The sequence below is a fragment of the Cnephaeus nilssonii genome, assembly GCF_951640355.1.
Source record: "Cnephaeus nilssonii genome assembly, chromosome: 3".
NCBI classification, from domain to species: domain Eukaryota; kingdom Metazoa; phylum Chordata; class Mammalia; order Chiroptera; family Vespertilionidae; genus Cnephaeus; species Cnephaeus nilssonii.
In genome coordinates, this window is record NC_137074.1 from 35,802,002 (window position 1) to 35,946,180 (window position 144,179).

The window sequence follows — 144,179 nt, forward strand, 5'->3', positions numbered from 1 at the left end:
CTTAACTAAGGGTGGAAATGATTCAATTGGTGAAAATTTAAATTCCACTTAAAAGTTAAAAAACAGTTTATTTTTTCTAAGTAAGTGAGAAAATAGGTGGATAGAATAGAAGTCAATGAACTTGGACCTTGTTTCTAAAGCCCTCTTGTTAAAAACCAGAAGACTCAACTTAAAATAAAAGGAAATTAATAGCTTGACCTGGCTGATATCTAAAAAGGCATTTGGTTTGTTTTATTTTAAATAATAGGTAACATTCCCATCTCTTTATTTGTAACTGTTAGTATAATTGATTTTTTCTTAGCTTCACTATGCTAACTATAGATAGATAGATAGATAGATAGATAGATAGATAGATAGATGATAGATAGATAGATAGATAGATAGATAGATAATATATCATATATCTAAAGTAACTTTAAATATCTTCATTGAAGTGGGGGGAAAAGCATAAAGGGGCAAAAATGGATATAATGAAAGAAAGGTAATATGTAAAATTAGAAAAAGAGAAGATGGCAGAAAGACAAAGTAAGAAAATCATGTGATATAATACATGAACTCATCCACACAACAGTTTGTGAGGAAACCACAAGAGAGATAATTATCCTTTTCAGATATTCTATGAGATATTTGAATAAAGTAAGAAACACACCTGAGTTTGAAACCCAACTTTGCTAATATTAGTGGTGTCCTTGTTCAGTTATGTAACCTCACTGAGAATCATTTATCTCAATTGTTAAACAGATCCTAATAAAAGAGTAATATGCAAATTGACCATCACTCCAACACACAAGATGGTCGCCCCCATGTGGTCAAAGATGGCAGCCTCCATGTGGACACAAGATGACTGGCAGGGGAGGGCAGTGGGAGGGACCAGGCCTGCAGGGCAGGACAGTTGGGGGGGACCCAGGCCTGCATGGGAGGACAGGTGGGGGGGACCATGCCTGCAGGGGAGGGCAGTTGCGGGGGGGACCAGGTCAGCAGGGGAGGGCAGTTTGGGGTGACCAAACCAGCAGGCGAGGGCAGTTGGGGGCAACCAGGCCATCAGGGGAGGACAGTTGGGGGTGATAATGTTGGCAAGGGAGGCAGTTAGGGGCAACCAGGCTGGCAAGGGAGGGCAGTAGGGGGTGACTGGGCCAGCAGGGGAGGGCAGTTGGGGGGGAACCAGGCCTGTAGGAGAGGGCAGTTAGGGGCAATTGGGCCAGCAGGGGAGCAGTTAGGCATCAATCAGGCTGGCACGGAAGTGGTTAGGGGGTGATCAGGCTGGCAGGCAAAAGTGATTAGGGGCAATCAGGCAGGCAGGTAGGCAGGCAAGCGGTTGGGAGCCAGCAGTCCTGGATTGTGAGAGGGATGTCTGACTGCTCACTGGGATTGGGCCTAAACGGGCAGTCGGACATCCCTCAAGGGGTCACAGATTGGAGGGACACCCCCCATGCATGAATTTCGTGCACTGGGTCTCTAGTATTACAATAATTTCATAAATGTGTTTTGAGGATTAAAAGAGGCAACCTATGTAGAATCTTGGGCATATGATAGGAACTCCATAAGTTTTAGTTTCTATCCTCACTTAACAACTCGAGAAACTTGACTTACCTTCTTAGGGTGCCTTGTGAAAATTTCTCTGCAATCCACTCCTACAAGTGGAATCACTAGGTTAATGTGAGTGATTTTAAATACTTCAAGTCCTGCCAGTGTACTCTACATGCTGGTTTGTACCAGACTCTTCACTACAATCAGTATACAAGTATTTCTAGTCCCCACATCCTGCTGAGTTTTACTTTGACTTATTTACCTGCACAACTCTAATGAAATGCAGAGTATTCCTCTCTCCAATATGCAAATTAGGAAAGTAGGTCACAGAGAACTAACTGACCTTCCCAATTTTATAGCTGGTACTGGTAGAGACAGGGTCAAACCCAGATAATCTGTTTCCAAAGCTCTCTTTTCATTCTTTTCTTTGGTGTAAAACCTTTGCCCAGGTTAGCCTTGGATGGGAAATGTAGCCTGAATCACAGTGTTCTAACCCACAACCTCTATTCTACCTCTGTGCTTTCCTAACAGAAAAAAAAAAAAAGGTGCACTAGATGTGCAGGGGATGTTTGCCCAAGATCCTGGGGGTGGGGGGGGGGGGAGGCGAAATACTTTGTGATTCTTTGCTAGGCAAAAAAATTAAACAGAGGATAAATACTCAGTTCAACTCAAGAACACACTTTGTGAGCACATATTTTCCCCAGTGCTTTCTAGATGCAAGACTGTACAGAAATTCAGTTGAACATGAATTTTTGTCTTGAAGAAATGAAACATATAATCCTAGAAATTAGGAAAGTATGTAACCAAATATTTAGTCATTCTCTTTTATTCCAAATGTGCTTTCGGGACCTTCTCCACTGTTTCTGCAGATGGAACCTTGTTCTTAAAGCTATTAGATCAAAGACAGTTGACACTGTGGGAAATTTCAAGCAGGAGCATGGGAGTGAGGAAGTAATGGGAGCAGCCTCCCTCATGATCTCCTCTCTTCCCCCTATGCAGGCAGTAAGAGGGTGTATTGTCTGTAGACATATTTAAAAACAATAACAAAATTTTTAAAAAGTCAATATTCTTTTTATTATCACTATGCACTAGCCTGCATTTTCAGTAATAAAATATTCAACCTCACTCATTGGAATGAACCTACCTTATTCTAAGAAACTACTATATTTCAAAGGTTGAAATTTGACCTTGGAGAGCCTTGTCTTAGATTCGTGTTCATCACTTTGATGAATAGCTTAATCATTAGTAATGCAAATATTTACCCATTATTCTTGGGCAATCCCTCAATAAGGAAGAAATGTTGAAGCATTCCATTTCATAATGTAGAAGCTAACTTCATTGGGAGTGTACAATTCTACAGAGGTATTCTGTGAACTGTTTGTTGTTGTTGTTGTTTGTTACCACTCTTTGAGAAGGGATATAAGGAGAGAAGTGAAAAAGAAGTTTCCCCAGTAGAGGGTTGATAAGCTGCTGGAAGGTCTAGGTAAATTGCTGGCAAAGGGCATAGATAACAGACCCCAGAACTAAAATGTCAGATATCTGGTTTTAAAGTTTCCTACACTGTACTTGGGGAAAGTTTTATCAGAACACTGTCCATGAGAGGATGAGACAGTTGAATAAATACATTCAGAAGCATGGAGTAGAAATTATGTGGTGGCAAAAAGTTACTAGCAGAGAAATCCAGAGAAATTTGGAGTGAAATGTGTCCAGGAACAAAAGGATGGGTGTGGAAAATATGTAATCCTGAGAATCACAACTATACAACTATATGCCTAGAGGGACTGGGGTAGAAAATAGAAATGATAAGGGATTCCACTGGAATGTTCATTTCTTTCTAAAATTGGGCCAATGCATGTCACTAGCCAGTTGTTTTCTTTATACAAAAGTATCTAGATCACTGGGCCAATGTGGCTCAGTGGTTGAGCATCGTCACAAAAACCAAGAGATCACAGTACAATTCCTGCTCAGGGCACATGCCCAAGTTGCAGGCTCAATCCCCGTGAGGTGGGGGGGGGAGGTCATGCAGGAGACAGCCAATCAATGATTCTCTCCCATCATTGATCTTTCTATCTCTTTATTCCTTCTCCTTCCTCTCTCTCTCTCTCTAAATATATATATAAAGTGTGTAGATCTACAAATTATCTAGGGAAATCCAAAAATTGAGTTTAAATGAGAAATAACTAATTTCTTAAAAGCTACAGAATAATTGAAACAATATCCTTTCTTATTGCAACTGCTGATTCTCAAGCCTTGAAATTTTTCTGAATTTCCTAAAACATACATGAGGGGATATTAAATTCACATGATGGGGATATGGATTTCTATTTATATAATAAAGGAAAGGATGTACCATTAAAGGCAGATCTTTAATATATTCATATTATAACTATGAGACCATGCAGATCATGCTAAGTGCTATGGGAAAATTATAAGTGATCACAAAAGATTTAATTGAAGAAGGAGACTTGAGTTGATCCTTAGTAATAGATAAGTTATCAATAGGGAGAGATGATGGGGAAAGGCAAAAAAAAAAAAAAAGGAAGGAAAGGAAAATCTAGATGAGAGAAACTGCATTAGTAGATGCAGTTAGGGATTAAAAAAATCAAATGTATTTGAAGAATTGTAATTGTACAGAAAGAGGGGGAAATAAGCTAGAAAGGTGGGTACAGTCACACCATAGAAGGCCTTAGAGGACCAGTTGAGTAATTTTGCAAATGCTCAGTGAGCATGTTGTAGAACCCATAAGAATTTTAAAGGTCACTTACTATAAATTTATCCACTTTTTATGCATCTAGATTTTTCAAACACATTATCAATAATGGAAAGTCCATAGAATAATTCTCTAAAGTATGCCATAGTACTGACATTTTCGGTCAAACTTTAATCAACAAAAGAAGGTTGTGATTAACTAAAATAATCTTACCTGCTGGAATGAGTGATGATTGCAGTTCCAGCAAATACACAAGATAATGTGAAAATTTTTTTACTAAGCAAAGGAGAAAAACCTACACTTAAATCTAAGGAGGGGAAAGCATTGCCCTATGGCGACTGGGCATATTTGTCACAAACACTAAACATTTATGGACCCCAAATGCCTAGCATTGTTTTTCCAAGTCCCCAACGTCCAATGTTTTTCCTGCAGTGCAACACATGTAAGCTGCTTAAATCAGCTTCTGACATCACTTCAACTTCTAACTGGAGGCTATGTGAGGCTTAGCAGATGGCAAAACCCATCCAGTTCTCTAAGTGTGTGTTCAGCAGAAGGTGCTCGTATGTTCTCTTGGACCCAATCGGGCTGAAATCTTCCCTTGGAGAAAAATACATGGTGTTCAGTTTTATGGTGATGAGTCCAAACTCCAGCTACTTGAACTATGTCTTGCTTTTTTTCTTTGGCAAAGAGTAAGAGAACAATCACAATGGCTTGCCTGCCTCTTACGCAGGCTTAGAAAAATTGAAAGTTGATTAATTGCCTTGTAATTTATGACTAAATGTGTCTAGATTATTCAAAACCCTCTTGTCATTCCAGAAATTTTAAATTTCCTCATCTAAAACTCAGTTTTTTTAATTTTTTTTTATTTCTCCTATAAAGTCCAGACTCGTGGGGAAAAATTAACTGTAAAGACATAGCTTCATGTCCTAACCGGTTTGGCTCAGTGGATAGAGCATCGGTCAGCGGACTCAAGGGTCCCAGGTGCAATTCTGGCAAAGGGCATGCACCTTGGTTGTGGGCACATACCCAGTAGGGGGTGTGCAGGAGGCAGCTGATCAATGTCTCTCTCTCATCAATGTTTCTGGATCTCTATCCCTCTCCCTTCCTCTCTGTAAAAAATCAATAATATATATATATTTTTTAAAAGACACAGCTTCAACAATAATAAGAGGGAGCTGATACCTATATCCAGGATAGAAAAGGAAAAATATGAATAAGACAAAGTGTGAAAGAGCCAAGCACCCCTGTTTACTGTAGAGCAATGATAAATTCCCCAGTCTGAAATTCAAGGCTCTCTCCACATCTAGCCTGACTTATATTTCCAGATGTATTTCAGTCTTTACATTATGATCATTCAAACTGGACTGTTCCCTATTTTCTCACAGTAAGCTGCTGTGATTATTCTCCTATATTCTCACATAACTCTGTTGACTCACCTTAGTCCCGTTTTATAGGCCCGTCTCCTTTCCAAAAAGGACTTTTCTCCCCATCCCAATCCATCTTTGAAATTCTAGCAAGGCTAGAATATAGAGTTCATGATGGATCTGAGGTGGAGTGTGAAGGGAGTGGTGAGGAGAAAAAATGGTGATTGGAGCCAGAAGGCAAAAAACCATGAATCTTATACAAGGGAATTTAAACTTATGCCCTAGGCCACTGTTTTATAAGGTTTCAATAGACCATCTGCATCTGAACCATCTGGGGGGCCTTTTGTAAAAGGCATATTCTTGGGTCCAGACATCCTAAATTAGCATCTCTGGGTATGAGACCCAGAACTGGTCATTCAATAGCCAATTTGGTTTAGGTTATAAGTTAGGCTCAGGTGACACTTTTATGTATGAAATGTTGCATGCTATAGGTATGTAATAACTGCCAGCTTGTGTATAGGAGGAAGCATCTGGGCAGCAGAATGAGGCTAGGGAGCATGCGGAAGAGACTAGAGACAGAGAGACCATTTAGGAAGGTATTGCAGCTGTCACTCTCAACCTCTCTCTTCTGAAATCTTCCTCCTTCCTGGCTTCACAGCATGACTCTTTCTTGATTGTCCTGCCATATCCGCAGTGCCCATCTGAATCTTTCCTGCTGGTCCTCTTTTTCTGGCACCTCTTTCCTCGTTAATGTTCCTTCAGATTCTGTCAACCGTCCATGTCTCAAGTAGGATCTCCTTAATATCTTATCCACTCTCTTAGCTTCAAATACCACATATACATTGATGTCCCATAAATTTACATCTCAAAACAGCAGATCTCTATTTCTAATGACCTAATAAGATGATCTACCTAATATTTCATGGATGTGTCAAGAATTCATGCTTCTCTTTATTTAGCACCCATCTCACATATAGAGGGATAGAAAAATCCACCTGCTACTCCAAACCAGAAACGTGAGTGCCTCACTTCCGATTTTCCCTACCCCTAATGTTACAGTTTGCTTTTGGCTGTATTTTCAACAATTATCTCTTCAGTCCTTGCCATCCTCTATATCTCCATCCTTATATCTTTGGTTCAGACTCCAAATCCTGAGAAGATCCCTGTCTCTTCCCCAACCAAAGATAGGCCAAGTATCACATGCATGACAGAAAAACATGGGGGAAGGGGGGGGGGGAATCCCCTAACCAAAAGTAATTGAGTGTGAAATGTCCCTATTAAAACCTTTAAGGTTTTCATCTGCATAATTCATTTGTCAGAATGTAAATACCTTTCTATTACAGAATCCAAATTGCACTGTGCTAGAATTAGCGCACTGGCAGAGTGTCCTCAACTTGCCACTAGCAGCACATGATTTGACCGTAACAACCACAATGATGGCAGGGAAACACGAAAGGCAATTGGAAATGACTCTTTCAGGCCAGCTTCTTCCTCTACCTTGATATATCAAAATAGTGATTTGCAAAGAGAGAGAAAAGAAATGCATGTGTATATACATGCACACATATACATACTACACAATATATTAAAAGTATACATATATGAACAGTTACATATACATATGTGTATGTATATATAAACAGTTATACCTACATACATGTATATAAACATATTTACATTAATCCTATATAATAAAAAGCTAATATGAAAATAGACCAAATGGCACAACAACTGGAACAACTGAACAACTGAACAACTGGTCGCTATGACGTATACTGACCACCAGCGGGTATGTGCGGAACATGATGGGCATTGGCCATGGTGGGAGCAGGTGAGTGGGGGCACCAGACCAAGGTGGAGTACAGGTCGCAGTCAATGGGGCGAGCCTCTGGTGGTTACTAAAAATTCTTTGCTCCCACATGCCATGGTCCCACCCAGTGCTCACACCTGCTGCCGGCGCCGGCCCCTCTTGCACCCACTGCCAGCACTTGCCCCGCTCACGCCCGCAGCCAGTGCTGGAGCCACTGCTCGCACCTGCTGCTGGTGCCCAGTGCTGGTCTCGATTTCTCGGTGCCATCAGCAGGTGCGAGCAGCGGCTGCTGGCCCTGATCACCCCTGAGCGCTTCTCCACCTCCCTCTGCTCCTGAGGGTCGATCAGGGCAGCAGCCACCACTTGCACCCACTGACGACGCTGGCCCCACTCGAACCTGCTGCTGGGATGGCCCCAATTGCTCTACGCCATCAGCAGGTGCGAGTGGGACCAGCACCTTCAGTGCATGGGAGCAGCGGCAGCAAGAGTGGGGATGCCGGCAAACAGGGAACCGGGGGCCACGGCAGGAGGGGCTGGGCGGGGGCACAGAGGATGGGCTAATAGATCTTCTCAAGGTGCACAAATTCGTATACTAGGCCCCTAGTGTGTGTGTGTGTGTGTGTGTGTGTGTGTGCGCACACACACACACACAAAGTGTGGTCTCTTCCATGTGCCCATAATTAAAACTGAAGTAAGTAATGATGGTGGATTTTAATGTGATTCAGGTTTCTAAGACCTCAACTGAAAATGTCCCAGTGTTGCTGGATTAACTGACAACTCTTGGAAGAATGGGAGTTTCCCTCATTGGCATTTCTGGTGACTGCTAGAGAACACCATGCAAGGGGGGCACACAGCCATACAACAGAGGCCCCCAAGACAGAGGAATCCTGAAGATGGCCTCCTCTAACTCTTCACGTGAAGTAAAAGACATTCTAATGCCATCTGGCCCATGTGGAATGTCAGGCTCTGTGTGCCACTGAATGATGATCATGACCATGACTATGGCCATACTCACTAACAGCCCTAATAACAAATGCTTTTCTTTATATTCTTGTAACTTTGTACAAGAGATGTCATTTAGTCTTCCCCCAGGACCATATGCAGTAGATGTTATTTCTAGTTCAAACGCAAGGAAACAGGTTCAGAGAAGTTAAGAAATTTCCTAAAAGCATACAGCTGGTGAGAGTTTGATCTGAATTATGTGAATTCAAAGCCATCTCTTTCTATTAGCTATGCTACTTTTGCTGTTCTATGTCCTGTTAATTGTTTTCCTCCACTAACCTTGTGATTAAAATGCTAACAAGTATCAGCAGTGCTTGTCCCATTTTTCAATACTCATAGGAGGACAGGGTGGGTAGAGGGTAGGTATGCCATTAAAGGCAATATTCCTTGAAATTAATTTCCTGTGTGATTCACAGAAGAATATACTGACATGGGGTTATGCCTTTAATGGCTTTTCATCAGACAATTAAAGGTAATTAAAAACCCAGTAGGAATTAGTCTATTAGATCACTTTCTAAGGTGGCAGTAAGCTGAGCTCTAAGATGATATTGGAGTTGTAAATTAGGAAAACCTAGACCTTTTGAATCTAAGTATGGAAAGAAGGTAGAAATCATGCTTTCTGGTAAAGCCCAGGCTTTAAAAGTATTTTCTTCTCCTAAAATAACTGTCCTTAAGTCATAGCTTTCAATTCCATTTGTTCCATTTGCTTAGATTTTAATATATAAAGTACAGTTGAACTTGGTCAGTATTTTTATTTGGAATGCTTATTCTTCCTTAAAAACAAAACTGTAGGTGGGGGAAAGAGACAGAAAAGAATTGGCTGAGTTTACTTTTCACACATTCAACACATGCTGTTATAGAAAGATTTGCCCTGCGAGTATGAATCTGCAAAAGATTCATAAAATATGCCATTCGTATATTTTAGCATTCCTTCAGGCATAGATCCATAAAAGAGGGTGTACTTGGTATCTTCTGTAAACAAAATATGCACGCATTTTTGCTTCTTTCAGATTTCCCAAATAAGTCCTTTTCCTTCTCCCTGCTTTTCTTGTTGAATCCCCTTCTTTGTTTTCCTGCATGGAGGACTTAACTTCTTAGTAATTAAAATACAAGTTAGGGGATGATGTCAGTGAGAATGGTGGAGTGAGGACCTCTAACATTTATGTCTCTTATAAAAGCAACTAAAACACTAGCAAAAAAAAATGTCAAAATCAAAACCTCTCAGAATTCTGGAAATTAACTAAAGCCTTGCAACAATCTAGGGAGCTTGTATTGAAGAAGAACTGCTGAATCTTGGTAATAGCAATTCACTTTGTGACATTTTATCTTGTCCTGTTCCCATTATCTTCTCCCTAGCTCTGTGGTGGCCTCAAAAATCAATTGCCCACAACTACAATGTACACCAGCAGCTTAGCAGCCACTAGAAGAGTCAGAATGGGGCTGGAGTGCTTTCAAAGCCTAATCTCAGAAAACTATAATTATTTGACCTGTTTGGCAGTTCTTTGGGAAACCCTACTCACAAGGTGTGTCTTCATTTCACCTCACTTAGAGCTTACCAAGTACCCAGTGAAAACAGCCCTTTTCCCGAGCATGTTTGTCAAAAACAATCAGCAGCATTTTTTAAAATCACAGCTGCTGAGATGATAGTAACAGTTGAGGCAAACACCACCACTTTTTTTATCCACTCGTCTATTGATAGGCACTTAGATTGCTTCTGTATCTTGGCTACTGTAAATAATGCTGCAATGAACATAAGGGTGCTTTTATTCTTTTAAATTAGTGCTCTGCCTTTCTTCTGATGTATACCCAAAAGTAGAATTGATGGATCATACAGAAATTCCATTTTTTATTTTTTTTAGGAACCTCCACACTTTTTTCTATAGTGTAGCAACATTATTCTTAACTAGAAGCCCAGTGCACAAAATTCGTGCACAGCGGGGGGTTGTCCTTCAGCCCAGCCTGTACCCTCTCCAATCTGGGACTCCTGGAGGGATGTCCGACTGCCCGTTTAGGCCCGATCCTGGTGGGATCGGGCCTAAACCCTCTCACAATCCAAGACTGCTGGCTCCCAACTGCTTGCCTGCCTGCCTTCCTGATTGCCCCTAACCGCTTCTGCCTGCCAGCCTGATCACCCTCTAACCACTCCGCTGCCAGCCTGGTTGATGCTTAACTGCTCCCCTGCCAGCCTTTTTGCCCCCAACTTCCCTACTCTGCCAGCCTTGTCACCCCTAACTGCCCTCTCCTTCAGGGATGATCACCTCCAACTGCCCTCCCTTGCAGGCCTGGTCCTTCTCAACTGCCCTCCCTTGCAGGCCGGGTGCCTCCCAACTGCCCTCTCCTGCTGGCCATCTTGTAGTGGCCATCTTGTGTCCACATGGGGGCAGGATCTTTGACCACATGGGGGCAGCTATATTGTGTGTTGCAGTGATGATCAATCTGTATATTACTCTTTTATTAGATAGGATAGAGGCCTGGTGCACGGTTGGGGGCCAGCTGGTTTGCCCTGAAGGGTGTCCTGGATCAGGTGGGGGTTCCCTTGGGGTGTGGGGCAGCCTAAGCGAGGGGCCTGTGGTGGTTTGCAGGCCACCCACGCCCCCTGGCAACCCAAGGGGAGGCCCTGGTATCTGGAATTTATTTTCCTTCTACAATTCAAACTTTGTAGCCTGGAGCAGAGCCAAGCCTGCTGCTCCCTCCGGGGTGGCAGCCATTTCTGTGGCAGTTAATTCACCTTCTACAATTGAAACTTTGTAGCCTTAAGCGGGTGGGCCCGACCAGGGTGTGCGGAAAGCTTTGCTTCCCCTGTTGCCGCCGGCAACCCTGGCCTGCTCTCTCAAGCTCCATTCTGCCGCCATTTGTTTGAATTTGTTTACCTTCTATAATTGAAACTTTGTAGCTTGAGTGGAGGCTTAGGCTTGCAACGGCTATGGAAAGCTTGGCTTGCTCTGTTACCTGGGAAACCTTGCTCTCTGTGGCTGTAGCCATCTTGGATGGGGTTAATTTGCATACTCGCCCTGATTGGCTGGTGGGCGTGGCTTGGCTGGTGGGTGTGGTTTATGTAGCGGAGTGATGGTTAATTTGCATATTACCATTTTATTAGAGAGGATAGTCAAAAAGTGAAAGCAATACGAGTCCTCATCAGCTAATGAACAAATAAAATGTGGTATATCTATACAATGGAATATTATCCAGTCTTAAAAAGGAATGAAGTACTGATATATACTACAATGTGAATGAACCTTGAAAATATTATATTAAAATGATAGGAGACAGACCCAAAATACCACATATTGTATGATTTCATTTATATGAAATATTCAGCATGGGCAAAGACATAGAGATGGAAAGTAGATTAATGGTAGTCAGGGATTGGCAGTTGTGGGGAGTTGAAAGTGATTGCTAATGGACATGGGATTTTATTTTGGGGTGATGAAAATAATCTGGAATTAAATAGTAAAGATGGTTGCACAGCATTCTGAATATGCTAAAAACCATTGAATCATATACTATAAAAGGATAAATTTTATGTAAATTATATCTCCAAACAAACAAATAAATAAGTTAGAGTCTTGATTATTTTATCATCTGAAGAAATAATAAAAATGACAACACAATATGTGGGAACAGATACTGGATGGGGAGTTAATTGTCTTGAGTCCTACTGCTTGTTCTAGCACTAACTTTATAAGTTATCTGTACCAAGTTATAACCACTCATTTTTCTTAAACACAAAATAAAGATATTTGATTGTGTGATAACTTCTTATCATGTACTATGTAGTCTTGAAATTATTTGACTCTATATGTTGAATCGGTGCTATCATAATTAGAATCCATACATGTGAATCCAAAGTAAAGAATGCCATCCTGGTTTCTGGTAAAAAAAATTAAATTAAATTAAAATTAAAATATTATTGACAATGCACTGGGCACTATCCTGAGTGACTGGAATACATCACTGAATAAAACATGCAAAGATCCTTATTTTTCATGAAGACAACACTCTCATTCAATGTAGTCTTCCTTCCTGCCTGCCCCCATCCAAAATTACTATCTAAGTACAGTAATAAAACATCAGTGTTGATACCAGATAAGCTGGTTATAATATTTGTCTTCTTAAACCAAGATCAAATTTCTATAGGCCACATTTCATATAGAAATGGTCATTCTTACCACCTAACAAGAAGATTATTACTTGAATGAAAAGTCAATGCCAGCGATTAGATTTAGTATATCAGTGACAGAAAGACCTTCATCCTGGACCCAGAGCAATAATAATTTTACTGTAACCTTGAAGAAATCAGAATCTCATAACCTTGGTTAGTAATTTCTAGTATATCACCTGTTTCATTATATTCATTAAAGCATATTAGGTATTAGAATCCAAGCCTAAACTAATTGTGTCATAAATCTATTGTTCCATATGTTGCTGTCTTCTGCCTCTATTTTCATTAGAATGAATTTCTCAACATTGTCTCATCACCTATATTTTAAATATTTCATCCACAAGATAGAATCAACCTCCATTTGACCATCCTCCACAGTTCTTAAAAAGTAGGTTCAATGTAAAATTCAAATATAAGATTACCCTGTAGAGGAAAAATGAAGCACAGGCCTGAGAGTATTTAACTTTGTCCTTAAACTGTATGTATAACCAAACACACATATAAGTTTGTTTCTATGTATGTCTACTTGTGTCTTGTATGTCTACTAGGTTAAGGATTATTCAAGAGTTGATATCCATAAAGGCCAGCAGCATTAATTATGTGGAGCTTTTTTTGGTTTTGTTTTGTTTTGGGAGTTTAAAAACCATACCTAAATCAATGTTTTTCTTATTTCTTAAACACAGCCTTTAAAAAAAAATCACTGCTGCTTTTAGTAAACATTAAAGGTATAAAATCATTTTTAGGGAGTTAAATTATTTGATCCTCATCTCAAATTACAACACTGGATATCTGAAATACAGAGTTTAGGTATCATAAACATTAAACTTGCTTCCAAATTTTATACTGTATTTCCTATTTATAGACAAGTGCATAAATACACAGAATCTTACATTTTAATATGCTAGTATCCATTATACTAAAAATTTTTCACAGAAAGTCACATTCAAGTTGGGACAACATTGTTATCTGTGATTTTATTTCCACACGTATCTAAATGCTCTCTGAGAAATATAACACCTGCAGACCTAATACATTAGTTACATTCTAAATTTATTGGCAGAGAGAAAGCGAATAGATATTCAATATGTATCATAAATATTCAATGACTCGTGTAAACATCCTTGGAACACAACTGTTCCAACAGTGCCCACTGAGTCCTGCTGGCAGAGCACCGGGTGCTGCGGGTGAACACTGGGCCTGTTCCCAAATCCTGCAGTAACATTCTAAATAAACATGCCCAGATTTCTAACATGAGTTTCTTACAGCATCCTCACAGCCATAAAAAAAAAAAAAAGATGCCACGTCTATCTCCACAGAGAACAAACTGAAGGAAATCACAAATGCTGCCGACTCAGCCCGTAAATGAACTAGAAAGATGGTGCACTTGTACTGGCCTTTTCTCTGTGTGACTTGAGGCTAATCACTAACCTCATTGAACCTGGATAAACACAAAGTATACCACAAGGTGTATTTTTAATCAGTTATAATATTTTGTACACAATCTAGGAAAATCAGTTTTTAAATGTGGTGTTGTTTTTTTTAACTTCATGTAGTTGGTAGCACAAAGCACAGAATGTGCCTTATTTGTGATGATGTAGCCCTATATTTTTGGTCAAAAGAATACAAAAATAAGTTAATAGGAATTATTTGTAGCTTGAAATGTTTAACTTACAGTTAATAGGCATTATTTACAGTTTGAAGTCATTTCTATTTAGGCAGTAATTTAACAGTTTAAAGAAAAGACGATGTTTAAGTAAATGACAGCAGACTGATATTAATGTCAATGAAATCACAATACTTTATAAGAATCACTGTTCTATACCAGAGATCAGCAAACTTTTCCTGTAGTGCCAGATAATAAATAGGTTAACTTTGTGCACCATACAGCTATTTACAACTACTCAACTCTGTCATTGTAGCATAACAACCATAGACAATAAACAAATGAATGTGGCTGTGTTCCAATAACACTTTATTTATAAAAAATAAATAAATAAGCATTAGGGCCCTGGTCCAGCAGCTCAGTTGGGTAGAGCATTGTCCAGATATGCCAAGGTTGCAGATTCGATCCCAGGTCAGGGCACAAACAAGAAGTAACCAATGAATGCATAAATAAGTGGAACAAATCTCTCTCTCTCTCTCTCTCTCTCTCTCTCTCTCTCTCTCTCTCTCTCTCTTACCTTCATCTCTTTCTCTAAAATCAATTTAAACATTTTTTAATGTAAAAAAAAAAACATTGCTCCAAAAAAAACTTGGCCCAGTGGCTTCAATTTGGCAATTCCTGACTATACTATTCATTAGATATTTAAGCTAAATTAATTTTTTCTTTTAGCAAATATTCTTGGTACTATTCTAGATAAGGGAGGAAAAGAAACCAGTTATATTTTCTCTTTCTTATACTACATATATTACACTAGATTTTTAAAGACAAGCTTATGGTCAATATCTGTATCTACAAAACATTATGATAAAATGAATGGACCAGAAGGTGAATTGAGAACAATTTACAAAATGGAATTCAGGAGCCATATCATTTATGAAATGAGGCATATTGATTATTAAGACAACTCAGCAAAGCTGTGCTAATCGGATTTCTCATGCTGGGATGTGTTGTTTCACCACAAAGAACCATTGTTTTTCCTATTACTTTAGTGAAATTGTAAGGACAACTATATTTTGTTCTGTATTCAGAGAGGTGGTACCCTTGTGAATAAACAGCTGCTGATCACTTTAGGGGCTTTTGAGCTTAAAATCAAGGTAGCAGCTCAATCAAAACACAAAGCAAAATTATCTCTTTATTGTGGATTCTCAACAACACATCTCTCTTTCAAAAACTAAAAATCCTCAGTGAAACCGAACAATACAGAAACATAATAAACCAGATGCTTTCTGTCATTTTCCTGTTTTATGACTCATATATCCTGAGAGTGTATTTATGTCTATATATTAAATAAATGTTGTTGCCAGCAGCCAAGGCCTTATTTGCTATGAAAAGAGCTATAAATTAATAGAGAGCTGGGTTCTAGTTCTTATCCTGCTGATTCCCAGTTGTGTGTCCTGGGGTAGTCTAGTGTGGAGCAAATATTATTGCAAAGAATTACAAGCAGACTGAAGACATATAGTCTGAATGGGCTCCTATGGACACGGATTTATTTGAAACTCAAAAAATAGCAGTACTTGTCACTGAACATCTAGTGATCCATGAGAATAAGTTGGTGTGTCTTATTAGACTGAGGAATATAGATGCTTCCTTGGAGACGAAACGCCCCAACGTACTTTTGAGAAATAAGAAGATGGCCAAGTCAGGAGAGATTTCTAAAGCTAACGAGGATGGGAATCTCACTGGGTGAAGAGCTACAAAGCTCCCAGGTGTTCTGTGTAATCAGAGCAACTGAGCTTCCACAGAATTTCCTGGCCCTGGAGTGTAATTCAGTTTCTGTGGGCAATGCTGCAAAAAAAAAAAAAAGTAACAACCAGTGGGATCAAAATTGGGCTTTACGCCTTTTCCAGCAGAGGGCAGCAGAGGCAGGAGCAGAGAAGGCAAATCCCTAACTGAGAAACCAAAGGAAATGTGGGCAATAAGTAGATACAATCGGCAGAAGCAAAGCTCCAGATGGTTCCCATCTGGAAAAATCTTAGAGAGATTGCCATGGCTCTGGGGTGTTGTATCTTATGGAACACTGAGAAACGGAGGACCATGGAGTGATGGCCAGCCCGAAAGCAGATTACAATTCTGATTATTGTCATCGGTGTTATTTTGTCCTCTTAGTTCTCTAGATTACAAGCAGTGCACTTATTTCTCACACACACACACTAACAATAACACATACATGCAAACTGGACATGTGAGTACAAAAGAGTTCAACAATCTGCCATAAATCTGGTTAAGCCATAATCCCAAAAATAACCCTCCCTTTCTTCTCTGTCAGTATTTGAACAATGAGAACGAGCCTCCTAGGAATTACTTAGCCCGGAAGATATTCATGTTCCCTGCTAAAACCATGGCCAACTATAAAATGTTTGTCCATGCAGACATATGGACCGCTCCAAGGGCTACCAACTTGATGTCACTGCACAGCCAAAACAGAATTCCTGCTTCACCCAAATTCTTCCAATATCAAAAGGAAAAAGAGTTCAAATGTTAATGTTGTCAGGGGAATGTCAAATTCTTTAAGGACTAATAAAGCATTTTCAGGATAAGAAAAGAAAGAAGCAGGGTGAGTAAAATCAGGATGTGACTGGTCTATTCCAGACCTCAAAACAGTTATAATGCAGGTCAGGCAAGATGGGACAAGGTAGGAAATAGGATCCCAAGTCAAATTTATAGAAAATATTCCTTTATTAAGTTTTGGTTGAGAATATGTTTGTATATTTTCAGAAAACAACTCCGAGACCATGTGGATTCCAGCAACAGAGAGGAATCGACAGGACTACTCCAGCCATGAAGACAGAAGAGAAGCAGTCCAGAGATGGAAGACGCTGACGTCGCCTTGCCATACTAGCAGTTAACAGCTGTGCGTCACTACAGGTTGCCCAGGACCAAACCAGAGAGGGTCAGACCTACATTACCACCATTTGTCCACCATCCAGAACTGAAATGTCATGGCTGACATGTACACATAAGGAACTGTTTGACATTGAAATTGGGTCTCAAAAGAACTGTTGGCCCAGAAAGAAACTCACTACAGACTGATTCATTTGCCTGTCAGCATAACCATTATTGCTTGTCTCATTTTCAGTTCTTATAAGTGTATTTCTAATAGCACATGATCTCACTCATCTAGGGGAAATAATGAACAACATAGACTCATGAACAAGAACAGACCCAGAAACAAGGAGGCATGGATCAGACTGCCGGGCCCCAGAGGGAGGGGAGGGGAGGGAGGGGGTAAAGGGGAGAGATCAACCAAAGGACTTGTGTGCAAGCATATGAGCCTAACCAGTAGTTAACGACAACAGGGGGGTGGGGGCATGTGTGGGGAGGGGTGTGGGATGGGAATGGGGGGATGAGGACAAATATGTGATACCTTAATCAATAAAGAAATTAAAAAAAAAAAGATGGGACAAGGTAGAATCCAGAGTGTGCAAAAAGAGGAGCTGTGATACCACCCTGATCATTTGTAGCTAATAACTTTACCCTTCACCTGAGGGATCAGAGGTTTTAAATGAAGAGAATAATGCTATATTGTTCTTCAAAATTCTATGCTGTATACCCAGATCAGTTAAATAAACCTATAGTTATGGGGAAAACCTATGCTAAGATGCCATTGTTTTTCCTACATGCTTGTGCCTAATATTCTTGCATTATATTCAAGTACCCATATCAGAATAGAACCAGTGGATCCTTAGAGGTATAGCACATGAAAACAAAATAAGAAACTCTTTCATTAATTATGTGCTAAGCGTTTATAGAACTCATGCTAAGATATATTTCTTTATTCAACAAATAATTATTGAACAACTTCTTTGGCTAGACACTGTGCTAGGTGCCGGCTCGATACAGCCCTGTGTATCTTAACACTAGAAGCTCTGTTTATCTGGGAGAGAAGTTGGACAATTGTTAGTTACTTGGCAAAGACAACACAGCTTATATGAACAGTAACCTACATATAATTTGCATTAAAAATGTGAGTTCTATTGAGGTCAACCAGTTCCCTCCAGGCATAGTTACAGAATTCTCTATGATGCTCAGAATAATCAAAACTAATAAGTCAATCTTACCTTGACCCCCTTCCAGAATTTGGTCTTACACAGACATTTAAGATCAAGTAGGCTACATTTTAAGTTATCTTACAAAGATGGCAACTAGTCTTCCTAGACAAGCGGATGGAGTATATGTCCATTAGACAAAGATTTTTCAAATAGAACATCTATCAGCAGGTCTTAGCAGGACCTGGATAACATGTGGGACATATTTTAAACCTCTAGTGAAGCACGGATGCCCTTTGTTTCCGAATGAAAGGGGAAATCCATAGGTTTAATCATCTATAACATTAGGAGCAAGGGGGAAGTTCTATATTGACAGATGAAAATCCTGACTTGTATATTCACCCAAAAAGGAAGCCATCTTAGCACTTCAAAGAGATAAGCTCTAAGGGTACCTTCAGGCAGACCAATATTTTCCTCAAATTGGATTCCTCTAATCCCTGAACTGTGACCAGCAAAGACTTCAGCCTGGAAAATTGATTTTTCAACTACACTTCCTGAGGACTCACCAGAGCCTCAAAGTAAAAGAAACAATAATTCTTCTTTGTCCACTGCATGATGAAATAAAACCACATGGTACTTTTATACCTACTAGTATAACTGAGAAATAGTTTTACAATTGGTTACCTCTTTATGGTAAAAATATTACATTCACTATGGGAGAAAGGTTGTTTATGAGCCATGTGGGGTAATACCTTATACAAGTATTTTGTTCATTTTTATTACTTTCAGTTTATTTTTTCAACAAATATTAAACTGCATGGCCAGTACTTCTTCAAATGCTCCTAAGAAAGATGGGGACTGGAAAGAAAGTATGGCCTCCATCTGATGCTTCAGTAGAAATACAAAGACAAATAAAACATGAGTCTAGACCCCTAGGAATTATAACCCAGAGGTTGTTGTATCCTACAACAGTGACATAAAAAAATCAAAACAAAGAATTGCTTTGGTAAAAGTGTGCTGTGTGTTTCTATTTTAATAGCCTTGAGTTTGTATTATTGCATGTCACCATGTATAGGCTGATAGACCAGTCATACTTTATAATCCATCAAAAAAAGGATAATTCTGTTGAAGGGCCCAGTGTTCTATTAGATGCCTAGCCAACCACCATCAGGAAAAATAATCCTTAAGCATATTAAAAGGAGTAATATCTTTACCAAGGAAAAAATGAAGTTTGAATTGTCTTCCCTTAGCATTTCCAAAAGCAAGAGAAAAAGAATTTTATTTTGTCTTGTATTCTCCAGTCTCCTTTGTGGTCTTCTCTGGCACTTCCTGATTTTTCACCCATAAAAAAAATACAACAAGCAAATAACCTTAATGGCATGGGCACATGTCATCTGAGATCACTAATTAAGATTCATTTACATTCAAAAGGTTTCTTACCTATTTTTTCTTAACAGAAAATTTTTATTAATTATTTTTAACATTAGCATTAGATTTTCTTTCTTGCAAAAAAATTAGTGACTCAGCAGCTCAGTCATTTTAGTACTGTTATTGATTTCCAAGCCACAGTGAATTTGAAGAGATTACTTCTCTATCATTTTTCATTTGACAAAGTCCACATAGCACCGAATATGAGGTAATTACCAAATATGGGTTTTATCTCTGTAAGAAGTTTGAAAATTTCTTATGGACAGAATTTATTCAGCATAGACATGTTTTAAAACTGGTATGGTATTTGGCAGTAATTGTTTTGTCTGCCATAAATAATATTGTTATAATTATTATATTTTAGCATTTGGTATCTACCTTTTAACATCTACTGAGTCCCTTTTTAATTTCTAGTTATTCGTTAGTGTTCTCTTCAACTGTTACATGAGAAACAAGGAGATATGAATTTCATTGGCCTTAACTTTTAAAATAAATTTCACTTAACTGGACTTTAATTTCATCCTATGTAAAATAAAAATAATGGGTTAGGTGGTATATGTGCAAAGTTCTTTCTAACACTAAAAACCTAAGTTTCATAATAAGAATTTCTAAGACTAAAATCAGGATATATGCCTATCTTGGCCAACTGGTTTGGAATATTTAAAGTTGAAATTATGTGAAAAGTCAACATAGCATTTAAGTTTCCACTTAAAATAGCATTTAAATACAGATACCTCCATAAAAACTTTGTAAACACATATGCTTTTCTTTAGAATATAAAATGTTTTCATAAGGGTAGCATTATTCTACAAACTAGACATTATAAAGGTAGAACAGAGATTAATGGTCATAGTTTACAAAGAGATAGATCTAAATTCAATATATCAAGACCTTTTCAACAATCGGAATTTTCTAATAAATGGATTGGCTTCCCACAGGGTATTGGTTTACACCCTCCAGAGAGTTAAGATAGAATCCAACTAACCACCTGGCATTAATGAAAAATGTGACTAAAGAATTTTTCAAGTTTCTTCAAATCCTGAGATTTATTTTTTAAAATAATAGTATCTTTCCAATAATCTGATGTGTTAACAAATACAAAGCCTTTCCATTAGTTTTTCATTGATTTTTATAGTGCTAAGCCATTAGGGTTAAAGATCAAGACTTAGAGCTTAAAATGTACTTCGTTTTTGTTTTGTTTTTTCCTAAAAGGGGATAAGTACCTGGCAGAGTCCATTTAGTAAGTTGGATTTATGATGTTTTGCACTACAGGAAAAAAAATCAGTTACAATGAGTAGAAATTACAGCCAACTGTCTGTTAGATTAGATGGACAGATAATAGTATTATAAATTGTAAATTGTCATCCATATACAAAGTAATTCCTAGATAAATGCATTAAAGATATGGAGAACCATGACTTTATCAGTTTAAGTTTTAATTATATGAAGAAGCAATTATTGTATGGACTATAGACACCTTTGAAAATTCAAAAAAGCAATGGACATGGGATTGTAAACACAAGGCACATGACAGTAGCTCCTTTCTCATCCCTTTCCAACTCTACAACACTTACAGTAAACTTATTTTCATTAAAGTCTTAACAGTATGTGGAGAAATTAGTTTATGTTCCACAAATGATGATATAATTATTGGTTTTTCATAAAATCCAAGTCATTTCTAAATTGGTCTCAAAACTGTTAAATCATAGGGATAGTTTTGCTTAAATAATATTTGCACTCTATTGTGTTGCAAGTAGAAAGAATTTATAAGAAACTTGATTCACTATGCCTGGACAAGCATCTGAAAATAGCTTCAAAGGTCAGAACCAAAAACAAAAATGTGTGGTCTTGGAAAGAGATTGACTATCAGAAATCATATGCTTCTAAAAAAGAAGGATCTATATATGCTCACCCAAGTATATTGGATTATTTACTTCTAGATTCCAGGAGATAAAAGGTAACCCCTGAAATGAGAAGAGAGCAGAGAGACCAGAGATCAGAGGGATTTCTATCAGCAATCAAACAGGGCCTGACAACCTACACAATTATATTCTAATAATGCAGGTACTCTAGTAAGAGTCTTGCCATTTAAATACTATAATTGACAGACCTGAGCCCAGAAAATCCAAAATGTCAACTCAACTAAAGAGGCTGAAAATCTAGAGTTGAAGATCAGTCAAAACAAGCAGAATAGATATCCTGTGACACAAAACCACTAGAGGAGACAAATTAAGATCTGGGTAAAAATACATGCACTGAAGAATTTTTCAAGTGAAGCCAAAAGACTTCTGGGAGTCAAAAGATACTACTTCCCAATTTAAAATTTTAACAGAGGAATTAAAGGATAAGGCACTATTGAGACCCAAATTAGTGACTTGGAAGTCAATTGTGAGAAACCTCAAATGATCTCTTTTTTTTTCTCTTTATTGATTAAGGTATGATTGCATATGAGTCCTTATCTCCCATTGCCCCCCCCACCCACCCCCACTCATGCCCTCACCCCCCTGGTGTCTGTGTCCATTGGTTAGGCTTATATGAACACATACAAATCCTTTGATTGATCTCTCTCCCTTACCCCCTCCCTCCCCTACCTTCCCTCTGAGGTTTGACAGTCTGCTCGATGCTTCTCTGTCTCTGGATCTGTTTTTGTTCATCAGTTTATGTTGTTCATTATATTCCACAAATGAGTGAGATCATGTGATATTTATCTTTCCCCAACGGGCTTATTTTGCTTAGCATAATGCTCTCCAGTTCCATCCATGCTGTTGCAAATGGTAAGAAACCCTTCTTTACTACTGCAACGTAGTATTCCATTGTGTATATGTACCACAGTTTTCTAATCCACTCATCTGCTGATGGGCACTTAGGCTGTTTCCAAATCTTAGCTATTGTAAATTGTGCTGCTATGAACATAGGGGTGCATGTATCCTTCTGATTGGTGTTTCTAGTTTCTTGGAATATATTCTTAGAAGTGGGATCACTGGGTCAAATGGGAATTCCATTTTTAGTTTTTTGAGGAAACTCCATACTGTTCTCCACAGTGTACAGAGAAAACTACAGACATGAAAATCACAAGGGGAAAATAAAGTAAAATAATTAAAGGATAGATTCAGAAAAACTTGCATGAGAATCTTATTGGTTCCACGGGAGAAACAGGAACAGATGGAGGAAAAGCAAACAAGTAAATATTAGAAGGAAAATTTTCCCACGATGGGAAAAGACCTGAGTTTGCAGATTCAAAGGGCTCACCAAAGGCTGGATTAATGTGAAAAGACACACAACTAAACACATGCTAGTAAGCTTCTTGCACTCTTAAGACATTTTTGTAAAAAAATTACAGACTTTCTAGCAGAAAGAATAGCTTAGCTAAAATAGAAATTAAAGTCAGACTGGTACCAAACATCTCATCCTCAATCTGCGTAATAATAATATCCACAGAAAACTGAAAGGAAAGGACTATCTATAATACAAGAATGCTAAATCCAAACAATTTATTGATTACTGGTTGAGGTTAAAGAAAAATATCTTAGAATTTACAAGTCTTCAGAGAATATATTACTTATATACTTCATTTGAGAAAAATACTGGAGAAAATGTCATAATCAAGGAAAAGATTAGTAAATTTTATTTATTAGAAGTATTGTTTCTATATTATCTTGCAAAAAAATAAAGTAATTAGGTAGGACAAGAAACAGTAAAACCAATCTAACTGTAACAATACATAGGATGGAAAAGAACTTTCAAATTAATAAGGGTAAGGGTAGGCAGATTGAATAGAAACCTGATCAAAGCAGAAACAATAAAAAAAAAAATAAAACATGGAAATAAAAATTGAATGTACCAGTAATCAATAAAGAGATTCTAACCTTGGCTTGAAAGAGGAAAGTCCAGCTGGAGGATGTTTTAAAGTAAGTGATTTTAATAAAAGAATAAGCAAACACATATTATGTAAGAGAAACCAAATGGAAAGGAAATTGGGGACAGGAAGGGAATAGGCAAAGGGCAAAGCAGAATTTAACATTAAATACACTAATCAGATAAAAACCAATATAATATAAATAGAAAATATAATCAGTTACTAGATGATAAAGACAAAAGAAAACAATGTTTAGGCATGTAGCTGTCATAAATCTGTATGTAACAACCAACACAGCTGCTGACTCATAAAGCCAAAAATTCTTTAAGTCCCTGAACACCTAAAAAAATTGCTATTATTGTGAGGATCTTCAATATGTTTCTGTCAAAATCAGATCTAGTGGACATAAATTTGGGTCATGTAAACAGCAAGTAATATAATTCATTTTATATGAGTTAATATATGTACAGAATTATATATTCCTCAAAAGAAACAGGAGAATTTCAGTAAATGTATACTCATGGAATATTTAAAATACTAGGTAATCTTGTTCACAAAGATTATCTTTACAAAATTCTTTTAAAATGAAGACCAAGTCGCATTCTCTGGGCATAATCTAACACAATTGATTTTCTAGAAATTAATAAACCTAGAAAAATATAAAGCAGACAATAGACAAAGTACAATAATATGCAAAGAGCTCTTACATATTTACATCAAAATGACAAACCAACAGAAAAAAATGGCCAAGCATATAAATTAAAATGCACAGAAAAGACATCAAAGGTCTAAAAAATAGAAAACATGCTCAGATTCCATGGTCATCATCAATGGAGGGGAAAACTGAATATATTATGGTGTATGTTATATAAAGTATGGATTATTTGTTATGTACATGAAAAGATATGTAGAAATTCAAAACAAGAAATTAGAGACTCATCACTTGACTTGGAAGGATTCCTACTGTACAATATTAAGAAGACTAGATAGATAAATCCATCTAAAGACAGTAGATTATTGACCACCTAGGGCAGGAGGTAGAAAAGGGTATAACTATAAATTGCAGGACAGATCATATTGAGGTGATAAAAATCTTGTAAACTGGATTATGTGATGGTTGCATAACTTAGCAAAGTTATAAAATCACTGAACTATAGACTTAGTATTGCTAAATTTTATGGTGTATAAACTATATTGTTTTAAGATTTTGTTCTAAAAATTTAAATAGTCACTCGTGATTAGTCGCTACCATATTTTCTTTTTAAAAAGGAAAAAGAAGATGCAAAAAAGTAGTCAAACATGATACTACTTTTTACCTTTTTTAAAAAACAAATAAAGTGAAAGAGAACAAAGAACTAAAATAAAAACAAAAGATTACACTAAAAATAGAATATTTATGATGACATCTCTGAATTATTTAAAATTATATGTGTGTTATATGCATAAATGTTATAATTCCTGTAGTTAACTTTAAAATGCTTTAGTATAGACAATATATCATTATGTATGTCCAAACTAGTTTATGATTCCACTCTAGTGATAGTCAATTGTCCTACTTATACATAGATACTCCAGTGAAGGTTATATTGATTTTTATCAGATGTTCATTAAACAAACATGGCCATTTCAGGTACTTCTGTTCTAATTGTATGGTCATTACCTGAACATAAAAAATACCGGAAACATATTCTTATTGGTGTAATAATAGGTTTGTTAATTGGCATACCTCATGTTAGAATCAAGCTCTCATTGGTAAAATTAATGATAGTCAAGAAGTATGCATTGGCTAAAATACTTTGAGAACACTCCTCCCTCCAATCTCTTGCAAGAACAACACATAAGAATACAGTGGTGCTTAGCCTGAATTGGTAGAGGAGTTATCAAAGTTTGTCAACAAGCAGCCCTATGTCTAGCCATTGTAAATCAATGTGATTATGAGAATATCAAAACCTTACCTCCACAAATCTTCCATCTAATGTAGAGGTCAAAACCTTTAAAGAATCACAGGTACAGGCAAACTAAACAATGGGCATTATGCTGTGCTGGCCTCACCAAAGGCCATCTTCCTCCTCAACAATGTTTTTTTCTTCATGCCACTCTCTCCTTTAAAGAACAGAAAACTGGGATTTCATTCAGCTGACAGAGAAATTATATAAGCTGTGTGCTGCCTGCTTATATGCGGTTGATTATTTAATAAAGTTGTTTATATGTGGAAGAATTTGGTCTGAAATTCCTTTCATTATCACCTAGTAGTTAGATTGAAGGCCACTGCCAATACTTGCCACATAAACTTCATTGTCTATAGTATTCCCAACCCAAAGAACCTAAGAGATGTGTATAGCCAAATTAGCTTATGTCAGTTCACAACAATCAAAAAAGAAAAATGCCTTTTTAAAAAGCATGGATGATTTTTTAAAAAAAACAAAATAATGCCACAAGTACCCAAAAACAAAAGTTTTATATTCACTTTTAGGGAGGTCGGTCACGGGCCTTCCCAGGTTCATTCATAGAGGTCTAGGTGGACTTCCAACCGTCAAACACTTAAAACTTAGACAGAGACATGTATATTCAAACCTTACCTCAACAGACAGTGTGAAAGTTGGAGAACACAAGTAGGATCTTTCTTTTCAGCCCAATTTATTCTAGCATACCTGTGGAAGTAGACTTTTAATAATGTACAGCAAGGTAGGGTCATTTCTGGTCACAGGGATTGACAGTTCTTATTCTGCTAGCATAGACCCGTGTATATGCAAGTCTTGGGCTGATTTTTTTTTTAAATCATGGGCTGCTAAAGAACAGCTGAGATTTCACTATGAGAAAGTCACTGCATAAGATTCCTTTTTGTTTGAGAATTTGGAAAGCAGAAATATGAACAAGGAAAATGGCCAAAAATGTATTCTTACTGGAAAATACACAGTATAAGAAGAAATCCTAAAAAATTAAAATAGGGCAGGGACAAGAGAACCTTGAACTCATATTTGGAGATTTTGATTTAATTAAAATGAGAACACCAAGAGAGGCTTTTGAGTGGCTCAATGGGTGACCTTTAACAACAAAAGTTACTAGGAGGAAAAAATAACTATGGCATTTTAGAAATAATAGAAGGGTAGCTGGGATTCTGAAAGTAAATAAGAGGAAAACATAAAATGGCAGTGGCTGAATATGAAATTGCAAGAAAATGGAAGTATATTTAAGACATTTTAAAAGAAGTTGCAAGATCTGTTGATAGTGAAGCTATGAAGGACAAAGAATGATTTCCCCATTGATGTAAGGTGATATAAATACACAACCATCCACACATCATCACCAGATAAATCTTCTAAAAGTGCTACTTCCAACATGCTAGCTTTCTGTCTCAGAGAAAAAGCACCTTAGAGAGCCTTAGAATGAAGTTTAAATTCTTTATCTTGAAATTTAAGATTTTCTATAGTATGGTCCCAAACTCTTTCTTAAAATTACCCTTTAAAATAATTCTGATTGCAAGGCTCTTGTGAGTTTCAGTTGTCCACAACATTGAAGAAAAATACAAAGTTAATTAATTAGTTAAACTAATTTAATTAGTTAGAGTAAGACTCTCTCTTCATCTGACTATCACCTTTCTAGGCCCTTTACCTTCTGTTCTAGGATGGGCAGATGTGCGAGGGTGGGAGGGAGAGAAATTAATGTGTGCCCTTAAAGTCCATGTGGGACACTGCCTATGTGGGATGGATCTTCAGGGGGTATGGGCCTGGGCAGAATCACAGGTACAGGCAAACTAAGCAATGGGCATTGTGCTGTGCTGGCCTCACCGAAGGCCAACTTCCTCCTCAACAATGTTTTTTTCTTCATGCCACTCTCTCCTGTCTCTGGGAGCCCAACTCCTATTCTAGCTTCTAGCTACCTTTTAAATCATTCCTCTGAGCATGAAACCTTCTGCATGTATGAATCTGAATTTTTTGTATCACACTTAACTTTGCCTAGTAATTGAGTATTTGCAACCATGTAGTTCCTTAGCAAACAATTCCAGACACTGTTCAGGCTGCAGGGAAGAAGTGGCCGTTAGGCTGCAAGTAAACGGAGGAACCCACAAAAGTACCTTTAAAATAAATGTACCAGGTTGCCATGAAGTTACTTCATATGTCATATTTGCTACTCATAATTTATTAATTCTAGAGTAAGAAATCCTTCACTGTTTCCTTAGTATTTTCATTTACTTTTGCTGTCTAAGCCACATTTCTCAGGCTCAGCCTCTTCACCATCTCATTTTCAGTTACCTTTACTACAATTCCACTTCAAACTTTAAGCCCCTGACCACACTCTATAAATATTTTATCACTATACCTGTTCTATATCCAAAATATTAACTATAACCAGCCTGACCACAATGCCTTATCCCTTTAGTGTGCTTGCTAAGTTTCCCTGTTATACATTTTTTCTGGGACTTCTTGGTCCTTGATCTCATTCCCATTTGTTCCCTATGTCTCCACTCATCCTTAACTTCTCCCCTATCCTGCCAAGTTACTGTAACACATTATTCAGCCACCCTCCTCCCAAAATTACTTTCATTGCTTGATTTTGCTCCTATCATACCTGTATGATAAAATTTCAACCCTGCTTCATCCCAAAGTTGGCTCCTCCTACCTAGACTGATGATTTGATCATACCCAGAGAAAAATCACATGACTATTTAGATTTGTTAACCATTAAAAATTCATGACCTCACTTTATTTTTAAATATATTTTTATTTACTTCAGAGAGAAAGAGAGAGGGAGAGAGAGAGAGATGGAAATATCAATGATGAGAGAGAAACATTGATTGGCTTCCTCCTGCACACGCCATACTGGGGATCGAGCCCACAACCCTAACTGGGAATCAAAGTGTGACCTCTAGAGCTCACAACATTAAAGCCAGTTTAATGGTAATGGTTAAAGTCTGGTGAACATTTTTGTTTGTTTGTTTTTAGCCAAAATGACAGACTAGTGTTAGAAGCACAGGGCTGTATACCAGGCTTGACTTGAATTCCAGGAGCATCTACATGTGAGGGCAGCAGGATTAGCTACGATCAATCAGATAAAAAGGGGCTAAAGTCATTACTTAGTTGAGGCAGAAATCTAAAGTCATGTGTCAAAGCCAAGTTAAAGATCAGAGGAGTCAGTGATCACTCTTAGGTCAGAGACAAGAACAGAAACAAAGGAAGGTTGGGAGTCATAAGGTGAAACAAAATAATGGTATTTGAGAGTGGATTGCATGGGTCGTGGTTAGAGAAAACAGACAAATAAGCCATAGACCATTCTAATCCATTCCAGCACATAGTTCCTTCTTTAATCATTGTGATAGAAATGAGATGTCTTTCTCCAGGGATACAAGGTTGCCTCTATAACCCCTGTTATGCCTCTGCCTCAGCCTGTTCCTATGAGCACATGTTTATGAAGCAGCACAGTTGAAAGCTCTGCCACCTTGACAGACTCAGGAAAGGGCCAACCCAGGGTAGAGTGTTATTAGAACTGGGACCCATCTCATTAGACATGATCTCCCTGGAGCACTAAACTAAAAAGTATGGAGAGTAGAGACAGTGTTACCAGCAAAATCTTAGGAGATTATACTGATCTTTGTGTGTGTGTGTGTCTTTTGAACTAAATAATACAATATTTCATGGACATAGTATTAACCTCACAGAGTTCATAGGAAGATTATATGAATTTATGCATATAAGGCTCCTAGGTAGTACTTGGCACACAATACTCAGGAGAAGTCACAACTGACAACCCACCCAAAGGGGCAGAGGCATCGTCACAAGAGGCAGGAACTAGTACCTGTGACTTTACTTCAATTTTAAGATGTTTATCCAATGGAATGGTGGTTCTCATTCTGTTCCTACCTCCTTCAGGGCTGTTTGTATTTCCTGGGTCATTAGCAATGAAGAAATTCCCAAAATAGAGCTAGGTCCTCTCCTCATCCAGACACCAGGATATTACCTCCCCAGCATGTGTCTCGATCAAGCATAAATCATACAAATCACAGCTCAAAGGGTATCATAATCACAAAAACAGCGCAAAGTAGAAGAGAACACAAGATGTTGAGGGGTGTTCAGAGCCTTGCCCAGGAGAACAAATGGAAAGGTAGTACAGGCCATGCTGGGCTAACCAAAGACTTGAATGGATTGGGCACAATTTTGTTTTAAAACTCACTTTAAAACCCTCCCTAGCATAGGAGATTGAATGAATGAATTTAGTAAGCAGTGGGACTGATAATATGACGTCTTGCCACTCCATTAGCACTAACTCAATAAAGAGGCTGGTGTTCACTTTGACTCCGCCTTTACCCACCAATTTAGCAGATGGCTCAAAAAGAGACTTTTTGGGTAACTGAAGGCAGAAGCTCACTAAATGGTAGACCAAGAGCTTAAGAAGTAGATTCTAGTTGTTTGATTGTTGTTGTTTTTTAACGTATCAACAAACTTGATGATAAATGATTGGCACCCATCTTCCAAAAGTTGAGGGCATGTAATTTTTCCCTCAAATGTCTATTGTATTTTGCTCTAGCTCTATTATCATTTGGATTTTAGTTTAGATCTATACAGGTGGTTTTCTTTGATTTTACATTTTTCTTACATGTGCTGTGAACACACACAATGGACTTCAAACAAGAGCATTTGATCTCTCCCTATTCTTAACTTTCCAGGAAGATGTCACAATTGACCTTTCACAGTAATCAAAGGACACTTCTATCTCTTCCTCTGAAGAGTTGCAGCTCTTAGGTGGGGAGGCAAAGGGAGATGGCACATTTCTCACATCCTTGACTTAGTTTCGAGAGTGAGAAGAGATGAAAGGTGAAAACAGACTTCAAAACATGCAGAAAACTCCTATCTTTACAAAGGACAAAAACAGTGTCATTCAAAACACTACAGAGCAATGTAAGCAAAATCTCCAAGCAAACAAAAGACCTTTCACAAAATCTTTTGTGACCTGAGACAATAAACCTATATACAGTTCAACAGTTAGTTTTATACCTAAATTAGTTAAGTTTTGCCTTCAAACACACACGTTTCTGGTACTTGAAGCTTTCAGTACACATTGTAGTCAAATTATTGCCAACCCATAATTTTGTTGATCCCATTTAACTGAAAATCAAAGGTGAAGGTACCCTACGTTAAGCAATCTAACTTTCCTTCAGAGGAACCATTTAAATCAAGAGGGGATGGGGTTACCTACATGGTCTGTTAAGAACTTCTAGACTAAGTGGGAGATTTGCTACTCTGAGCAAGTAGAAATTGATGATGAGTTTATGATATGTTGGGTTTATTTCTTTTTTAATTAAGAAGTTTTAAAAAAAGAATTGACAACTTAAATAAAATCTTTCAAAGAGGCAAAACAGATGTATGAAGACAGTTTCATAAACTGGAGTGTGGAGTTCAGGTGACTCGAGAGAAGTGAGGACCTGGGTATTAGGTATGAGCATTGTCTTGGAGGGGACATCAGGGCAAAGTGGGTGGTTGGAGGAGGATACTGGGCAGGTGGAATTTAGTGTCTAAAGCATATGGTGTCTGGTGACAGGACTGGTGAAGAACATCACCAGAGAGGTAATTGGGAGGGTGAAACCCCTGTAGAGTCTATAAGTTACCTCAAACTAACTTCATTTGCAAAATATAAATACCAAAATTAAATAATTTAATGCTATTCATAAATTGCCGCAGTAATGATTCAGATCAAGATCTTTGAACTTCTACCACTCTATACACAGCAAACTTGGAAAGTTACACAAAAGTAACAAAATTAACTCAATTGATTTATTAGCATATTTAAAATTCAGGATGGCCAATGATAAATTTCTATTGTCACTTAAAGTTATAAAGTAGCAATTTAAATATCATAACAATAAAAAAGAAGAGTAAGAATTATACATATTAGGTATGATTATTGTTTTCTGGGTATAATAAAATTCATATTTATTATAATTGATGAATATACAATATAGAGCATTACTTTAGAACAAAGTGATACAATGAAAGTATGTCAAATAAGTAATATTTCATATGCTGAGTGCACTTTACATTTTATTTAACCCAAATATTTGTAGAATGATTCAATTCTACTTTGAAAAATAAATAAACTACCTATAAAGAATATAAATTATAGTCATTATAATGATTAGTTTTAAAACAGGTTGTTTTATTATAGCTTAAGTAAATTGTATGTGAAAAAATATCAACTACATTCAAAAACCAAGAAACTAATAAGAAAACAATCTAAGTGTGATATCAGTGAACCTATATCACTTCTAAATTTAGAAAAATATCAAATAAAATTATCTTGTAAAGTATAAACCTTTATGAATCTATTTCAATTAAAAATAGCACAAAAGTCTATTAGTATTTATTGACATGCACTGAATTAAAAAAAAATAATATACAGTGAAATGAAGAGCATATACATTTCACTCAATTTCAAGAGAGTTGCATATTGCCCAAGCTTACCCTTTATTTAGTAGGAAGCAAGAATCAGATTAATAATGGAGACACTCCCCAATTTCAGAAAGTGAAGCAGAAAATACAATTTATTTAGAAAAATCATCTTACTTTGCAATTATTTACCCTGATTTTAATTTTACCTTAACACTTAAAAATGAAGTGTTATTTTTGTATTTAAATTTGTTATTGTTCAAAGTATTACATATGTCTCCTTTTTCCTCCATTGACATCTCCCCACCCACTTATGCCCCCAGCACAGGCCCTCATCACCCTACTGTTTATGTCTACTGGTTATGCTTATATGTATGCATACAAGTCCTTTGGTTTATCTCATATCCACCCCCCCTGCTCCTGTGCCTTCCCTCTGAGGTTTGATGGTATACAATCTCACATATTAACATTGCAATCTAACATATTAACATTGGTAGCAATTTGACATATGAGCCTACTTGAGTATAGCAATTATATATATAAAACTTAAAACAAACACTTTATTTTTTGTCCAGAATAATTAACTCAGTGTTTGCCCCTGAGCCAGTAAAGCATTTATGGGGTTCACTAATACTCTCCTAGGAGTCCAAAAATATTTGTGGCAAAAATACAACAGATAAAAGTTACATATACTTATCTCAAAAAAAAAGGTCTTAAATAATTGGAGGAAAAGTTAATCCTTTTTTTTTTTTACACACTCAAGATGATGATATTACTTGCAATAGGTGCCATAAAATAAATAAAAGTATCCTTTAATTGTATCCTCCAAAAAGCTCATATTTTATTGTATCTACCAATCTTCTCTTTTTTTTTCTATAAAAGCAGATGATGGCCATATATCCAGACTGACAAGATGCCTACTTTATGGAAAATCACAGATATTTCTTCTTTTTATATTCAGTGCCTAGCACAGTGACTGACCCACATATAAACTCCATAAAAGTTTATTTAACTGACTGAAAATGTGAATGAATTGTACATAACAAGAACTAAGCAAAATTTTACTCTTAGGACATTATACTGGAGCCAGTTTTAAATACAATGGGGTGGGATGGGGGTAGGAATCTTTTTATATACAATACTAGTGGCCCTGTGCATGAAATTTGTGCATATTAAAAGGGAATTAATTAGAGGAAATATTTTAATATTGCTATTTGCCCTTTCTCTATAATAGAAGTGTCAGAGATGAAAAAAAAATAGTAAAAATGTATATGAAAATCTTCCTCCTGTCAGAGTCTGGGGTGTGCTACAGGACCCAGAGTCAAGTTCCTGCCCACCACCCGCACGCGCACCTTGAAATCGCACAAGACCCAGACCTAGCCAGCCTCACCCCCATCAAGCCCTGCAGGACAGGGGGCATAGCATCAGGTCCCCCATCAAGCCCCACTGGTTGGGGGGCATGGCCTCAGGTCCCCCAGCCCAGCACCAGGGCAGGGGACGTGGCCTCAGGTCCCCAGGCCCTGGCGCTGGGGTGGGGGTGCAGCCTCAAGTCCCCTGGCACAAGGGCATGAGGGCATTACGGCGCGAGAGAGTGAGAGCACGAGGGCATGATGACCATTTGCATATTAGCACTTTATTATATAGGATATGTATGAGTAAAAATTTATACAAATTTCCTGATGGTAATTTAATACAAGTTTTAAAGCCTTAAAAATGTGCATATACTTTGATCCCACATTCTTATTTCTAGAAATGAATCTCAAGAAAAGCATTTAGGATATACACAAAGATTTGCATATGTTATTAAAGAGCAAAAAACTGGAAATCATCTTCCAAATATATAATAAAAAGTAAATGGTTCAATAAATTGTGACATAATCACACATTAAAATGTCTTGCAGATCATAAAAATGATAATTTTTAAGAAAAATTCCTCATTATATATTAAGTGAAAATTTTTGCTTAAACTGAAATATACATGTAATCCCATTTCCTGTGCAAATGTATGCCTGTGCATTTCTAAAATGAAAAGTGATACATACTATGTTTTTTATGGTTACCTCTGAATGTTAGATTTCATATTCTTTTTCCTATCTGAATTTTATAATTTTCACTTTTTCCACAGTGAACCTGTATTGCTATTGAAATAAGAAAATGCAAGTAAAAAAGTGAAAAAACAGATGTTTGGAATGAAATAGTGACAAGGCCACTCACAACCACCAGAATGACTAGTCGCCCATTGTCAGACTAACCTGAGTGATTGAAACTTCTTTACCAGTACAACTAGAAGTTTTCATCCTCTCACCTGTTAGATAAAACAGATTAAGAAATCCAGTCATCCAGCTGTCTGCTCCTCATGACACCCAATCCAGAATGTGTTTCTGCTTTATAAAATCTACCCTCAGTCATCAGCACAAACCCAAGTTCTGTAAGAAACTCCTCCTGATACTCAGGGAGGTGCTTTCACAACTACAATTGAAGGCATCCTCAGACACTGCTACACCACCCTAAAGAAACCCAGCTTCGTAACTGGATGTGTTCCTGAGGATCTCTACTTGTTTCTGGGGGCATAATGATGGTAATGGTGATGATGTTGATGGTGGGGTAGAGGTAGACGTGGTGGTGGTGGTGGTGGTGGTGGTGGTAGTGGTTGTGGTGGTCTTGGTGGCCATGGCAGAGGTGGAGGTGGAGATTGTGGTGTATGTAGCAATGACACAGATAGTAGTGTGTAGCTGAATGTTATAACTCAAATAGTATCTGCACCCCATAAAACCAAAGAGAAATGTTCTTTTACACATGTTACAATCTATACTAATAAAAGCCTAGGTGGTCCTCCCGCCCTCTCGTGATGCCCTTACATCATCACAAGATAGCCACCACAAGATGGCCAACAGGGGAGGGCAGTTATGGGCAATCAGGCTGGCAGGGGAGGGCAGTTGGGGGTGAACAGGCCAGCAGGGGAGGGCAGTTGGGGCCAATCAGGCCGGCAGGGGAGCAGTTAGGTGTCAATCAGGCCAGCAGGGGAGTGGTTAGGGGGCAATCAGGCTGGCAGGCAGAAGTGTTTAGGGGCAATCAGAAGGCAGGCAGGTGAGTGGTTAGGAGCCAGTGATCCCGGATTGCGAGAGGGATGTCCCCTGCGGGATTGGTCCCAAACTGGCAGTCGGACATCCCCTGCGGGGTCCCAGATTGGAGAGGGTGCAGGCTGGGCTGAGGAACACCCCCACCCATGCACAAATTTCATGCACCATGCCTCTAGTCTATATATATAAAAGGCTAATATGCAAAGTGTCCCCTCAGGAGTTCAACAGGGAGACAAGGAGTCCCATTGCTTGCTATGACGTGCGCTGACCACAGGGGGTGGCGCAGAATGAAGGAAGGCCCTGGCCAGCAGCTGGCAAAGGGAGGCCCCAGCCAGCAGCCAGAAGGCCCCGATTGGCCCTGATCACCGGCCAAGCCTAGGGACCCTACCCATGCATGAATTTTGTGCACCGGGCCTCTAGTAATATTATAGTAAGTCCTATTACTTCCAGCACAGTACAGGCACTATAGTAAAGTAAAAAGAAAATACATTAGAAAGTACTGGTTTGAGTATTGGTTTTTCCACTAGTTTATTTTGTTACTTTGAGCTAATTACTCAACCACTCAGGATTCCATGTAACTCATCTATCCAATAAAGGCATTTACGGAATTAACACCTAAAGTGATTACTCCCATTATATATCTTTGTGTGTCTGCTTTTTCCTAGTTTTCATAGTCAGAGGCCTAGACAAGATCATATGTAGTCTAGGTCCACTGCCTGTTTTTATAAATAAAGTTTTATTAGAACATAGCCACATTTGTTTACATATTGCCTATGGCCCCTTTCACACTGCAATGAGTGGTTGTAACAGAAACTGTATGCCACACAAAGCTTAAAATATTTATTACTGGTCCCTTACAGAAAAAAATTTGCTGAACCCTGGTCTAGGCACATGTTAAACAGGAGTTTGGCATGTTTAAGCCACTTTATTAGCAGAAGGAACATTTCACAAAGTAGAGACTTTAGTGTATTTTGTTCATTATTGTAACCTAGTGCCTATGACAGTGCCTAGTACCTAGTAGATACTGAATAAATATTTATTAAATGAATGAGTGCATGAGAATGAATGAATGAGCCATAACCTCTGCAAGCCTGAGATATTTATTCAACAGCATACTTCTTGCCATGGCATGGCTTCTATTTGCTGTGGAATTTAAAATATATTTTGATGAAGGGAACTCTATATATAATACCCATTAGTGTTGTCATATAGCTTGCCCAATTATACATAGTTCCAACTGCTTAACTTGAAGTGAATTTTAGCATGAATTTTAAATACAGTAGCAGCATATAAAATTTGATCCCACTTAGAAGACAAGCATGGATTAATAAAGTAGACTCCCATATTTCTGGAGAAACACTCCTTTTTTTGGTTCAGAACATAAAAGAATCAACTAAAAATGGGGGGAAAAGTTACCAAACATTATCTGAGTACTAGTATCCAGTGTTTTCTGATTTCAAAAATTTAAGGTTTGCAGATCTATCTTTTGTTTTGTGTCAGCTCACAGAACAGAAGTCCCCAGCAATGTACCCAAAGTAAAAGCTACATAGGTAAAAGTTAAGTTTACCTATGTAGCTTTGTTTTTTTTTTTGTTTTTATACATTGGAACTTCCAGTAAACTTATTTTAAAAAAAATACTCTTTCTTGTTAGATAAACACAAATGGATATCGTGTTACATATGGGTTTTGTTTTGCTTTACCTATTAATTTGTTCATTTGTTTGTTTTGCATGTCAAGGATGGTGGGGATGATAAATGGCTACTGACTAAAGAGAACAGCCTTGGGAGTCACAGGCCTGGTTCAAATTCCCAGTCCTATAAACTGACTAGCTGAACAGCTCTATGTATGTTACTTAACCTTACTACTCCTTAGTTTTCTAATATTTTAATGTGGATAATAAAATTTACTTTATATAACTGTTCAGGGCAATAAATTAGATGACATATTTAAAGGGCCTAACACTTTTCCCTACATACAGTCTATGCTCATAAATGACAGGGATTATTATATCTACTTTGGCTGTTATATATTTAAGTGAAGTTATTGTCACTTACATAATTATATTGTAGCACTTATAGTAGGTCCATGAGAACATTGATTGCAAATGGGAAAAACAAAATGTTGTATTGTCTCATTTGAGTGCTTTTTACCTCAGAATTTAATTTTATAATCTTTTGTAGGGTCAGCAACACCCAAAACATTTTTCTAATTATGAGTCTATTTTTTCATTGAAAAGGAAGTCTGCTGTATTGCCTCACCAGTATTCTTCCCTAATAATAAAACCAGAGAGATTTGCTGTTCCTCACTTTCAAAGAAGTCATAAAGGGTCAGCATTGCTTCAGAAACTTTCCTAAATAAAGCCACTCACTCTAGCTGGGCAGAGAGTGGGTGGTCTACGCACTGATTGCCGACATCATTAAAGAGTACAGAAAATGTTCTTTTACTTCATTTAAAAGCATACTGTAAAATTCTGAGTGTGTACACAGTGCTATCAGAAGATAGCTCTCCTTATCAGTATAATAACCACCAGCATCATCTTGAAATTACGAACTATTTTATATTGACGTTTCATTCAAAATACCTGAGTACCTACTATGGGCATAAGCTTGTATTAAGTGCAGTGGTAGATACAAGGATGAAAAATGTAAATCTGGAAGGCTGGCTCTCTTTTCCTGTCTGTCTCTACTCCTTGTTCAATACTGGGTCCAGCTTGATTGTCACAAATTACACACAGCTTACATTTTGTTTTATATTTGTGCTTTAACCTTTTGCACTCGGATGTCGAGTGTGACTCGACACGGTTAGCATCGGTAGCAGGAATCGAGAAAAAAGCAAGCGAGTGCAAAGGGTTAAATCTATAATAATAAAAGCATAATATGCTAATTAGACCAGACAAAGCGGGGCTGCGAAGGAAGCTCGGGTCCCTGGTGCCTGCTGGCAGCCGGAGGGAAGCCCAGATCCCGGGTGCCTGCTGGCAGTCAGAGAGAAGTCTGGGTCCGTGGTGCCAGAGGGAAGCTGGTGCCGGCAGCCAGGGGAAGAAAGGCCTACCCTTGCATGAATTTCGTGCATCGGGCCGCTAGTCCTATCTAATAAAGAGGGAATGTGCTAATTGACCATCACTCTGTCACAAAGATGGCTGCACCCACAGCTGAGGCCAAGTTCCCATAAGGAGCCTTTTCGAGCAATCAGCAGGGACCTGAGGTTACACCCTCCCCCATCCCCGTGGGGCTTGACAGGGGACCTCAGGCCGCGCCCCCTGCCCTGGCGTCAGGCTGGGGGACCTCAGGCCGCACCCCTTGCCCCAGTGCCAGGTCAGGGGACCTGAGGCCATGCCCCCCGCCCAGTGGGGCTTGACGGGGGACCTCAAGGTGTGCTTCCCATCCTGGTGCTGGGCTAGGGGCCTCAGGCTGCTTCCCCCACCCCAGCGCCAGGCCAGGGGACCTCAGGCCATGCCCCCCACCAGGTGGGGCTTGACAGGGGACTTCAGGCCATGCCCCCCACCCTGGCACCAGGCTGGGGGCCCTCAGACCACACACCCCAGCCCGGCAGGGCTTGACAGAGGACCTCAGGCCATGCTCCCTGCCCCAGCACCGGGCCAGGGGACCTGAGCCTGCGGCCCCCCCCCCCCCCCGCCTGGCTGGGCTTGACAGGGGACCTCAAGGTGCACCCCCAGTGCTGGGTCGGCGGAACTCAGGTGCGCTCCCACCCAGCGGGGCTTGATGGGGGACCTGAGGTTGCACCCCCCTCCCAGTGCTGGGCAGGGGGACCTGAGGCTACGCTCCCCCGATCTGGCGGGGCTTGACGGGGGACCTCAGGCCCTGCCCCTGACCCAGTGGGGCTTGACATGGGATCTCAGGCTGTGTCCCCCACCTGGAGGGGCTTGATGAAAGACCTCAAGGCATGCCCCCTACCCCGGTCTGGGTTGGGGGACCTCAGGCTACTCTCTCCTGTCCTGGCACCAGGCCAGGGGACCTGAGGCTATGCCCCCTGCCAGGCAGGGCTTGACAAGGGTGGGACTGGCCAGGTCTGGATCTAGCCCAATGGGGGTGGGGAGCCGGCCGGGTCTGGGTCTCACGGATTTTGAGGTGCATGTGGGTGGGCGGGGACTTGACTCTGGGTCCCATGGTGTGCCCCAGACTCTGACAGGGGGAAGGTTTTCATATACATTTTATTAATTTTCTTTTATCCCTGACACTTCTATTATAGAGAAAGGGCAAATAGCAATATTAAATTATTTCCTCTAATTAATCCCCTTTTAATGTGCACAAATCTCATGCACCAGGTCACTAGTATGTCTATAAATAGCCTTAGGTGCACATCTGCAACTATCTCAAAGACATTGATTCAAGTTTCTTAGAAGACCTGAGACATAGACTAAAAAACTTTAAGCTCTTCTGTGAATTCAGGAAGTATGCTCAATATATCTTTCTGTGCCAAAATTTTGTTCTTTCTGACCCATTCTATTTGCCAAGTTGTTAAGGAGAATTACAGTAATAGGCAATAAAGAAAAATTTGTTATGGATCAAAAGAAATTGTTAGAGCATTACAAAAGCATAGAAATTTTAGAAAAGCACATGATACACACTGAGTTTTCCAAGTATCTAAATTTTACCTTGAATTCTGGAAGGGATACAAAACTTCTTCCTTCTCCCACACTCCTGAACCCACCAGTAAACTGAACCTGAGAGAAACATTAATAGTGAGCAGATTAAAAATAATGGCATTATTGGACTAAGGATTTACCTTTACCTTTTCTTTTTTTAAATTACAGTTTAGATTCTATATTCTTTTGCATTAGTTTCCATTGTACAGCACAGTGGTTAGACAATCATATACTTTACAAAATGTTCCTTCTGATATTTCCAGTTGCCCCCTGGTACCATACATAGTTATTATAATATTATTACTATATTTCCTATGGTTCATTTTTCTTGTTAGGGTAAAAGCTATTTGAATCATTTAAATTTAGGTATCCCATTCCCTAGGATTTACCCTCATTTTGGGCTCATCATATTGATTCTCTCTTCTCAGTTTGTTTAAGTGGGCCTGGGTCTACTTTCTTCTCAGGACAGTCTTACTCCTGCTGAAAGTGCTTAGATCAGCTACTAAGGCCCTCAGGGAAAACATTCCCAGGTTCCCTTATAGAGATTTCCCTTGGAATGTTCATCTTGATTGTTCTCACCATCAGAGTGATAAAATCGAGAGGACTGAGCTTAGGGTATAAACATTGGAGAAAATTCACAAGTCTTCTGGGGACCGCAGTCTTTTTTTCTCTTAAATTTATTAGATGAAGCCCAACCACATTATGGCAATCTGCTTTATTCAAAGTCCACTGCTTCTAATGTTAATCTCATCTAAAAAAATACCTTCACAGCACATCTAGGTACCATTTCCTATCCAGATTGACACATACAATGAACCATCACATACTTCTATATAATTAGCCCCACTAAACTAAAGACTTAAAATATATACTGAACTTTTTTAAAACTGAAGATATATAGAAAAGTTCCTTATCTATACTAATAAAAGGGTAATATGCTAATTAGATCAGATGTCTTCCAGACAAAGCCACAGCGACTGCTGCTGCAAGGGCCAGGCCAAGGCTCAGGCAGCCATGGCAGCCAGCAGTGGCAGCAGCAGTGGTGTGATGGGGGCGTCGCCTTCCCCTGATTGTCCCCGTAGCTTCCTGTAGAGGGAGGCCAGAGGCAGCAGCAGCAAGGGGGTGATGGGGGTGTCGACTTCCCCTGATCGGCCTGGTTGCCTCCTGTAGAGGGAGGCCAGACTGCAGCTTAGGCCCGCTCCCTGAGGGGAATGGGCCTAAGCCATCAGTAGGACATCCCCTAAGGACTCCCAGACTGTGAGAGGGGGCAGACCCGGCTGAGGGACCGCCCCCCCCCCCCCCCCCGAGTACATAAATTTTCATGCACCAGGCCTCTAGTATTTATATACGCTAGTCTACACTAATAAAAGGGTAATACGCTAATTAGACTGGACATCTTCTGGACGTCCTTCCAGACAAAGCTACAGCGGCTGCCTGAGCCTCGGCCCTCGCAGCTGAGGCTCAGGCAAGCAACAGATAGTGGCTGCTGCTCAGGGCCGGGCCGAGGCTCAGGCAGCTGCAGCGGCCAGCAGTGGCAGCAGCAGTGGCGTGATGGGGGCGTCGCCTTCCCCTGATCTGCGGGTTGCCTCCCGCAGAGGGAGGCCTGACTGCAGCTTAGGCCCGAGTGGGCCTACGCTATCAATAGGACATCCCCTGAGGGCTCCTGGACTGTGAGAGGGGGCAGGTCGGGCTGAGGGACACCCCCCCCCTGCACAAATTTTCATGCACCAGGCCTCTAGTATTTATATAAGCTAGTAAAAATTGGACAGCCTTATTAGGTATCCCATCTAAAAGAAACATAGATTCAATAACAATGAAAGGAAATAATTTAAAAGTATTAATACAGGTATCTCTAGAAGAGGCAGCAAATGGAAACTACATTTGAAACACACAGCAATGTTTTTTGTTTTTGGTGTTGTTTTTATTGAAGGGAGAGGGATAAAGAGATAGGAACATCAATGAGAGAGAAACATCGATTGGCTGCCTTCTGCATGTCCCCTACCAGGGATCAAGCCTGCAGCCTGGTCATGTGCCCTGACCAGGAATAGAACCAGTGACCTCCTGGTTCATGGGCCAACATTCAGCCACTGAGCAACACCGACTGGGCTTAAACACAATCTCCCAATATTTTTTTCAATAACTAACAATATCATAGCTAACCTCAGTCTGTGGTCTCCAGCTTCTAGGCACATGTATTTATAACCCTCAAAAGTTCTCAAAACTCAGCTTTCACTGTTTTTTCTTTCTCTCTCTCTCTCTCTCTCTCTCCTTCTTTTTCTATCCATTCTTTTACTTTCCAGAAGTAATCTGTTATGGACTGCATATTTAGTCTAACTCAAAATTCGTATGTTGAAATCCTCAGCTCCAATGTGATGGTGGTAGGAGGTGAAACCTTTGGGAGATAATTAGGCCAGGAGAGCCATGAATGGGACTAATGCTGTTGTAAAGGGCAGAGAGACCAGAGTTCTCCTTTTGCACCATGCGGTGTCACACCAGAAGACAGCCATCCATGACCCAAGAAGCAGTCTCTCACCAGACACCAAATTTGTTGGTGCTTTGATTTTGGACTTGCCAGCCTTCAGAACTGTGAGAAATATAGTCTATTGTTTATGAACCACACAATCTCTGGTATTTTTGTTACAGCAGTTTGAATGGACTAAGACATAGTCTTTGTTCCTTAATTATCTCTTTATCATTTATAATACATCCTGTTTTGCCTTTACTAGTTTCCTGCTTCACTCAATACTCTGATCAGCATAACCAAAGTCTGAGAGCTTGGCTAACATATACAGAAGATAAGGAAGTGGTGGGAAATTTTAACACTCAAATATTAACTATTATAGAAATCTTCATTACATCAACATTTTTTAAATTCCCTATATTATTGTTGTTATGTCTGGGAGTGGGCAGATTTTTCTACCTTTCAAATTATATTAAAGCCCACCTACCCCATCACTGGACCTTAACTTCATCTGTCTTCCACTTTTCATAGTTTATGAACAGCAGAAATATAGAACTCTCACAACACCTAACATATCATGTATTTTCTGACTCCTATGCTTTTACATGATAGTTCTTTGATGTTAGTAGGCACTTCTCTTTCATTTGCCTTCCTGACTATCCAGTAATAATTTTACATCTGGCCCAGACATCATTCTCTGAAATCTTCACCAGCCTTCTTAAGCCAAGTTTCTTTCTCCTCTCTGGTTTCATTACACTGTGTGCATACCACAAACAATGCTCTTCATATTATTTGGAACTATTGCTTCATAAATTTGTCTAATCAGAATGGAATTACTGAAAGCTGGAATAGATATATCTCTATATCCACAATTTTATTAATCCAGACTTTTGACTACAAGAGATAGAAATCCAGTTCTAATAGAGTAACTACTGGGAAACTGTGTTTCACTCACTGATGGATCCTGGGTTATGTGATCTCAGATTAGGGACTTCAAAGTAAAGCAAAGCTATCTCCTCAAACATCCACAGATTAATCCCTGTATGAGTCATTGACTCATCTATTAATATTCACTATTCCAAGCACTATGATTAGCTCCATCTAAATTGAATACCTATCACTGTGGGCACAGAGAATATTGGCTTTATGACCACCGGTCCACCAGGAACAAAAGATGAAAGAGGGAAATTGTGCAAAGAGAGAACATGCTGATATTGAGAGAAAGAAGGAGTATGATCCTGTGACAGGCAGCTGAAAACCAGAGCAACTACAATTTAGTACATATTTGGCACTTGATAGGTGCTAAATAAATATTAAATTGATAAACACTAGTTGTTCCCCCAAGTTCTAATAATGCTCTCAGGATCTATCAACAGATTTATTAACACATTGCATTTCTAAAAACAATTACCCACAGTAATTCACTCAAATTGCCCATTAAATTATCATACTTCATCAACAAACCTGTTTCTCAAATATTTCCAACTTACAACTTTGGAAATCTAATAGTAATGCTACTTAAAAAATAATTTAGAAATCATAAAAACAAGCAATAGGCTTCTTGAGGTTTAAACGCACATAAATACACCGCATTAACATATATATTTATGTATACAAATATACACACACTTATATTTATCCACACACCTATATATGCACATATAAAAGGAAGTCATTCTCATATCAGAGCAATAAGTCTTAATGTAGCATCGCCAAGCTATAAACTCGATGCAATTTGTTTTGCATCTGCCCTACAATTTCTTGTATTTTATTTCATAAGCCTATTATACAAGCATTTTGTCAGGCAAAACTTGAGTTTAAAGAACAGGTCCTCCTGACTGGGATATCTGTCTAAAGAGAAGGAAATAATTGAGATAAAAAGAATAATTTAATAATCAATATAGTAACTAGAAGCTTTTATGGTCCTTTGTTAAGATGTCATATTTAGATCAGTTTTTCATGTTTGAAGGACATTATCTTTAGCAATCAAGTTGAATAAACAATTTTAAAAGTGTAATCTTTATGGTTTTGAAAACTGTAATTAAAGTAAGTCATTTTCTTTAACTTTATTGCTGTAAAAGAAGCTATTAGCCTTATAATATCCTCTCACTTTTAATAAAAACCCAGGTTTGGCACATGATGAATGCAAATAAAAGTATAATCCCTCACAGTAACATTTGACACCCTTTCATTCTCCTCTCAGTACTTCTTATTCTTGCACTTTCTCTCAGCAGCATCAGAAACCCAGAAATTGTGTAGAGCAGATATTTTGTCCAAACTTGTCAAAAATAAGCAACTGACACAGTTACATGCAAATAAAGCTATTACCGAATCTGCAGGAGCCAAATGAACTATACAAGGTGTTAATTAATTTTGCATTTCTAACATTTCAGTCATCATTTTCTTGAAAGTGGACACCTACATGAAGAAAAGAAATGTAGCCACATGTAGCTATTAGGTACAAAAATATCCTTAATATACAAATGCAAAACTTTTTTGGATAACATTTATATTTTCCATTAGCATCTGGCTCCTTTTTCAATAAAGTTCAGTATTTGTGGCAGCCTTTCTTTCAGAAATGTGAAGGCTTCCTTGCCGTGAGCATTTCAAATGCTCAAAATACCAACTGTGATGCAAATGATTTATAAGGTCATCAATCTAGAAAATCTATGTATACTGAATTTCCAAGTAGCCAAACAGAAAAATATATAAGGCGAGGGGTTGTTGTTGTGTGTGTGTGTGTGTGTGTGTGTGTGTGTGTGTGAGTGTGAGTGTGTGTATGCAAGTATGCACACACTCCCCCACACAAACCTGGAAAAGTAGCTCCTGGAATAGATAATGAGAAAAAGCAGTAATAAATAACAGAAGAGAAATCTATATAATAAAAGCCTAAGCGACCGTTAACTGCAGAACAACCAGAATGACCGGTTGCTATGATACACACTGACCACCAGGGGGCAGACACTCAACACAGGAGCTGCCCTCTGGTGGTCAGTGCACTCCCACAGGGGGAGCACTGCTCAGCCAGAAGCTGGGCTCATGGCTGGCAAGTGCAACAGCAAAACCAGGAGCCTCTTCTGCCTCCATGGCAGTCCTAAGGAGCAGTGAGCCAAACGGTAAGGAGCAGAGAGCAAGCAGATGGTAAGGAGTGAGGGGTCCCAGACTGAGAGAGGGCGCAGGCCAGGCTGAGGGACCCCTCCCCTCCAGTGCACGAATTTTGTGCACCGGGCTCTAGTGTAGAATATAAAAGTGGAATCTCAGTTTCTTAACATTCCTTTTGCTTTCCATAGCATATAGCAACTGTTTTTCACATAGTAGGTGCTCAATTACAATTTGTTTGAATTAATTTGATAATATAAGTACATCCCCTGAGGGCTACAGTAAAATACACATAACTTATGCCTCCCTTCAGAAAAGGACAACTTTATACTCAATAATACTGCAAACAAACATTTCTTTAGTGCTTACTATCAGCCACACATGGGATAAATGTTTTATATGATCAATCTTATTCTAACTTTAAAGCCATCTCATATGATAGTTACTATTTCTGTCCTAATTCACAGATGAGGGAGGGTAAACACAAAGTTCTGAGGAACTGTCACTTGCTATGCCTTCCTCCTGGAACCTCTTTCCCTAGTCCTCACATGGCTGGCTCCTTCTCCTCTGTCTAGTCTCAGTTTAATGTCACCTCCTCACAAAGCTTTCACTCATTGTCCTTGCCCCACCTGGTTACACTCCATCCTATTTTCCTCATAGCACTTTCCTAACATGTTATCATTGGGTATATTTATTTACTCATTCATGATCTATCTCCCCATCAGCATGGCCACCTCATGAGGGTGGTTGATGACAAGAGGAAATGGCACTATATATACATGTAATGAATTAATAAGTGTTTCAAATGTCACAGAACTTATTACAGTGGAGAAGGAATTCCAACAAATATGTGATTCCAGGTCTGAGCTGTGTTATTCTAAGCAATGCTGGCTATTATTTGTTCATTCTTTTTTTTATTGAGTTCCTACCACATTCCAATCACTTTTATGAGCAGTGAGAAAATAATGGTGAGCAAAGTGGAAAAAGAACTTGCACTTACAATGTAATGGGTATTAAAAAAAATGAGCAAGCAGTTACTGAATACTAAGTGCTATAAACAGGGAAGTACATGAGAAGCATGGGTCCAAATATTTTGAAAACAGGAAGTAGGTAAGAGATGTTTCCTAGAAGACATAATCCTAATATATAAAAACCCTGGGTCTGTCACATCCACAATGACCGGAGGCTCGACCTAACACCCAGGCTGCGCAAGCAGCAGGCTCTGGTGGGTGCAGACTTGTGGCAGTGGAGATGGGGGCAGGGGAGGCAGGGCTGGCACTCACACTCACTCACAACCGCACACAAGCACAGACACACACAGTGCCCACCAGCTCACAGCCTTTTCTCCCTTTCTTTTCCTCCCTCCCATTCCTCTTTCAGAATGAGGAAACAAAACAGACTGGTCCTGAAGAGGCCTGGATGGAAGGGAGGGCAGGCAGAGGATAGAGCAGCCCCCACTAAGGAGGCAGGAAGGCCTGGAGGACTGCTGAGAAAAACAGAGACAGAGACAAGGAGAGATCAGGCTGGCAGGGGAGGGCAGTTGGGGGCAACCAGGCCAGCAGGGGAGGGCAGGTGGGGGTGATCAGGCAGGCAGGCAGATGCAGTTAAGGGTGATCAGGCAGGCAGGCAGGCAGAGAGGTTAGGGGCAATCAGGCTGGCAGGCAGATGGGTTAGGGGCAATCAGGCAGGCAGGCAGAGTCAGTTAGGGGCAATCAGGCAGGCTGGCAGAGTCAATTAGGGGCTATCAGGCAGGCAGGCATTTGAGCGGTTAGGAGCCAGCAGTCCCAGATTGCAAGAGGGATGTCTGACTGCTGGTTTAGGCCCGATCCCTGTGGCAGTTGGACATCCCCCAAGGGGTCCTCAATTGGAGAGGGTGCAGGCTGGGCTGAGGGAGCTCCCCCCTCCCCGTGCATGAATTTCGTGCACCGGGTCACTAGTGTCTAATAAATAAGTGAAAGGTAAGTAGAAATCAACCACTTAAAGGCACAGCTAGTAGTGGCATGGAGAAAAAAATAATGGAAGAATTTTCTAAGCAGACAGAATGACATGGGCTGAGACTTAGCATTGCCAAGGAAAGGAACGGCAGAAAATAAAGGCAGTAAGCAAGGGCCAGGTCACAAAAGGTGCTATAAGTGAATTAGGTAATTGGGAATTTAAGCTAACAAAAATGGGACACTGTTGAAAGAGAGTAACATAATTATATTGTAATGGCTTTGAGGGATAGAGCGGCCTAGATAATATGGAGGTTGGAACAGTGAAACCTATTGCACTAGCCTTGTTTAGAAATAGTAGTGGACTAAAATTGGGTAATAGTAGAAGAAACAGGAAAAAAAATATGCACACTGAAGAAAGGTAATAGGGATATTTAGGAGTGAGAATCAACAGGACTTGATTGATTTTCATATAGAAGGAATGAGGAGGAAAGGAAAGAGTAAAGATAGATTCTAGGTTTATGGCTTGAGCAACCATATGTCAATACTGAGATAGGAAAATCAGCAAGAACACTAAGTACCACCAGGGCCATGGAATGGCAATCTGGAAACAGCATTGTGGGAGGAAATGGGTGCAGGAGGAACACATTGAGTTTGAGACCTGTCTTAGACTTCCAAATCGAGAGATGTAGTATGCAGTTTCATAGAGTTCTGAACTAGTGCTATAGATTTTGTCCTCAACAGTATCTAGATGCTACTGAAGACATACAGGTGATGTGATGGTCCAAGGAATGCATGTAGAATGTGATGGCCTGAAGAACAATATTCAAAGGAAGTTGGGAAAATTAGGAGCTTTAAAAAGAAACTAAGGAGAGCCATGCAGAGGACAGGAGAAAACCAGAAAGTGCCACAGATGACAAAGAGAAAGAGAGAGATGGAGATGGTGAGAGAGAGAAGATTCTAGAATAAAGAAAGTCTAGCAAACCTGAATGGGTTAGAAAATAGATGTGGACTGAGTGTGGACCCAATTCTAAGAGAAATAAGGCAGAGGCAAAAAGCCATTGACATTCTAGGACTGCCTGGCCAGTGAGTTGGAGCCAGAGTGATGACAGGACATAGAATGGAGATGTTAACTGTGATTCTAGTACTTAAGATTTTACTGAACAGCATCTGGGTATTCATGGATGATAATAATGCAGAACCTAGAGACTATGACCAGAGGCATGAGCCTTTCAGGGCAGGAGTATTTTACTTGGGTGGAGGAGTAATGGTGTGCACAGTAATGTTCAGTAAAGATTAGCAAACTAGCCCTCCCCCCCCAACCTAGAAACACTTGGTTGGCCTTGAAAAGATGTTTCTGACATGTGGAAGTATACAAGGCCCTCTTTTATCATAAATTATTCAACTTCAGAAGTTGTATAATGTTCTGAAAAAGTTTTATATATTTTTTATATCAGGAAAAACATATATGTGCTTGCTGCTTAAAATATTTCATAAAAAGCTCCCACAATCTCATTGCTCCAAATAAGAATAATTATCAATGGATGTACTCACTGTCAATCATCTAGATTTTAAGAGAGAATATAATTACTTCCATAAGTTAGAGCTTCCATAATAGCACTAACTTATGGAAGTAATTATAAAAACAAATCTCTATCTCTTTTAACTGATTTCTTTTAGAGACTTGAATGTATGTCTTACTGCTTTCCAAAACACCCGATTCATTAATTAGATAATGGCAAATAAAAGGATAGTTCCTCTGGTCTTGGCAGGTTTCCTTAAACATATTCTGATGCTGAATATGGGATTCATGATAGCCTTTTAATCCACTGAGTGGGAATGCATCTTGGAAATTATAAAGATCTCAGCTTTCTAACCTTTCACAAAGATTTATTCATCTTTTCCGGGACTAGCACCCATTCATCTTTCAATCAAAATCCTTAAAAGAGAATTTTATATTTCAACCTTAGATCTTAGATATTATTAATTAAGTGTTTTAAATTATCTGTTTAGGAGTGGCCTTTTCCACATAACTCTTTTTAAGCTTGATCTCTATCAACACAATTTTTAACTAAATTAGCTTCTTTTATGTTTGCATGAGGTAAAGAACTTCAAGGTCACAGATTTTTCTTCAGAATGTCAGGTAAAAACAGAAAATTTACCTCACATACATTAAAACAAAGTTTATAGTTATCATTGATAACATGAGTGAGTTACTTTTTCCACCACGCTCCCATGGCAATAGGAGATAGGCATTTGGATTGAGCAGGCCAGAATCAGAAAGAAATAAGCTCTAACACCTCAAATCAACTTTCTCCACAGTTCTTAGCAAAAGGAGCCCCACAGTTTACAGAGGAGCCTTTGTTTGAATAAAGAATTTGCTTTCTACACATCTCTAAAACCCTCATGGTCAAATAATCTTAGGCACAATGGTGACTCCATATTCTAGTCTGAGCCTAATTTAGGGGGTTTTAAAACAAGCAGGGACATTCTAGGATTCCAAGAGGCTTAGAGCCCAGCCAGACAGTTATTCTGCCATCAATCCTGATTGCCTACCTCTAACTCCGTCTGCACCCGCACCTCTTGCTCGGCCCCATCTACTAGACCCCTGTTTCATGTGGCCATGTGCCCAGTCGCAGCTCCCTGATCTCCCAGCTTCTCTTCCATTTAGAGGTGCCTACAGAATACAGCTCAAGCCAAAGAGGCAGAAATAAAAGTTGCCTTGAGGAAATTGGTGACTATCTGCTTTCCTGGTGAGAAGAGATAAATGTGATTGGCTGCTCTCCCTCTGCTTCTGTCAGGGTGAACATTAAATTTGGCGCAGAGCAGCCATCTTGTGGTCAAGAGATAGCAAATAGAGAAGGAAAATCAACACAGTTAGATGGCAGAGCAGAGAAGGAAGAGCATCCTGGTCTCTGAGGATAATTGAATGACTGAACCGATATCAGAAAAATCCACCAACACTGGATATTTTTTATGAGAATAAATGCCTACTAATGTAGGTCTTTTAGGTATATTTTAGAAAATCTTGGATTTATATTTGGAGCTAAATGCATTCACAGGTTGCACACCTTTTATTGTTTTCTCATGTTGATTTTAGCATTCTACTTGTTAGATTTTTTTTCTACTTTTTTTTCAACTATCTAAGCAGTTCCAGATCTTTCCCCACCCAACACCCTTTGGAAAGTGGCACCGAGGACAGGTGCCTCCAGTGTTAAGGGCTATTCATGCCCTTTCCTCTCCCAGGGCATAAGTTGTTGAGGATGGTGAGTGGAGTCACAATTCCCTACGTCATTTGATGTGGGTTTACTGGTCTTGTCCCACATTAAACAGTCAGCTAGAACAATTTGGGGAAAGAAAGTACTTGCAGGAACTCTGAAAACATAGTCCATTCAATAAACATTACATTCAATTTGAATTGAAATAAATAAACATGACACACCATTGAAAACATTCCATTCCATTTGCAATCATGTAAAACATATCCTTTAGGGTAAGCTGCACACAAATATTGCTGTAGCTTATTAAAAACAATAATTAACAGAAACATTATAATTTTTTTCCAAGAGAGAAGAAAAATTATTAAGGGGCCAAATGAGAGAGCACCTTATCTTTGAGGGAATTGGTTTCATTAAGGCAAAGATAAAAAGCTATGTTCAGAGGTTCCGGAGACCCTGTGGACAGCGCAGAGCACAGGGAGCAGTGAGGGGACATTGTAATAGGAGAGAGCACCATGGAGCAGATGCCTCCAGCTTAGGTTAGGGCACAAGGCAGCTGATTGACGAGACCCAGGAAGCCATGCGAGGTCTTGGGACATTGAGACCCTGTAGATGGTGTACTCTGGGGCATGAACGGTGGGCCTTCTCCTACTCTGTAAGACTGATGATGAAAGTCCTCTGAAAATTTTTAAAATGGAATCTGATCTTTTCTCAAGTGTACCAGTACCTAGTAAACATGCAATCACTCTGGTAAACTGAATCTTTCTTTAGAGACAATGCTTTTAAAGTACAATTGTTTATATTGCACATTGATGATGCCTTTTTTAGGGTGAAACAGTTTTATAAATGCTATGTCCTAGTATTGTTTTCCCCACCCAGGTAGTGCCTACGATAGCATGTCTACTGTGAGAATGGGAAGTGTCTCCAGCCAGATAAGTGTCTTCATTATTTAACTTAATCTATTTTATTTAGATTAATTCATTTTAACATTTGCTAGGCTTTTTACTATATAAAACCAAAGAAGAAAATAGAAGTGAACATGATCCCACCATGTAGACAATTCAAGTAGTAGACAAAACTATAAAATGAAATTACAATCTTTCCTCCCTCTCCCAGATGTCTCTTATCAATGGAGGCATTGTTAACAGCTCACTGAGTTTGTGTCCATAGCATCCTTATCCCAGAAAAAAACAAAAACAAAAAACTGTACTCTAGTTAAGTTCTTTAGTTTGAACTAGAGATGGCAGCTACTCATCAGCTTCTTAAAATCTGTGCACCCTCAACAAATAACTCCAAATACGATCATTTCAAGGCCTCATTGTATAATATAACAATCCCAAATTAGCCATGTCCTTGAAAATTTGGTTAAAGTTATATTTTTTGGAAGAGGTAAAATGTATTGTCATTCTGGCATATGTTGATTGCTATGTTTACATCAAGCAAGACATGAGATGACCACAGATTTGAACATATTTATTGCCTTAATCATTTACTAAGTCATCTTTATTTGGTTACTTTGTAATCTCATGAGGCTAACATTTATCTTAGTAAATGATTAATATTTTATTTCATCTACCTTATTTTTAATAAAATATGTTTAATATTTTATTGTTTTGGACACTATCCTCCAATAGGCTAATTGAGAAATATATTTTCTGACTTATTGTTGAGAGAAGCCTGACTTTCCCTAAGCAAGGGATAAGTATCCTTTTTTTTGATAACAAGAATTGTGTCACTGACTATATCTTCCCAAATTTACTTATAAGAAACTGAGAGTTGAATTTAAAGGGCATTTACAACCTGATAAATCCTTTTTACTTGCATATGCTTTTTTTTTTTCTCTTGACTTAACTTTATACTTTTGTCTTATGTTTTCTTTGGATTCATCTTTTTTTGTTTCTTCACTAACATTATTTTATTCATGTTCTTTTTTAAAAAAATTAATCAATTTCCTTTGTAGCATTTATTGAAATTAATGAATTAATATTTTTAAAGCTATAATAATAGTGCCTGACACAGCAATTCTTATATGTTAGCTATTATTATTTTTTCAATTATAGTTTACATTCATTACAAACAATTCCTCCATAAAATATGTAAATAAATAAAAAATAAAGCTATAAATTACATAGGTAAGGAGACACAGATAAATGATAAAAATATTGGAAGAGGTAAAATGTATTATCATTCTGGCATATGTTGATTGCTATGTTTACATCAAGCAAGACATGAGATGACCACTGAAGTCTATTCTGAGTTTTCTATTTTCTTTCTTCCATCTGCCAATTCCCTACCTTCTCACTGAAATGGAAACCAACTAAAAATCGCCAAACTGATGAAATAAAAATTCCCTCTACATGAGTTTTCCTGCTCAGAGTATATTCATTCTACCTTTAAAAATAAATATCCACCCCAAGAGGGCATAGTTCTGGATAAAGACAAGAAGAAACTTTTGTCAAATATACAGAGGTAATTAGGTCAGCTAAAGGGTTAACAAAATGAAGTTTAAGGTGGGATGCTGAAGCCAAGCCAGGCAGTTGAGGAAGCCAGAGCACAGCTCCTGCCAGATGTACAGGGATCATGAAGGTGGTGGGGGGCCCAGTGGCTCAGGTCAGGACTGAGTCTTGCTGACAGGGAGAAAAGAAACCCCAGGCAGTGTGATTGGGTAACTGGAAACAAAGAAGGTGTACTAGATCTAGAAAAATATATCAGGGAAAAAATGTAACTAATTATTAAATGATCATAGCCAAAATTAACTCATTTACAAAGCTTTGAGTAGAAGCCAATTCCTAATCTTGTGAAGTAGCATAGCCTAGTGAAAAGATAGTACTGGGTTTGTTTTCCTATTCTGACACTTACTAGATGAGTGACATTGAATCTGTCTCAACCTCACTAATCTCGTTTTCTTATTTATAAAAAGTGTAAATAATTAGAATAATACATATCTTACAGGTTACATAGAATTGTATTTATAATCCTATATAATAAATGCTAAGTGTCCAGTCATCTGGTCGTCCATTCAACCAATCAAAGCATAATATGCTAATGACATGCTAAGGCCGCTCAACCACTCGCTATGACATGCACTAACCACAAGGGGGCAGACGCTCTGACTGGTAGGTTAGCTTGCTGTTGGGGTCCGACTGATTTGGACTGAGCAAGATGGGCTGGACACATCCTGGAGTCCTCCCACGGTCCCTCCCCAGCTGGCCAACCTCCCGCATCCCTCCCTGGCTCCAATCATGCACTGGTGGGGCCCCTCAGCCTGGCCTGCACCCTCTCTCAATCTTGGCTGAGGGACACCCCCTCCCACCCCCCCGCCCTGCAAGTGCATGATTTCGTGTATCGGGCCTCTAGTATCATATATATATATGTGTGTATATATATATATACACACATATATATATGTGTGTATATATATATATGTATATATATACATATATATATATATATATACATATATATATATATATATATATATATATACTAGTATCATATATATATAGTGCCCCATAAAATGGATACACACACTTTGAATAATTATAGAGGCAGTGTTTATCAAAATACATTTCATTTTCAAAATTGAGCTAGCAGCTGTTAAAGTGTGTATACATTTTTTGGGATACCCAGTATAGTATATGTATATGTGTGTGTATATGTATAATTATTTTTCTTCCTCTTACATCCAGGAGTATTAATTGACTTGGACTTGCAGTAGAAAATTAGAAGAGCTTGCTTTAAACTGGAATAAGATAGTAGAAATGAGAACACAGGTGGATATAGTTTAATCTACTGTCTGTATTTTAGAACTATTTTACTGGCCATTCTACAATTGCCTTTGTTAGTAAATGTCTATTTAACTTACACTAACTATATTAAAATTCAATAAGTATCCCTGACAAGAAAGGCTCTATTTTTCTTATGCTGGAAAAAAAATAGAGAAGGAAAACTTGTGCTTGATATAAATGAACAGAATAACTATCTTCCAAAATATTTTCTTCTGATAGTGTTCAAATTTCCCCCTCACAAATTTTATATAGACTTATCCCAACTATCAGGTTGGGATTCTGTGAGGTTGACATGAAGGCAAAAGGATTACCAAGACCCAAGGAAAGCAAAACCAAAATAGTGTGGAAAGGGTTGAAAATGAATACAGAATCCAATAGTGTAGAAATGATTGCAAATGAATACAGAACTCAAGACAAGTATCAAAGACAAGGGTAAGAGCTAGAGATCTCAGAAAAATCTAAATTTTGATGGATCTGAAAAAGCATGTTCATTGATCTCCTACACTCATCATTGTTACAATTTGCTTTTATGTCTAGGTATATCTTGTGGTGGGTAGGTGTTGATTTAGCTAAAATAATGTCAAAATAAAAAGATATAAAATAAATGTCACAGATAAATATGCTTTTATAAATGAAAATTCAATATATGTAATTTTGAAGTTTCATTTTCTCCTAAAAGTAGCCAGGACTTCTGAGAAAAATGTCTGATTCCAGGCCTGGGAAAGAAATATATAAGATGAACATAGAACATATTGTTATACCTGAACTTAGGGAAGCTATAAAAGACTATTGGGGCAAATCAAAAGAACTCAGGAGTAGGCTCCATTGGCAGCAGATATGAAAATATGACCATCCATAAGGATATTAATTGCAATGAATTGACATACATCAAATATATATAAATGCATGAATTCATAATGATTTTTTTAAAGAAAAAGTCTCATATTTCTTCTGGATAATGCTAGTAAACAACCTCATCATTTTAGAAAGTGGCAAATAAAGGGGGGGGGGGGAATCATGGAAATCTTTCTCTTTGTGAAATCAAACAGTAGATGGAGGGAATTTTTTTTGTTTACAAAATCATTTAACTAAAACATGAAGAGGGAACAATAAAATACCATTCTATTCCAACCACTATGAATTGATGGATTTAGGCCATGACAACCAGTAACATCACAAAAAAAGATACAACCAGCCATTGTGTTACATCCTGATAGAAGTATACCACTCTACCTATGAAGTAGCCTTACCAGAAAACCAAACCTGAATCTGGCCTGTAGAGCTAATGTCTAATTTAGCAAAAGTACAAATGGAAAAGAAATGTTTAAACACACCACAGGAATGCAATCCACAAATCCAAACTATGGATAAGAAACTAGGACAAATTACTTTCTTAAGCAAATAAATTAGTAGAAATAAAGGGGTGAGAAAGAAACCACATGTTAAAAGACACAAAATATTACAAACAATTCAATTTATGAAACAATTTATTTCAATTTGATTGAAGCAAACTGTAAAAAAGAAGATAAAGAAATTAGAACATTGACTATCACTTCATGATTTTAAGAAAAATTTTAGTTGTTGTCATGGTATTATATTATTATTTTTTTTGCAAAGGAGAGCTTATCCTTTAGAAATGTATACTGAAATGTTTATATAAAATATGCTATTTGGAATTTGTTTTAAAACACTCCAGAGGGAAGGGGGGAGTGATTAGGAGTGTAGATAGAATGAGATTGGTCATGACTTCAGAATGGTTGAAATTGAATGATGGCTATAGGAAAGTTGATAATATTATACCAGTTTTGCAAATGTTTGAAATTTCTACAATGAAAAATTAAAATAAAAAATAACATGCATAAAATATTATATTGGAGGAACCACAGATCAAATAAAAATTGAAAATTAAACTCTTGAAAATGGTTATTTTTTTCTGTAATATGTTATCTGTGTAATTATTTCTTACCCAGAAGGTACCTTTTAGAACTTAGACTGACAGAACTGGATACAATATATTTTTTAAAATTAATTTTATATATATATAATATAATAAGTTTTTAGCATTTATTCTAGTTTCCTACATATTCAATTTTTTAAAACTTTCAGTTCACAATTAGTGGGATATTAGAAGATATAATCAAAAGACTTCACAGTGACACTGATCTAAGGGTATTGGCCCATCTGTAAAAAGAACTAAATTACCAGTAAGTGAAATAAACACCTAAATTATTTTCTTGCCAGCACATTACTAAGAAAAATAAAAGGAGAGAGATGTGAGGCTAATCAGGGATAATGGCAAGAAACTAAGAACTCTCAGGAGTGGATCTTAAAGGGGGTCTGAGATAAAGCTGAAAGAACTTGAGTAATCTACGTAGATGATACAATGAAGCTAAGAATAGGGATTGTGTATGTAATAGAGTGAGGTTAATTAAAAGGAGGGAAATGATTTTAAAAGAGCATACTGAGTTCAAAATTCAAAGCAAAACTAAAGAAAGTAGAACTGATGAGTTTATATGTTAGGCCGCTCTTTAGATTCTACTTTGTAGCGATTTTAGGAGGAAAAATTCTGAGGGGAAAAAATCAAATGTTAAGATATTAAAAATTTTGAAAGTCAAGGAAAAGAAAAATGCCAGGCTGTCCTGCTAATAGAAAGGCTTGAAGGCTTCATCATTCAGACAGCACCTGTTTCTGCACTCTTGGGGCTGGGGTGGGTGAAAGGGCCAAAGTGCCACTGTGTGAATGACTTTATGACCTCCCTGCAGTCAGGACACATCTCAAAAACTCCATGGTCCCTCTACAGCAACATAGAATCCACCAGTGGAGGATAATAAATCTACCAAACATAATCCAATCACCTTCTGAACCTTCAAATTGCATGTTGCAGTTAATAGAAGTATTGATTCAATTGTTAGAGTTATTATGCAATTTTTCATTGAACAGAAACCTGGATGGTGAGAAGTCTAAAGCTCAGCAAAAATGGATAATGTGCATTTTGTCTTGATTGTGCAATGATATAGGGAAAACCTCACCTTGCTGCGCGCACACACACACACACACACACACACACACACACACACACACACTGGCTCAAACTTATTCTCATCACATTAATTCTAGATTTGAAGGCCACACAGTTTAGTGGCAAAGAATACAACCTGTGCATTCAGACAAACCTCAATTCCTGTCTTAACACTTCAACCATTAGCTGTATTATTACAGTCATAATAGTCTCACCTATTCCATAGGATTAAATAAGATCACAACCAATTCAATTTATTTTGCTGATTAATTTAAGGATTAAATGAGATGACAATTACAAAGTACTTAGCCTAGATCCTGGCACACAACGCTTGGTGGCTCTTCTCAGGCTGCTGTTACGCAGATAGTGCCTTAGATCAGACTCAGAAACATGGTAAAAGGTCACTAGGAAATCCTGAGGAAGAGCAGTGACTGACACCAATATTTTGTATCTCAGCAACCTCCAATGTTCTTCTCTTGATGACATCAAGAATGCTGTGTGTAGAGATCTCACTAAAGATAACATTAGCCACATGTTTGACAAAAGGAGAAATTTGCATATATGGCATGATTTGGGACAAACTAAACTGTTCCGTCAATCAGCCTTCTTGCTTGAAATTCTCTCATTGAAGACAAATTCCTTTGGGAAAGGATCATGGTGGAGTTAGACAGAGATAATAAAAATAATAATGAAACATAAATAGGGGTGTTATCGCCCCCAAAACCATGAAAAGAATTAAAGTCAAAAGAAGGAACCCTGTAGGGAAATTGTGACAGCTAGTTAAGTGGACCAAAAGATTCAAGGATGCCTTCAATGAAAGACAACACATTGTTTAGAACACACTCAAGGTTCAGTTACGTGGAGTTTGTGCCCTTCATTTTCTTTAGCTATCTTGTAATCCTGTACAGATAGGCATTGACTTGCAGAAAACTGATACTAATCCAAATAATTCTTGGTTATAGGCATGTAAATAAATTCTGTCCAGTGGAGCTTCAACTAACTTTCCCGCTGCCACTGTTGAAGAAGCCAATTTTGCTTCTACTAAGCAAATTTAAATTAGCCTTTCTGATGAGTTTACATGTTAGGCGGCTCTTTAGATTCTACTTTGTACTGATTAGTTTTAACATCTTTTCCAGTTCCTTTACTGAGTTGAATAAAATGTTTGACATGAATTCATTTTGTATCTATATGCGAGTCATGATTATATCATCTTTCAACATTTAGCCTTTAACAGCACACAACCCAAGTGAAATATCTCTACTGTGGTCTTTACAATTCCTTCCTCTTCAGCTAAATGAAGACTGAGACTCTAGCTAGAGTCAATTGGATTAAAAGTAAGAGATTTGTCTATAACACAAACCTAGCCCTGGCCAGGGTGCCCAGAGTTTAGAGAATTGGCCCAAGCACCAAAAGATCTTGGGTTCAATTCCCTGTCAAAGGCAGGTACCTGGGTGATCCCCAGTAACTAATCAATGTGTCTCTCTCACATCAAAGTCTCTCTCTCTCTCTCTCTCTCTCTCTCTCTGTGTGTGTGTGTGTGTGTGTGTGTGTGTCTTTCCCTTCCAATCTCTAAAAAAAAGCAATGGAAAAAATATCCTCAGGTGAGGATTAAAATAAAACAAAACAAACCTAATACATTGATATAGATTTATAATACAGATTGTCCCAAAAAATATATGCACACTTTGAATATTGAATAATTATAAAGTGTATGCACACTTTGAATAATTATATATGTTCCAGATTCATTTGTACTAGCAAATAATGAAAGAAAACTAATCACACAACAATGTTGAAAGAGAAAATAATTTTTAAAATAACTGTGGTGGTAATTGTTGCTGGGGAGGAAGGAGAAGCTGTTAAAAAAAAAAAAAAGGCTTCTGTCCTCCACAGTCCAGTGGTACAGAGAGGTGGTTAGCAGCCCTGAAGAAAATAAAATCCCAGGGTTTAGTCAGGCTACCTGTAGACATTTACAAAGCATCATTTAAACAGACAGCTGGCTCTTGTGCTACTTAGCTGTTGTTTATTCCCAGAATCTTCTTCCTCTGGCCAGGCCCCCATATGATCCAAACAGTGCTCACTCGTAATCATTCTCTAGGAACCTCCACAGCAGAGAGCTGGAAATGAGAGTCTCAGTTGAATAGGCTTCTTCGGATTTGACAAATGCCCTTTTGTGTCTATCTGAACACCGTTCGCAGACACTAAATTGTGCTAAAGTGTCTTGACAAAGCTTCCGAGCACACAGGTGCTTTTTCTTTTCTTTCTTTTTACATCAGGGTGGAGAGGAGGATGAGGGGTAGGGAGCTGTGATGGGGTGCCACAGGTACCACTGTGAGACTTAAAATGCTTCCCAAATAGAAAAGAAATAAACATCACTGGGAACAGGATTTCTAAAGCCATTGTGCTCATTAAAATACATACAAAGAACCATAAGGGAAAAATAACAAACCAGCATTCAATTCATTTTCAAATCCCTCTGAGTGATTAAAATAATGAAAAGAAAGCCCGATCACGTCTTTAAATACAGAACTGTATCCCATATCTCTGGTTGTCTGATTTTCCCTAAATTTGGGCTACCCGGGAGCCTGACTCTCTTGCAGCCTTCAAAGGCAAGGCTGTGGGCATGCAGGAAGGTGAGACTGTTGGGAAGAGTCCCTGCCAACAACCAAAGCCCTTTGGTGAAGATCAGTGTAAGAAGGCCACTGTGCAAAATCCTGCCTTATCTTGACATCCCTATGCATGATTCTTAATATCAACAGGATTCCATTAGTATAAATACTAAATGGCATGCTTTTTTAAAACTGTAATATCATATTTGAATTTCAGACAATGTGGTACAATGACACTGAGAGGAAAAATCAAACCTACTTGATACTTCTTTAGAATAAATGTGGAATATCAGCATGATATAATTTTTTAACATTTTTTTTCTTTTTTTAACTTAAATTTATTAGGGTAACATCCTATATAATAAAAGCCTAATATGCTAAGTGTCCAGTCATCTGGTCGTCCATTCAACCAATCATAATGTAATATGCTAATGATATGCTAAGGCAGCTCAACCACTCACTATGATGTGAACTGACCACTGGGGGACAGACAGTCAACTGGTTGACCAGTTGCTATGACGTGCACTGACCACCAGGGAGCAGATGCTCCAACTGGTAGGTTAGCTTGCAGCTGGGATCCGGCCAATCGGGACTGAGCAAGACAGGCTGGACCTGCCCTGGAGCCCTCCTGTGGTCCCTCCCCGGCTAGCCAACCTCCTGCGTCCCTCCCAGCCCTGATCGTGCACCGGTGGGGTCCCTGGGCCTGACCTGCACCCTCTCACAATCTGGGACCCCTCAGGAGATGTTGAAGAGCCAGTTTCAGCCTGATCCCACAGGCCAGGATCCCCACTGATGCACGAATCATGCACCGGGCCTCTAGTTGGTTAATAACACTGTATAAGTTTCAGGTGTACAATTTTATATTTCATCTTCTGTATATTCCATTGTGTGCTCACCATGCAAAGTCTAGTCTCCTTCCATCACCATATATTTGATCCCCTTTACCCTCTTTGATCTCTTCTCCGCTGGTAACTACCATACTATTGTCTGTGTCTGTGTGTTTGTTTGTTGTAACACAGAATATTAATGGCTGGCATACTATTTATGCAGTACTTACTGTACATCAGCTAATATATATATATATATGTGTATGTATACACACACACACACACACACACACACACACACACATATATATATATACATGTGTGTGTGTGTGTGTGTGTGTGTATACATACACATATATTATATTTATCCTATATAATAAAAGCCTAATATGCTAAGTGTCTAACCATTCGTTCGACCATTCGACCAGTCATTATGATGCACACTGACCACCAGGGGGCAGACACTCCAACTGGTAGGTTAGCTTGCTGCTGGGGTTCGGCTGATTGGGACTGGGTGAGACAGGCTGGAAATGCCCTGGAGCCCTTCCATATCCCTCCCCGGCCCCGATCATGCACTGATGGGGTCACTTGGCCTGGCCTGCACCCTCTTGCAATCCAGGACCCTCGGGGAATGTTGGAGAGCCAGTTTCAGCCCAATCCCCACAGGCCAGGCCAAGGGACCCCATCCATGCAACGGGCCTCTAATATACACTGAGTGGCCAGATTATTATGATCTCTGAACGCATAATAATCTGGCCACTCAGTGTGTGCGTGTGTGTGTGTGTGTGTGTGTGTGTGTGTGTGTGTGTGTGTGTGTGTAATATATATATTAGAGGCCTAGTGCATGAATTCGTGCATGGGTGGGGTCCAGCCAGCTTGGCCAGGGGGAGGGGACATGGGCGGTTGGCCAGCCTGCCTGCCGGTCGAACTCCTGGTAGAGGGGACAATTTGCATATTAGCCTTTCATTATATAGGATATACACTGAGTAGCCAGATTATTATGCATTCAGAGATCATAATAATCTGGCCATTCAGTGTAATATATATATCTTGGGGTGGGTTCTATATTATCCCCATTCTGTGGATGAGAAAATGTGGGCACTGAGAATTTACATAACTCATCTAGTGTTAAAAGGCTATCCAATGTTCAGGTCAGAATTCAAATACAGGTAATGTGACTCCAAAGCCTGTATTTTTTACCACCACTTCTACCAACTCAAAATAATACTAGTAGGCTGACTAAGGATGAATGCCTTTTCCCTCGGCACAGTAAGGAGCTGAGAAAAAAAGAAAAAGAAAAGAAAAGTAAGAGAAACAATACTTTTTTAAAGAAAACAATTAAAAACAGGATGCAGATCAGTGTGGTAAATACTGAGTGATAATGATGCATGAAGCACTTTAGGGATTTAAATAATAGCTAGGGAGGGCACACCTCTATAATAGAATCTTCCAGGTTATATTACAATGCTATCATAGCTTATTTTAATTATCTATTTTTACATAGGATTGAGGATGTGGTCAGAGTCCCATTTACCATTGTATCTACAGAATTTAGCTCTGAGTCTAGCACACACCAGATATGCACATAGGGTTGAATGAATGAGACTCAAGTTAACATTTATAAGATGCCAAACATTTTGAGATGTTTACATTTGAGAATAAAGCAAACCACAGAGGGATGAAGCTGCAGAACATCTTAAAGAAGCTGGCCTTTATTTGGATAGTGTAGAGTGAGTGGCAATTTACCTTGAGATGAAAACTGATTGAAAGATGAAAAGATGTCACTTCTAATGGCATGGCATCTTTTCTCACCTAAACTTGCCAATTCTAGAAGCAAATGCTTAGAAAGGCAATATTGTTGGGGTTTTTTAAGAAGCTGACTTGAACAGTCTTAGGGACTAAAAGCTATGAATAAAAGATACAGTACATTTTATCAAACTTTATAAGAAAGAAAGGAGCTATAGTAAAACTAATTAAAAGTATATTCCAATAAAAAGTCCAAGATCTGTTTTTCAAGTATTGTCTCCTCACATAACTGCCTATAGACTTTCTATTACCTGGTAAAAATATTGCAATATTCCAGAAGCCTTATAAATTAAGTTTCTACTACTTTAATTCTAATGGGTATACTAGTATAAAGCATTTTGTGGTCCTCTGATTATTGCTTTTAAAAAATCCATTCTCATAAAGAACACACAGTGATGCTGCTTTAGCCCTGACATAGTTACTCTTACCAACAGATACTGAGATTATAACAAGACATAATTTATTCCAACCTGGAAAGCATACTCAGAACAAGTCATTACTCTTCTACTTTTCTAATACATCAATTTCTTCATTAGATTTTGCTGGCACAATCTTCCCACCCACATGCATTTTTCAATGATATAAGTTTATATTCAATTGATTGCTTGCGACAATCAATTTCTTAAAAGCTATCTTTTGGTTAGATGCCTAAGTTTACATATACAACATAATATCGGGGGGGGGGGGGTGTTGAGTAGTTATAATCAGCCATGGACCTGGAGTTAGGAAACAAAGGAACCAAATTGGAAGGGAGAAGGTTAGTATAATTGTTTTGTCTTTATTAGCATAGAGAGAATTATTATTTTCAGTGCCTAAATTTGGAGTATCTTCATGACCATCCAATATTAAAAGATTTGGGGACTTTAATATTGAGTTTAACAACAGCATAGTTTTTAACATTGTATTTTATTTTATTTTATTTTATTTTATTTTATTTTATTTTATTTTATTTTATTTTGAGTCATGGAGACCTCTGGAATTTTTATGAAACATGGAGATCCCTTCTGTATAAGTTTCCTAGTGTTCCTGTAACAAATTAGCACAAACTGAGTGGTTTAAAAAAACACACATTTATTTAATTACAGTTTTGTAGGTCAGAAGTCCAGTACAGGTCTCACCAAACTCAAATCAAGATGTGAGCAGGCTGCATCCATTTCTGGAGATCATCTGTTTTCTACTCATTTTTGCTTGTTGGAAGAGTTTAGTTTCTTGCAGTTGTAAAATCAAGATCCCCATTTTCTTGCTGTCGGTAGCTGAGGGTGTTTCCCTACTACCTTCTTTGATTCATGGTTGCCTTCCTCCATTTTCAATGCCAGCAACAATAGGTCTAGTCCTTCTCATGTCACATCTCTCTCACCCAATATTCTTCCTTTCTCTTCCACTTTTAAGGACTTTTATGATTAGATTGGGTCTATCTGGATAATCTTGGATAGTCTCCCCATCTAAGGGCCTTACCTTAATCATATCTCCAAAGACCCTTTTGCCATTTAATGTAACAAATTCACAAGTATAAGGAGTTAAATTGTTTTGCTGCCACTATTCTGCTTACCATACCACCTCAGATTAATTTTTGTTTTATAAGATAAAAATTGAGTTTAAAAAAAACAATTATATCTAAATATAGTTAGCAAAAAAAAAATTCAAACCAATGTGTAATATGATTATATATGTGTTTTTGCATTAATACAAGAAATAATAAGATCAAGTGGTAAGTCTACTAATGAGTGTACTTTTCAAAGTTTTGAGCATAAACAATATTGTGATTATTGTCAAAAACTGTAATATATATATATATATATATATATATATATATATATATATATATATTCCTCCAAATTCCCAGAACCCCTGGATCTTAACCCTTGAATTTCTAATACATGTATACTAAAATTTTGATTTGACCATTTTTTTTCTCTCCAGTATATTCAGTTTAAACTTTAAGGGCAGAGATTTCTAGATGGACCAAAAAAAGAAAGACATTGTCAAAGTGGATCAAAAAACAAAGCTCAACCACATATTGTCTATAAGAAATTCACTTAAATATTAAGACACATATAGATTAAAAATAGATGGAGAAAAATATACCATGCTAACATTAATTAAAGAAAAGCAGATATAGTTATATTAATTTCAGACAGAGCAAACTTCAAAGCAAGGAAAGTTATTAGGGATAAAGAAGGGCATTACATAATGGTAAAATGGTTAATTCTACAAGAAGATATTACAGTCCTTAGCTGGTATACACTTAACAACAGAGAACTGCTGATAGAACTGAAAGGAGAAATAAATGAACCTACTATTATAGTTGGAGAGTTCAACACCCCTCTATCAGAAGTAAATCCAGCAGACAGTAAATCAGTAAGGACATAGTTAAACTCAACAATACCATCAATCAACTGGATAGAATGGACATCTATAGACTACTTACCCAACAGCAGAATACACATTTTTCTCAAGCTCACATAAAACATTGACCAAGACAAACTACCTTCTGGGCCATAAAGTACACCTTAACAAATTTAAAAGAAAATAAATCATATGGTGTCTGCTCTTGGACGACAATGGGATTAAACTATAAATCAGTAACAAATAGATAGATGGAAATTTCAAAATACATGGAAATTAAACAGCATATTTTTAAATAACAAATGAGTCAAAGGATCTTAATTAATACATTGGACCCATCCAGACAATCCAGTTTCCTTTTTTTCTAATTAAATTTATTGGGATGAGATTGGTTAATGAAATTATATAGGTTTCAAGTGTATATTTCTATGATACATCATCTGTCTATTGCATCGTGTGCCCATCTGCCAAAGTCAAATCTTCTTTTGTCACATATATTTAACCCCCTTTTATCCTTTAAAAAGATATTCCCTGTTTATGGATTAGAAGATCCAATATTATAAAGATGTCAATTCATTTCAAGTTGATCTGTAGGTACAATGTAATCCCAATCAAAATTTTGTTATAGAAACTAACAAACAGAACCTAAAGTTTATATGGAAAAGCAAAAGACCTAGAATAGCCAATATAATACTGAAAAAAAAGAATAAACCTAGAGTACTCACATTATCAAGTTTCAAGACTTCCATAAGGCTACAGTAATCAAGACAGTGTGGTAATGGCAAAGGAATAGACAGATAGTTCAATGAAGCAAAATAGGGAGCCTACAAATAGACTAACAAATATAGTAAACTGATTTTTTTACAAAGGAGTAAAGAAAATTTAACAGAGAAAGGATTTACTTTAAAAAAAAATGGTGCTGGAACAACTGAACATTCACATGCCAAAAAATGAATCCAGGCACAGACCTCAAACCTCTCACAAATATTAACTCAAAATGGACCATGAACCTAAACGTGAAAGTCAAAGCTATAAAACATAAAATTTCTTGGGAAAAAAACATAGCAGAAAACTCTATATGACTTTGGAGTTGGTGATAAGATGTTAAATAAACACAACTGGCATAATCTATGAAAGGAAAAATTGGTAAATTGGAGTTTACTAAAATTAAAAACTTCTCTGTGAAAGGCACTGTCAAGAGAATGGAAATAGAAGCCACTGACTTGGAGAAATAATTTGCAAAACTCATGTCTGATATGACTTGTAACTCTTAACAATAAGAAAGCAAACAACTCAATTAAAAATGAGCATAAGATCTAAATAAAAACCTCACCAAATAACATATACAGATAGCAAATAAGCTTAAGATAATATTTCATTAAAAGATGGTAAATTAAAACAAAAAATGAGATAATACTATACTAGTATACCTGTTAGAATGACTAAAATCTAAACAATTCATAATGCTATTTGCTGGTGAGGTTGTGGAGCAATAGGAACTCTCATTTATTGCTGTTGGCAATTTAAAATTTTGCAACTGCTTTGGAAGACAGTTTTGTAATCCTGTTAATAAAGAGGTAATATGCAAATCGACCAACAGCAGAATACACATCACTCCAACACACAAGATAGCCATCCCCATTGTGGTCAAAGATGGTCGCCACAAAATGGCCAGCAGGGGAGGGCAGTTGTGGGTGATCAGGCCAGCAGGGGAGGGCAGTTGGGAGGCACCAGGCCTGCAAGGGAGGGTAGTTTGGGGCGATCAGGACTGCAGGGGAGGGCAGTTAGGGTTGACCAGGCTGGCAGAGGAGGGCATTTGGGGGCAATGAGGCTTGCAGGGGAAGACAGTTGGGGGGGACCAGGCCTGCAGGGGAGGGCAGTTGGGCGTGACCAGGCCAGGAGGGGAGAGCAGTTGGGGGGGACCAGGTCAGCAGGGGAGGGCAGTTCTGGGGGACCAGGCCTGCAGGGGAGGGCAGTTGGGGGCAACCAGGCCAGCAGGGGAGGGCAATTGTGGGCAACCAAGCCTGCAGGGGAGGACAGTTAGGGCAACCAGGCTGGCAAGGGAGGACAGTTAGGGGTGACCAGGCCAGCAGGGGAGGGCAGTTGGGGGCAACCAGGCCTGCAGGGGAGGACAGTTAGGGGCAATTGGGCCAGCAGGGGAGGGCAGTTAGGGCAACCAGGCTGGCAAGGGAGGGAATTTAGAGGTGACCAGGCCAGCAGGGGAGGCTAGTTGCGGACAACCAGGCCTGCAGGGGAGGACAGTTAGAGATGACCAGGCTGACAGGGGAGAGCAGTTAGGGGCAATCAGGCTGGCAAGGGAGCAGTTAGGCATCAATCAGGCTGGCAGGGGAGTGGTTAGGGGGTGATCAGGCTGGCAGGCAGAAGCAGTTAGGGGCAATCAGGCAGGCAGGCAGTTGAGCAGTTGGGAGCCAGCAGTCGGACATCCCTAGAAGGGTCCCAGATTGGAGAGGGTGCAGGCTGGGCTGAGGGACACACACACACCACCCATGCATGGATTTTGTGCATTGGGCCTCTAGTTTCTTATATAATTAAATATAGTATTACCATCTGATCCAACAATTGAACTCCTAAATATTTATCCAACTGATTTGAAATCCTATATCTACAAAAAAACCTTAATGTGAATGATAATAGCAGCTTTATTGATAACCACCCAAAATTGGAAGCAACCACAATGCACTTTAACAAGTGAATTGATAAACTGTAGTAAATTGAACTACTATTCTGTAATAAAAAAAATAAGTAAGCTATAAATTATTTAAAAAATACATGGGTGAATCTTTAGCTCATATAGCTAAGTGAAAGAAGTAGAATAAATATACTATATACAGTATGATTCAAATTTAAGCACATTCTGGAAAAAGCAAAACTATGGAGACAGTAAAGAGATCAGTATTTGCTAGGATCAGTCTATTGGATGGGGTTGGGGGTTGAATAGATGATACACAGAATTCTTTTAGGGCTGTGGAATTAGCTATATGATACCATAATGTTTTATTCAAGACATTAAGCATTTGTCAAAACACAGAGGACTTTACAGCACAAACAGTGAACCTTAATGTATGCAATTTTTTAAAAAAATCATTTAGGTAGTCAAGGATCGCAAGATGGAATCAACCTCACTGAAGAGGGTTGAGAAATAAATGATGTTCTAACTTTAGAAATAATAAAGGCAAAAGGAACTTTGGTTAGACCTGTTCTCTAGTACAAGTAAACTGGGACTGAAGAATTCTGTAAATGGATTCAGGATGGTGGGGAGCCAAGTGGATGATGGAGTGGGAGGTTACAGGTAAGCAAAAGGAGGAGGCTGGAATGATCCTTATGGTAATGAATTAGAGACGTCAGTATGAACTAATGGTTAGTTTGACATAAAGATGGGTACTTACAGAAAAGTTTAAAGATACACAGGCATTAGTATACATGCACAGTTCTTGTTCTGTTAGATGAAAGGGCCCAGAAGCAATGACACCCAGTAGCAAAGGGTAAAACTAACACCTAAATCTTGATTTATAATACCACTAGAGGCCCAGTGCATGGATTCGTGCATTGCTGGGGTCCCTTGGTGTGGCCTGCGGGGATTGGCCTGAAACTAGCAGTCCAACACCACCTGCTGCTCCTGCCTCCACTCTAGCTCATTCTGACCCTGCTGCACCTGCTACCAGCTCAAGCCCAGTCAGTTCCCATCCGTGAGCCCTGCCTCTGGCACCCATGGGTCAGCTGAGTGGCGTTCCTGTTGTGGGAGTGCATTGACCACCAGGGGGAAGCTCCTGTGTTGAGCGTCTGCTCCCTGATGGTCAGTGCATGTCATAGCAACCAGGCAACAGGTCGTTTGGTCACTTAGGCTTTTATATATATACATTCTTCAATAAAGGGAACTAGGGCTCCTTAGAGATATGTTTGAGTCTAAGATTAGAGCAGAAAATATATAAGATAACCCTAAAGCATCTTGCATTACCAGAAAGTGCTCAAAGAAACAAAAGCACAATGATAGAGTATGTCAAAGGGACACAGGAACCAACTGAGGGAGCTCCAATGGCCAAACCTGAAACAATTAGAGCAATAAAGTGGTATTGAATTATAACCCAAGATATAAAATTATATCCATGAATTCATACTGATACAAGTCAATTATAATTAATAAATAAACTAATTAGTGAATTACTATGCAGAAGAATTCCAAATAATGTATACAGTCGTCCCTTGGTATCCAGTGATTGGTTCCAGGAATCACTACAGATACCAAAATCCACAGATACTCAAGTTCTTTGGTCAGTCCTATCTCAGAACCTGCACTACAGTATCAGCTTCTTAACCATAATCCAGCCATCATTCTTGTCTTGGTCGTGGTCTCCACCAATATGACCACGATGCCAATCTGAAATGCACAGGTGATTCTATTCCCACTCTCCAGCCCCCTGCTTAAAACCCTTCTGTGAGTTACTGGGATCTATAATAAAAATCCTAATTTCACTAATCCTATATAATAAAAGGCTAATATGTAAATCGACTGAACGGCGGAACGACCAGTCGCTGTTTTATTCAAGACTTTAAGCATTTGTCAAGACACAGAGTATTATATCAACTATTTGTCTTATATCAAATGAGTATTATATCAAATGTTTGTCTTAATTTATCTTATCTCTATAGTCATGGGAGCAGGCCTAAGCCATCAGTCGGACATCCACTGAGGGCTCCTGGACTGCAAGAGGGCACAGGCTGGGCTGAGGGCCCTCCCCCTCCCTCACCCCCCCCCCCACCCCACACCCCCAGTGCACGAATCATGCACTGAGCCTCTGGTATGAATTATAAGTCTCTTGCCTTCTTTTCCACCTTATTCCTTGCCACACCCTTACCTGTACTCGACACTTCAAAAACATTGGGCTCTCTGTTATTCCCTCATAGACTCTGCTATTTCTCAGGTGACTGCTCTTGCTCTTGCCATCTTCTTTGCCTGGAAGGATCTTCCATCACCTTCTATTCCTGTATGCCCCGCCCCCACCCCCCCAAATACCAGGCATCTATCTCTCAATTAGCCATGATACTTTGTAACTATACTATTTTTTCTTATTCAATATTTTTTGCTTTTTTTAAATTTAATTTATTGGAGTGACAATGATTAATAAAATTAAACAGATTTTAGGTGTACAACTCTATAATGCATCATCTGTATATTGTATTATGTGTTCATCACCCCAAGTCAAGTCCCCTTCCATCACCTTTTATCCCCCCTCAACACTCTTCTACCCTCCCCCACCCTCCTTTCCCGTGGTAATTAGCATGCTGTTGTCTGTGTCTGAGGTTGTTTTGTTTTTGTTTTTTTGTTTTTCTTAGTCCCTTTACTTTTTCCACCCAACCCTGCAACCCCCCGCCCCTCTGGCAGCTGGCAGGCTGTTCCCTATCTATGAATCTGTCTCTACAGTATTTTGCTTGTTACGTCAGTTTGATCATTAGATTCCACATATGATTAAATCATAGGGTACTTGTCTTTCACTGACTGGCTTATTTTGCTTAGATAATGCTCTCCGGGTCCATCTATGCTGTTGTAAAGGGTAAGATTTCCTTCCCATTTACAGCTGAGGAGTATTCTATTGTGTAAATGTACCACAGCTTTTTTATCCTCTCATATTTTAATTTCCAACTGAGTATTATCTATATAATAAAAGCCTAAGTGACCTTTACAGCCGAAGGACCGAACGAATGGTCGCTATGATGCACACTGACCACCAGGGGGCAGACGCTCAATGCAGGATCTGCGCCCTGGTGGTCAGTGTGCTCCCACAGGGGGAGTGCTGCTCAGCCAGAAGCCAGGCTCACGGCAGGCAGGAGCCTTTCCTGCCTCCGCAGCAGTGCTAAGGAGCAGTGAGCCGAGCAGTAAGGAGTGAGCAGGTAGGCGGTAAGGAGTGAGGGGTTCCCCTGTGAGACGGATGTCCGCCTGCCGGCTTAGGCCCGATCCCTGGGGATCGGGCCTAAGCCGGCAGGCAGACATCCCACAAGGGATCCCGAACTGCAAGAGGGTGCAGGCCGGGCTGAGGGACCCCCCCTCCCCGCCCCAGTGCACAAGTTTTGTGCACCAGGCCTCTAGTATCAAATGTTTGTCTTAATTTATCATATCTCTATAGCCAGCAGTGTATGACACATAACAAGCACACAATAAATGTGTGAAGAAGAAAGTGGGGAGTAAAGGAAAAATGGGAAGAGGGGAAGGAGGGAAGGAGAAGTGAGAGGAAGGAAGAAAATGTTAAGGACAATTACTACCCAAAGAAAGAATCCACTAATACTGGTGGGCCATAACGCTTGAATAGGAAAACTGGTTTAGAATACCAGAATTTCACAAGGCCTTCTCAAATAGCACAGCATATATGACTGCATGCCTTCTGCATACTTTCATTTAAAACATTATTCAAAAGATACTGGTAAATTATAGACTGGGTTTATGGTACCACTATTGAAAACTATGCTATTACTAGAGGCCCGGTGCACAAAATTTGTGCACTCGGGTGGGGTCCCTCAGCCCAGCCTGTGCCCTATCACAATCTGGGAGCCCTCGGGGGAGCAGGCCTAAGCCGTTAGTAGGACATCCTTAGCACTGCCTCGGAGGCGGGAGAGGCTCCTGCCACCACCACTGCGCTCACCAGCTGTGAGCCTGGCTCAGGGCTTCTGGCTGAGTGGCGCTCCCCCTGTGGGAGCGTACTGACCACCAGGGGGCAGCTCCTGCACTGAGCATCTGCCCTCTGGTGGTCATTGCACATCATAGTGACCAGTTGTTCCGCTATTCAGTCAATTTACATATTAGCCTTTTATTATATAGGATTGGGTGTTCCAAGTGAGAAAGACACTTGGGAAATCCTTCACTAACAATGGAACCAAGCACCACTAACTTTCAATTATTCAAAAACAGATTACCTGGTGTGTGGATTTTTTAGACCTTTTGATTGTTCTGCTTCAGGTTATTTAATTGCTCATTAGAGTGAAAAGAGGAAGGAGATGAGTCAACCACAATCTGTCACTTGTTTGTGCCTATAGTAAAAATTTATTAGTAAAGAGGCTGAAACCATAGGCTAAAACATGAATTTTATTTTTATATGATACCAAATCCTCATTATCACAGAAAATAGAAAGTAGTCTCTATTTGACACACATTTTCCTAAAACTAATTTTGTAAATTGCCATCACTCAGGGCTTTTATGAATACATTTAATGTATTTAATGTATATTAGGCATCCTAATTGTTCCTAATATAGGCAAACATATAAATTGTTGTGTTGCTAACCAATAACAGAATTGAGCATATGCCTTGCAGTTAAGGGTCATGTAGTTGAAACAATGGTCCTCAACATAATTGTTCCAACATTTTAATTTAAATTGAACAGAGAATTTCTTTAAGAAATACAAACATCATACAATGTGTATATAACATAGTATTTTGTATAGAAGTTTGAATCCATAATTGTATTTTTTTTCTCTTTCTCTCTTTACAAAACTACTATAATGCTAGTTATTTTTTAACTCACATCCCTTGACAATTTTACCTGGTCATGTTGTTAAATTTTTATTCTTAACAGTCTGGTGTTGTAACACTTGAAAGCATTTATGACTCCTGCCTATCAGGACAGTTCTAAGAAGGACTAAATTCTTTGTTTTACTTCTCAGGCCCAAAGTGCACCAAGCATTTGAACAAACCTTGTTGACTGTCTAATTAAATAGAAGCAATTAACTCTGCTTAAATGACCTTTCAAAACTAAATCATGCAATATGGCACATCTCAAAGGCCAAGCTAAATTGCAAAGATTGTATCATTATTTTTCACATTACCACTTTCATAATTTCCCCTAACTTTTTCTTTGTCAGAAGTTGCTGATCACATTGAGGCCAACTAAGCTCTGTCTAAACTTGATAGTCCCAATTGCTCCTAGTTCTATGTGAGTATTTTCCGCCTCGTTTAACGTCTGCCTGACAAATAATCTAATAAAAACACTTCCTTCCTTGGACCCTGATAAACAAGCAAGTAACAGATTTATTACCCTTTCCTTTTCTTGTAGTTAAAAGGACAAATGTTATAAATTTCTCTATTGGTGATCAGTCTTTACAACTTTGTTTTCTTAGTTGCTACCTATCCATAAAATATAAACACAAAAATTTGACTTTGGGGGAAAATAGCACGTATGTGCTCTATTTAACTAGAAATAAGTTCTTATTTTTTAAAAAGGAAGCCTATATCCCTAGCTGGTTTTTCTCAGTGGTTAGAGTGTCAGCCTGTGGACTGAAGGGTCATGGGTTCCATTCTGATCGAGGTCAGGTACCTCGGTTGCAGGCTTGATCTCTGGTGGGTGGGGGCACATGCAGGAGACAACCAATCAGTGTGTCTTTCTCACATCAATGTTTCTCTGTCTCTCCCCCTCCCTTCCACTCTCTCTAAAAAATAATAATAATAAAAAATCAATGGAAAAAATATCCTCAGGTGAGGATTAACAACAACAAAAACAAAAGGGAAATCTATAAGTAATATGCACATTCTCAAAAAACAAAACAAAACAAAACCACAAATCAATTTACAATGTACACAAAGTTCAATGGTTTTTTATGTTAAAGTGCATCACTAATTAGGCCATATTAATAACATAACCTGAACAGTAGGTCACTTGTGTAACAGCTTGAAGACTTTTTGAAGAAGTGGTAAGTCCAAAAGATCAGAAATTACTTGTTACTCCGTAAGATACTTGTCTACCCTTTTTTATTTTTTATTTTTTATTTTTTTGGTGGCAAGGAGGGGGAACTTCAGCACTACTGTTAAAAAACTAAATACAACTGAGTATATTTGAAAGATCTTATTGGTTTCTTTCAATGATTCATGAATCAAGCAGTATCCAATGTAGCAGAAAGGAGCTCCAAGGAGCTGTATTAAACTGAAAGACTTTTGTAGGGAGAAGGGAGTGGGCAAAAGGAAGTTACACTAGGCAAAAAAAGCAGGTGATTGTCGCCAGGTCACTTTCCTTTACAGAATGTAAGGGGAATACAGGCAGATTACCTCACTAGTGCTGATGAGGTGATTCCTGATTGACTGGTTTAAAATTCCCTTTCTGGGACAGCCAAAACGTTAATTAAGTAAAGTCTCAGTTTGGTGACATGAAGCTTAGCATAAGCGACTACAGTTTGGGCCTGTCATCTTGTGTTTAACACTACTGTCCAAGGGGGTCACATGTTCCTGTTTTTCAGTAAGTGGCATGGCAACACCCAAAGTCTAAAGGTTCAGGAAACCTTGACTGCATTAACATAGCCAAATTCTACACTGTTAATAAAAGAACGGTATAATCATGAAAGTGGTATTCAAAACAGAAAATATCCAGTGGGAAGTACCTACCAATTGCTAAATCATAATTTTGATTTTTTATTCTAACTTTATTTTATTTTTAAACTTTTAGTGAGTACTAATAAACATACAGAAAATTGCACAGATCATAATTATATAATGTATTTTAACACAACTAGATAGCCACCACCCAGGTTATGAAATTGAACATTGGCAACATTCTCTTTCCTGTCCTCTTCCTATTATTATCCTTTCCCAATCCCTAAGTTTCCCTGGCTTCTACCACCATAGATTTGTTTTTTCGGTGTTTGAAATTGATATAAATAGAAAGTACAATATTTACTCTCTCTTTTCTGAATACTTTCATTCAATATTATTGTTGAATATGGGGGGGATTCATCCATGATATTACATGTAGCTGCATTTCATTTATTTTAATTGCTGTATAGACACTACACTAATGTATACACAACAATCATCTCTCCTACTGTTGAGGATGTTTCACTTATTTCCAATTTAGAGCTATGACAAATAGGACTGCTATAAACATTCTTATCTATATATTTTGATGAATTTTTCCAATATGTCATACATCTAACAGTGGCATTGCTAGGTCATAGGTCATGCATATATTCAGCTTTAGAGATACTAGTAAACAGGTTTCCAAAATATCTTATAGCAATTTACACTTCTACCAACAGTGCCTGAGTGTTTCATTTATTCCAGATCCTCAATAACACTTGGTATTTTCTGTCTTTTTCATTTTACCTCAATAAATTGTTAAGCTCTTATCTAAAACCTCAATGGAAACAGTGAAGCGGAAAAAAATATTACTATCATTCAAATATTTGGCACTATAAGAAATAAAATGGACATAAAAATGGACATAAAATAATTCTCAATAATAACAACAATACACTTGCAAAGTATCTTTCCTGTGATCCTAAGAGATGCATCCATAATCAATTAAGGGATTATCAAATAAATTGGCTTTTCGATCAACTGTACACATATGTTACTCTGTGTAACAGAATGCTGAGTATGATTTGTAGAGGTATAAAAATGAAACCAGAGATTCTAAAACACTACAAATAGATTTCCTTCAAATGTCCTTTCAAATCACATTTTTTAGTCCAAAATTTTTCATTAATTCATTTAACTTCACTATTGCTAGAAAGTGTTCTGGATATTAGAGATATAAAATCAAATAAGTCGTGATCCCTACACTCAAGTCACTAAAGACTAGTCACAAATATGAGTTTAGCAATCAATAGAAAGTAACATGTGTTGTGATAAGAGGAATACATGGTTCCATTGGAGCACATAGATGGGAGCGGGAGGAGACAGTCCAAGGAAACGTCCATGAAAACTAATGTGGGTGAAAGTCAAGCTGATCTGTGAAGGATCATGAATTAGTGAAGGGGTCTTCTAGACATAGGAGTAGAATATTCAATACCAACAATCTGATACTTGAATTCTCTTTACTACATTCTCCCAGGAGCTGAAAATTCTAAGATAGCCAAGTCCAAAATCTCTCTTTACAATGAACCTTTCACCCATGAGTTCTGCAATTATACTTTAAGGTCATAGGAGACAATTCTAAATACTCCTTTCTGTAACTTCATGTCCTCTCCCCACAAAATAAAGAAACTAACATTCCCAATTTATAAATATACTGAAAGGAATAAATACATAATAAAGATCAAAGAATATTATCCTAAGTAAAGATAACAAAAATCATATGACAAAGATGCTCTAGGCAATATATTCTGAGAAAAATGAATCAGTGTGGTCTGTTTTCTCCTTTTAGGACATTTCTGGCACTTACAAGAGGAAGAAACAACCAAGGGGGGGAAATCACAATCTAACAAAAGCATAATATCCACTCCAGGAAGAGATAAAGACAAAATAAGAAAAAATAAAGACAAAATAAGCATTCCATGAAAGCACAAGGATTTGATTGAAAAAGATAACTTCATTCACGTGTCTCTGCAATTATTAATATAATGTGATTTTTTTAGATAAAGATGTCAAATTGCCTTTCCAGTGGTTTCCAAAGTGTAAACTAAAGCTGTAGCTCTCACCAAAAGAACTGTATTGATTTTTTTCATGTATATTAACTTTTTATAGTTTTAGCAAGGTCCTAGTTCTTATTCTGAAAGAAAGAAGAGACAGGAGGGATTTTCATATTTCATTCTATTTACTGACATTGAAATTATTTGATGGATAGATGTTTATTGGAAGACACACAGGCATAGTACAATTCATGTTTAGGGAGATGGATTTCTTGCAATTGCAAAAGTCAATGGCATTTCACAAATGCTCTCAGCACTCTTTATTGACTTTCTGGAGAGATATTTCTACTAGTTTCATGAAGCATTGATGACACAAATAAATACCAACTTATCTCAAACATCCCCAATGTCATGATACTTTTAGAACTGGTTTCTGTTGCACGTTTTGAAATTATCTTATTTTGCATATTTACAACTTTTTCTAAACAATGTACACTTATACAATTTGAGTAACAAGTGGAAAATCACTGTCTTTAAGACTTTGAAAAAAGTAGAATTTAATTTTTGACCTTTATCTTATTGATAGTTGTGAAATCAAGAATCTGCTCAACATTGTAAAAATGTCATATTTTCCATAACTTGAGTGAAAAAAATACAGATTTTACTTAAGGAAATGGTGTAGAAACTAGGTCACCCCCTTAAGTTATGGATACTTTATTAAAAGAAAACACTTACTAGAATGAGATATGGTCTTCACAATCAATAAAGAATACAAAATAATCTCTCTTCCTTGTTTTCATAATTTTACAGTATTTTTAGAATTAATGTGTCTAGTTCATGCTGATTCTGTCCAACAATTCAATATCACCTACTAACAGCTATCAAATCTTAATATACCCTAAATTTTTTTTTATTTTAAAATCTGGTTTGTGGAAGGTCATTTCATAGCCATAATAGTCATGCACCAAAAATAAAATATAGCAAACAAGAAGGTGTCAAGCACACATTGAAATTTTTGTACATCCTTCATTTTATTGAAGAAAATTCTACCTATGTGTATTAAGAAAATAAATATATACCTTACAGTGTTTCCTCTTATGTATATTTCTTGCTACCCCTTTTGTACCCTTTCATTTCCATAAAGGATTTGGGACAACTTAGAATAAAAGCATATAAATAAACTCAAGACTATTAACTCATAATAAAATATATTTTTTTAAATAGTAGGAGTAAAACTAAAGAGAAAAATTATATGAAGTCTTGACTGGGGAAAACCATTACAAGTGATTTCAACCCTTAGCTCTAGGTCCTAGCAATGCATATCAAAGGACAACACAAGGAATTATCTATCTCTCATTATCAAGTAGAATATGAACCCAATAGTAAAGTTCTAAGTTCTTGGAGGAATCTCTCACAAGGATTTTTTTACAAGAAGCTTTGAACAAGATAATGAAAATCTCAATAGCAGTTGTTTTTTCTTTAATGGCACAGAAATGTTTCCTATTATATCAGACCATCTATGAGGTGTGAGAATACAATATTTAAATAGAGTTCAATAATAAAATTCAAAAGAGTACCAGAGGGATATAGTAAAGCTATGTTACTTTTTGGTCTTCAAACTATATTAAAATAGAGGATGAGAACCTTTCTAATTACAAGTGTTTTTCAACTATTTTCATTGGAAATAATCTCACATTACAAACATACAATAATAATAATGTTTCATATTAAAAGTAAAATGATTCATTCAGGAGGCATGTCATATTTATTTTATGTCATAATATAACCTCTGGAGAAGCATGATATGTCTCAGACTACAGAACATGGAACCTGAGAGATACAATAAACATAATCAGAGAAACAAACATACCCCAGACTAAGAAACATAGATTCATGTTACTTCTGTTGAAGAGTCTCTCTCAGGTAGAGTTTTGACAAGAGATCCACAGGAAGGTGTTTTCTAGAAAGGTAGCTACAGAAGACTAGTGTTTAAGAGTCCAGTCTCTACTATGACCATGGTCAGCCTAGGTTTACCACCCAAGCATATCACTTCCTGGCTGAGAAGAGTAGGCTAGTTATTTAATCTCTCCAGCATTATATTCCTCTTTAAAACAAGGTTAATAATAATAGTAAGATAACCATTGAAAGATCAATTTAAGTTGTTTAACATAATATCAGATATCTGGTAAGTATTTTTTCAATGCTAGAAACCTTCGATGCTCTTCGTTGATAGGAATTAATGAATTAAAACATTAGGCATGTACATGAGACAGTGTTTTGTATCAAAAGTTAACAAGCAACGCAACAGTATAGAAGAAGGATCTTGTAACCTTTGAGATAGCATGGAGGTACCTGGAGAGTATTATGCTAAGCGAAATAAACCAGTCAGAGAAAGACAAGTATCATAGCATCTCACTCATATGTGTAATCTAATGAACATACTAAACTGATGAACAAAATAGATCCAGAGACATAGAAGCATGAGGAAAGATGGGGGTGGGAAGAAACAACCAAAGAACTTGTATGCATATACTAGTATGCATAACCCATGGACACAGACAATAGGATGGTGAAGGACTGGGGTGAGTGGGTGGGGGAGGGTAAGAAGAGGTCAATGGGAGAAAAAAAGGGACATATGTAATGCTTTCAACAATAAATATTGTTTTTTAAGTTAACAGGCCTAAAAAAAAAAGTTAACAGGTCTGCCTTCAGTTTTTGCCTTAAAAGCAAGTCATCCAAATGCATTATATTTTATTGGCAGATGGTTTCATAAAATACATTCAACCAAGGAAAAGAAGAGGAGTTTATATCTGGAATCCAATTTTTAATCACACACTTCTCAGCTAGGCCACAAGTTTTATAGAATTAGATTTACTTGTGATCATTAGCTGAAACATTCACTTCATAGTAAAAAACTAATTTACAAAGATTTGCATCCTCTGAAATCTTATTACACATTTAGCTTTGGGATACTTCAGTAGTGTTTTCTCTGTGTCCTGTAAAGCTTTGCAAAGCTACTATATAAAACAGAAAACAGAACTCCAGCAGTTTATTTGCTTTAAAGTGAAAACATACACATACATACAATAAGCAAACAAGCAGATTATTAACCTTTCTTTTGACATTGACCTTGAGGTCTTGTTTATTTTCCTAGTCATGATGCAAAAGCTAGAATTGGCTCCCACTCATGAAACAAAGAGTGCAAAGTCCAATGCGAACTTCACTAGAAATTCTCTTCAATAGGAAAAATTCTATGATTCTGCCTGACATGCCATAATAAAATTTTAAATATATTGACTTTCTTTTTGCTTTGCTTTCTCTCTTTTTAATCACAGACCTTGGAGACATGGTTACTCTCTGTCTAAGGCTTGAGTCTAGAGAGAGAAGTGGAAGAAAATGTTCTGATATGAGTGTCACTGAACAAACTTTCTTCAATAATATATTAATTCACTTTCAGCTATTCACTTTAACAAATATTTATTGAATAGTTACTATGTAATTTTTCTTTTGCCAAGAGGAGAGAAATTATGAGAGAAAAGCTCATTTCTCAGAGAAAAAAAGCTATAAAAGCCATCCTTTATTGAATACTTACTATGAGCCAAAATACATAAAAGATGGGTACAGATATTCCTACTGTTTTAGCAAGTAAAACTGGAGTCCATTACAATCAAGTGCCTTTCACCAAGTTACCAGGCTGAGGTGGGCACAGCCACATGTTACTGCAGGGCTGCCCACCCTTGACACTGTGTTCAGCAGGGCTCCTCCGCTGGGGCTGTCAATGAACTTATAAAACAAGGGAACCCAGAACATAAATACACAATAAAGTGGAATGTGACCGGAAGTTTCTAATAGCTCAAAATAATATTCAGTAACCAAGGCATGTTTTAGGGAGAAAAATAAAACTAGCTTATGTCCTATCCCTAAGTAGGACCATGCTCTCTCTTTTAAATCTTTATTGTTGAAAGTGTTACATAGGTCCTCCTTTTTCCCCCATTAACCTCTTCTAGCCTTCTCCCATCCCCACCCCCAGGACCTCACCACCCCATTGTCTGTGTCCATGGGTTATGCATATATGCATACAAGTTCATTGGTTGATCTTCCCATCCACCCACCCTCTCCCACCTTCCCTCTGAGGTTCAACAGTCTGTTCATGCTTCTGTGACTCTGGGTCTGTTTTTGAGCATAAGTTTATTTGGTTCATTAGATTCCAAATGTGAGTGGGATCATGTGATACTTACCTTTCTCTGACTGGCTTATTTCACTCAGCATAATACTCTCCAGGTCCATCCATGCTGTTGCAAATGGTAAGAGTTCTTTCTTTTTTATCTGAAACTGTACCAATTTTTTTTACATCACTTTTTAAAATTCTTCCCACAATTTCCATCCATTTTTGTTCTCCCAATCTTACCAAAGAGCAAATAATTGCTTTTGTTGTCTAGATTAAATTCACCAAGAGTTGTTTGTTTGTGTGTTTTTTCTGAGCAATAATAATAGTCAGGGATTTCATGGTTAAGGAGGAAAATGGGCCAGAACAAGACTACGATTCCATTTCTTCATGTGCCTTCAGTTTCAGTTCATGGAAAATGATGCCTTTAGGCCCAAAATGGCATGATAAAGTTGATTCTCAGTTTACATTTTTATGCAGAAAGTTTGCAGTATACCTTTACATACATTTGAATTTTTCATCTCAATTTAAAAGCAAGTGATTTCGGATATCTGCCTTCTTGAGGGTTTATATTTTAAAACTTCCTCCTGTGGCTCTCTTGGCTGCTTTTGACATCAAATTCACTGAATAAGAACAACAGAGGTTATTGCTGGAGGAAGCACAGCCCTCCTGCCTCAATCCCTGGCTTGTTGGAGAGAGCAATAAAGGAGAAGGCCACTGTGTGTCCATCCCTGGGTTCTTTGTATTCCTGATTCTAGGGTAATCACTGAATAGCGTAAATTTTTAAAATCTGTAGGTTTCAGGAAGGACAATTTTTCTTTATCTTCAGCAATGTGAAAGCAACCCTAAGTATGAGACCTAAAATAAGACATTCTTTAAAGGAAAAATAAGACCACTCAGAGAAAAGAGGACAGTTAAACAAAGCATTCTCTAAAACCACCCATGATTTTAAATGTAAATGCTGACACTTACAGATATCTATCTACTCCATACGTACTCTACATTTGAAATATATGTTCTGAACAGTATACCTTGAATTGGCATTAAAGCTGCTGCTATTCACTGGTTACTAAGGGAAGCTGCTGGGAAGCATAGACTTTCTTTAGACACGAATCTGTTTATTTTTCAAGTGCAACATTGCCATCTACAGGATATGAAGTGGAAAAGTTCCACCAATCCTTTAAAAAATGTCTGCAATCAACACCAGAAATCAATGAGGTTGAAAATGTGTGTGTCTAAAATCAGTCCTGTTTGATTATACTACCAGGCACTGCTATTTTGCAAATTTATCTCATAATCTCACAGTTCACACAAAAATAAATAAATAATTTAAAAGAATGCATTAGGTCAACTTTGTCACAGCTTCTTTTATCTTTGGCAACTGCATTAGGGGTTTACTCAAAAGCTGTACCATGATCAGTGTTAAGGAGCTGGAAAAAAAAATAGCAAATATCAGTGTGAGGTTTTTAGATGGTTACATTAAGGATGAAGCTTTGCACCTAATACCAGATTCTCTTAAAGTTAGACAAGACATTTACGTAAATATCCTCACAGAATTCAAATAACAAATACAGCAAATAATTTTAATAGGTTTCAAATAGCAAATAAGAAAAAAGTATTTCTCCTAGTACAAGAAGACAACTGATATGGCATTTACTTAATGTGTCTAGTAATCTAATCAGACTGCCTAACATCCAGGTGACATAGCAAAGGGGAAACTCTTGGCCTGTTTTGCAAATAAAGAAATAGGTACCTAGCATGCTGATGTTGAAAAGCTTACTTCATTGTCAGGCTGCTTGTTTTCAAAAAAAAATAATGAGGGAGAGAAAGAATAAAGGGAGAAACAACATTACTCATTTTTTCCATTTTGACACACAGACTAAAATATGAACTAGAAAAATATAAAATGCACAAATGGTAATAAGAAATTATTTTTGACTGCTCAGTGTGACCTCAGTTCATTTGAAATTGAAATTACAATATTTATTAGAAAAAAGCTTGAATGTTTCAGGAAAAGCTATTACAATTTTCTAGTACATTCCTAATCTGCTTTCCTGGAGATATTTAATATTAGGATATATAATTAGCTCACTCTAATTCCTTAATTATGGTCTGTCCAGAGACTAAAAAATGGGCATGATAATATCCATATTACCCTAGTCTTCTTGTGACTTTTTAAATCTAATTCCAGAATAAAAAATGGGAATAATATAAAGCCATCTTGATACAAAACAATCATATAAAAGTATATAAAATTAAGTCTACTGTGTAAGCACAATGTTAACTAGAAAGTAGCCACCAAGAAATACTGGTACTGTTGTGCCAAAGAAAAGCAACATTAAAATGAAAAAATAAAAGTTTTAAAAAGCTCGGTATAATGTTTCATTTCAAATGTCTACAGATTTTCATGACATATCCACCATAGCCTCGGGGTCCATGGGCCAAATTTAAATCAAAAGATTAAAGAAAACTAATCCTAGCCACCAAAACAAACTCATTTCATCTCTAGTCCATCTACTACATGCAGTCACCAAGGAAAGAACAAAATGTTTATATGAACTACATATGAGTAGCTTTGATCCAAAGGCAATTATATGAATAAGGGGCCAAACTTTGGCTGAAGCCATTATGGCTACCACCCTTTGAAAAGCAATTTATATAATATCACCCACTGCTGCAATGTACAGAGGACATCTCCTTTATAGATAGAAACTACTTTCCTCAGGGTACCCAATAAACCCAAACATTGCCAAATCCAATGGAAAATTCTTAGACCTCATCTTACTCAACTAACAGAGCATTTAGCATGACTTTCCTCTCCTTCCTGAAATACTCTCTACTTACCTTCCAGAATACAGCATACTCTTAATTCTTTCTTCCAAGATCTTGGCCACTTCTCTTTGTCTCTTTTGCTGCAACTTCTTTCTCATTCTGATCTCTGAATGCAGGTTTACTGTCTGAGGTTAGTCCTTGAGCCTCTTCTCTTTTCTATCCATACTACATATCTAGATTATGTCATCCATCCCATGCTTTAAACATTATCTTTATGCTGATGGTTCTCAAATGTCTATAACCAGACACAAATTGTACCTCAACTCTAGACTTTTATGCCCAATGCCTACTTAACATCTCCATTTAAATATCTAATAAAGAATCTCATGCTTGATCTGTTTAGAACAGTTTTTGTTCTTCTGCATCCCTATGCCTGCTTCTTTTGCAGCTTTTCCCACACAGTAAACAACACCTCTCAGGCATGTAATACATATTTATTGAATTAGCTCATAATTAATTAATTAACTAACTAACGCAAAGAGAATACTAGTGAGGAATTGAGATTTATGATTAGGGAAATTATCCTAGTAATTGAAAATGTAATCAGAATGTCCTTAGAGAACACTAGGGCTCATCTAAAGGAGGTGATTTAAAAAAGAGGGCTTGCCACCCACTTCATGCAACACTTTCATCACACCCTACACTTATAGATGCTTAATTAGTGTGGAGTTTGTTTTGGGAGGAAGTCTTCATTCCCAAAGACCCCTGTACTCTATATCCACCCTGCTGAATGGTAGACCAGAAAGAAAGGCTCTCCTGATGTTAACCAAGTCCAATATTGTGACAGATTGGTTTCCTCCCCACTACTGACTCTACTAAGAAATGAAGGGAGCAACAAGTCTCTGGGAGTTTGATTTAGAACCTAGTGAGGCTCAGAGAGGTGGGCTGTTTGCATAGCTACTTGTGAGGAATATGTATGAGTTATCACATCTGATCATTCAAGTGGTAAATAGGAGATGAGGAGCATATTAGTTTATCTCTATTATTTTTACAATGTTTTTAAAAATAAATTCAGTCCTGACCGGTGGTGTTCAATGGTTAGAGTGTGGGTCTGTGCACTGCACTGAATGGTCACAGGTTCATTTTCCAGTCAAGGGCACCTACCTGAGTTGTGGGTTCACTCCCTGACCTCAGTCGCGTGCGGGAGGCAACCAATCAATGTGTCTCTCTCCCTCTCACATCCATGTTTCTCTCTCTCTCTCTCTCTCTCTCTCTCTCTCTCTCTCTCTCTCTCTCTCTCTCTCTCTTTCCCTCCTCTCCCTTCTACTCTCTCTCAGCAAAGCAATGGAAAAGATATCCTTGGGTGAGGATTAACAAAAAAAAGCCAATCCAAAAGTCACTTTGCCCATCCCAATCTTTTGGTCTATACTAATTCTAAAACAAGTCTTGCAGAATGTAATTTCACAAAATTGTGAAAAAAGGGAGTTTTTCAAATACCTGAGAGAATCTGTGAAGCTTATGCCCCTTTTGGAGAAACTCAGAAGCATTAGTTAGTCTCTGAGACTTCTGTAAGAAAGACAGACCATTCTGTTTAGTGAGGTTGGTAATGGGGGTGGCTATGCATGTGTATAGGCAGGGGTTATATGGGAAATCTCTGTACCTTCCTCTCAATTTTCTTGTAAAACTAAAACTGCTCTTAAAAAAAATAAAGTCTTTGAAAGAGAAAGAAAGGGAAAAAAAAGAAACTAAAAACTACAAAATAAAAAACTCAAGTTACATTGACCTACCAAAATCATGTTTCAAAATAGAAGGTAATATTATAATTCATTTTAATCCTATTTTAGGGAAAACAAAAAAAAATCCACTGCTTTAGACATTCATAGTACATACTTACCATATACTTATCTTGATTCAAATTAAAGAGTGATCATGTCAGAAAGTATTAAGGAAAAATTAAATTTCCTTTGTGTTCAACTTTACCTTTTCATACTTATAATAAAAGGAACGACTTGAGCCTACTATTCTAACAATTTAGGAACAAACTAAAACACTATAATTTGGCTCACTCATTTATTCGTTCATTCAATAAATAGCTATTGGTAGCTTACCAGGTATAAGGTATTTTCAAATACATTTGACAATTGTGCTTCCATTACATCAACTTCCTTTTTTACTAAAAGGGTATAATCTCTTCAGTTATATGAAATAAGGTAATAGATATTTAAAATATGCATTAATTTTTATACTCTTTAGTGAAGGGCTTAGTAGAGACTCTTGTAAAGTAAAACAATTATAAAGCAATTCAATAAATGAGGTGCTAAATAGAAATGTATAAGAGCGAAAACCCTTGGAAATAAGAATATTAGAAAAAGTATGGGGTAACTAGAAACCACTTAAAAGTGCTTAACATTTTGAAAGGTTGTGGTTATGTGCATTTTATTCTATGACTTCTTGAACACTAGTCTGCTTTCTCATAATGGTATCCTGGAGGTTTCCATTCTTGATATGCTAAGAGGCCCCCGTTAAAAAGGAAGGAGTGAGAGAGAAAGGAAAAATAATGGGGAAAAGTGATTTACCCACAGGTAGACTGGTTTGCCTGAAACAGTCCACTTTATCCTGTAGCTCTGTGTCACTGTTAATGATGCCCCTTTTACTTTAAAAAGCATTCCGATTTGAGAGATAAATCATATGGTTTTCTAATTGGTGAGAGGAGTAAAAAACTGGGATTATAAATAACATTAAATTAATGGCATATTTAGTTGGACACGCTGGGAGTAAAATGTTTAAAGAGGAGAGAAATCACTGAAATTGAGTCAGTTCCCAGAAGAAAAGCATTATAAAAATACCAAATAGAATGATAAAACATAAGTCAATAGGCAAGATTCAACTTACAATCCTTCTTCAGATAACATTGAATTTTATCTCCTCTCATCTTTAATTCTTTACCAAACCAATTGGAATATGAGCACCCACACTTTATCATAAATCATTAGTCTGAAGGGATATCAATAAATCCTGCTGTTGAACCTCTTTCAAATAGCTCTAGACCAGGCGTCCTCAATCTACGGCCCACAGGCCACATGCGGGTGTTTTTGCCGTTTTGTTTTTTTACTTCAAAATAAGATATGTGCAGTGTGCATAGGAATTTGTTCATAGTTTTTTTTAAACTATAGTCCGGCCCTCCAACCATCTGAGGGACAGTGAACTGGCCCCCTGTTTAAAAAGTTTGAGGACCCCTGCTCTAGACCCTGCTTTTCTAAGGGGAAGAGCTAACTGCAGAGGGCCATTCATATTTACAGATTTAGCATTTTTGAAATCACTTCTCTTTGGGCCTCCCTGCAACCAGGCTTTTCTGCCTTACCTTTTATTGAGACACTTACTTCTCTATCCCTTCTCTTAGATCCTGCTGGTCTACCTGACCATTACATGTTGGCAATCTTAAATGCCTAAATGATATTTTGGGGAACACTGAGTAAATTTGAATACAAATTAGGTATTACATTAGTGAATCATTGCCATTTTCTCATATACAACAATGGTATTATGATGATGCAGAATAATGTTTGTTTTAGGAGCTGCCTGCTGAAATATTTAGAGGCAAGTGTCATAATATCTGCAGCCTATTTTGAAGTCGTTTGCAGGGGTATATGAAGACATAGATATAAACATAGATGTAGGTACAGGATAGAGATAGGTACATAGATGAACAAAATATGGCAAAATGTTAACAATTGTTAAATCCAAGTAGCTAATTTTATTTCCCAGCCTCCTTTGCAGCAAGCATGGCCATATGACCATGACCTCATCAGTGAAATAAGAAGGAAATGATGTGTGCCACTTTTGGTTCTGGGCCTTAACATACCGAGCATGACTCCACCATGCTCTCTTTCCCCTTCCCATTGGCTAGAAACTGAATATAGCAACAGCCTAACTTTTATTATTCAGATGATGGCAATACTATGGGCATGACAGAATAATAAGATGGGAGGATCCTGGACACATGAATAACCTCATGGAGATTCCCATAATCTGGAGCAAATATATCAGTTTTATTATGTGAAATATAAGTAAACTAGAAGCCCAGTGCATGATTTAATCATGCACGTGTAAGCTGTCTGTCCGCTGGTCGGCAGCTCCGAAGTCCCTGGGCCCCTAGGGCGAGGCGGGGGCGTGGTCCTCCTGCGGCAGGAGCCCAGGCCAGGGTCTTGCCTTTGCCTCCCGCCCAGGAAGGCTGGGGCCACCGCCACGTGCTCCTGCGGCCCAACTGCCGCCAGACTCCTCCCTGGGGAGCCGAGCCGCCCGCCCACCCCACCCCCCCCCCACCCCCCACCCCCCCCCCCCCCCGCCGCCTCCAAACCTCCAAAACGCTGGCTCGCTGCCCTAGAGGCCTGTCTGTGCCGCAGCACAGCCATGGCGCAGACGCTGAGCTCGCTTCGCCGCTGGCAACGCGAGCTCAGCGTCCTGCCGCCCAATCACCACCCCAGCCACCCCGAGTCCCGCCCCCTGTGTCTCCCGCTGGCCCAATCATGGGCGTAGCGGAGTGATGGTAATTTAAATATTACCTTTTTATTATGTAAGATATCATCATGGGTCCTTTTTTTAAGTAGCAGCTTAGCTTCCCCAAACTAAGTGATGAAGGCTTGAGACAGAAATAACTAGGAGATCATAGGAGATAGTATTTAGGACATTTAGGACATGAGGTCTGACTAAAGGGAAGGAGTTAGCCATATGAATATGTGGGAATGAAAAAGAAAGAGCATTAATAGCATGCCAGAAAGAGCCTAGAAAATTCCTATTCAGGCCCTTAGTAAGACTCAGCTACTACATTAACACCAGAACCAGGGGTACTGGTAAACCTTTGGCAGAGGGCTAGGAGTGCAATCATGGAGAGTTGAAGGTGAAGATCATACAGTTAGCCCAAGCACAGATCAGACCTAAGACAAGGACCAGAATCTGACGATCTCAGGGTCTTCTATGGGTAATATCTAGCTTCTTATCTCTAAGTCAAAAGGTCTAAAGCGAGTGGACAGCTGATGTTAGGACAAACATAAGTAGGAGGATACATGACAAGTAGCTGGTCAGATACTGAGTGGTCATATAAGCCAGAAATTTTTAGAAATTAGTCATTTAACATAAGCTTTTTTTCTTAAGTAAGACACTATATTTGTGTGTATGTGATAATCTCTGCCAGAATGATGTACCTAGACCTTTTCTTGTTCCCCAGAGTGATAATGCATTGCTGTATTTTTGCCTTAACAAGTGTTGAGAACTGTGTCTTTGTCTTGTTATTCAAGTAACATTCATTGACCTACACATAGTGATCTGTATGTGCCTGAGATTTCAAGCAGATTCACAAAAACATGTACACGAAGATAGGAGGAGGGAAAGGGCTTTTTTTATTATTATTTCAGAGAGGAAGGAAAGGGAAAGAGAATAGAAACATCAATGATAAGAGAGAATTATTGATCGCTGCCTCCTGCACACCTCCTACTGGGGTTTAAGCCCACAATCCAGCACATGACCTGACTGGGAATTGACCCATGACCTCTGGCTCATAGGTCAATGCTCAACCACTGAGCCACAGTGGCTGGGTAGCAAAGAGCAGTTTAAAGAATGTTAGCTTCTAATGGTTTTTAAGCATCCTTAAAATACACATGAAAATAATTTTTGAAAGTTTATAAGATTCTTAAAGAATGATGGATAAAGGCAGGAATGCAAAGGCCTATGAAAATAAAAAAGACATTATCCACAGCAGCTGATGAGGCAGAATAATGAAAACAGGAGGCTACATCAGAGGTGCCGGACGTTGAAAAAGTTTGTACCTGAGTCTAATTTTAGGTTTCTCCTTGGGGCAAAAGTCTATGGTGACTAACACAAAACCTAGAGGCAGAAATAAGCAGAAACACGAGGCAGGTGTGTAGAACAAAGAATGAGCTTGCCATATAAGCTCATTGTTTTTTTATACTACCTTCAATGAAGGTGGAGATAATATTTGATAATCACAGAACCAGTTTTTAAGGAATGGCCAATGGGCTTACTGCTCCCCATCTGTCATGCAGGACCGTACATATTCTTGCTCGCTTATCATTTCTCGTGTTCTGTAAGAGTGAGAAAGAAAAGCAATTTTCTCTAGGAAGTCAGAGCGTTCGATAGAATGCTAAGAGATTTAACTGGAAGTGTGGTTGTCTGTCCACAGCAGCAGAGTCTCCAGGTCCAGCAGGTGTGATGCCTGATCCTTTCCTGCAGCCTGTCCGGGGGGAGCAGCTGCAGAAGGAGTTCCAGGGAAAGGCTCTGCAGCTCTGTCCTCTCCCACAGAGTGAAAGAGGGAAGGTGGTTCCAGGTCTGGGGCGCAGCACTGTCACTTTCTACTGAATTAACTGCCATCTCACTCCTCTCATGAAAACCCTTCAAAGCTTCCTCATTCACCTCAGGATTTAGTAAAAACTCCAGAACATGGTTTAGAAAACGCTTTATCCCTACCCTTCTCTTCCAGCCACATCTTTCCACTCCCTCACCTCACATTCTCTCTCTCTCTTCCTAACTCCCTCCCTCTCTCATCCTTGCAGCTTAAGTTGCCCCTTTCTGGTCCCAGTGAACTACGCTACTCCTTCCGTACTTCTCAACCTAAATCTCACGTCCTCTGCTCTGTCAGAGGGAGCGTCCCCATGAGCACTCTACTCCTGAAGCTGTCTCTCCCCTGATACGACACCCACGTCTGTACTAGACCTGCCCTTCACCTGTCTACTTCCTCTCCAGCACCACGAGGACAAGTGTGCATCTTGTTTAGCATTGACTCGTCAGCATCTCGCCCAATGTTTGGTATACACCAGGCAAATAAGAAGAATTTGTTCAGAAAATATGTTTGATTTGAAAAAATAAAGTCAATTAAGATAATTTTTTAGATAGCAAGATATAAATTAAATAATCTAAAATCAAATTTCAAAATGTTATTCTTCAATATTTCCAAATACTGTAGCAGCTGAGGCATACCTCACTTCTCCTTCTTGCTTATTTTTATACTAGTTTTTAAAAGGCAACCTTTGGCCCAAAAAGAAAACTAAAATTTAAGATTTATTTATGCAACTTTGATTGAATCATTCCCTTGACACAAATATAAATAGCAAATATTAAGGCAAAAACTGTATGAGATCATTTCTGGGAAGATCATGAGAACTTGAAAGGAACCGAATTTGACTCTGTTAAAAGAGGACAGAAATAGACATTTTTTGCAAAGTCTTGTGACTCAAAAAGTGTTAGCTTTGCTTTTATTTAATACCAGTGATTTGGTTGACACAAAGCTGTAGGATTAAATAATTAAGGTACTACAAGGCATCTATCCAGCATGTTTTCTTTTTGGTAAATTTGACCCAATTTATTTATAATCAGATTTTGTATCTTATTCTTGGAGAAGGTAATAAAAGAGGCCTTCAACTGAGTCAAGACAGACAAAGAGCCACCATGACAATTCCTATCTTGTGTGCTTCCTCGGGAAATTTCTGTGGTTTGTTCAGCCTCTTTCACATATAATAGAAAGTGATTCATTTGTAAAAGGAAGAAACAGGCATAAAGCAAGAGAGCTGGTTATAAGTTTCACAAACTCATGATGTGGTATTTTTATAGACTTTTTAAAATTGATGAGAGAGAGAGAGAGATCAATTTGTTGTTCCACTTATTCATGCATCCATTGATTCTTACTAGTATATGTGCCCTGACTGGGGAATCAAACCCCCAACCTGGCATATTGGGCTGACACTATAACCAACTGAGCTACCAAGCCAAAGTGAAGATGTGCTATTTTAAATCATGCTCTTTACACAGGAGGCTAGTTGTTCTTATTTCTCCTTTTATCCATTTGATAATCACTCATGAAATACTCTCTCTGCTCAAGGCACTGAGCAATGGAAACAATAAGGCAGGTCCTTCTTACACACATTCTTAATAATAATAACTCAGCAGATGGTGAGTATTAGAAGAGGATTATGACTTTAATATTATCTACAGATATATGTTTCAGCTTTTAATAACCTACTTCTGTGTATTTTGCTGGCATTAATTAATACATATACATTTTTCCTTTCTTATGAGATCTAGGTATTTTGACAGCAAAGAACTCGGACTGCTTTTATATCTGGCATAGCATTATTTCTCTAAATTTATCATGACTCACAAAAATATGTACATTTTACATTGTGATTCAATTACACATATAAATCTATATACTTTTATTTATACCTAAAGCAAATGTTTCACAAAAATATATCTACCATTACTACCCTCAATGTTTTCTGGTATTTTCTATTTTTTTAATATTCTGTTCTGGTCCATTTCCCTAAAAAAATGCTCGTCGTAACCACTAATGAGCTATAAACCATAATTTGAAAAAAACTACTCTTAAAAAACTTGCAAAGTATTAGCAAAACATGTACAATAATACTTGGTGAATAACCACATGGCTGAAGGGTAATGGAGAATAAGGATTAGAATTCAGGGTCTGCAATGCAACAGATCTGAATTTAAGTTTAGGCTCCACCACTCATTGGCTATGTTACTCTGAACAAGTTATTCAACTTATTTAAGCCTCAGTGAATTCATACTGAAAATGGGGGAAAGGAGTATCTATTTATTGATAGAGTAGGAAAGATCATGCATATTAAAGTGTTTACCACAAGGCAGAGCACTTAATAAATACTTAGTAAATGCTAAATTCTAATATATCCAAAAATGAAAACAAAACCAGAGAGAAAAATTAAAAGTAATTTGGCTTTGGACACCTTTAACAACATATTGGTGAGGGGGTACATCAAGCAGGGCTTTCACAAGATATCTGAGGAAAGATAAATTTCATGGGCTGGGGAGATATTAGAATGAGTTGCAAGGTAGACCCTTTTCTGTTGAGTTACAGAAGAGAATAGCATCCAGTTTATTTAATATGGCTTCAATATGATTTTTAAAAAGAGGTGATGGGATAAAATAAAATAGATAATATTTTTGAGGTTTCTCTAAGTCTTATGATATTGTAGAAGTTTGACAAACAGATCAAGAACGGATATCTGGGATTCTTTAAATAATAAAAAACTTAATTTTTTTTTAAAAAAAAGAATGATATCTGGGACAAAATGCCTCCTGATACTGCACCCAGATAGCTGAATCCAGTCCTGACACCTGTAGACTAAATGTAGGGCTAATTTAAATAGAACAAGCATCTGGCATTTTGGCCTGGGTTATGGCCACTGCCTACTCTGCCATCTGTGACATCTTGGCTGCAGAGACTCACCCCAGACATAATGTAGAGCAGCCTCTCTACTTATTATGACCTGTTAGTTTGGGATCCACCACACAGAGCACTTGAGGTCTCCTCTTAAACTTTCCTAAAGAAGCCAAATCACTAATCTTGTATCACCATTTTTCTCACCTGAAAGAACTCTATTAGTCCAAGAATCAGCTGGTAGAGAGGCAAGGTTCCCAGGACATTTTTTAAAAATACATTTTTATTGATTTTTTTACAGAGAGGAAGGGAGAGGGATAGAGAGCCAGAAACATCGATGAGAGAGAAACATCAATCAGCTGCCTCCTGCATACCCCCTACCGGGAATGTGCCCGCAACCAAGGTACATGCCCTTGACCGGAATCAAACCTGGGACCCTTGAGTCCACAGGCCGACGCTCTATCCACTGAGCCAAACCGGCCAGGGCTCCCAGGACATTTTTTATAGTCTCCAGAGCGATATGGTAAATCAATTTAATAATCTTGTGTCCTCAAATCTAAGAAGCTACAGTGGTAGCTCACATGCCCCAAATCCCAAGGCAGTTAAATGGTGAGGGAACAAAACTTATTTCCTGAATATGTGTAGCAACTTGATGCTGGAGCTAGTTATAGAGAGAAGTACTGATAACATGATTCAGGGGAAGTGTGGCCCATTTACCCACAAGACTTGGGTATGCAGGCATTGGCTTTGGACTTGCCACTAATGTTAAATAAGTGAATGGAAAAAGTATAGTTCCACCACATTCACTGAATTAAACAGGCAATGGCAAGGTTTCAGCACAGCCATACGATCATAAGTAATCAGAGGCACAGACTATATGCCCATTCAGCTGCAAGGAGATTCTGGATGCCACGTAAATTATCAGCAGGAGTGTCAATCTACCATGTCACCAGTTTTTGTTTCTCAAAATGCTCAGGCAGCCAGATAAATTACTCTGTGGCTCCCCTCACCCCTCCCTGATACTTGCGGAGTGACAGTGTTTATAAACAGCTGTGCTAACATCCCCAGAATCTAAGAAAATGTTCTTATTGCACTGAAGAGCTTTTATAGCTCATCTATCCAGCAATGGACAGGCAGATCTTTTTGTTCAGGTGGCTGTGTTTGCAGCCTCCGGGTTATGACTAGAGCCAATAATTCCTTTTGAACAGCTCTGAACATCTAGTGAAAATTGTGTTTGTGTGCGAATCCAGGATGGAGACAAAAAGAGATCAGCGGAAGCCCTTTTTGGACCATAATTAGGGACGCCTATATTAGAAAAGAACCATATTGCTATGTTGCTTGACAGTGGTCACTTCCAAGCATAACCCAACTGCAACAACAAAAAAATAGAAACATCTCACCTTCCCTGTGGTAGCAAGTGGTGGCAACTCTAACTCTGCCATATACAAAAGATCTCCAAACAGATTTTAACTTCCCCCATCTGGGTGTTTGCTATGGTAGAAGAAAGAGCATACATCTTAGGTCTCAAAGACTTTTTGCCATGTAAGCCCTGACTCCCTTTCCACCATCCCACCTCCTCACCCAGCACTCAACTCAAAGCACACATTGAACACGTCACTGTGCCCTGAGTGGACTGTGTTCTGCAGTGTCTTTGAACTTGTGCAGGAGCGGGTGAGTGCTTTGTTAGAATGCCAAACATGGTTCTCTTCTCCACCTGGAGGATGCCCACTTACCTTGATCCCTCAAGTCTAAGATTACCAAGAAGTCTCATCCTTTTCCCCCAAGCAGAATTTACAGTTTCTTTAAGCACATTCTAGACTAGACCTCTTGGAGACAAGGCACCTATATCAAGAGACCTGTGTCTCTTTTTGTGGCCACCACCGTGTTTGGCATGGGGAAGATACATAATAAAGCACTGTCCGGTGAAGAATTTTTAGGTCAATGTTATTATCTCTTACCAAAAACAGGGTAGAGAGGACTGGGAAATTTACAAAAAGGAAAGCAGCAGTAGACTATCTATCTGCCTGAACAGCAAAGGAAATCTCAGGAAGGTGAGGTGTTTCTACTTTTTTTGTTGTTGTTGCAGTTGGGTTATGCTTGGAAGTGACCACTGTCAGGCAACATAGCAATGTGATTCTTTTCTAATATAGGAGTTCCTAATTATGGTCCAAAAAGGGCTTCCACTGATCTCTTTTTGTCTCCATCCTGGATTCGCACACAAACACAATTTTCCTTTTTTTAAAAAATTTCTTTATTGATTAAGATGTTACATATGTGTCCTTATTCCCCCATTACTCCCCCATCCCTCCCACTCATGCCTTCACCCCCCTGTTGTCTGTGTCCATTGGTTAGGCTTATATGTATGCATACAAGTCCTTTGGTTGATCTCTCCCCCTTACCCCCACCCTCCCCTACCTTCCCTCTGAGGTTTGATGGTCTGATCGATGTTTCTCAGTCTCTGGATCTGCACAAACACAATTTTCACTAGATGTTCAGAGTTGTTCAAAGCCCAAAAAAGAGTACAAGCGACTATCCAAATTGTATTTCTCTTTTTACTTTGGACATACGAGGAAATGCATTCCATTATGTTGAAGATAGTAAAGAGAATCAAAGAGATAGGGGAAAGTGTAAAAAAAATCACTTTCATACATGACTTTACTCAATGTAAAGTTACATTCTTTATGTACTCAAACACAGTTTTCACTATGAAAACATATAAGAAGTCTGTAAGTGTCCATTAGATGCTTGCTACGTGTCCAACAACCTCATACCTGCTTTGGGAAGCTTATCTATAATAATAAAAGCGTAATATGCTAATAAGACCAGACAGCTGGACGACACTCCAGACATCCTTCCAGAAGACCTTCTGGACAAAGCTAGGGCTGCGAGGGCCGAGGCAAGTGCTGTGGCTGCGAGGGCCGAGCCCCTTGCACGAATTTCGTGCATTGGGCCTCTAGCTTTCTAATAAGTTAACACCAAAAATTATTTTAAAATAGGAAATACAAGAATTCACAATATTTGCCAAGTTTGGTGGTTCACGTATGAATATGGGGGCCAGACACAGAGCTTGCTGCGGGCAGGGAGAATTTCTCAGAAGACTTGGGGAGGACTTTTTATCTCCACAATGTTCCTATAGGGCGTACTGTTTTAACTGGGAGGGAGTGTGATCAATGGATCTAGGACTTAAAGGAGAAGGTCTAAGTTTCATGTATAATGCTGCCTATTCTTATCCATGTAATTTTAGATCACGGATGTGTTTCTGTGCCTTAGTTTCCCCACTGGTCCCATGAAAATTATATTTCTGCCTGGCTTCTCTCCTTGACATGTTTGCAAGATTTCCACGAGCTAAAGTGGGTGAAAGCATTTTCCAAATTGTAAATCACTGTACTGTGGGATGTGAAAAACACCATTGGAAGGGGTCCAGGCAGGTACCAGAATAGTCTGTGGCACAATACATTTTACTTTTCTCCGTCTGTTTTGTTTTCTTTTCTCAGCTCTCAGCAATCCAGTTCAAGGTCCTTATGTTCATTTAATAACATTTCCTGTCCAATTTCTCATACATACAGTTTTACAGGCAACCAGCACATGAACCACAGACTGGCTGCTAGGATTACTTTCATAAATGGACAGGCAAAAGAATGCCTTCTTCTAGCCCAAGGAGGACAGGCTCTCTTGTTAAGGACTCTCCCATAGGTGGAACATTTCAGCATTCGCATCTTTTTTCTTTCTTTTTTTCAAAGCCTCTCCCCTGAGCCCTCTGCAGCTTGTCTGTGGTACACAATTCAGAGTCACCCAACCACTTAGGACACTGGGATCTGGAGGCAGTAGCGATGTATTTGCCATTCAAGAGGAGAAATATTAACGAGAACAGCATTTAATATGCTGTGTGTCACCAGAATCGGGGGCTTAGAATGTCCATTTCGGCTTCACTGGTTAGACAGCAATGTGAACAAGAGAGCAGTGATGCAGGGAGCTGGGCCCTCGTCTGTGCCAAGCAGCAGTTTTATCATCAGTAAGGAAGCCTTAAGTGAACCCCAGGGATAGCATATGTGTTGTATTTAGAGGAGGGGGTGAAAATTCATCAACGCTGTGTAATGTAAAAGCTTTTCATGCTGTTCGCAGGAAACTAAAAGCTTAGATTCCTTTGTCCCGCGTAAAGAAAGCTTAGATTCCTTTGTCCCTGTTAGAAAGAAAATGGTCCTAGTAAAGAAAGATGGGTTAAAAATACTGGTTACCCATGGAGTAAACTTGAGTGACAGAAGCAGACAGACAGGATAATGGACGTCGCCCCGCACATTAGAGGAGCCACGCATCATGCTGTATTTGCAGAAGAGCACACTTTGGGAATTTGGAGCTACACACCCATTCAAATGAACCTTTTTATTGCCTTTGATTTCACAATCATTTAGCCCCTCCTTGCCAGTTCCCAGTTGTCTCCTATTAGGGAAGAATTACAATCCATTTGTATGCCAGGGAGGCATAAACTTGAAGGGAGAGAAAGGACAAACAGAATGGGGCGGATGATAAGAAGAAAGAGATATGAGTCAAGATTTCATTATGCAAGTGAGATTTGCACTCCTGTGCCAGGAATAAATAAACATACGCCAAGATCCCTGACTCTGCTCATCTACAAACAATTGTAACTTTGCTCACCCCTACAGTCTTGTTGCTTGATCCACCCTGTGTTCCCTGAATTTGTTCAAGTCCCCGCCACCAGGCCTTTGTCTCAGCTGTTCCCTCTATCAATAATGTCCCCCTGTCATGACAGTACCTACTGAAATCTTCTTCTTCCTTCACCCAAGTGATAGCTTTTCAAAGAGCTTTCTCACATCCTGCACCTTAGGATTAATCTCACCAGCAAATTGCTTTTAACTAAAGCTTAGTACAATGGAACACAATCTATGCTCAGGCTGGTGTGGCTCAGTTGGTTGGAACATCATCCAGTACACCAAGAGGTGGCAGGTTTGATTCCCAGGCAGGACACATACCCGTACCCCGGTTGTGGGTTCAATTCCCTGCTGCAGTGCATGTGGGAGGCAGCTGGTGGATGTTTCTCTCTTTCTCTCTCTCTTCTCTCCAAAATCAATAAAAACATATTTTTCAATGTATGCATGTGGTTTGGAATTCTTATTTGTGGAAATGTTAAAGTTCCCCCCACGAAATTAAGGTACCACACCTTAATCATCTCAAGTGTTCAGCGATGGGCACACTGTTGGTACACAGCATGCACAGATTATGCCAGGATGCAAAGGCAGGCAGCACACAACTTGGAGCTGCAATTCTGACCAATCCGTATATGAGACTAGTTCATGCATCTCCAAGCTTCTTCAGCCTTTTCCAAGAAGAGTTGCTATTCTGCCAGCTCTCACCCAGTCTCCACCCCCTCAGCTAACCTTGAGACACTGGAACTTAATCTTATGAGTTTTTTCAATCACCCTTTTTAGAGGACTAACCTGAAATCTATACAAATATTACAAATATAACTGATACTTATTCTAGCCTTTAACTTGTAATTGTGGGAATGTCCATGACCTTTAAAATTGGACAAAAACTTTTGTTTAAATATTTATAAAGTTTATTTAGAGCATTGTTTGTGGTAAGAGACCTACATATATTAACTTACTACATAACAGCCTTAAATGGTGATATTACTATTCCCGCTGTAATGCAAACTGAGGTACAAAGAGTTTAAATAACTTGCCTAAGCTCTTGCTGCCTTTAAATAGTGGAGCCAGGCTTTGAATCTTGGAGATATGGCTTTAGAATCTATGCTTTTAATCACTGCACAATTGGAGGAGTCAAGTTCTTTGATATTCTGATACCAATACAGGAAAAACTAGTTTATTTGAAATTGTACATGACATCAAAGCTGATATCATTAAAGACTGCAGATAGTAGATCCAGCTTGCTGCAGTTATACCCATACCAAACAATGTATAGAGATTGTTTCATTTTCCAATTACTTGTAATATTGAGGGGGTAATTAATTATGAGAGTGATATGTTTATTTATTTGGATACCAACATGTACTTTTGAATAAAAATGAAATTTCAATTATACAGATTAAATACCTAAAGACCCTTTTCTTGTAATCAGAAATCAGCTAAATTTAAGTTCAAGTTCTTCTCAGATATATTTGGTCTTTGAAAAACAGTTTTCCTGGAAAGATAGTGAATTCTTCTCAAGAATGACTTAATATCCTGGCCAGTGTAGCTCAGTGGTTGAGCATCCAACCATGAACCAAGAGGTCACAGGATTTAATTCCTGGTCAGGGCACATGCCGGGGTTTTGGGCTCTATCCCCAGTAGGAGGCCTACAGGAGGCAGCCAATCGATATCTCTTTTATCGATGTGTCTGTCTCTCTATCCCTCTCCCTTCCTCTCTCTCTAAAAACAATAAAAAAACATGCTTAAAATAATGATTTAATAGATCAGTGTGGGATGGGGACATTATTCTGTTGGGGAAAGCAGTCTTCTCTGTGTGGTCCTATAATCCCCGTGCACCACAAGACAATGGGCCTTGAGTGGGCCTGAAATATTTCCTCACCACAAGATGAAGAGTCCTCACAGCCTGTGCTTGGCTTGTCACCCATGTGGGAATACCTTTCCATGTTTCATACTCAAACAAATAATCACAGCAAAATGAGCCAATGTCAAAATCCAACTGTGGTGACTACTATGATGAGGAGTGTTCAGGGTATACAATAGAAAACAATGAAATAGAATAAAGAGAAAATATTTTAGGAGAAAGGTGGGGATAGCAAGCGGTTTTCCTAATGAAATAGCCATTGAGCTAAGGTCTGAAGAATGAGGAAGTCTGTTCCAGGCAGAAAACTGCAGGCAAATGTCTTTGGAGTGGGCAAGAGGATAGCACACATGTTCTGAGAATGAGGCTAGCACAAACAGAGCAGAGAGAGCAAACAGGAGCACATGATGAGCAGAGGACAGAGAGATGGCAGAGACCAGATCCTGAAAGAGGTCTTGTAGAATCAAGAATTTTATTCTTTATCCCAGGCGCATTGGAAGACTATAATCAAAGAATCAAATTTATGTTTCAAGATGATCTCTCTGCTACAGCAGGGACAGAGGAGGTATAGATGGATGAGGATGTGGCATACTTGGATATGGGGAGGTCAATTAGGAGACTACTGAAGTACCCAGTAGATGGTGATTTGGGCTGGGATGGCTACCATGAAGTGGAGAGTAACGGACTAATGCAAGAGGCATTTTAAAGGTAAATACCTAGGCACTGGTGACAGGTTTGAATTCACTCAATAAGTATTAGTTGAATGAATAAAGGGTTGAAAAAGAAAGAGCACTTTGGGATGATTTCCAAAATTTCTGCATATCTGGGGACATGCAACTATCAGGGAGTTAAATTGTGATGGATCTGGATACCCTTTCAGAGAGAGAGATAGAAAGAGAGAGAGAGAGAGAGAGAGAGAGAGAGAGAGAGAGAGAGAGTTAGTTCAGCAATGAAGTATTCTTAAACTGACACCATTTTTGCTCTCCCCAGGATGCTTTCCATTCATAGTATCGAGTGTGTACTCTTGCAGAGGCCTCCCTGAAGCTGCTGGTCTTGTCAGCAATGGAAATGGCCTAGGCAGTTCTTGGCTGGGTTGTGTTTTTTTTACTTACAGGTGAAGATATAACTACAGCTGCAGTGAAATGTTTGTAGCTTCCATTAGCTACAGTACCCAGAGGACCCCTTATACACCTACCCCTTGGTAGATGATTCAACACCACCTTCCCAGGCCCTCTATAGCACCGTGGTGTTGCTCAGACTTTTCTGTCTTCAAAAAATAAAAATGATTTATTAGAAACCATCACCACCATTATCTTTATACCCATCCTGTCTCCTATTACAAACACAATATACATTCATTGACTTGATAAATACAAAGAAGGAAATAAAAAACCATCTGTAAATTCCCCACTAGGGAAACAAAGAAAACAACATATTATCTGGAGAAACAATGAGCTGTTGTAGTTAAGAGCTTAGGCTTTATGGTTGGACAATAATTTTGGTCTTTATCCTAAAAGCACAGGGAAATCAAATTAACCAGATTTATATTTCAATGTGATTTGTCTGCTGCGATATGGACAGAGAGTGAATGGGTGGGTGAGGAGGTGATAGGCTTGAATGTAGAAAGATCAATTAGTAGTCCAGATTCCAGCTCCAAGTCTAGCTATTAAGAATCTATGGGAAAATCACTAATAAAGCTAAACTATGAGTTCCTCACATGTATTGGTGAATGGTAATAGTACCTGTTTGGGGGCTAGTGCGTGTAAAATCCCTTAGCACAGTGATGGGCAACCTTTTGAGCTTGGTGTGTCAAACTTCGCCAAAAAACTGAGCATAACTCAGGTAGTGTGTCACTTTGAGGAAAAAACATTATTTCGCGATATTTATAGTTTAAATAACATAAATGTATAATTTTTATATATAACTAGTAGCCCGTTTGCACGAAGATTCGTGCAATAGACCTATATTCACCTGGCTGCCTGCACCAGTTTTCTGCCGGCACCAGGGACCCAGGCCTTGGCTGTGGCCACCGCCTTCTGCCTTTTTCAGGGTCGGGGCTTGGCCCCGGGCGGTGGCCTTGGGCTCAGCGGCACCCAGCATCCCTGCTACCGATCACAGAAGCCGACCCCCAGTGGTTTCCTGCAATCGGTGCAGGCTCCCCGCTGGTGCTCAAGGCCCGGAAAGCCTCAGCCCCTGGGACCCCGGGGAGCGGCGGGAGGGGCCAGGCCACGCCCCCCCCAGGTGGCCGATCGACCCCCGGAACCCCCGGGAGGGGCGGGAGGGGCCCGGCCACGCCCCCCCGGGTGGCCGATCGCCCCCCCCGGGACCCCGGGAGGGGCAGGAGGGGCAGGGCCACGCCCTCCCAGGTGGACGATCAACCCCAGGACCCCCAGGAGGGGCAGGAGGGGCGGGAGGGGCCCGGCCACGCCCCCCGAGGTGCCGATGGGCCCAGGCACCCCCAGGAGCGGCGGCATGGGCCCGGCCACTGGGCACCGCCTTCTTGATCTTCTCAACGGCGGATATGCCACCCGGAGTCCCGCCCCCAGCCTCCCGCCGGCCCAATCATGGGCATAGCGGAGGTGCGGTCAATTTGCATGTTTCTCTATTATAAGGTAAGATTGTATTTAATAAACCAAAAACTAAATATTTAACTTACCTGCTTAGTGACTTCTTTGTTCATCCGTCAGTTGGTTTCTTTTGTTGGTATTGATATTATTTAGCTTGTGTGGGGTGCCGTGAACTAAGATAAGTGAGGGGGAGAGGGAATTCTTTAACTAACCTGCCTATTAGTGACTTTTTTGTTGCTGAATTTCATTGGCTAAATCTTCAATTGAAGGTTGGTATTTTGTACACTTCAGGCCCAAGCAAGCGCTACTAACTTCATCTATCAATCTGTTTCTTTTGTTGGTTTTGATATTATTTAACGCTGAGAATAAGGCCTCACAAAAGTATGTAGAGGGAAAAATTGTGAGTAAAGCCATTGCTATATTTTTCATGGTGCTAAAAGTGTCTGGTAGTCGGTTCCAGGCACTCCAAATTTCCTGTTCGTAGTGGCACTCCTCTTGATTCTCCAAGCAGCACCTTTCCAGATTCTCAAGCTTTGACCTCAAGTCGACAAACACCTGAGCCCAGATACTGTCTTGAAATTCTGCAAGTTGCATCTCCAAATCACCAATTTGCATCCATTGAAAACCATTTAATTCCAAACTACTGTAGACTACTACATCAGGATACTTAATTATTTTCATGGTCTGTTCTAGACTTCTAAATTGACTAAATCTATCACTAAACTGGTCAAGTAACAAGTCTAAAACATGATGGTACTTCATATGCAAGAGTTCCATTTCATTTTGTACAGCTGCACTGGCCTTCTCAAAATACTTTGTTACTCGAGGAAAATACTTATAAGTTTTAGTTTCTACATCTCGCTTGAAAATTTTAACTTTACTTTCAAAAGCTTTTATGTATCCAAACATAACGTCAATACTTTTGCCAAAACCTTGTAACTTTAAGTTCAGTTCATTAATATGAACAGAGAGATCTGTAAAAAAACATCAGGGTGTTGACCCACTTATCATCATTAAGCTGAGGAAAGTTTCCCAGATCCTTATCGTCAAGAAATACCTTAATTTCTTCAAAGCACTACACAAAGCGCTCAAGAACTTTGGCTCGGCTCAGCCATCTTACATTATTGTACATCAGCAGTCCACTGTAGGTGGAATCAACCTCCAGTAAAAGTGCCGAAAATTCTCACTTGTGAAGGGGGTGAGCAGCTATTAAATTAACTATTTTTATAACAACTGACAATAAGTCGTTTAAGTCAGTGAATCCTGCCTTGGCACATAAAGCCTCCTGATGGATAATACAATGAAAAGGCACAATGGGATGTCCAATAGCTTCTGTAAACAATTTGACAAATCCGACTTTTTTCCCCACCATATTTGGTGCCCCATCTGTCGTCACTGACACAACTTTAGAGATATCAATGCTTAGGTCACGAAATGTTTGTATAACAACCTTACATATTTTGCTTCCTGGTTTACTTGTTTACACTGATACTAACTTTATCAACTCTTCTCTCATTGTGAGACAATCAGAATTTCGACCAATAATGGCCAACTGAGCATGTGATGTAACATCAGTAGTTTCATCAAGAGAGATCGAAAAATATTTACACTTCCTTATGTCTCTCTTTAATTGATGTTGTACGTTTGTGTTCAGTCTCAATATTCGGTCTTTTATGATATTTCTACTGAGTGGTAACTCAGATATTCTCTTAATAATTGCATCTTTGTTCTGCATATCGTGAAATAGAACTAGTGCACATCTTAGGAGAGTTTCTTTAATAAATTCTCCCTCACTGAGCGCTTTTCCATGCTGAGCTATAGAGTGAGCAATGCTCAAACTTGCAGATGTTAAATTTGTAGAGCCTTTCATAAATTTAAGGATGGAATTAGATTGGCTCTTATAAAGGTGTAGCTGCCTGGAAATGTATTCCTTCCTTTCATCCTCACTTTTTTCCAAGACCTGGGGATGATTAGTTTCAAAATGTCTATTTATATTCCACATTCTACTTACTACCGTTTCAGTACGTAGAACGCAAAATGATCTGCCATTTTTTTCTATAAAGCCATACATCTTGGCCCATGTCTCTTGAAAGGGTCAGCCACTGCTACTACCACTTCCTTTACTTAACCTTAGTTTTTTATTTTTTGGGTTCTCCATCAGGGGGGCAGTGACAGAAGATAGAATTATAGATAGCTTGTTAGGCCTGCAGGCAATTAGGGGTTAACTAGCCTAACTAACCACAAAATGGTGCATATAACTGTCTTTTAGGAAAGGGCAGGGTTAATAAGCAGAAATAGGGGTTAATAAGGATGCACAACAGTAATAGTGGTGAAATGGAGTCTGCACTATGGAGCAAGATGGTGTTCCTTATGTGAATTAAAATGGCTGCTGCTATTTCTAATGGCGGGAAACGGCACCCATAGCACGCCACAAACCCTCACCTCTCCCAGCCTCCCCCTCACTTATCTCAGTAATGATGGATTAGAAATCCATGACACCCCAGAACAGTAGATAATGGTTGCTGTGGTTAACTGTTATTTGGTTACTGGTTATGGCAGGGCCCCCAGAGATGCATCCCCTGCTGCGTTCCGCTGCTCCCTGCTCTGCCAGCGGAAGTGAGGGCAAAGATCCCGGCTTAACCGAAAGTCCCAGAACTAGATGCTCTGTGCCGGACTTCTGTTGTTTTGGCCTACAGACCGCTGGCACAGAATGTCTAATAGGGGAGGATGAAACATTTGCGACTAGAGTCTTGGAGTAACTCCAAGACTAGTCGCAAATGTTTCATCCTCAGGAGCAGCAAATGTTTTATCCTCGGCATGCGGCCACGTGTCATCAGAAATGGCTACGCGTGTCAGTGCTGACACGTGTGTCATAGGTTCACCATCACTGCCTTAACACAATACAGCAAATAGTGAGTCTTTCATAAATGCCTAGAGATTCTTATTCATATTTAGCATGATACCTTGCATTTTTATTATAAAATGGAGGTCATTCATAATTTTATAATTTGCTCTTTTTAACATTATCATCATTTTCCTATGTTGCTAATTAATATCCTCTCTAATAAAAGAGTAATATGCAAATTAACCATCACTCTGCTACATAAGCCATGCCCACCAGCCAAGCCATGCCCACCAGCCAATCAGGGCAAGCATGCAAATTAACCCCAACCAAGATGGCTACCAGAAGGGAGGCTTGGGTTTCCCCGGCAACAGAGGAAGCCAAGCTTTCCACACACTCTTGCGGGCCCAGGCCTCCACTCAAGGATACAAAGTTTCAATTATAGAAGGTAAACAAATCCAAACAGAAATGGCAGCAGCCACGGATCGAGCAGGAGACTTGGCTCCGCTCCAGGCTACGAAGTTTCAATTGTAGAAGGTAAATAAATTCCAGATACCAGGGCCTCTGCTTGGGTCGCCAGTGGCGTGGCTGGCCTGCAAACCACCACAGGCCCCTCACCTAGGCCTCTCCACGCCCCAAGGGAACCCCACCCTGATCCGGGACACCCTTCAGGGCAAACCAGCTGGTCCCCACCCGTGCACCAGGCCTCTATCCTATCTAATAAAAGAGTAATATGCAGATTGAACATCACTCCAACACACAAGATCAAGATAGCTGCCCCTATGTGGTCAAAGATCCTGCCCCCATGTGGACACAAGATGGCTACCACAAGATGGCCAGCAAAGGAGGGCAGTTGGGAGGGACCAAGCCTGCAAGGGAAGGCAGTTGAGAGGGACCAGGCCTGCAAGGGAGGGCAGTTGGAGGCAATCAACCCTGCAGAGGAGGGCAGTTAGGGGTGACCAGGCTGGCAAAGGAGGGAAGTTGGGGGCAAACAGGCTGGCAGGGGAGCAGTTAGACATCAATCAGGCTGGCATGGGAGTGGTTAGGGGATGATCAGGCTGGCAGGCAGAAGCGGTTAGGGGAAATCAGGAAGGCAGGCAGGCGAGCAGTTGGGAACCAGCAGTCCTGGATTGTCAGAGGGATGTCCGGTGGGATCAGGCCTAAATGGGCAGTCGGACATCCCTCGAGGGGTCCCAGATTGGAGAGGGTGCAAGCTGGGCTGAGGGACACCCCCCCCCCCGCCCCTGTGCACGAATTTCGTGCACCGGACCTCTAGTATATAAATATTCTTTGAAATCATTACGTGTGAAGGCTGAATAATATTCCTCTCTGCAAACACACCTCACATTTAATAATTTCTTTACTGATGGACATTTAAATGTTTTCAATTTATAATTGTAAAATGTGGTAATATCATGAAATATAAAAATTTCCTACATCTTAAAATGGATCCTCAGAGTTACAATCACAGGAACTTATGGTATGGAACATTTTTAGCATCCTAGGGTATATTACCAAATTGCTATCCACAAAGACAGTGTGATGTAACATTTTCACCAGCAAGGTTCACATTTACACCAAAATGGAAGTATTTTATTGCCTTACCCTTTCAAGAAATGGCTTTTTGAAGGAATTTGCCAGACCAACGCTCTGAAGGAAATTGTGACTTGGTTGAATACCAACTAAGTACCATGCTTGATACATCTAATCTAATTACATTCCTACATTAACCTGTGAGACAGTTAACACTGGCCCTATTTTACACCAGGCTGGCTACGAGTTGAATTAGGAAAGCAAGTCAATGTAGCAACCAGCACCACATCCCTCTCTGCCTACTGCCCTCTTGTGCCCCAGTGCCCTGAAATGCATTTCCACACTTCCCAAGAGTGATTTCCCTGTGAGGAATATCACCACAAGCACACGTCTTTGTAACTCATCCCAAAATAAGAACAAATATATATATTAGCAGGTTCAATGGCTCTGAGGCCATTCAAGGAGTGAAAATAAGGCCAGTACCAAAAGGAGTAAGTAAGTGAGCAGACAAGAATGTATAAAAGGAGGTTGCAAAGTAAGAAGACATCAGATCATACTGGGCTATATTACAGAATTTGGATTTATCTGAATTGCAAAAGAGAGCAGCGTGTGGGGGGGGGGGGGAGGGGGGATGAAAAACTCTGAAAGAAAATACTGCCAAAGTATATGCTTCCCCTCATCCTCACCTTATATACAAGTTCTTGACCTTGGGAACAGATAGGGAGAACCCACTGTTTTACTGGTTCATTCTACACCAACATCCTGCCAGTACCTATTTAAAACTAGTCCATCTATGGATTCTCTGAAAGAAAACTTTTTTTCTACCAACTTCTTCATATAATGTCCCAAAGTGGCTTAGCTCCTTGGCATTTTTATGAACACCTGCAATAATTTTTAGATAGCATATCCCTGCTAACAAAACTCCTTTCCAAAGTTGGCCCCAGAAATAAACTACATCATTAGGCAACATTTCCAGAATTCCCACTGTGTACAGAGCACTGAATTTATCTCTTTGAGGCAAGTAAATAAGCAATATTACCCACAGATTGCTAAAACTCAAGGCCACACATGCAAAGGGAGTACCAACAGAATTTTCCTGCCTTTGCCTGTACCTGTCTTAAGGGGAAATCAGACTGAATTGCCATAGAGTGTCTGTTCCTCGTCCACAGAAGGACCCTCTGTATCACAGCAAATATCTCACCACAAGATCAAGTCGCTAGGACCATTTGGTGGTCTGATTGCAGTAGACCTACTTCGTATGTGGCAGGAATTTCATGAGCTCTCCTTTGAGAAGACCCCTCATAGCCTCTACTGGCTCTCACACTGGCTCAAAGGGAAGCTTGCTATTGCTTTGTACAGCCGCAAAAAGTTGACATAACTTTCCTACTTCAACTCTGCTTCAACATGTTGACAGATACATTAGCTGGACATGCCAAATTGTCATAATTTAGGAAGCATGAAACGTATGACTAAACAAAGGCAAAGCAGACTAAAAATAGCTCTCTAATCAGCATTTAGAGGGGATGTGGGTCAAAAGATCAGCAAACCTGCTGATGATTCACGGTTCACCATCTTGCCAACATGATGTTTTAATTGGCCAGTTTCCAGCTGCTCTGCCTAGCAAACCCCTCCATCCTGAGGAGCAGAACTGAATCGCAGCCACAGTCCTGCAGACATAGGGCAGCTCTGCATGCTCCTCCTCTTGGTGCAAAAAAAAAATGTATATATTTAGAGCCCTCTCCCCTACAGAGTCCTAAAAGGAAGAATTCGAAATAAAAATGTGTTCGCAGCCTGACAAGTGGGAAGCAAAATACTGATTCTAGCTTCTTAAAACAAGTAAAATATGTGGAGTTGGGAAAGAACCATATGTGAGAGGGAATTATATCTCATAATATGAAAGAGGATAAAATAAAAACAAGTTGAGAGGGGGGAAAAAACAGCAACTTTCTCACCACCAATTCCAAGGCTGGCAGATTAGCTGAGCTGGGTGGGGAGCCCCAGGGAGCATAAGCTGAGTGGTCTACTCCCTTCCCCCAATCTGGTGCTTATTAACAAGACAGAATGATCTTGTGATCCAGCCCAGCTACCCAGGGACCTGGGGTTTTCAGGAGCCTATGTTTTAATGCTTGTCTTCCTAGTCTCTGTGTCTCAGATCTTATACAATAGGCATGAAGCCTGCCTGTCTCTCAAGGAAAATGGTTTTACAAGCCCTTGAAAGGAAAACTCAGCCCTCGTGGAGTCTGAGCTCTCAATAAATGCTATAGCAACCTCGAGGTGGGAGGAGCCCAGGACTTGGAGGTGGAAAGCAGGACCTCTAGTCACTGATTCAGCTGCCCTGACCTTCAGAGACCTTGCTCTTAGCTCTAGACCTAGGAGTAGCAGTACCTGCCTGCCTCCTGCTCTGGGCTCCAGTGAAAAACAGAAGCCATAAAAGCTTCATCAATGTGACGTGCCATAAAAGGAAGACATGATGAGACACTATGTACTTGGTGCTATTTTGAGGAGGTCAAAGGAACCAAGTAACCAGAGACCAGTCTTCACATGCTTTCACTAAGGTGGCAGATAAATATTAAACCCAACACAAACAGTACTGGGGCATACTGAATATTTATAAGCACTCAAACATGTTTTCCCACTGTCTGAAGATCCTATGATACAAAGGAAATCTCAGGAAGGTGAATCTCTAAGGTCTTTTGTTTGGTTGATTAGTTGGTGGTGTTTGTTGCTTTGTTTTTAACCTAATACAAGGGAACCACAGACTTTCTACAGAGCAGCTTCTGAAACTGCAGTAAGCACAGGGATCAGCCAGCAAACTTGGTGAGATGGGAATCCAGATTCTGCACATGTGGAGCAGTTCTATCTCGCTTTCTGACCAGCTCCCGGGTGCTGCCCATTCTGCAGGTCCACACATGACATTGGACGTGGTAAGGCTGTAAAAGAGAATTGAGAGAAGCCTAGGAAGATGTCAGACACCTTTAGACTAGGAAGGACCAGAATTTAAAACCCTAAATCTGTTTATGAGGATAGTGAGGCCAAGGGTTAGCTGACTTGTACAGCATTACCCAAAGGCATATCTTTCACTGCCCACAAAATCTGTCTGCTTGCCTTCCCCCACATTCTTCTTTCCACCAGTCTGGCTATCACACACTTGGCCCTTTTATCCTTGAGTTTCTTTTTCTGTCTCTCTTTCTGATTCCTTTGGAAGTAAGGAAGGGAGGGAAGAAGCTGACTGTGGTCCATGAAATTCATCCTAGGTCTGAATCATAGAATCTCTTACCTAAAGGACACAAGAAAAGCAATGAGGATGAGTTTCCAGAGTGAAGAGAAGCCAACCACCTCCCCGTTCTTAATGTCCCACGAAGGTGTTCACGTAAAGTGATCAGTTATTTGTTTCCCAGGGTGGTCCCTGATACATATGCATAAACCAGTAGGCAGAGTGAGGCCCCATTTCTGTCTGTAAAACATTTAGGGGGTATAGTTACTGAAGCATGGGGTACCTCACTCATCTCACTAGGACTCTCAAAAGAAAAATCTCTAGATACAAGGAGGGGAAAAGAGTTTCAAGTAAACATTTTGAAACTGAAGGTAATCCCCAGCACACTATCTACCCAATGGCCATGTCGCAAAAATGAAAAGCAGAAGAGATACAATTTGCATTGAATGAACTTTCAGCTCTGATCCCAATCACACAAACCTATAAAAGCCATGTTTAAAACACTACATGAACATTTCAGTTCTTTTTAATGCTAATTATTCAACCAAAAGTATGAAATTGGGATCTGTTTCTTAGCTCTATCTTTTCTGTCTCACAGAGATACTCCTAAGAATATAAACTAAATGGGGAAAGAGGACTGAGGAAGTAAAAAAAAAAAAATGCTTTTGAAAAAAAATACATTGAAACTCAGCAAATACTCCTAAATATACACAGAATTTGCCCTTTTAGGGAATTGCTACATTTCCACTTACCATTTGATTATGAATGGAGTATTTGAAGAATGGTTTGGCTCTAAATGAGGCTTATCACATACAAGAGAATATTTGTTCCCAAGTGCTTCTAAATATTAAACCGTGATGGGTAAATTCACATAGTGAGAACTTTCCACTTCAGTCGGCACAACATTCAGTGCCTTTCCCAGTATAAGTTTCACCAGAAAATTTATCCACAATGACTACGCTGCTAGAACTCCATAGGATTCTCCCTAGGTTATTTGGATTTCATTATTAATATGTAGTTTTAAATACCCTTGTTAATATCAGAGCCCTTGCAAAATTAAGATGAAAATACCCTAGCCTTATGTGTATAGAGACTCCTTTCATTGGGGACTTCTTATATATGATAAATAATGAGACAGATTTAAGAGTTCAGAAGTTTTTGTTGACTCTAAATAGCTTCTTTCAGTCCACTGAGGTGTTATTCACTAAATAACCCACTATGGAGACCAATATGATATCTAAGAGCTTACAGCATTAATGTCACTTAAGAATTTAGGCCCCCTCCTCCAAAGCTGGGTTTCTTATTTATTAAATCTTATAATACATAAGAAATTGTACCAAAAAAAGAAATTGTACCTATCATATTTTGTCAACAAATTAAGTAACAATGTTAGGTCATTTATATAAGGTGAAACCGAAACACATATTGCAAAACGCGTATGTGGTCATCATCCTTGTTTCTCTATGCACACTAGGAGGCTGAAAGATGTGAGATGAGTGGGGAGTCTGATAAGTATGAATTCCAAGGATAAAAGACACTCAGGCTTTGCACCCAAATGAACCTTCCTGGCAGCAGTCACTGCCTTAGAGCCCTTCAACCAAACAGCTTTTGTTACCTCCTCACGCATCACATCTGAACCTTCTCAACATCCCTCTTCCTTCCCCTACTCTCTATTCACTATACCTCTAGGCAGATCTGACAAAACATATTTAAAACCCCCAATAATCTGGAAAGGTGAGAAGGAGCCTTAGGCTTGGGAGATATAATAAGCAGAAAATTGAAGTGATCTCAGAGTATTTTCAGTATGCAAAGGGCTGTAAAAAATAGAAAAGTAAGTATGACAGGAATTTTCCAAGAACTACAGGCTACCATGAAACAAAAATACAAATGGGGCAACACTTCTTTCTAACTTGGGAAACTAGGACAAGCAAAAGACTCAAGTGGCAACAATATCTTCCAAGATGGAGTGACTGCTGCAATAACAAAGCTAAACTAGCCACATACTGTCCTAGAGGAATTCACAGAAAATAAGACACCAGATCTGTGGAAAGATAGAGTAGGCAATGGACATATATACCATATTCAAGGATCCTGTGTTTGATGACAGGAAGACAAAGTATCTTAAGACATCATTTCTTCCTAAATTGATCTATAGGTTCACTGCAATTCCAATCAAAGCACCAATAGGGTTCTTCATGGAATATTCCAGACTATTCTAAAATGTATATTTTACTCATCTGTAAAGTAGGATGATAGTAATTTATATATCATAGATATAAATCCCTCCTGGTATACATACCCTTGTGTAGTGCCCTGTGTGACCAATGGGATATTGAGGGAGTGACAATGTATGATTTTCATTGCTAAGCATAAAAAACATTGCAGCTTCTGTCTTGACCTCTTGGATCACCCTTTCTGGGGATGATAGAGTGGCCATATTGTAAGGCCACTCAAGTAACCCCATGGAGAGGCCCCACAGATTGGAACAGAGGCCCTTATCTAATAGCTAGCAAAACCTGCCAGACATGCAGTGAACCACCTTGAAAGTAGAACCTCCATCTCCAATTTTGGCTTCAGATAACTACAGCAAGGATGTCAGCAAAGGTCTAATAGAGTTGCCAGTACACTGCAGACATTGCATAAATTAGAAATTCCATTAGTGTTATCATTGCACAATACTGGTGATTCAGCAGAAAATCGTGGTACAGAGAGCTCTATTCTGTGCCCACAAGGATAATGTCTGAATTATCTTTGCATTCCCAGGGCCCAGTATGGGCTCACTAAAATATGTGTTTATAGAATGACAGCTATGTGCCAAGTGCTGTTCTAGGCAGTGAATGAATGAATAAATGCCTAAAATCCTTTCCAGCTCTTCCATCACAAAAGAGCACAGCCCAGTGAATAAAATCCTGGCACAGTAAAAAAAATAAAAAAATAAAAAAAAGGAAACTCAGTGACTTAGACAAATGATCTTTTAGAGTCCAAATTCCTCCTCCTTCAAATAGCCTAGCCCACCTAGTCTGGCTGAGAACTCTGTCCATTTTATTCATACCACTGAAATAATCATGGGGAAGAAACATCATGGGAAGGTTAGAGTAGCACAAAACATAAATATCAAATCTTAACATAGTCTTCATATATTCCATCCACATTTTAAATTACCTCTACAGATGTATTGAAGTTCTATTGTTATGTTGAATTGTAAAAAAAAAAAACAGTTTATAGATCTATCTCTTTTTTACTCCCTCTTAAATACATGATATACTTAAACTATATTAGAATATGCATGCATTTCTTCATCAGTCCAGCTGGAGACAAAAGAAAGTTGTTTCTTTGAACAAGTTATAAATATTGAGGGGTGGAACTATTTTACAGGGGATGGCTCTGAAATTATACAAATATTTTTTATCTAATATATAGGAAAAAAATCTTCTATTTTAGGCAGTTCTCACATTGCATAGTTCCAAAATGCACAAAATTTGTTTACCATGGTTTAGTTAAATGCTATTAATCTCCCATCAACATAGTTCAAATCTTAAACAGGGAATATTAACTGTGAGTATAGTTATAGCAGAAAGTACAAACTTCGCTGCTGGCTCTTTAATCCACATGGAATCCAATGAACAACAATCAATGACTGACTACATCACTTCTTTCAGAGTCTGTCAGTTATTTGTCATCACATTCATTATTCAGCTCACAAATAGTCAGTGAAGCATGTGGTTTTGTTGCCTTCTTGTTGACAAGTAATAAACCCACATGATATAAAAATGGATAATCAAAAGAAGGAATTGGCTGACAAAGATAAAAGTGCAGAAAAAAAAAAGTAAAATTGTATGCTATTAGAAAATGCTGATAAAGACAGAGCAAGATCTAGGCCTACAAGAAGGTGCAGTATAACCCATATTGAAAAAATTCAATAAATATAAAAAAAGAACGTAAAGTCACTTCAACATCTTAGAGTTCAATTGTATTAGGAACAGAATGCTACTTATACTTGAAATGAGGTGCTTACTTCTACTTTTCCTTAAAGACTGTAATAAAAAACAAATCTCAATCAGTTTGACTACCAAAGCAATGAAATTAGTTGCCACATTGAATGAAAACTATAATTACTAGGAGACTGAAGAATCTTTAACTGTCAATAAAGACTGGTTTCATTGCTTCATAAGTTGGCATGAATTGATTAGTGTTAAGATATCTGATGAAGCTGTAGCTCAAATAAAGATGCCTTTGTGAAATTTACACCCAGGTTCCAAGGTGATATAGTATAAATAGCTGACCACAAAATGTTGACACTGTCACCAATTCAAGAGACTCTGGCTATGTAGCCAGAGAAACTTAATGAAGGAGAATCTATCTATATCTATATAAAAGCCTAAGCAACTGTTATGGTGGAATGACCCAAATGGCCAGAATGACCGGAATGGCCGGTTGCTATGATGCACACTGTGCAAGCAGGCGGGCGAGTGGTTAGGCAGGCAGGCAAGCGGTTAGGGGCAAGCAAGCAGGCAGGCAGGCGAGCAGTTAGGGGTGAGCAGGCAGGCAGGTGAGCGGTTATGGGCAAGCAGGCAGGCAAGTGAGTGGTTAGGGGTGAGCAGACCTGGATTGTGAGAGGGGTGTCCAACTGCTGGTTTAGGCCCAGCAGTCGGATATCCCCCAAGGGGTCCCAGATTGTGAGAGGAATGTCCAACTGCAGGGATCAGGCCTAAACTGGCAGTCAGACATCCCCCGAGGAGTCCCAGATTGCAAGAAGGCACAGGTCAGGCTGAGGAACCCCCACCCCCTTGCACAAATTTTGTGCACCAGGCCTCTAGTGTATCAATATAAATGAGGAAAGTTGAGATGAAAAGGATGACAATGTCTCAGAGGAAGTGACATCAGCAAAAGACTTCACATTAAAAGAAATCTCAGAGATATTTTACAGTGTTGAAAGTGCAAAGGATAAAATGTTGGAAATTGATCCAAACTGAGAAAGGACTATGACCTGATGGTTTTCCAAGGCATTAGAAAAGATGCTCATTTTATATCATAAGTTATATGATAAGAAAGCAAGTACTGTTCAAACTTTGCTTGATAAACAATTACTAAGAAATAAAATAATTCTCAATTAACTAATTATCAATACTTCTAATGTTCTAAGTTGCAATGCATTCAATGAATACTAGTCTTTTTTTTTTCATTTTCCTATACATTTATAACCAACAGTAAGAGAACCTCCAATGTTATAACCAAAAAAAATCATGTAACTTTCCCCATTGATTATTAAGATCACCTTTTATGGTTTTAGCTTGCATAAATACTTGTACTGTCCTGAACTACTGTACAGAGTAAGGACTGCCTGTATTTGGTAAAGAAGTCATGATAAAAGAAAAGAGAATAAATGTGTAAGACATGACTAGTCTATTGTATTTCAGTGGTTAACAGTAGAGTTCAAAACAGATTTTAATAACCTTGGCTAGCTAGTTTTTAAGCCCAGGATTTTAGGATAAAACAGAAAAACTACTACCTTTTCTCAAGTATCAGAGCAAATTTGCTTTTTGATTGTTACACCTAAGAGTATAAAAGCACTAGACTGAAATTTAAGGAGTCCAAGTTCAAAACTGGGCTCTATCACAGACTCCCTGTGGGACTCAAAGCCAATCACTCTATTCATTCCACAAACATTTATTGCCAGACCCCTGCTATGTGTTGAGGATACAAAACTGAATATGATATGAAATCCGGCCTCAAAGAACTCACAGCCTATTAGGAAATGGTTACAGTACAGTTCTCATCTATAAATCAGATCTAATAATGCCTTCATCCCAGGGTTACTCAGAGGATAAAATGAGAGGGAAAGCATGTTGCTATCAGGTATTATCCAAGTACTAGCTGGACCAGTGTAATTGTATCACCTGACAAAACTAGACTAGATTACTCTTATCCAGTGGCCCCCACAGTGCGGTCTCAAACCAGCAGCGTCGCCTGGTTAAAATGCACATTCTCGGGCCCACCCAGACCTCGTGAGTCAAAACTCTGGAGGGTGGGGCCCCCAAATCAGTGTTTGAATAAGTCCTCTGGGGGATTCTCACTTAGCTAAAGTTTGAGAACCACCGCTGAGTATTATTTTTGTACGATTAAAACAAAGGTAACAGGAATCCTAGTATGTATAAGATAATCATTTCCCAATTGTCAATGAGAAAATTAAAGCAGAATATAACCAAGTCTTGCTTGCCAGGAAAATTAGCAAAAGTCCTAATGAGCTATCAATCTTCATGTTTGTATTTAGTCCACAGTCATCTGCTTCTCAAGTCCTTCTACTTAGATAAAAATCAGAGTAGAGTCTCTGCCCATAATGCCACTGATAGTGTGAGCTGTGTTTTGAGTCTGAGTTTTAAGTAAACAAACGCAGATAATAGAAATCTAACACAGGTTACAAAAACTTTTTGCTCAAAATAACAAGCAGAAGACTATATTTATTTCAATGAGAGGGTCATGGCTGGCCTAATTTGAGAACTCATTTTGGAGAACTCCTTCATAATCCATGGCACATGCAAGTCAATATCCTTGGTGTTAATAAAGGTTTATTCTTTGATGATGAAAATCATTTTCTACTCTTCCAAGACTCATTTGGGATCATGAGTGATGGGAACATCCAAATATGGTGATATTTGCCATATTTTGAAAAATTTCACAGGTTCCATAAAACAATATCTTCTTAGACTATTAAACTTAACAGCCATCCTCATTTACACATTTGTTCATTGGTTATCACCTAGAGGATAAAGCACTATAGTACAGATGTTTATGACAAAGCCATCCAGAACCTACCCAGAGACTAGCATATAATGGGCACTCAAGAAATATTTGTTGAGTGAATGAGTCCCCAAGGTTAGAAAGCAATAATAATAATGGCTACATTTTTTAGTATCTACCATATATCATAACCAATCTTCCCAATAGCTGTGTGAAATTAGCATTAATATTTTCATCAAACAGATGAGGGATATGAGGCTTAGATAAGTTTTCAAAAAGAGTCAATATCATTCACTTAGTGGGTGGCAAATTAAAAATGTTAACAGAGGTCACTCTGACACACATTTCCTTCCAATGAGACTACGCTGAAGTGTTGGGCCACTGACCTTTCTTAGCCATAATAAACAGTACGTTATATGCACCAGTGTAAATTCTTTAGATAAAATAGAGAAATACACAAGCCAAAATAGAGAAATCCACATTGATCTTGGAGAATGCCTGCTATTGGCTGACACCACTCTACGGAAATGTGGCCACTTTCTTGGCTTTCAGAGCTATTTCTCTTTGCCGTTTCAATTGAGTTATTCATTTCTCTGTAAACAGAACTCGCCCTTGCTATTGATTAGTTTATTTAGAATGGCAGGATTCCTGGAGCATGTGAAGGCTTCTTGCTACACATAATTACCTGGTCTAAGACCATCTATTGGTTCCTTTATTTGACTTTTAAGAGAACCACAGGTGCTCATTAGGTGCCCTTTCAAGCTGCCAGAGTAAGATTCCACAGTCCCAGACTGCTGTCAGTCTCAGCAGCAGCAGCAGCCTTGAAGTGCTGCTTTATGAGGAACTTTTCACACTTGACATGTCCCTGCTCTTTGCAAATTATTTTAAATGACTTCTTAATTAGAAGTGGTATGCTGCCCATTGCTAATGAAGCAGGCCGAAGCTGTGGTCAGGAAATAGTGACGACTCTGATTCCCTTTCTTTCTCTCTGAGGACACCTGTTTCTAACTGGAGTAATTGTGTCTACTCTTTAGCCAATGTTGTGTCTTTTTACAACAAAATGTGAATGCTTTATCTCTGGGTTGCAGATTTTTGCAGGCATCATAAAACTCAGATATAGTTAACCTTATTTTAATGTCTTTCCCTTCCACCAAAGACTTCTGAAAGACATAGAGGAAAGATTATTTTTTTTCAGGAAGAATTTTCTATACAGTCTATGTCATTAACCCAGGTAGTAATTCCTGTATGTTTTGCAAAGGTATTGAGCAGTCTGTCAAAGAAAGTGTTCTCTCATTAGGAAGACCTACCAGCAAGAGCTCAGAAAGCATCATAAATTCAAAGAAATCTTTAATCCCAGTTAGGAAAATAGATAACACTGCCTTGCTAAGAATGTGTTTTACAAAAAGAAGAAGAAGAATGTGTTTTGCTTTTTTATCCCCACTGATTATTCAAAATTGGGTTAATAAATGTCTTAAATAAATGAAAAGAGAAAGATCATTCTTCAATTTTATTTTATTTTAAAAACATTTTGTTGATTAACCACGGGTGTTTGACAAGGAAAATCATAGCATTATGATACGTATTACTATGTGGAAATTTATGAGTGAACTCCTGAAAGCTCCCGGCACCTCCTCCTTATAACCCGGACCAGGGCTGATTCAGATCTGAGATTCATCATCAGCGTAAGTTTGGAACTAAGGCCAGACACTTCTAGATTCAAGCAAGCTGAATTCCTCCCTCCTCTTCCCAGAATTCCCAGGCCCTTAGCCTAGTTGAGGTCAGCGTACCAAAGCTAGTCTGCACATCCCTTTGAGGTCACCTTCCTATTTGCCTCCTTTTTACATATAACACAACCCACTGCATCAGAGTGCTATGTTCATGGCAAATAAGTAATAGATACTTGGACAATGAATTACAAATTTAAGGATAAATTGTACTAAACATTGATTACTAAGCCAAAGTAATCTGTTGCCTTTAACAACAATAGTAATATTTATTCAGCATTACTACATTCCAGGCACGCTGCTCATTGCTTTCTATGCATTTCTTGTGTGTTCTTATGTAATGCCACTATGGAAAATGTATTATACTACCCCCATTTTAGAGATAAGAAAAAGATTTTCATGGGAAGAATTACATCCTAAGAAGTGACAGCCAACCTTCCCCTGGAAGGAAATCACAAGAGCACTTGCCCTTAAGGAGAACTAGATGATACAACATAGCCCCTGGAGCTGTGCTCTCCACCGGGAGCTAAACTTCATCCAAAAGCACACCCAGCAGAAACATAACCAATTACTAAGCTCAAAATCTGCTGAGCTCCGGAACTTGTGGGAAAGCATCTTATCGACTGATAGCTTGTGAGTGCTTACCTGCTCCCGCCATAGCCATATAGTCTTTAAGTCAGTGACTCCCAAAGGACAGTGCCAGATATTCTGAATCAGACCCACCTGGCTACTTGCCAAATATGCAGATTCCTAAACCTCTCCAGACCTCACAAATCAAACTCTCTGTAGTGGGTGCCAGGGGTAGGTAATTTTTAATAAGTTCCCAAGAATAGATTCATGGGCACACTAAAGTCTCAGAACTATTGTTCCAGGGCCTCAAAGCCATGGTTTCTCTACACACTCCGTTCCTTTTAGTGCAGGTGGTAAGGCATGCATCACATTTCCAATGCCGCTTTCCCCGTCCACACTTCGAGGGAAAGAATTGGCTTACTGCATTGATATTCAAGCCCCTGGTTTTATAAGTGATGAAACAAAAGCTGAGATAAATTGATTTCTCATAATCAGATTTGAAGGCAAGTTTCCTAGTTCTCAATCTTGGCTTTTTGTCAAGCTTAATTAGAATCATTAGATGTAAATAGCACACCACTGTTAGATTGCACTTTACAAAGTGTCTAGAGAGATGTGCAATAGAGCAGCTGATCATATAGGACATGTCCTCAGAAATAAAGAGGAAAAAAATCATTGAACTAAATTTCAAAAGATGTGCAATAATTCTATAAGAGTTTTTACTCTCTACCCATAAATTTACTAAGACAATGAAAGGTAGAAATATGTCAACTTTCATTGCAAAGCCCTATATTTATGATTTTATGGTGCAGTATGGAGACAACAAAAGTTATTTCAGGGTTTCTTTTAATAACAGTGCATAAAAGTTCTTGCTTATATTTGTTATAGTTTTTTTATTTTTCTTCTTAAGGAAGAGCCCACTACAAGTAATCCTTAAAGTGTGCCATTATTCAGGTTATACTTTTTACTCAGACTCACCATTAATGATGAAACATTAGCTTTTGCCTTTCTAAATTCATTAAAATCTTTCACAATATAGAAAAAAATCTTTAAAATAACTGACTATTAAGAAAGAAACTTTCACCAAAACCGGTTTGGCTCAGTGGATAGAGCGTCAGCCTGCGGACTGAAAGGTCCCGGGTTCGATTCTGGTCAAGAGCACGTGCGTGGGTTGCGGGCACATCCCCAGTGGGGGGCATGCAGGAGGCAGCTGATCAATGTTTCTCTCTCATCAATGTTTCTAACTCTCTCTCTCCCTTCCTCTCTGTAAAAAATCAATAAAATATTTAAAAAAAAGAAAGAAACTTTCATTCTCCCTTTCCCCAGCCCTCAATCTTCATTCAGCCTTTATGGATTTACTCTGAATATTTCATATAAATATATGAAATGCAATATATGAAAAAAAAGAAAGAAACTTCTAAATAATATCTTATTTTACAAACTAGAGGCCCGGTGCACAAAATTCATGCACAGGAGGGGTGTCCCTCATCCTGGCCTGCACCCTCTCACAATCTGGGACCCCTCAGGTAGGGTCCCTAGGCCTGGCCGGTGATCAGGGCCTATCAGGGCTTTCCTTCGCCCTGCTGCCAGCAGCTGGTCCCGCCCACGCCGCTGCCACTGTTTGCCATCTGTGTGGCGCTGCCCCCTCACCCCCCCCCCCCGCCATCATTCGCCTCCCTCTGTGGGCGACAGGCATGGGATGTGATCGCTTGGCTGGCCTGGGCCTCCCTCTGTGGGGTGATTGATCGTGGGGCTCTGCCATCAACCGCCCCAAAGAGGGAGGCCCCGCCCACCCGGCTGGGTTTCCACGATTGATTTCAGAGCAGAGGGTGGCCTGGGCCTCCCTCTGTGGGGCAATCATGGGGTGATGGCAGGGCCCCCAACCAATCCCATCACACCCGCCTTGGCTGGCCTGGCGCCAGTGCATGTCATAGCATGGTCATCCAGAAGGTCTTCCGGATGGTCGTTCTGCTGTTCGGTCTATTTGCATATTATGCTTTTATTATTATAGATTATCATCAAATTACTTTTACTGGAGTAACAGAGTTGCCCCTTCTCTGGAAGATTCAGAACAAAGCTAGCAAATTGAATACTCACCCCCCAAAAATGTCTAAAAATATCCAGATGTAGTTTATTATACATATAAAAAATAAACAATATAACTCTACCAGTAAAATACTACTCCCTTTCCTAGTCTATGACTTGAGTCCACGGCCAGTCTTACTGGGTAACTTGAAGAAGACAGCAAAAGTTTTCAACCACCCTGAGACTTTCGTCTATGTTTATACAATGGATTTTAATCCTTCCAGCATGAAAGTCTTACCAGAGTGCCAATTTCAAAACTCAGCTGTGACCTGGAAAGCTTCCTTTATGAGCCAAGCTCAGGTCCTCAAGTACTTCCTCTCAAAAAAGCAGAGCAGAATACAGACTGCTCTCTTCAAAGATTAATGAGTAAAATCACCAGCAAATCAATGGTAGTTTCAGGGCACTAAGATCTTGACTGGGGAAGTAGGGGCATGACCAATTAGATCCTGAGAGTTTGAGGACATTGAAGACCCTCATGAAGGCTGGATTCCAGCCAGCGAACAACTCCAAAGTGAGGGTAGGACCTAGTGTATACTGTACCATGGAAGTTTTTGGCCTACAGAGATGAAACAATGATTTTTGTCCTCTAATCTTTGAAATGAAATGAGCATGGAGAAAATGATGGATAGAAAGCTAGTGATTTTGTCCAAGACTACAACTAAAATTTAATAAACAGTTCTTACTTCTTCAGCATTAGAGTCTGGTATCAAACCAAACTTAGAGAGTGTTGAGACATCATGCCAAAGAGGACCAAGATGATCCAAAGTGAAGGCAAAGTCCATGTAAGCATTCAGCTTACAAAAATGTTGGAGATAAAAAAGTTAGAGTAGGGTCAGTACTGGTCACTGAGAAGCCAAAGTACTAGCAAATTCATTCTCAGAGTATTTGAAATAGAACTTGGTCAGTGCCATGGATATGGTTAAGTTTGACCCCTTGAGAGGTCAAAAAAAAAAAGATGGACATAAAGAAAATGGCAAATTTCCTCTTTCTTTACTGTATCATAAAGGGAAAATCTTGTATTGGCCACACGACCACACAGAGTGTGAGCTTCCAGTGAAAAGTCTCCAAATATTTGTCTGTGTCTACATCTGTCTATATCTATAGTTACATCTGGTCATGGGCAATCTTTAAAAGAGCAGATAGGATGACAATGTAAGGTTCTTTAGCTGAGCAGAAAATGGAGCAGTGATGAAGAGGGCAGAGAAAAAGTACTACCACAAGAAACAGCAGGACAGCAAGAGCTCTGGGAATAGTAAAAGATGCTGACAGAAAGAAAGAGTAGAAAAGTAAAACTTAGCATGGATACTCCAGCCTCCTAGGATGAAAACTGTCAAAAATTCCCATATGTTAAAAAAAAAATAGAACTCACAATCAGAACCAAAAGTCTAGCTACATGAAACATTCAACTACTAGAATGGATCCTGTTTTCATTTCCATAGACATACTCAAAGGATGGCTCCAACTTTGCTACCTGCCCTCCATCCCAGAAACACATTTATATACACAAACCACCCTGTCTCAAAGACAAACATTAAACACAAAATCAAGCATAACTCTCCCTTTTGTTGCTTTTGCGACAATCAACATATCTCATAATGACTTCTCTTAGGATGGATTTCCTTATCTGTACAAATGGGAGACATTACTTTGCCTTCATCTATATCACTGGATTGTTTTTTAGATGAAATGCCATCTGAGAAAGGAAAGCACTTTATAAGGCATAAAACACAGTATACACAGGAAATATTGCTACTGGTATTGATGAACCTTTACACAAGACATTCAGGCAGGATCAAACAAGTGATGCTTCAGAGCATAAAAGCATCTGATAGTGGAGAGCTGATTGCAGTGGCTGGAACACTTGTCCTCTGTCCCACTTTGGTTGTTGTTTTTTGCTCACTATGTCTGCACAATCTGTTCTCTATTCAACCACTCCTTTAGGGTTGGGAGGCAGCTTTGCTCTTAGCTGCTGCTATGTCACAATAAATGCAATTTTTTTCTTAACCAGTGTGCTCACAAAGCATCAGAATTAAATTGTAAATTGGCCTATGGGATGAACACATAATTATGTTAATACTAAAAAATAATTCCAACTTTGCTTTCCAAAATGCTTTTTTTAAAAAATGCATGGCAGTGTGAGACTATAGATCAGTGATTTTCAACCAGCATGCCACACGAATTTTTAAAACATACAATACCTGATTACTTAGTCTTGGGCACTGACCTCTTTTCCCTTAGATTGTCAAATTAGAAAATGACAACAGCCAACACAACAAAGCTGTCTGTTGTGAATGACTCAAAATTATACCTATTTTTTTGTCAGTTCAGCAAAAATATATTCTTTGGTGTGCCACAGAATTTTAGTAATTAGCTTATAAGATGAAAAAGGTTGAAAATAGCTGCTATAGATTATTAGACTATGATGTACCATATTTTTAATTAAAATTAAATTCCAATGATCTGTCAGGCAATCTAAGTGGAATGCTCAGTATAATAAATTTCAGAACTTAATCACTTTCTCTACCCATTAGAAAATGGCACTAAATTCCTTCATACTACATTTCTATAGCTATGCAGAAATGCTTTTTAAAAATAGGGGAGGGGAGGTGGCTAAGAGATCAACCAAAGGACTTACATGCATGCATATAAGCATAACCCATGGACACAGACAGTAGGGGGGTGAGGGCATGTGCTGGGGGGGGGAACAGCTGGGGAGAGGTTATTGGGGGAAAAGGAGACATATGTAATACTTTAAACAATAAAGAATTTTCAAAAAATAAAAATAAAAAACCATTTTAGCATTAGCTGATTTGCTCAGTGGTTAAAGCGTCAGCCGCCTGCAGACTGCAGGTCTTGGGTTTGATTAGGTCAAGGGCTTGTACCTCAGTTGCAGGTTCAACCCCTGATTGGTGCACATGCAGGAGGCAACCAATTGATGTGTTTCTCTCACATCAATGTTTCTCTCTATCTCACCCCTTCCTTCAACTCTCCCTAAAAATCAATGGAAAAAATATCTTTGGGTGAGGATTAACAACAATAACAACAACAAAAAAAAAACTTTTTAAAAATCTTCAAAGAAATATAAATATATACAAATATTTATGTGTTTTCAAATTAACTTATGGAAGAGGAACACAAAGCATCTTTTAATTCTTTGGAAATGTTTTATGTATTAATGAACATAACTCATACATCAGTGGTCCAATTTGGTCAGGGTTGTTGTTTTTTTTTAACCAGCATCAGTAAAGATGTAGACCTAATCTGATGTGGTAGAAAATGCACAGATCTGAAGGTCAAGAAAACTGGTTTCTAGACTTGCTGTGTCACTAACTTGAGTATAATCTCAGCTAATTTACATAGTCTCTCTGGAATTTAGAATCGTCACTAAAATAAAACAGGTCAACTCCAACATATGAAAAGTCCCTATGATGGTCCCTAATTTGCTTCCAATAACTGTTCTTCCCTTTTTCCATAATAATAGAACCTCCCAGTTTTATCTAGTCTCATGGTTATTCCATCTTCCTTTGCAACTAGGCATGACCATATGAGTAAGTTCAAGTCAGTGGCATAGGAGTAATAGTGATTATGCTCTTAAAGGGAAACACCATGTCCTCTTTCCCATCCTACATTCCCCTGCCTCCTTTCCATGAGCTGAAGACAGACATGGTCATAAGTCCTCTTGAATCACAGGGACAAGGACAAGATACCCTAGTGATAGCAGAGCAACTTGATAGGAAGAGCATGAGTACCCAAAACCATGGAGCTGCCATACAGTTCTTGGCATGTAAATCTGGACTATGACAAAAAACAGTACAATTAACTTTAATTATTACTATTTGTAGTATATGGGAAGAGCTAAACAACTATTAGTTTTTTCCTGACTTTGGAAGGCAGTGTGATGTAGTGAAACATCATGAGATTTTGAAAAACTCTAGACCTGTGTTTAATCCTGACTCAACTGCATGACTTTGGGCAAATTCCTAAAAATCTCTGAATCTCTGTTTTCTCATCTATAGATAACACAAGGAAATTGAGCCTATCAGAATGCCTAGTAATTGGTAACTAATTAACTGGTATAACAGGGTGATTGTTCTGAAAGAAACTGAGGCCATTCCATTTTATTGTTTTGGAATAACTTTTCTTTATTTTTGTATATTTTTTAATTGATTTCAGAGAGGAAGGAAGAGGGAGAGAGAAAGAGAAACATCAATGATGAGACAGAATCATTGATCTGCTGCTTCCTGCATTTCCCACACTGGGGATCAAGCCAGAAACCTTGCTTGTGCCCTTACTGGAAATTCAACTGTGACCCCCTGATTCATAGGTCAATATTCAACCACTGACTAAGATATGCAGACCGGGCTGTTTTGAAATAACTTTTAGCTCTCAAGATACAAAACTATTACCACATAATAAACGGGACATTTAATCAGCCTAATATTGAGACCTCTGTGCATATTTTAATTACAAACTCCATTATTCATATCCATTGTAAGGCTCTAATCTTACAGTCAGAAAAAAAGTGATGTAGTCTGGTGCATATTGTGAAATCAAAGTCCCTGAGTCCTAATTTCCTTGTCAGCTCATAACATTTTGAATGGCCATTGAGCTTGCACATCCCCTGCGATTATGGAAAGAGCCTAGGTATTTTTGCAAAAACAGATGTTTAAATAATGTAATATAATTTGATAAACAACATCATGACAGATAAATACACTTTTCCTTTATGGATAATTTTTTCTAATTTGCAATCTTGACACCATAACAGTCAATAAACAGTTGAAGCCACCTCACCCTTTTTCCTATGCCATTCTCTACTGTCACAAACTCAAACAAGTCAGTGGTAAGAAAGGTTTAGATTTAAACCTTTCCCTTTAAGGGAAAGTGCCTTTCATGCCCTCTCCCCCGCCCCCCCCCCCCCAGGAAAATTCTGAAACCAATTTTCTGAACACCATGGATATTTTTTTTCACCTTGCCCCTAAAATTCCAGATATTGGCTTAGAATAGAATTAAATTACAGAACTGGTTGTTTTTACCTGAAAGAAAATTTCTACATTTGTTCTCAAATGCTCTCCTTCCCTAGTAGGAATAGAGGTTTATCATCATTCCAAGCCTTCATCAAGAGGAGTAATGGCACAAAAAAACATTTCCCCAGAAAGTCTCCAACTACACATCTCGTCTGTATTATGACTTATATGGCTGCAAATCTGTAAGCCTTTTTCATTTTAAAATAAATACGTGTTTTAACCTGGTGGGAATTGACATAATGTTTTGAATTACATTTTAAACAGAAAAAAATAATGGATAAATGTTAAAATCATTAAGTATATTTTACCTAAGAAATAAAAAGAAAATGACTCATTTCATTCCATTGTTATATGATGTATCATTTTGGGGGTAGTTTTTTTTTTTCTTCAACTAGCATGCAGAAGTTCTCTCTACCTGCCTGTCATCTTTCTGTCAAAAGATTTCTCACATCAAATTCTTTTTACCTCTCAAAACACTTCACTTTAAAATTTGATCACAGGATTTTCTAAGTATTCTTTAGGTTATGCCACATAACCCAAAATATAAAAAGCTCCTATTTTTTAAAAAGTCAGCTTTCATAAAAAGAAAAGATTTAACTGACTATCTAGAGTATCTTTTCTGAATTGAGTCTATAATGATTCTTCTTAAAATTTCTCAGATATGTCTAAAGCTTGATAGACATTTTGCCTCATTAAAGTTAATGTGACATTACTATAAAAACAGAGAGAATAAAATGGCATGTGAGGATTTCTTTTTTAGTCCTAAATCCTTTTCCTGAGGCTCTCTTGCTTTGTATCAGGAAAATTTGTGCTGGAAGAATTAGCTTATAGTGGAGTGAAAAGTTCATTCCCTTTCACATACCTGTGCTATTGCAGAAGAAAATCATACTTTGCCAGTACATTTCACCATTCTGCCTGTATGCTCTCTTTACTCATCCCTTACTGGTTTTCTTATTATTTAAATCAATAATTAAGTGCATTCCACCTATGACCAAAATCCTCTGCAAAGAGCCCTTTTCTGTCTTCATTCAGGTCCTGTGTCTATAATACCTCTCGTAAGTCTCACAATACTCCACAAACAGATGGGGGAGAGCAAGATGGAACTCTGTGCAACTTCATAGATTGCAGGTGGTGGCAGTCAACACAGAGATAGCCTACCAGACCCCATGCCAACACTTTGGGAGAGGAAAAAGTAAATCACCCCTTAGTCTCATGACCTGTAATAGTTAGAAATTAGATCTGCATCTTATCCTACAAAATTTGATAGTCAAAGAATTCTTTGTCTCCTATTTGTGAGGACTTCTTTTCATATTTTCCACTATGGGCACATTTTCTTCTTCAAATCACACAGATTTTACCATTTCCCTGAATACTGTTTCTGGAGCTCAATGTTCAGTAGAAATGGAATGGGTGATAAAGTTTACATTTAAAAGCACTTATCTCAGATTGAAAATAGAATTGTTTTCTCAAATGTAAATACTAGTAACTAAAGTGTGTGTGTGTGTGTGTGTGTGTGTGTGTGTGTGTGCAAGTTTCTCTGAGAAAGTTGGGGTTAAATCACTATGCTACATTTCTGCATTTCATATTTCATTGGGCAGATTATATACCCAGCTCACATGAAATCATCAGGCACTTGAAAACTCTATTTTTTTTAAATGTCATTAACCTCTTGAGCCTAAAGAGGCAAAAACAGCGATGTGCAAGGCTTGACTGTCTGAGGAGATTACTAATGAGTTAGCACCTCTGGGTTTCATTCTCAGCAACTGGCCCCCAGCACCTCAGCAGTCAGAGCCCAGAACTGTAACTGAGGTGTATAGGTGGTCCCACTCAGTGCAGAGTTAATGAGTCTGTACCAATTCTGGGCTCTGGGCTTTCCTTCCTTTATTCACAACCAGGGATTTATTTGAATTACTCCAATTTATATGACCTGAACATGAGGAAACCAAAAGAACTACAGGATGATGGAAGAATTCTGTTTTGAATACCTGCCACATATGATTCATTTGTGCTATACCATAACATTCATATTAACCCAACTTTATAAATAAGGAAAATGAACTTCAGCTAAGCTATGTAACCAGCCAAGATCTCATCCTTCATACTAGTAAGTGGCAGAGCGAAGATAGAATGCAGCTCTGTTATCCTGAAACCCATGCTTCCTTGATGAAGCCAGGTCTCTTCCCAGAAGACTGCCTTCATATTTGACTGTGTCCTGCTCAAGACATAGATATAACAGTCTTGACTGGCTCTGAGCACAAATAAGTGATGAGCGTTTTCAATGCACGCCACCAAAACCTTGAAGTAAATTTAGCTTTTCCATGAGAATCACAGGATTCACTTTATGATTTTGACAAGTGGGTTAAGGTACAGGGCATCATCTCACTATAAAATGACCTAGGAGTAAGAAAAAACAAACTGGGGGGGAAATGCCAATGCACACTATGATGTTCTGGCCACGAGAGTCACAAAGACCAGATGAGGACCTTAAGGGCCCAGTGCTTCTTTCTGTTAACATTCAGAGCAATATCTATATTGAAAGTTCATACTTGTCAGACCAGAACATTTCAAGGCAACATGACAACAATAGATAGGTAAGAAACATATTAGTTAAATTTCCTAATTAATATTTCTTAACACCTTATCAAAAAATGGCTTTTCTCTCTTTTTCCCTAGCTCGTAAGACACTCTAGAACAGTGGTTCTTAACCTTTCTAATGCTGCAACTCTTTAATACAGTTCCTCATGTTGTGGTGACCCCCAACCATAAAATTATTTTTGTTGCTCCTTCATAACTGTAATTTTGCTACTGTTAATGAACGTAATGTAAATATCTGTGATTTCCGATGGTCTTAGGCTCTACAGCAGCGGTTCTCAACCTGTGGGTCACGACCCACAGGTTGAGAACCGCTTGAGAACTGCTAGCAGGGTCGCCTAAGACCATCGGAAAACACAGATATTTACATTATGATTCATAACAGTAGCAAAATTACAGTTATGAAGTAGCAACGAAAATAATTTTATGGTTTGGGGTCACCACAACATGAGGAACTGTATTAAAGGGTCGCAGCATTAGAAAGGTTGAGAACTACTGCTCTAGAAGTATCTTAACTTACCATGTTTATTTAGTGATTGCCAAATGGAAAGGAGTTGGTTTGCCTGAAGGAACTGATCATTGTTGATTATCTTCCCAAAACCTGTAGGATCTATGTTTGCACTGCATGTTCAGAATGAATATATCACTCATCGAGTGCAATATGTGACAGACAGCTGAAGGAGGGCTGTGACCCAAGGGAAGCTCACATTGCAAGGAATATCGGACTCCTGGTTTACTGGCTACACCCATTCTTCAAAACTGATGCCTCTTCATAGTCCCAATTTTCCAATGAACACCCTATTTATGTCTCAGCTTCAATGAAAAACTGATAAATTGTCCCTAAAACCCAACTTTCAGCAACTTAACTCATCACTAGGAGACCAGCAGGCAAATATTAAACTACTTGATTCTGCTTCCTTAATGACAACTCTATGCACATTAAAATGCATATAAGCAAGCAGAAATTAAATATGTGGACTTACCTTAATAATAACTTGAGCTACTTCAGTGTCAGGCCAGAGACATTTAGATAGGATAAAAATGGTTGATAGCTACATTAAAGGGGGACAACTGGGATCAGTGTATTATTTATTTCACATGGTCAGCCAGCTGGTTAACAATGAAATTTTATTTATCCCCAACTTGTTTTCTCTTGTTTCTTTATTTCTTAGAGGCCTACTCTTCTTCAAATTTTGATATAAGGTATAAAAATATCATAAATGTTAGCCTAAGGAAAACATTAGAAAAATAAATGGGCTACAATGATAAAAGATTATTTTATATTTTAAAGCCAAATTTAATCAACTTTGGAGGAAGCTCTAATTTGGGTGTATAATACTCATTTATTTTTCTATATTATCTTTCATTCCACAAACAAATATATCTTTTTTATGCTAGGTATTGGAGAAGAAAAAAAGATAATCTAACATAATTTCCACTCTCAGAAAATTTGCAATCTAATAGAAGAAATAGAAGAGGGATGAGTTATTAATTTCCACAAACTAGCTATCTGACATCTAATTCCCAAAACCCAATGATATAAAGTAAAAAGCATGAAGGTCAGTGATACAGTCTGGGCTATATGTAAGGCAGTTATTCTGTATTTGGCTGAGCTTGTTCACACGTTTAGGCGTCAGCTGCCTATTGGCTGATCCAGGGTGGCTTTGGCTGGTAGAATTTGGCTTCACATGTCTCTCATTCTCCAAGGGGCTAGCATGGGCATATTCTCAAGGAATGGAAGAAGCATAAGAGCACAACCAAAACTACTCCAAGTACTTTTTTCAGACTGTGTCATGACAGCTAACATCCCTTTGGCCAATGTAAGTCACACAGCCAAACTCAGAATCAAACAGCAAGGAAATGAACTCTGCCTCCTGGTGGAGGGACCCTTCAAGTCACATGGTAAAGGATGCCAATATAGAGAGAGGTAAAGAATCAAAGCCATTCTCACAATCCACCATAGAAGAATGGACAAACAGGAAGAGAACCTCTTATTTTATAACAAGGGGTAAGTGCTATAATGGAGGTAGAAAAAAGTGCTATGGGAGCTCCCTAGAAGTTCTAAATACCTCCTTTCAGAAAATCAACAAAGTTTTCATCAAAGAAGTAATAATTAAATTGGTATTTAAAAGCTGTCTGAAAAGGCAGAAAGGGGGTCATTTCTGAAAAAAACACAGATGTAATGACACAAGGATGTTATTAAGCATAATATGTTGAGAACATATGAAGACTGTGTCTGGAACTGAGAGAGAGAGAGAGAGAGAGAGAGAGAGAGAGAGAGAGAGAGAGAGAGAAATTGTATTTGTGCTTGAGGTTGAACCAGATAGAGAAGTCTTTGTATGCCAACCTACTATTCCATTTTACCTAGTTTACTTGATTGTAAATCTCTGAGGTACAAGAGATATGTCTTTAGTCATCTCTGCATTATCCGTTTTAACTTGTACATAGAAAGTACTCAGTAAATGTTAGCTAGGTTGACTTTCACTCCACTCATTAGAAAAAAGGTCACAAATTGACCATCTGGTGGAAATGAAATGGTGATGTATAAAGACATCTTTACAGGCAAGTACAAGTCTAGAAGTCATCTCTTTTCACATCACAATCACAACTTTCAAATCTTACCTACTGAAGTCCTTAAGCATATTTTTGGTCTTCAGTGAATTCAAACTTTATTAAGAGGAAAGAGAATGCAATTTTTGTACTTTTATTTATCCCTAAGAATTCAGCTGTGAGAGCAGAGCTATATCCAAATTGAGGACATTTCCATGATGTTGATGTTGGCTATTTGGGTTTATTTCATAACTTCTGATATTGGATAATAAGAGAGAAGGCAATTTAATAAAAGATATAAAATAAGAAGTACATGTTAGTCTAAAGTACTAACCTTTTTCAAAGGCCATCTAAGGACCAAAACTAAATTTCCCATCAGTGGTCCCAAGAAGGTACCAAAAATGAAATAGTAACTAGTGCTGGGCTTCTCTGCTATACTGACTATCTCTTCTGCTTAGAGCAGTGGTTCTCAACCTTTTTAATGCCATGGCCCTTTAATACAGTTCCTCATGTTGTGGTGACCCCCAACCATAAAATTATTTTCGTTGCTACTTCATAACTGTAAGTTTGCTACTGTTATGAATCGTAATGTAAATATCTGTGTTTTCCGATGGTCTTAGGCAACCCTGCTAGTGGGTCTCAGGTTGAGAACCACAGGTTGAGAACTGCTGCTGTAGAGCCTAAGACCATCGGAAAACACAGATATTTACATTACGATTCATTAACAGTAGCAAAATTAGAGTTAAGAGGTAGCAACGAAAATAATTTTATAGTTGGGGTCACCACAACATGAGGAACTGCATTAAAGGGTCGGGGCATTAAAAAGGTTGAGAACCACTGGCTTAGAGGAACACTGTCATTTTACAATATAATAGAGATTAAGACCATGGGTTAGGAGAATAAAGGTTGGAGTATATTAAGTGACCTTTACTCCCCTTACCTCAAAAATTCCAGGAGGTTACTTCCACTGATATAACACTTGGGTCCCACTCCATATTGCTCCTTACTCACTTTTCCCAATGATCAGAGAATTACTTTATCTGAGTAGTAGTGCTATGAATCTTATAATGCGGAGCTAATCAATTAAAAAAATAACCAATTTAGACTCCAAAGGTAAGGCCAATTAGACAATAATAATTCTATATGTGTCAGTTCTGCCAACCTAAACTCTTCTTAGAGTGGGTATCCAAAGCTCCAGAATCAGCAAGTCCATTTGTCCATGTTCTCCAATCAGCATTATCAGCAATAAAGCTACTATTTTTTATTCCTCACCCAAGAATATGTTTTTATTGATTTCAGAGAGGAAGGGAGAGAGATAGAGAAACATTGATTGCCATCCCTAGGCAACCCACCAGGGATTGAACCACAACCTAGGGATGTGCCCTGACTGGGAATCGAACCTGCAAACTTTTTGGTGCACAGAATGATGCCCCAACCAATCAAGCCACCCAGGCAGGGCATCAATAAAGCTACGATTTTGATTGCCAGATGACTTCTCTTATTTTCCATTGGTTACAAAGATAAAAAGAGAAGGAACGGGTGTTATATTTTGTTCTTCTAACTGCAAAAACAGATACTCTGTCTTATCCATCTCAGTGTTCCCCACAGTGCTAAAATGCTGTCAAGTACATGGTGAATGCTCAAAAATTGTTCCATGAATGAGAACAGGAATTATTTAACATCAAAATCTAGTCTGTTCTTTTATCTTAGATCTCTTGGGTTTCTTTTGAGAAAAGTAGAGTTGCTCTTAGTGTCACTAGTCAACATTTTTCTTCTCTACACATTTGCTCAGTTTCTCAAGGGCTAATAGCCCATGCAACTCTTTTATCTCCCCATCGGTTGCTTTGTAGCATGGTGACCACAAAGAGTTTGTCAAGTACTTTGTCATCCTTTGTAATGACAAAGTCTGCCTGCATTTAAATAACATTGTGCTTCTTTTGGGGAGTTCACAGAAATAACCAGGGTCCATTTCAATAAAACACTAAATCTGCATCACTCAAACTGTTGTCTCTGGTGGTTCGTTGGAAGCTTCCTGAATCCTACTCTCTTCTCAAAAACAAAACAAAACACAACATTGCATGCCTGTGATTTCTCCAACTCTCCCTAGAATATCAGGTAGTTCTAAATTACTGAATGATAACCTCACAATAACCAAATAGTTCTCAAATCTGACAGTTTGTCCTTACTATATGTACAGAAAAAATATATAATGTTGGAGAGATACAGGCAATATAGTACAGTTTGAAGCCAATACGATACAAAATAAAGAGTTAGGAAATCCAGGTGGTGGTTAAATTTCATACTGTAGTAAAGAGGAAGCTATTGAAGGAATTTGAGCCAAAAAAGTGGAGGCTAGGAGGAAGGGTAGGTAGTCATACAAGCATGATACCTATGTAACACTTCCCAAAATATAGACTCAGGCTTGGCTGTTGCTGAGAAATTCTGAATGGGAAGGGTGTGAGTTTAGTGTACCTTGTTCACTGTCATTACCCATTGTAATGCTTGGGAAGTCGAGTCCAAAAGCACCGAAACTCTTGTGGTTATCAGGCTACAAATGATCAGTTATAGACTCATGGGATGTTTGAGCTAGAAGAAACTTAAGAAAAATTCTGGTCCAAGTTCTTCAGTCTTTCCAATTAAGAAACAAAGACCTTGAGACATAAGGTGACTTTCCCAATGTCAAACACCAATTTGCTGAACAAAATTATGGTCACCTATCCACAGGTCCAGGGGAATAGATAACCTACTATGAATTAATTCATAAGCTAAGGAGTTTGTTTGCTTTGAATTCTCAATATACCTGTGTGTGTCTCTGTATGTGTGTGTGTGTGTGTGTGTGGCGCGGGGGTGGGGGTGGGGGGGAGTGTATGCTCATAAGTAATGTACCTTGGAAAAGTGAACTAACCTCTCTAAACCCTGAGCTTTGTAAGAGACTTATAATCTCTAATTTGTATGTGGAAAAAAAAAAAAAAAACAGGTTCAAAACAGGTTCAGGGAAGTAAGTTCACTTTTCCAAGGTCACATAGCTTGTAAGTGGCACAGCCAGGATGGGAATCCAAGTCTTTCCTAATTTTACATCACCATGCAGCCCTACCCCCAACAGTGCAGTAAATTACCTTAGCACAGTGGTTCTCAACCTTTCTAATGCCGCAACCCTTAAATACAGTTCCTCATGTTGTGGTGACCCCCAACCATAAAATTATTTTCGTTGCTACTTCATAACTGTAATTTTGCTACTGTTAATGAATCGTAATGTAAATATCTGTGTTTTCCGATGGTCTCAGGTGACCCTGCTAGCAGTTCTCAACCTAATGTCGCGACCCACAGGTTGAGAACCGCTGCTATAGAGCCTAAGACCATTGGAAAACACAGATATTTACATTACGATTCATTGACAGTAGCAAAATTACAGTTATGAAGTAGCAACGAAAATAATTTTATGGTTGGGGGTCACCACAACATGAGGAACTGTATTAAAGGGTCACGGCATTAGAAAGGTTGAGAACCACTGCCTTAGCAGTATGCAGTTTCATCTCCAGGCAGGATTCCAACATAAATCTATATCTTCTCCCTGGAGCCTGAAGAGACAAACAATTCTCAAAATGTAAACCCAAATGTAAAAGCTACTTTTCCTACCCAAGGGACTCAGAATCCAGAATTCATTTCAGTTGTCTCATTTGATCTTCCTAAAAGGTTCTTTCCTTCGGGTCATTAGAAAGAGTGCTGTCTGCAGGGCCGGGGCACTCAAAGGCTGAAACAGCAGCCTGATCAAGTGGAGCATCTTTGTAAACACTGTGCTTCGATTTATTTCACAGGGGCTATAAAAGAGAGGCTTTTATTACCATGCTCTGTGAGAAAACAATGGAGAAACACAGGTGCAATCTGCAGAGGCAAGTTGAAATGTCCCCAGCATGGACCTGACTGAGCCCGGGACCGCTGCAGCAAACAGCACCTCAGCCTGTGTTAGCATGTCAGCCATTCACAAATGTGCTCTCTGCCTGTAGGAGAATAATGCCACAGGCCTGCCAGTGGCACAGGGGATGCCTGGGTTCTTCTGAGAGGTGGGACAGTAGGCTGCTCAACAGCAAGAGTCAAAATAAATTAGGTTCAAATCTCAACTCTTTTTCTTACCAGGTGGCCAACTGCATACCTTACTCTCAAATTCTGTCTGTAAAACTGAAGTAATGGCACCTACTTCACAGGGTTGTTGAAAGAATTCTATGTAATGTGCATAAAGCACCATAGCACAGAGCCTTGAACTTAAAGGAACAGCTCAGTAGTAGATCCTTGCTGGCCAGCTTGTGTCTTTTTCATTTTCCCTAATAAAGAACATTATGGAATTTCTGAATAATTCCTCTTAAAACTAGAATTAAAAGGCATGTTCCTCTGTATTATAGTAGGCAATATAGTATATGCCCTCTGTAAGGTGGGCAGGGCATCGAGGGCAACATGCCTGTTTGTCAGATAAGAGGGTGCAAGGCTCCAAAAGGTAAACAACTTGCCTAAACTCAGACAAGTTAGTGACAAGCCAGGATTTGACCCCAGATATTTGTCTCCTAATTTAGTGCTCTTTTCTCTGAAGTGTCCTAATGTGACAAGTATTAGGAGAGAGCCCAAATCAATACTGCATCTTACTGTAAAATAAATCAAGAATTGGCCAACTTGGCCTACAAATCTGAAGAGACCATACATCCTCTGTAGAGTATCTTAATGGCACAGGCATTATTATCAAAGCAAGTAGCTATGCCATTGTCTCATTTTATAAATAACTAGAGGCCCAATGCATGAAATTCGTGCACGGGGTTGGGTCCCTCAGCCCGACCTGCACCCTCTCCAATCTGGGAGCCCTGACAGCTTAGGCCCACTCCCCGTGGTTCTCTGCTCTCTGCGGGGCCTGGCTGCTCCGCACCCGCTGCCCAGAGGCTCTCCATGGCCCAGAGGCCCTCCACGGCCTGGGCGGGACACTTGCCTCGTCGCCACAGCGATGAAGCAAGTATTCTGCCAGGCCACTCATGCTGCCCACTCTCAGCAGCCACCCCCCCAGGACTGGGGGAATAGATACTTGCTTTGATAATAATGCCGGCAGGGCTGAGGGGACTGGGAGCCACCATCTTGTGGCTATGGGCACTGCCATCTTTGTGACAGAGTGACAGTTAATTTGCATATCACCCTTTCATTAGATAGGATTATGAACCTCTAGAATGAAATGTCTTACTGTAAATTTTTTTGTTTAATGAAGAGAACCAGAGACTTTCTGGCAGACCCAGTCAGCGGTTTTGTTACTTGTCATTACTGTTGTTGATGTTGCTCAATGATCCTCTTGATTGTGGAGTGAGTCTTGTACTGCCTCCTCTGTGATGGGAGACTGCACAGTGACATGGAAGACTCCTGAGCCAGGTTTCAGTGCTGGTTCCGTCTCTAACCAGCTTGTTGGCCTTCATCAAGTTACTTCATATACCTGGGCTCCACCTCCATCATCTCTCACATGAGAAACTTGCAGATGATCCCTACTTGTAGCAATTTTCAAATTTAACATTCTTAGATTCACAGCTGCCTTTCAGAGACCATATGAAATGTCCCCTGAAGGGTAATAACTCTGATAAAACAAGGTAGTTACCGTATTTTCCAGCGTATAAGACAACTGGGTGTATAGAAGATTTTCCTGGGTTAAAAAGTCGTCTTATATGCTGGAAAATACAGTACTAACATGCAAAGGCTATTTTCTTCTCGCATTGAAAAGTGCTATATTTTATTGTAATGTGTTATATTAACATTAGCCCCAAGTGGTAGGAAAAACCCTGGATTTAGAGTCAGACAACCTGGGTAGAACCGGTATTTACACTTCTTACCTGTATGACCCTGGAAAAGTCAGTTGACTCCTCTGAGTTCCTCTTTGCTCAACCTTAAGATTGGGCTAATGCTCTCCTGGCTTTCTGTGAGTCATTGTTGTATCAGACTTGTGAACGTTCTGTGTAAATTGCTGTGCCCTATATACATATGTAGTGTGTGTGAAATCCACACATCCACGTATAATAAATGCCCCACTTCTTTCATGTTTCTAAAGCAAATTTAATCCCTCATTTTCAGCCTGTGAGATGGAGAGGAAATGTGATGTTCCCAGTCATTACTGGAGTTCCATCCCTTATTTCCATTCTCCTTCCAGAACCCTGAAAAGATATCAAGAGTCACAAATAGATTGGAATGTCCATATAAGGACTATCTGCACACCAGTTACTTCTGCAATGACCCATCCCCAAGGCCTGCATGGCCTCCAGTTTAGGTAGGAAATGCTCATGAGGCGGCTCCTGGCTGGCCCCTCCCACCATTTTCATTCAGATACAAACAAGAACCCATCACATGTGTTCATACAGAGTGGCCATTGTTCACAGAAGTTCAACTAAGAACCCCCTGGAAATATACCTTCCCTCAACATGATCTCCCCACTCTTACTTCATTCTTATTTCAGTTCCTTACCCCTTAAGATTACCCAGCCATATTGTCCCCTTAACAAGCCTGGGTTGCATCAGCAATAACCCTAAGAGAACAGCAAATTCTGTCATCCCACCCAAGGGCTCCTGGTGCCAAGGAAAACAATTGGCAGGGGATGTCTTCTCAAGATACAAAGGAGAAAAGACATATCTCTCACACAAGAACTGGAAATTCGTTATATATATAAATATGATTATATATGGTACATAATATCCTATATAATAAAAGGCTAATATGCAAATCAATCAAACAGTGGAATGACCCATCACTATGATGCACACTGACCACCAGGGGGCAGACGCTCAATGCAGGAGCTGCCCCCTGGTAGTCAGTGCGCTCCCACAGGGGGAGCACCGCTCAGCCTGAAGCCGGGCTCAAGGCTGGCAAGCGCAGCAGCAGTGGTGGGAAGCTCTCCTGCCTCCACAGCAGCTCTAAGGATGTCCAAATGCCGGCTTAGGCCCAGGCGGAGCAGGCCTAAACCATCAGTCAGATATCCCCTGACAGCTCCCAGGCTGTGAAAGGGTGCAGGCCAGGCTGAGGGACTGCCCCCCCAACCCCGAGTGCATGAATTTCGTGCACTGGGCCTCTAGTATGATATAATATGATATAAGAATAAATGATCCCTCTGCCTATTTTCTTATTTGTTCACATTTGTTGTATATAAACAGCATTTGGAAAGTTTAAATTATAAGAAACCACTCTTAACATCAAGAGTTTTACAAATGCATGAAAACTTACTTAAAGTTTGGGCCATGTCATTAGAGATTTATATATCCCAAATGCCTAGTATTTTGCTTTTAAGTTGATATATTCACATTCCAGGCATTGTAAAATGAGCATTTTTTTTTTCCTCAAGATGATTCAGCAGAAATGTTTCTAGGCCACATTCAGAGCCCAACTTCCCCATCTTCACGGAGGCCTGTTGTTTGGACTTGCCCCTCTTATGGCCATATCAAAGACCATGATGAAGAATAAAATCTTTGCACTTAAGGTTAAAGCTCAATTACTCATGTGGATTATCCTGGCAAATTTTAATCCACCCACCCTGTCTCCTGGCATCCTCTTTCCTCTTTCCTTCTCTCTTTTAGGTGTGCTTAGGGAAGACACACTCTTTGTGTCTCCTAGAGCCAACCCTCGTCAGAAGGCAAGCATTTCTGTAATGGGTGAGCAGAGACTCATGCCACAACAGGCCCACAAAGATGCCCACTTCACTTCGGTAAACAGGCATTGTGTGGCCAGGCCAACATATATATGTAGCCAACTTGTCAAAGGAAGGCCCAAACACTGGCCATCAGGACTGCTGTATAAAAAGTAATGGACACTTATTCCCTTTGCCTTTTTTTTTTTTTAAGGAAAATAGAATTTTTTAAGAAGTGTAAAGGTGAACCAAGGCACAGTTTGAAGACTTTAGGAGTGTCTTACGTTGCTTTCTCAGCCCCCATCACAGACCTAAGAGTTCTGCAGAGTCACTGTCGCTTTTTAGGTTGTGCATAGATTAAGCCTCATGGGGTTGAGCTGTATCACTTACAACAAAGAGTGGAGAGTCATAAGCTCACAGAGCCACACGGTCGTGCCAGGTGGGTCCTTCCATCAACTTATAGGCAAATTTGCTCCACCGGCTAGCTCTACCTGGCACATGCAACTGAAAATCACCTCATCAAATTTACAGACTGATACAACTCATGCTGCAAATAGTCAAAATTATAATCATTAAATACATGTTGCAGAGAGGATCTACAATATATTTGTTTATTGGCAACACCCAAAATCACAACTGACAAACCCAAAGTAAGACACTGGATTTAGATTTTGTTTAAAATGCTTTCTAAAAATGTATGTGTCTGTTTGGGAGGAAAAGGCAATCAGCTTAACAACTGTGTATTAAGTGTCTACTGTTTGGAAAACATGGTGGTAACTTTGGAAACTTCTTGGATTTTCACATGTGTATTTTATATGCTCACTCACCTATTCAGAAAACTTCAGTGGATCCTCATTAATCTGAGGAACAAAGCTGATGCATTAAGTCCCTCCATGATTTGGCACCAACCACTATTCCAGTTTTATCTCTTACAACTCTTGCTACACTGCAAGTACATCACACACACACACACACACACACACACACACACACACACACACCTCTTGAGCTATGCTAAACTACTTTCAATTCTCCACAGTAGTCATATCACTTTATTCTTGGAACAGCAATTTTCAACCTTTATCAAGCTTGGAAATATATTTAGGAGTCAAATGTCAAATATATTTAGGAGTTATTCAAAGATACTGCAATTCAGTAGAGTTGGGGTGGGACCAGGCATCTGTATGTATATGCACACCAGTTGGTTCTGATGGAGGAGGCTTGAGAATCACATTATGAGAAACACTAGTTTGGACCATTTGCATATATATGATCTTTGCTCTCTCCGAGATGCTATTCTCTCTCTATTTGACCATAAAATTCCTATGTATTCCCCAAGGCCCCAGTCAAATGTAATCTCCTTCCCCTTCTAGTCAAAGTAAATTGCTTCTTCCTCTGTGCTACCACTATATTCAGTACATACCACTTTTATTAAGTTTGTCACATTTCATTTTATTTATTAGGGTAAGTGTCTATCTTCTTAAGTAGATTGCAAGTTACTTGTAGACTGCAACTATGCACTGTAGGTGCTCAATGGATGTTTGATTAATAAATTATCTATAAGGATTTTTACCCTATCTCAAATTGCCTTCACTTTCATTTCTAACTAAAGAAACCCTAAAAAGTCTCAATTTCATCAATGTTTCTTCTTTCATAAACCCTTATCTAATAAGCCCAGGAATATATATCCTTTCCTCTGTATCACAACAGGCCTTGCTTTGTCCTTTATTCAAAGCATGAATCTCATTGTTTTGTATTACATGCACCTGTACACATTCATATTTTCCCTACTTGACTGTGATTTTTGTCTTGTCCATTTTTGTATCCCCCAGAGCACAGAGCAGAGCATGCATAAGACATCCTCAAAAATAGTCAACTTGCCTAATAAAAGTGTAAACTCCTTGAACAACTGAAAAAATTCCATTTCCTATGCCTAGTTCCAGTAGAGAGAAAAAAACCATAGTATAAAAATCATAAAGATATCAAGAACAATGCTTTTACTCTTTGGATGTATCCTAAGATTTCAAAGTTATGCAGCAGATGGGCAAGTGACAGCTTAAACTTTGTAAATGTACCAGTTTGCAGCTCTGAACAAGTTTTTTATTTGTACAGGTCTTATTAGACTGTTTCTACCTCTTACATTTGCTGCTGTTATCATTATAATTATTAATAACATTATTGTTTCTGATTCTGATTCTATATAAACTCATAGAGAAATAATGTAGAAGTTGCTACTGGACAATGTATAAGCTCTGATATGCTTATCCTAAAGGGATATCCAACATTTCCTCTCTCCCAATATTCAAAATATTAATTACCGGAAAGAACGAGAGAAAAGAGCTGTTTGTTCATGCATCCATCCAACCGTTTGTTCCATGAACACTGAAGTATGCTTAAATGCAAAGACCATGTCTTCCTTTTCTTTGTAGGCTGAGACAAGCCCGGTTCCTGCCTAGTGCATTTCCCTTCAGAACTTATTAATTGGTGAATAAATGAATGGGCGTAAGAACAAAGGTTTTATCCTTTTCCTAACCAAAAGGTTATACTAGCAGAGTTCTTTCAAGCTGTTACAATAAAATTGAATTATTACTGATTTGTGAACAAGGTAAGCCATTTTTTTAAATTCCTAAATAGTCTTCATTCCTACCATGTGTTTAACTAATAGGAAGAAGGGTAGATTTTTGTCAGCCAAGGAACCCCTCTTCTACACAAAGGATACGTTTAATGTTGTAATGATTTTTAGCTTATTTTAAAAGAACCATTTACTTTACCTCCATATATGACTTAAATTGGAAAAACCACTCATGCTTCATGTGCCTTCAACAACTGTGAGATATTCAAATAAAATGCCAGTAGGTAAACAGATAAAACGTATCTGAAATTAGCAGTTATCTTTGGCAGCCAGCGTTCAGTTGACAATGGAGTGTAGTCAAATTTTAGTAGGAAGAAGTCATAAAACTCAAAGAATAACCAAGAAGTCACTTATTATCAAAATACTGCTGGTGGTACTCTGCCGAATGTAAGCCAGGGAGCTGCCCATCAGCATGGCAGCTGCTGGAAACAGCAGCAAAGTCAGCCACACAAGCACACAGTGTTCAGTGACTGAAGATTGCTTGCAGTAAAGGCTTCGTGCAGCTTTCTAAATGGCTGAGCTCCAAAAGGGCAAAACTATGTTAACTACAGGCACCAAAGCCACTGCAGCTAACAGAAGGCTGTGTCACCTCAGGGAGCCTGGGTATACTGTTTGAAAAGACTTCCTGTCCCTCCAGAGCCCGTTAGCCATTCTCACTTGCAGGAAGGGAAACTCCACCCGTGGCAGGTCTATATTGATGTCCTCTGACAAAGCACACTCCAGGAATGTGCGAAACCTGGACTAGTGATCTCTTTTCTCCTGGGCTTTTATTCTAACGCTGCAACTGCAGGAAATTGAGCATGCAGGTGAACATTTACAAGAACTGTCCAGAGCCTTTTTGTATTTTATGAAAGGAGTCTGCATCATCATCATCCCATTCTTGAAAGCACAGGAAAATAGGTAACAGCTAAAGCGGAAATTGTCAAACCCAAGCAATTGTCAAGAATTAAATGGTGGTGCTGAATCCAAGTCATAATTGAAATGCACAAAACCCTCTGAAGCAATGTTACAAACTTCATGACATTGCAGAGTTTCCCTGAGTTCCCTATATGGCAACAGTATTGAAGAGATTGCACTAGTAAAAATGTCAACTGTAGAGTCTGTCTTGTACCTCATTACCTGGAAATACCATTGGGGTTTTTATATTCTTCTGAATAACTGTTCACAGACTCGCACCCTGACCTTGAGCATTGCTGTTGCATTAATAACAAACCAAGAAAACATGAATAACAAAATATGAGGTTAGAATAAGCATGAAATGTATTGGAGTATCAAGGAAGAAAGATATGTGGAAAACTGCTGGTATGTTTAAAACGGAAGATGAGCTATTTATTCACATTAAACCAGAAAATCTATTCCAAAGACAGCTATAATGGTTTTGCTTATCAGAGCATCATTCCAGTATTACCTAATTTTTCCTAAGAACTCTAGGATCTGAAAAAGACATTGCATCCTTGTCAAGTTCTAGAAAGCAAAATGTATTTTTAAAAATAAGAAATGCATCCAAATACTAAAAATGCAAAGTTGCTACTAAATAAATATTGGAATTAAATAGAAAACAAAAACTCTGCAGAGCTAACTAATGAAGTAATATGAGGTGATCGGGCCCCAAGAAAGGAATATGAACAAAGCAAGCTCAAAAGACTAAGTTAAGTAGGTTCCTTGAATAGCTGGTACTAGCTAGGTGATGAGATCTAAGCTACTGATTGAAGAAACATGGGCTATAGACAGATTTTTTTTATATCCCAGTTTCAACACTCCTAACTTCAGCATGTTCTTAACTTGTCTGAACCTCATTCTCCTCATCTGTATGTCGGGTGGTTGAGAAAATGTTTTCATTTTTCAGCAGAGTTAGAATGTTTGAACAAATTTTATTAAACTTGGAACCAGGATTTTGAACAAATTTTATTGAACTTGGAACCAGGATTTCAAAGCAATCATTGGAAGGTAATTTATAGTTGATTAGCTAGAGAGAACTCCAGAGAGATTTCTCTCTCAGAGATACGTGTTTACATTTCAAGAAAGGCTGAAAGTGGGGACCAGGAAGACATCCTGTCTGTAAAGATGGAAACAATAGTTATCTTTTGCTTAGAGATAAGAGATGTAGTTACATTTCAAGGGCTTAGAGTAAGAATCTGGAATCTTCTGGAGGAGCAAAGGTTTTTCTGCCTCATTTCAGGAGAGAGAAATAGCATGTAGGTAAACACCCAGATTCATGTTTTCGAGATTCCTCGCCTACAATATGGATTCTGTGCGTATGTTTGTCCATCCATCTCTGATCATGTTGCTCTTGGGCTAAGCATTGGAGTACGGGAGAACCACATTGTTGTTATTTGTCATCACGTAAATAATAATCAATCTGCTCTGCTCCAGAAACCTCACATGATCATTTGGGATCCATATTAATAAAGATAAATATTAAAACCATCACTGTTCTCACTGTTGAAGTGGGTGTTTCAGGCAAGCCAGGGAAACAGGCTAGAACTGTGGTCAGCAAACTGCGGCTTGCGAGCCACATGCGGCTCTTTGGCCCTTTGAGTGTGGCTTTTCCACAAAATACTATGGCCTGGGCGAGTCTATTTTGAAGAAGTGGCGTTAGAAGTTTAAGTTTAAAAAATTTGGCTCTCAAAAGAAATTTCAATTGTTGTACTGTTGATATTTGGCTCTGTTGACTAATGAGTTTGCCAACCACTGGGCTAGAATAATCTATGTGGTATTAAACCAACTGAATGGTTAACTTAAAAGAATACAGATGATTCGATCTATATATATATAAAAGCCTAATATGCAAAGTGCCCCTCAGGAGTTCAACTGACTGGGAGTTTGATTGGTCCCTATGATGTGCACTGACCACCAAGGGGTGGCACAGAATGAAGGAAGGCCCCTACTGGCAGCCGGCAGCCACTAAGGACCCTTTCTATGCACAAATTTCATGCACTGGGCCACTAGTATAGAAATATTCGTAGATACATTTAGATACATTCACGGTCAGTCTACACACAACTACTTTTTTGGCTTTGTCTTCTGAGAGGTCCTAAAAGAAATAAAATTCCAGTAGTAATAAGTACATATAACACCCAGATCCTGGTTGCCTATGCCATTCTCCATTAAACAGGAGCAATGGCTGGTTTTATGATGAGGGCAGGAGTTATAGTAGATGAGCCCATTGCTTGTCATAGTACCATAAATCAAGTAAGGAAGTGTTCACACACACACACACACAGAGAGAGAGAGAGAGAGAGAGAGAGAGAGAGAGAGAGAGAGAGAGACTGATGGGATTATATCAAAGGGGTACAGAAACCAACTGAATGACCTCACAATGTTCAAAGCCTTGAACAATTTGAACATCAAAATAAATAAAGTAGTATTGAATTATACCTGACATATAAATATTCATGAGTTTAGATTAATTATAAAGAAATGACAGTGGAGAGACAAATTTCCCATGCAGAAACATTCTAAATAAATAATGTAGATACTCCACCTTAAAGGAGGGGGATCATAAGTCATCTGTCCTTAAGTGCAAGCTGTGCACAGTGACTTTTTTTCTGAAGAGTCCAATATGGAAAGAGGCAAAAAAAAAAAAGAGGTCAGCATCAATAGTGATAAATCTAGTTGGTAGTGTGTATGTACCCTTGATACGATGTGATGAAATTGCACTTTACCTCAGAGATTTCCTTCCCAGAAACCCACAACCCCCTAATCATGAAGAAAATATCAGGCAAATTCCAATAAATAGAGGGGCATCCTACAATATACCTAACCAGCATTATTCAAAAGCTGAAACGCTTAAACATT